This window comes from Pipistrellus hanaki (genome assembly GCF_964339955.1).
Source record: "Pipistrellus hanaki genome assembly, chromosome: 4".
Taxonomy (NCBI): domain Eukaryota; kingdom Metazoa; phylum Chordata; class Mammalia; order Chiroptera; family Vespertilionidae; genus Pipistrellus; species Pipistrellus hanaki.
In genome coordinates, this window is record NC_140506.1 from 71,136,114 (window position 1) to 71,267,291 (window position 131,178).

Sequence of the window (131,178 nt, forward strand, 5' to 3'; positions counted from 1 at the left end):
ACTTATGGGCCTTGACTTGTTTCATTGGGGCTTTGGTTCTCACTGAGTCTCCCTCTTGAATGTGTCCCTTATAAGAGTAGTTAAAATCTGGTGCCGTCTCACACAGACCATTATACTTTAGCTTCTGGATCTCCAATGGGATGCAGGTCAGCTACTGTCTGATGCCACCCAGCAGGAGCTATAGCAAGAACTAGTTTTCTCCTCTTTGCTTGGGGTTTGGAGATTTTGAAGCTGTCTGATGGAGCTGCAGTTAGTTTGGTTAAGCTGCAATAGGCAGGGCAGGCCATTTATATGCAAAAGACGCTGCTCTGCTCCGAGCTTGGGTGTGTGTTTGTAGATTGCGCAGGGCAGAGTCTCAGGGCGTCACTAGTCTATAGCGTGGCAAACAGCAATGGCTGCCAGTCAGCCTTCTCTGAGTTTCTGCGCTTCCAAGTCCCCAAGTTCTGTGCTCCAGCGCAGTAAACAATGATTGCTGGGTGTACCTCTGCAAGAAAGTCACCCTCACTTTCCAACCTGATGGCTGACAGTCCAGCCTTTCCCCGAGGTAGTCTGAGTCCTCCATGTCTCCCCAGAAACTGGATTTCAAAGTAATCAGGAGCTTGTCTCCTTTTGGGTTGAAAAAAAGCAGCACATCCAATTGCCCACCACCAGCCTGATTTCGTGCGCCTCTGTACTTCAGCTTTTCACGTCTCAATGCTCTTTTCTTTTCCCTTCTAGTTGTAGAACTTCCATTCAGCCAGCTTTCCCGTGGTTCTGGGTGATAGAAGTTTTGTCTTTTAGTTGTAGTTTTGAAATTGTTGTGCGAGGCAGCAGTTTAGATGTTTACCTATGCCACCATCTTGGTTTCTCCAAGATTCTTCTTTTTTTATTGCTGCATAGTACTCTACGGTATAAATGTAGCACAGCTTTTTTATCCACTAATTTACTGATAGGCTCTTGGGCTGTTTCCAGATCTTAGCTATTATAAATTGTGCTGCTATGAACGTAGAGTTGCATACATTTTTTCTGATTGGTGTTTCTGGTTTCTTAGAATATATTCCTAGAAGTGGGATCATTGGGTCAAATGGCAGTGATATTTAATTTTTTGAGGAAACTCCATACTGTTTTTTATAATGGCTGCACCATATGGCTGTACTCCACAGGGTGGGGCAAAGGGTTTTCTAATAGGGTGAGGTAACTCCCTTTCCCCCAGGCAAAAACTGCCTGGATAGCAAAGATCTGCCTGAGAAACATGTCTTCTGCAGCATGAGGGGGTGACTCAGCATAGGAAACTGGGGTGTCTGCCCTCAAGCCCTAACCCTAGAGTACCATATCTTCTTTATTTAGTTCTCTATCATAGACACTTTGGTTGTTTCTATGTGTTGGTCACTGTGAATAATACTGCAATGAACGTAGGGGTGCATACATCTTTGTGAATACATGATTTCAAGGCTTTCTGATATATACCCAAGAGAGGGATTGCTGGGTCATATGATAGCTCTATTCTTTATTTTTTAAAGAATTGCCAGAGTGCTTTCCATAGTGGTTGTATCAGTCTACATTCTTACAAGCAGTGGATGAGGTTTATCTTTTTTCCCCACAATCTCTCCAACACTTGCTGTTGTTTGTTTTGATAATGGACACTCTAACAGGAGTGAGGTGTTATCTCATTGTAGTTTTGATTTGCATTTTCCTGATTGCAGTGAGGTTGAACATCTTTTCATATATGGTATCTATTGGCTGTTCATATGTCTTCTTGGGAGAGGTGTATTTTCAGGCCCTCTGCCCACTTTCTGATTGGGTTGTTTGTTTGGCGTTAAGTTTTATGAGTTCTTTAATATATTTTGGATATTAAACCTTTGTCAAAGCTTCTGTTTACAAATATCATCTCCCATATGGTTGGCTGCCTCTTTGTTTTGTTATCCGTTTCTTTTGCTGTGCAGAAGTTTTTTAGTTTTATATAGCCCATTCATTTATTTTTGCCTTTACTTTCCTTGCCTTTGAGGTCAAGTTCATAAAATGTTCTTTATGACCAAGATCCTTAAGTTTGGTACCTATATTTTCTTCTATGTAACTTATTGTTTTGGGTCTTATATTTAGGTCTTTGATCCTTTTGAGAATTAGTTTTTGTACATGGGAACAAATTGTAATTCAATTTCATTCATTTGTATGTGGCTTTCCAGTTTTCCCAGCACCATTTATGGAAGACTCTCTACTCCATTGCATGTTTCTGGCTCCTTTGCCGAACACTATCTGTCCCTACACATGTGATTTTATGACTGGGCTCGCTATTCTGTTACAATGATCTGTGTGTATGTTTCTCTGCCAATACCATGCTGTTTTGATTATTTTAGCTCTGTAGTATAATTTGAAGTCAGGTAACATGATACCTCTAGTTTCATTTCCGCCCCCTCAGGATTGCTTTGGCTACTTGGGATCTTCTGTGGTTCCATACAAAATCTGGTGATTTCTTGTCCTATATATTTAAAAAATGACATTGGAATTTTGATGGGGATTGCATTAAATCTGTATATTGCTTTGGGTAACATGGCCATTTTAACTATGTTGATTCTTCCAATCCATGAACACAAGATATTTTTCCATTTTATTATGTCTTTTTCAATTTATTTTTAATAATGCTTTGTAATTTTCAGTATATAGGTCTTTTATATTCCTTAAGTTTATTCCTAGATATTTTATATTTTTTGATTGAAATTGCAAAAGGAATTATTATTTTCATTTCTTTTTTTGAAGCTTTGTTGTTAGTATACAGAAAGGCAATGGATTTTTGCACACTGATTTTGTATCCTGCAACTTGAGTGTATTTGTTTATTGTTTCTAATAGTTTTTTGGTGTTGTCTCTAGGATTTTCTATATACAGAATCATGTCATCCACAAAAAGTGGCAGTTTTACTTATTCTTATTCTATTTGGATGCTTTTTATTACTTTCTCTTGCCTCATTATTCTGGCTAGGACTTCCAGCACTATGTTGAATAAGAGTGGTGAGACTGGACATCCTTGTCTTATTTCTTTCTTTTCTTTTTCTTTTTTTTTTTTTTTTAATATATTTTATTGATTTTTTACAGAGAGGAAGGGAGAGAGATAGAGAGTTAGAAACATCAATGAGAAACATTGATCAGCTGCCTCCTGCACATACTGAGGGGGTGCCTGCAACCAAGGTACATGCCCTTGACAGGAATCGAACCTGGGACCCTTCAGTCTATAGGTTGACGCTTTGTCCACTGAGCCAAACCAATTAGGGCCTTGTCTTATTTCTGATCTTAGAGGAAAAGCTTTTAGTTTTTCACCGAGTGTGATATTAGCTGAGGGTTTATCATATATGACCTTTATTATGTTGAAGTACTTTCTTTCTATTTCTATTTTATTGAGTGTTTTAATCATAAATGGATGTTTATCTTATCAAATGCTTTTTCTGTATCTATTGATAAGATCATATGATTTTTAGATTTTTCAGAGAGGCAGGGAGAGAAACATAAATGATGAGAAAGGATCATTGATTGGCTGCCTCTTGCACACCCCCTATTGGGGGGTAAACACCTAAACTGATACCTTGCACAACAAAATTACAACTGAAAGGCAAATTGGACATCATCCAGAACCATGGGAAAGCTGGCTGAGTGAAAATTCTACAATTAGAAGGAAAGAAAAAAGCACACTGAGACTCAGAGGAGCTGCAGAAGGCAGAGGTATTGAAATGCCTGTGCACAGAGAGGATGGGCAACTGATTACATGGCTGGCTTTCTCAAGCAAAAGGGAGACAAAAGCTCCTGACTATGCTGAACTCCAGTTCCAGGCGAGACTCTGGGGACCCAGACTCATTTGGGGAGAAATTGGACTGTCTGGCAGCAGGCGAAACTTGAGGGCGGGTTTCTCTCCGAGGTGCTTGCAGCGATTACCATGGGACACTAAGACCCAGGGACCTCTTAGGACAAGGCTGACGGGAAAATCAGTACTGTCTTCCCTGCCCTGAGACTCCTCCCTGAGACTCTGCCCCATCCAAGCTGAGCACAGAGGCTTTTGCAAGTCTTAACTCATAAGGGTGTCTCCAGCACAGAAGTTCTTTCAGTGTAGACACAGCTGATCCTCAGAGCCAATTGGCTTGGAGGTCAATTCATCCCAGTGATACCAACAACAATCAAGGCTTAACTACAACAAGACTGTGCACACAGCCCACAAAGGATGCACCAAGAGTATTCACCTCAGGTAACTGGGAGGCTGGGCCCCTGGGCCCTATAGGACACCTAGCACACAAAGCAATTCTGTCAACATAGGGAAGCAGCCAAAATGTGGATACAAAGAAACAGATCACAAATGAAAGAAATGGAGGAAAACAAGTGACTGGATATAGAGTTCAAAACCACGGTTATAAGGTTTTTCAAGAATTTTCTAGAAAAGGCCTATAAATTTAACGAGACCCTCAAGGATATGAAAAAGGACCATCTAGAAATTAAGCATACACTGACTGAAATAAAAAACATTATACAGCGATCTAACAGCAGACTAGAGGATCACAAGAATTAAGTCAAAGATTTGAAATACAAAGAAGCAAAAAACACCCAATTTGAAAAGCAAAAGGAAAAAGAATACAAAAAGTTGAAGATAGTGTAAGAAGCCTCTGGGACAACTTCAATCATACCAACATCCGAATTGTAGGGTGCCAGAAGAAGAGAGAGAGCAAGATACTGAAAACCTATTTGAAGAAATAATGACAGAAAACTTCCCTCACCTGGTGAAAGAAATATACTTACAAGTTCAAGAAGCACACAGAACCCCAAACAAAAGGAATCCAAAGAGGACCACACCAAGACACATCATAATTAAAATGCTAAGAGAAGAGCTTCGCTCAGGGGGACCGGGCGCTCAGAGCTGCGAGGCGCCCTAGAGGAGGCGGAGGCAGAGGCGGAGGCAGAGGCGGCGGCGCGGCCCGAGGCGCGTGAGGACGATGAGGACGAAGAGGAGGCGCTGCCGCACTCCCAGGCGGTGGACGTGTTCCAGGAGGGTCTCGCCATGGTGGTGCAGGACCCACTGCTCTGCGACCTGCCAATCCAGGTTACTTTGGAAGAGGTCAATTCCCAAATCGCCCTGGAATATAGCCAAGCAATGACCGTCCGAGTGTGCAAGATGGATGGAGAAGTCATGCCGGTGGTGGTGGTGCAGAACGCCACGGTGCTGGACCTGAAGAAGGCCATCCAGAGATACGTGCAGCTCAAGCAGGAGCGCGAAGGGGGCATCCAGCACATCAGCTGGTCCTATGTGTGGAGGACGTACCACCTAACCTCTGCGGGGGAGAAGCTCACGGAGGACAGGAAAAAGCTCCTAGACTATGGGATCCGGAATCGGGACGAGGTGTCCTTCATCAAAAAGCTAAGGCAGAAATGACCCTCCAAACAAGGACTCTGCCGGTGGCCAAGCTCCTCCCCGGCAGGAGGAAGCCTCGGGCGCTGTACCCTCCTCACGGGAGAGCGTTGAGATGGACTCGCCCAGCTGTGCACAGCTGGGCCTTGGGAGTGGGACTGGGTGAGCCAGTGCTCAAGGCCCAAGTTTGACCGTTTCTGGGCCCAAACACCCCAATCTCATGGCAGATCCCACTGGGGTGGGCCTGGCCCTCTGTACGGAATAAATCTCTCTGCTTTCTAGTTTGAAAAAAAATAAAAATAATAAAAAAAATAAAAATAAAATGCTAAGAGAAAAAGACAGAGAGAATATTAAAAGCAGCAAGAGAAAAACAGTTACCTACTAGGGAGCACCCATAGGACTGTCAGCTGATTTCTCAACAGAAACTATGCAAGCCAGACAGGAGTGGCAAGAAATATTCAAAGTGATGAATAGCAAGAACCTACAACCAAGATTACTTTACCCAGCAAAGCTATCATTCAGAATTGAAGGTCAGATAAAGAGCTTCACAGATAAGAACAAGCTAAACGAGTTCATCACCACCAAATCAGTATTATATGAAATGCTGAAAGGTATTCTTAAAGAAGAGGAAGAAGAAAAAGGTAAAGATAAAAATTATGAACAACAAATACATATCTATCAACAAGTGAATCTAAAATTCAAGTGAATTAAAAATCTAAGGAACAGAATAAACTGGTGAATATAATAGAATCAGGGGCATAGAAAGGGAGTAGACTGACAATTCTCGGGAGGGAAAGGGGTGTGGGAGGTTGGGGAAGAGACTGACAAAAATCGTACATCTATGGATGAGGATAGTGTGGGGGTAAGGGCAGTGGGTGGGTGGGAACCGGATGGAAGGGAACTATGGAGAAAAAAAGAGGAACAATTGTAATAATCTGAACAATAAAGATTTATTAAATAAAAAAAAATGAAGTTATGTGTCTGGTTTGGGGATTTTTGGGTGTGGTTTCCATTAGGTTTATAAACAATAAAGTTGCATATTTACAGTTTTTTTTTTCTTTTGAGTACATCTGATTCATCCTCTTTTGCCATTTCAGACTTTGTTTCACAAATTATCCCTGTTTAATGCTTTTAAGTTTGCTGCTATTGTTGTTAAAACCAAACATGAATGTGAGAGAGATATATCAATTGGTTGCTTTCTGCATGTGCCCCCACCCTGACTGGGGCTGAGGATGGAGTCTACAATTGAGATATGTGCCCTTGACTGGAATTAAACCTGAGACCCTTCAGTCTGTAGGCCAATGCTCTAACCACTGAGCAAAACAGTATATCTGGGAATGTTTTTAGTTCTCCTTCATATTTAAAGGATAATTTTGCTGGCTGTATTATTCGTGACTGGTCATCTCTCTTTCAGATATTTGAATATTTGGTTCCACTCTCTTCTGGTTTGTAGAGTTTCTGCTGAGAATGTGATGGGTTTTCCTTTGTAGGTAACTTCCTTCTTTTTCCTGGCTGCTTTGAGAATTTTTTCTTTGTCAATAATTTTTGACAGTTTCAATACAAGAGGGCCTTGGAAAGGACCTCTTTGGAGTGAGGTAACTAGGTATTCTGTTTGCTTCTTGGATTCGAAAATCTAGTTCTTCTATAGGTTTGGGAAGTTCTCACCCACTATCTGTTTGAATAGATTCACCATTCCCTTATCCCTCACTTCCTCTTCCAGAATGCCTATTATTCTAAAATTGCTTTCTCTGCCGAAACCAGTTTGGCTCAATGGATAGAGCGTCGGTCTGAGGACTGAAAGGTCCCAGGTTTGATTCCAGTCAAAGGCAGGTACATTGGTTGCGGGCACATCCCCAATAGGGTGTGTGCAGGAGGCAGCTGGTCGATGTTTCTCTCTTTTCGATGTTTCTAGCTCTCTATCCCTCTCCCTCTCTGTAAAAATTAATAAAATATATTTAAAAATACTTTAATAAATAAATATAATAGCTTTTTCTGATGAAGTCAGATAGTTTTCATAGAGCTCTTTCATTTTTCTTTATGCTCAGATCTCTCTCTTCTTACCTCTGCATAATTTCTAGATTCCTGATAGGAGCCTACAACTGATATCACTAATTCTTTCCTCCATTTGGTTGGCTCTGTTTTCTATGCTCAGTAGTTTTCTCTTAATCTCCTTAATTGCATGCTTCATTTACAGGATTTCTGATTGGTTCTTTTGTTGTTGCTGTTAATAGTCACCCGAGAATATTTTCTCCATTGATTTTCAGAGAGAGTGGAAGGGAAGGGTAGAGACAAAGAGAGAGAAACATGGATGTGAGAGAGAAACAATGATTGGTTGCTTCCTGCATGGCCCTGACCAATGGCCGGGATTGAGCCTGCAACCAAGATATGTGCCCTTAACCGGAATCAAACCTGTGGCCCTTCAGTCTGTGGGCTGATGCTCTAACCACTTAACAAAACTGGATAGGGCTGATTGATAGTTTTAAAGTTTCAATTTCTTTGGTAAAGTACTTGTTCATTGACTTGTCTTCTGAGTGCATCGAATTACAATATTTGTCTGTATTTTCTTGCATCTCACTGAATATTTTCAGAACTGCAATCTTGAAATCTCTGTCATTTATATCACATATTTCCATGTGTTCCACCTTGCTTTCTGGGGATTTTTCATTCTCTTTCTGATCATCCTTATAACCATGGGTATTCATGGTATTTGCTATTCTCCTTTGTCTAGGCATGTATATCTGTCTATATTAATGTTCAATAGCCCAAAAAGTCTTTCTACTAATTTCTAGTAGATGGTGTTGAATCATAAGATATTTTACCTCTGTCATCTCCCAGACTTTACCTCCACTGCTTCCATAAGATAGTATAGCCTGGCTGCTTGGGGGTGGGGTTTGTTTTGCCTCGTGGTAATGGTGTCCCCTGACCTCTGTGGGGTCTCACCCCAAGCACCCCACCTGGAGGTCAATCATAGAGGAAAACAGCAGTTCTACTGCAATAGCTGTTTACAGATTATAAGCTCCTCAAGGGCAAGGGAAGGCGAGTTTTGAGAGTCGAAGGGCTGGCATGGCCTTGTGATTTCATTTCTTTGTCAGGCCTAAACCGTCATCACCAGGCCTGAAAGTGGAGAGCAGCTGGCAGAACCCCATGCTCTGTCAGGCATCTGCTGGCTCACAGTCACTGTTCGCTCCACCAGCCCTGTTGGAGTGCCCCTTCCCCGCTCCTCCCCAAGCTCTCTGTTCCTTCTGGCTGAAGGAAGCACCTGCTACTGCCAGCTTCCTCCCCTCTCTGGCTGAGCCATGAGCTTCTGGCTATAGGGCTGCTTCTGCGAGCTGTCTGGGCTTTCTCCCCTTCTCATCTCCCTGTTTAGATGTTTCAATGCATGAGTATTAGGAATTCTTTGTTGAATTATAGTTGGTTAACTTGTTGAAATTTCAGGGAGAGAAGCCAAGGGAATCTCTCACTCTGACTGTCATCTTTAAAGGTGCCTTGAGGAATTACTGTTTTATTTTTTTTTTTAATTAACACTCAAAATAAACCTTAAGATTTTCAGGACTCATGCTTGCATGCTGAGGTATCCCTCTGGAAGTGTCCTTCTCTGTCCTGTACCTCATCCTGAGTGGTCCTCTCTCCTTGTCTCTCAATCTCAGTAGAGACTGAGCTTCAGTCTTTGGTCTTCCCTTAGCTGTTTTCTATGCAGCTTTCCCGTCTCTGACACCTGTACCAAGGATGTGTCCCCACCCCCAGCCTCACTTGGCTGGGTTCTCTATCTCTCCTGAATAGGAGAGTCACCAGGACAGCACTGAGTTACAAGGAGAACACTAGAGATGGGCCAAAGGGTAGGGAAAGAGAGCCAGCAGGGACAAGGACTTCCAGGTAGCAAGTGGAGTAGGGAAGAGGAAGCTGAGTAATGGAAGGACTGGGTGTGTGAGAAGGAAGGTGTGAGGGTGGTGAGGGGAGGAGGCAGGAGACTCTGCTGAACCTGTATGCAGCCATCCCAGGGCTGGAAGGTCAGACAATCAGATGAGGCTGGCAAGGTACTGAGGGTGCCCCCTCTCCCTGCCTTGGAGAGGCTGCCCCGAGGAACAGACAGATATTGGCCTTCAGAACCTGAAAGTCCCCAGCCTCAAAGTGTCTTTGATGGGGGACTTGAGTGATAGCACTTCCTGCCTTCTATGATATATATCTGAAAAAAGGAGTAGTGAGTAACCTAAGTGGTATTATGATGATGAAACAAACTACAAATGAATTTGTCTGTTCTATTGTCATTCAGGAGCTTCCTCCATGGCCACATCCACTTCTAATGCACTTTTCCCCAGTGAAGAACCAGCCCATACTGCTCTTAGCAACTCCCTACGACCCAAAGGCACAATGTGGTGGTGGCTCAGCACCCCCAAAACTGCTTCTCCCACTCCTGGAGGCAGAGAAAACAAACCTATGACTCTCCTTACACCTAAAACAGCATCCACTGTGGCATCAACAACTCCTTTAAACACAAAGGCCTCCACTAAAACATCTAAAACATCCACGACATCTACCACGGACGTGAGAACAACACCCACGCCAACCGCCACTCAGAGTGCACCAGGCATCACTGCTTCAGAGAGCTCCTCCACAGGGAGCACACCCACATCCACAACAGCCCCATCCGCCTCTACTTCTGGCACCTGGCAGACATCCACAACTGCAACCCCATCTTCCCCCACCACAGAATACACCCAAGCAACCGCCAATGGCCCCACAACCTCCGCCACATCACCTTCCATGACGGCCACGTTCACCACCGTGACCCACAGCACTCCAACTCCCTCTCTCCCAACCAGCACTTCAGTGACATCGGCAGACTCCTCTTCCACACCCACCAGCACTGGCAGCACTGCTCACACAGGGAACCCCACCTCACCTGCAACCAGCACCAATACACCGAGTACAGCTGCTGCAGCCACCCTGTCCTCCAGTACGCCTATCCCATACTCCACGGCGACAACCACAACGACAATCACAACCCCGGACACACCGTCCTCCACTGCAGCCCCAACACAGACAGACAAGACCACAGCCACAACCTCTCATGGCACATCTACCTGGACAACTACACTTACTCCCACCAGCGATGTTTCTACAGGGCCCGTCACAACAGGGATAACTTCTCCTCCCCCAGTGATGTCCGCAGTCACTCCCATGAACACAGTCATTTCTGCGACATCCACCACCTCTACTCCAGCGACCACCGGAACCTTGACACCCACCACCACCGTGCTTCTGGCTTCGCCACCACTCTCGGCAACACAGCCAGTGTCCACTCTCACCACAAACTCTACCGCCGTGTCCACCTTCATTACCACACCCTCTACTACCCAGGCCGCCTCTATCCCCACACCTTCCTCTAGTGCCATCACCATGACCACAGTGGAAACGCCCACTTTCACTGCCACTTCAACCCCTGCCACTTCCATCACAGCAACTTCCCTCCCTCCATCCACTGAGACAACATCCACGACATCTACCACCGACATGAGAACAACACCTACGCCGACTGCCACTCAGAATGCACCAGGCATCACTACTTCAGAGAGCTCCTCCACAGGGAGCACACCCACATCCACAACAGCCCCATCTGCCTCTATCTCTGGCACCTGGCACACATCCACAACTGATATCAGTACTTCTACTAGCATTTCCCCTTACACAATCACGTCTAGTGAAATTGTTGACTCAGCTTCAGGAACATCAGGGACTGTGCCCACAGACATGGGAACAAGTCGCACCCTGACGACATTGTATAATTCTTCAAGCATTTCTGCCATATCGTCTCATCCTATATCGAGTACATCCACAAATGCAATAACCACTTCCTTCAGTACCATCATCTCATCTTCAGTTTCCACTATGACAGTGTCCCCTTCTCTCTCTTACACCAGTGAAAATTCTGTGCTCATTACTACTACTAACCTTTCTCCTATCTCCTCACATTCCTCCAGTACAGGAAGCAGAGGTTCTTCTTCTGTCACTGCTTTTCCTACGTCTTCATCTTTAACTACAAGAACTTCTCCATCCATGCTTTCTCCTATAACCTCTTCTACTAAAACAACCACCACTTTTACTATTTCCTCCACTATCCCTTATCCAGAATCAATATCAGTTACAATAGTGCCTACTTCTCCCACTACTCCATGCATAGAAAATGATCCTAATGGTAAAGTTACTTCTATACCCACCATTCCATTATCAGTGTTTACTTCTACTACTGAGTTTGCCACCACTCCTCCTAGTTTCACTAGTATGACAACTGTATTTCCTATACATAAGGACACTTCTACTTCAGTTCAGGAAACTGACCCCACCAGCATTATAACTGATGCTGCTAGATCTACCAGCCCTGGGACTGTCCCCATTAACACAATTTTGACGAGCAAACCAAGACCCACCAGCGAGAGCACCACATCACTTGTGTCCAATTTTAGTAGCTTCCCATCAACCATGAAACCAAGCAGCAGCTTTCCAATTACCATGATGACGTCAAGCAAGTTGACAGGCCCCACCCTAACCACTAACAGGACTCTAGAGACATCGGTGACCACCACTCAGACTCCCACCACTTACATGTCACCCAGGACAACTTCAGCCTCTACTCAGATGACCACACAGTCTAAATTGACCACCACTCCAGGTTTGACATGCCCATTATCCTACTAAATTCCCGTGTCACCAATGTCAGGCTCTTTCCTGAACTTCCCTTTCTTCCTGTGCTGCCCAGGCACCTGTGACAATGGTGGCACCTGGATACAGGGCCACTGCCTCTGCCCCTCGGGGTTCTCTGGGGACCGCTGTGAGCTCCAGGAGATCAAGTGCCAGAATGGAGGTCAATGGTATGGCGTCAAGTGCCGCTGCCCCAGTACCTTCTATGGCATCCGCTGTGAGTTTGCTGTGGAACAGGTTGAAGTGGGTGAGTCACCAGGGTCCCACCCTATGTACTTGTAGGTGCCACTGACTCTCCCTGGGTTCAGTTCTGTGGTTGGCCTGGAGTAGGGGTGTCGAACTCAATCAGAGAAGGGGCCAAAATCTAAAATCCAGCCTAAATCGCGGGCCGAATGGTTTACTGAACAGTCATAAACTGACAATGTCATAAACTGACAGCGGAGTGCAGTGATGACAGCGCGGTGTGGGCCACATTGCAAGGCCTGGTGGGCTGGATTTGGCCCGCGGGCCTTGTGTTTGACACATGTGGCCTGGAGGGACCCATTCTGTTTTGCCCAATCCCTTTATCCCTGCCTTCTCTCCCATACCCTCCCTTATCCTATCTCATGCTTCTTTTCTACCCTCACCTCCAGGAAGTAACTGGGACCACAGTCCTTCTAGGGTCTCCTCCCAGCCTGTCTGCTCAGAGCTATATTAGTTGCTAATTGCTGTTGTAACAAACTACAACAAACTTGTGGCTGAAGCAACAGAAATTTCTTATAATTCTGTAGATTAGAAGTCCAACACGGGTCTTCCTGGGCTAAAATTAAGGCTCCAGCAGGGCTGCATTCCTTTTTAAAGAATCACTTTCTTTGTCCTTTCTACCTTCCACATGCCTTATCTCAAGGCCCCTTCTTTCCATATTCAAAGCCAGTAGCACTACATCTGTGACTTTTTTCCTTACTCACATCTTCCTCAGACTGATTCTGATCTTCCCTGCTTCCTCTTCCACTATTAAGAACTTTATGATTATATTGGGCTTTGGATAATTTGTGTTAATTTTTATATATTAAAGTGAGCTGATTAGTAACCTTAATTATATCTGTAACTTTGGTTCCTCCTTGCCATGTAGCATAACATATTCACAGGTTCTTGGCATTAGGACATAGACATCTTTTTTATTTTTATTTATTTTATTAAAAAAATAGATTCTATTGATTTTCCACAGAGAAGAAGGGAGAGGGATAGAGAGCTAGAAACATCGATGAGAGAGAAACATAGACTAGCTGCCTCCTGCACACCCCCTTACTGGGTATGTGCCTGAAACCAATGTATACACCCTTGACCGGAATCAAACCTGGGACTTTTCAGTCCGCAGACCAATGCCCTACCACTGAGCCAAACCGGTTTCGACTGGACATAGACATCTTTGGGGACCATTATTTTGCCTCCCATTGGGGCTGACAAGGGAGGGACCATAGGCTTGACTTCTGTGCATTCTGACTTCATTCTTTCTCCCATCTTAGGACAACTCATCTCAGAATTCATACCTCTGTCTCTCCTGCTATTCAGTTAGCCCTCAGGGAACATGGAGAAGGGCTATGGGAGGAACCTTTAGGTTGGGGTGGTGATGTCAGACAGGAGTGGAAGATCAAATGACAAGAAAAGGGCTTTCTGTGTACAGAGACAGTGGACGCCGAAGTGGGCATGGAGGTGTCTGTCCAACAGGAATTCTCCCCGGACCTTAATGATAACACTTCCAAGGCCTACATGGATTTCAGCAACACCTTCAAGCATCAGGTGAGGAGAAATAGGAGGGGACTTATGGGTTCTCACCTGGAGCTCAGCTTGGATCCCTGGTGATCTTAGGTCTGGTGGTTCAAATGTGAGCCCAGGTGCAAATCTTCTGCACCTTGGCATTTCAGGTGCAGAAGATTTACCAAAACGTGCCGGGGTTCACGAATGTGGAGATCCTGTCCTTGAGGTAGGAGACTCTTCTGGGGCTGGGGAGGTAGTGCTAGATGGGGTAAGTTGTTGTGAAGAAAGGCTGGAATCCGTGCTTTTGGAATTATCAGATTTCATAAAGAGAGGGATGAACAGAGTATGCAAGGGAATTACTCCATGGCAGATTTTTTTTGAAATAATTTTCTGGGGCAATTTCTCTGTAAGAGGGATGCCATCCCTACTTTTTATATAAACATATATATTTTTTTATTTCCTTCAGAGAGGGAGAGATAGAACCATCAATGATAGAGAAAGTCATTGACACTGGGAATTGGGCCCACAACTCGGGCATGTGCCCTGACCTGGAATCGAACCGTGACCTCAACCACTGAGCCACTGCAGCTGGGCGCCATCCCTACATTTTAAGTTCATTGGAAGGAGGGGATTACATGGGACATGTAGGGAGTAGTGCCTGAGGATTGGTGGGAAGTCTAGTGTCTGGACTGTAGCTGGTCTCTCTCTGGTTGGTACCTGGTCTGCTGGGTGGGTCAGCATGAGCGAGATACCATACCAGGATGGCCTGGTATGGTAATGGCTTGAGGCAATGCAAGAGAATGGCAATCATTCCTTGTCCTGCCTTCCCAGGCTGATCACCTCAGGGATGCTGCCTGGAATCCCTACCCATTGCCTCTGCTCCCCTTCCTCCCAACACCTGTGCACCCATGGTTTGTCCTCGAGGTGTCCTACTAAGGATCACTGTGCCGCAGGCCAGATACCTGACCCCCTTGATCCCATCAGGAATGGCAGCATCGTGGTGGACTACCTGGTTCTGCTGGAGCTGCCCTTCAGTGTCCAGCTGGGGAGTGAGTATGAGAAGGTGAAGACAGTTCTGAAGGAGGAACTCCAGAATTTCACTCAGGATAAGGACAGCTGCCAGAATGACAGTGAGTTGAGGCTGGAGGGAGGAGTCAGAGTCACAATCACCATCCCAGGCTGCTCCATCTCAGACAGGGGTCTCCTGGGCTCAGGTGCCAACCCTGTGGTACTTCCAACAGGTTTTGAGAAGGGACACAGGCCCACAGCCAACTGGGTCAACAGTGGGGCTAAGAAGGACCTTGCCAGAGCTTGGGTGCTGTAAAGAGACCCCTTGACAGTTCTTAAGGTTTCTAGGATGGCTGAGGACCCCTGATTATCCCAGAGACATGAGGGAGGCCAAAGGATTCTTCCCTTGCAGCCCGTCCATACACCCCCCTTACCAACAAAGCCCTTGCTGCGCTCCCTGTGTTTGCCCTGCTTCCCTGGCCCTGAATCCTTGACCTCTCCTACCCGATTCCACTTGAGCCTGTGTCCCCCAGCCCTGTGTGTTAAGCCTGACTCCATCAAGGTGAACAACCGCACCAGGACGGATCTAACTGTGAAAGGTGAGGAAAGGCCTAAGTGGGCCCCGGAGGCCATGACCCCTCCCCCAGGGACTTCTGCCCATTGGAATTCCCTGGGGAGAATGGGGAGCCCTTTTGGGGAGGCCAGTGATGTGGCCCGGGCAGTACTGCCCCTTCCTGGGGCAGCAGAGAAGATGAGAAGAGGGTGGGATCCTGGGGGCCTGCCCTCCCCTCATCTAATCCCGGGTCTACCCCACCACACCCCACTCTTGGAAATATAACGATTTCCAGAGTCGTTATAACCAGGCCCCTGAGTAGAGTGGATGATTCCTCTGTCTGTCTGCCCCTATCCGCACCCCAGCCATCTGCCGCCGAGCCGCTGCCCAGGGTTATGAGGATTTGTACTTCCCCTTGGTGGAGGCGAGCAGGCTCCGCTGCGTCACCAACTGCACGTCAGGCCTGCCTGGCACCATTGACTGTAACCAGGGCCAGTGCCTTCTGGAGAGGAGCGGGCCCGCGTGCCGGTGAGGCCTGCGCTCTGGCCGGAGTCCCGCCCACAGCCCGCTGGGTCTACCATTAGCCCCCTCCCCTGCCCCATTCGCCTTAAGGTGGGGTCCCGCCCACCTGCTTGCACCCCGCGGTGTCCCCAGTGCCCCGAATGGACACCACCAGGGAGGTGGCCAGGGTCTGTGATCTGTGGCTCCCTCCTCCAGCTGCTTCTCCACGGACACGCACTGGTTCTCCGGCCCACGCTGCGAGATGTCTGTTGTCTGGAAGGCACTGGTTGGGGGCCTAGTGGGGGCCATGTTGGTGGTGGTGCTGCTGCTGCTGGCCGCCCTGGTCGTCTTCGCAGTGCGCTCCCATTCCCGGAAGAGGCCCGGCCAAAGCGGAGTCTGGTGAGCTCTTTGGGGGTTGGGGGTGAGAGTGGCAAAGGGGTCTCAGACCTGGCAACCCTACCCTGACCGCGAGTACCCTGAACCAGGTCCTGGGACTACGATAGCAAATGGTTCCAGACGAGTGATGAGTACACCGTGGGAACTTTTATAAACGTGGGCTTCGAAGATGACAGAACAGGTGAGTCATGCCTCCTGGAGGAGCAGGGCAGGGGCTGGACAGGACCCAAAGACTCCCTTGCCCAGGACAGACATCTACCTCCTGCTGGGGAGCTTACCTCCTGCTTGCCCATGTCCGTCCTGCCGAAGGCCAATGTCCTGCACAGGCCACCCTAGCAGGGCAAGCACAGGGGCACAGGAACCCCTGAGTTCTGCCTAACTCACATTTCCTTCCCTCCATGTGCTTTCCCGTCTGCTTTTCTCTCTCTCAAGTCAAGGAGGAAAACTTGCACGTGGCCTTGGAGACTGTGAACACCAATATGAAGGTGAGGGGGTACAGGGGGATGGATGGCACGGAGCTCTCCGCAGGGCAGGCAGCTGAACGAGGACCAGGAGGCAGAAACCTCCCAGCCAGTCTGAGCAGGGTGGCTCCCTGCTTCATTCACTCTCTCACATACCCTGGCAGGTACAGATCCAGAGACCTGAGGTGGCCTTGTCCCAGCTGTGAGCTGTGTGTTATCCCCTCCTCACTGCCCCAGGCAGCAAGAAGGCACCACCTGCACTGTGTCCAGTTCAAGAGATGGCCCAGGTCTCACGCAGCCCCGTGTCCTGATTTCTTTGGGCAAAATCTGACCGTCCTCTGACCTCCATCTTTCTCCCACTTTGGGTGAAACCCACCTGGAGTCCCAGTTCAGACCCAGGCTCTTCCTCTGTTGGACCTTGGGAAAATCTGTTAACTTCTCCAAACCTGTAGAATTCGTGTAGCACACTTGTTCCGATACCGGCACAGTTATTGTGAAAACCAGAAGCGCTCGGTCAATTTCTATCCCAGTACCCATTCCTGTGTCAGTCCTCAATGCTTAGATGGCTTCTCTCAGATCCGCAGGCTCCACTTCCTTGGCTGGGTCTCAGGCCTTAGTCTTTATTTTCCTGTGAGCATTCCATTCTTTCTATTCCTCATCTTCACCTGTAATGTTTGTCACCACCCACCCAGCCCCATCACTGCACTTCACCCTGTGCCAGGAGCTGTCCTTCCCCAAATTACCCAGCCTCCTTCCCTCCTTAGAGAACTCCCTGCCATAGCCTTTACTCCCATTCTTTAATTTGTCTCCCCCACTGAAACCACTTCTTAAACCGCTCCTGCCCTGACCTCCTCCTGATCTGTACTCACTCTCCCCTTCCCCATCCTTGTACCCTCAGCCCCAAGTCTTTACTCTCCACCTCAGTGACCCCGTCCTAAATCTTCCTTCCTCGCCCAACACTCCTGTCCCTAGTCATGTACAGATGCCCTTGTCACCTTAGAACCCCCTAGCTGTGTTCCCCAGGCTCTCGTCCCCCATTCTGAAGCTCCATCCCTTCCTCTCCTTTCAAAGGGCTCTGGATACCTATAGATGTGGGGTGTGGGGGTGTGGGGGTTGGGTTCCCCCAGATCCTCAAGGTTGAGGGGAAGTGATGGAGAAGCTCCCTCAGCCCCCTCCTCCTCATCCCCCTCATTCTCCCTCCCTTTCTTGCTGCCTCTCCTGCCTTCTACCCTCTTCCCAGCTCCTCTTCCTCCTCTCCCTGTTCCTGCTTCCACCCCTGTCTCTGCAGTAACCTCTGAGGCCAGAAGCCTTAGCCTCCTGGGCAGGAAGATCTCTTTTGGGGACAGGAAGTCTGCAATTCTCCAATTCTCCCTTGGAACACAATATAACATTTATTGCAAAAGAAGTTTGTCTGTGTGTCTCCTCACTTCCTGGTGCCTCTGCTTGGTTGGAGGTGTTGTAGGAGAGCCTGGGAAAGCTAGTTTTCCCAGGAAGGAAGGGGCCTCTCATAGGGGACATAGAGATTGGGAGGCCCATTGTCTTGGGGCGTGGGAAGCCTCTCCATGGGAGCCTGTTGGGTTTTTATCTGTATTTTTCCCTTTTTGACATCAGGAGCTTAGGGCTGGGTCAGAGAGGTGGGCAGTCCGGACTAGGTGCACTGCCATTTGGGCCAGTGGGTAAGCCGGGCCTCCCCAAGCCTGGGTGGCAGACACACCCACACGAGGGTAGCTAGGCCTGCTAGACTGGAGCTGAGGGTGCCGGGGCTGACAGTGTGAGGTTTTTTTGGGTGGGAGTTTGGGATAGGTTCCTGGGCCCTTTTCCCAGGACTGTCAAGGGTTTGGCAGTGGCCAGGGGTGGAGACCAGGACCATGAAACCTTAGGTGTGAATGGAGCCTCTCTCAGGAGAGGGTCTGGTGATCATCAGCTTTGGGGAAGGTGTGTGCTTCTTTGAAAGGGGCCAGCTTGAAGTAAATGATGGGGAAGGAAGGCTGGAGGAAAGAGGGGCCTTTCTGGGCTTGGGGTGGAGGGCACTTCACTCAGCCCGGCCTGTTCCTGGCTGCTCCCTCCAGAGTTTGTCTTCCCTACCTCCATAGTCACCCTCTCCCTGGCATTTCTTGGTCCCTGTCACACGTCACACCTCTGGCTTCCTGTCCTTCCCTCTGACCCTGCCCCATTTGTGACTGGCTTTCTGGAAAGATCCAGGCTCTGGGTGGCCAGGTCTCCAGGAGTTAGAGGGGAGAGGATTGACAGGCTTCCGTTTGTCACCACCCACCCAGCCCCATTACTGCACTTCACCCTGTGCCAGGAGCTGTCCTTCCCCAAGGCAAAGGTCTCCTGGATTCTTTTTATAGCTGACCCCTCCCTGGCAGGCGCTCATTTCTGGGTCAATCCTGATAGGGAAGATCCTGCAGCGGGGGCCACTGCTCTCTAGGAGGGGCTGGTGATTTGGATCTTGCCACTGGCTCTCTGGCTCTGGGCACCCACCATTGCCACAACATCTGGTGAATGAGACCCAGCCTGGCCTGTAGCTCTTTAGCATGTGCTGGCCTCCCTATTTCCTCCTTCCAGTGGATGGTGCTGCCAAAGGGCTGGGCACCAACCATGACCTCATTCTACTGTTGGGATGCTAACACGGTCACCTGGATACCTGAGGAAGGGGTGTGGCCTGTGGTAGTGCAATTGTTGGCCAGCCCAAAGCCCCTGGCCCAGGGGCTAAGTTGGGGCTGGAATCTACCCCCTCAGCTCTGCAGGCTTCCCCTGGGAGAAGAGGGACTTTTTCTTCTGCCCAGAGGGGGGCTGCTTCTGCCCAGAGGGCCAGGACTCTGGCCTCACAGAGGTATTTGCAGTACAGGCTGCCCGCCCTGGGAATGAAGACATCCACAGGCATCTAGCAGCTTCCTGCTTATTTGGGGAGAGCCACAGGGGCCCCTGGGAAAGCCCCTCATGAATCAAGGGCTGAGGGGCAGACAGGCTCTGGAGTCCTTGTTGAATCTTGTTAGGGCCATTTGTCTGGGAAGTGACTGATTGCAAGCTGATTTCCAGTAGGTTCCCTCAAGCAGAACAGAGTTTCTTGATTCCCCAGAGGCAGGAAGAGCACTGGGGAAGGGGTGGGCAGGGCAGACACTGGGGCCAGGGGCAATGGGGGATGGAGCCCAGGGCCCCAGGTAGAAGAGGCAACTCTTTTTTTTTTTTTTTTTTAAATATATTTTATTGATTTTTTACAGAGAGGAAGAGAGAGGGATAGAGAGTTAGAAACATCGATGAAAGAGAGTCATCGATCAGCTGCCTCTTGCACACCCCCTACTGGGGATGTGCCCACAACCAAGGTACATGCCCTTGACCGGAATCTAACCCGGGACCTTTCAGTCCGCAGGCCTACGCTCTATCCATTGAGCCAAACCGGTTTCGGCAGAAGAGGCAACTCTTGAGTTGAAGGACCTGCAGGGAGTCGAAAGGGATCGCGAGTGGGCAGGGTCTCTGCAGGAGGGAGCATAGACCCTTGGAGTCCACTTCAGCTTGTCATGCCCTGACATCCCTCCTTTTTCCTACCCAGACAAGCTGGGGGCAGTGGTACAGGCCAGGAGGAGCTAAGGAGAGAGGAGTGAGGGCTGTGAGTATAAAGTGTGTGAGTTTAGGGGCATTATAAAAAATACATGCATACAGATATATTAGCTTTGAGGTAATAAACAGAGAATAGGAAGCTATAGGAGGGGAAGGGAGGATGCCGATCTTAGGAGGGTCCTTCCTGTCCCCACTCCTTGAGCAGATTCTGGGTTACTCCTTGGTTAGATTATCTGAGGAGAGGGGTGGTGGTGGTGGTGGTAGTGGTGATGATGATGAAGAAGGGCCCAACAGTCAGCATGTGCACAGCTTCTGTGGATCTAGCCATGACTAGAGACAATCACCCTTAGAAGTAAAGGCTCCTGTTCCTAAGGCGTTGACACAGGTGAAACCGTTAGCAAGCAAAAGAGACAAAATGCGCAGAGAGCTGTCAGGGGTGGGGAGGTAGGCAAATAGGGCCATTTCAAGGGGACTCCAGAAGGTCTGATGGTACTTGGAGGCCACCTGCCCCCACTATTTACGAAGCCATTTTATTTTTTAAATATATTTTATTGTACAGAGAGGAAGGGAGAGAGCTAAAATAGAAACATCGATGAGAGAGAGTCATCAGCACGGGATATGCCCGCAACCAAGGTACATGCCCTTGACTGGAATCGAACCCAGGTCCCTTTAGCCCCCAAGCCGATGCTCTATCCACTGAGCCAAACCGGTTTCAGCTTACAAAGCCATTTTAGAGCAGGTAATTCATATGACTCTCACAAGGAAGATTGGGTAAGGAAGTGAAGACAGACAGGAAATTGAGACTCAGAAAAGGTGAATGACCTGCCTGGGGCCACACAACAAATAATTAACTTGACATTAGCCATTTAACACTAGGTTTGAGCTGCCCCACCCCCACACTGGAGGCCCTCAGCCCTCTGCCACACCCCCACCCTCTGAAGGTATTCTGGCTCCTCAGGGAGGGGTTCAGAGGTCGGGTCAGAGATCATCTATGGCATCTGTAGTTTTATTTGTTCATAATCTGCACCCTCCTCTGGGTACTCCAGTTCACAATGAGGACTGATGGGGTTTTGGACAAGTAAACAGTAAGTAGAAAGAATGCCAGTCTGAGAAGGTACCCTGTTTCCCCGAAAATAAGACAGTGTCTTATATTAAATTTTTCTCCCAAAGTTGCGGTAGGTCTTATTTTCAGGGGATGTTTTATCTTTCCATGCGCTAGGTCTTATTTTTGGAGGATGTCTTATTTTCGGGGAAACACAGTAGGAAAAACACATGTGTGGCTGTGCAGGGGAACTGAGCAGAGTGTAGGGTGCCTGCAAGGCAAGGGAGCATGTACTGAGTGGGCATGAGGTTTGGTGGGTAAGTTCAATGGTGAGGGAACATCTTTGGGTGACAGGAGCATTAAAGCCAAGAGGAGGCTTTTAGACAGGAGAGGGCCTCCTTGGGTGGGTCGCCCTGGCCAGAGCAGATTGGAGAGAGGCACCAAGAGCCATCCTGGCCTGATTCTAACTCCCCTGGAAATGGAGAGGAAGGGTCCATTTGATGATGGGCTGTGGAGGCCCCAAGGCAGGTGGTCCAAGATCCTGCGTGATGGGACGGCAAGGGTCTCTTTTTGGTGGTTGACAATGGCCTCCAGGTGGGCCTGTAGAGTTTGGGGTGACCATGGATTTCTGGGTGGAGCTGTCCTGTAGTGTAGGGCTCAGGAGGGAGCACAGGAATGGCATTCTACATTCTCCATAAGCTGCAGGGGCCACAAAGTCCAGACAGTGCCGTATCCAGGGGAGGACTGGAGGCGGATCTTGTTTTGTGTACACGAAGTTCCAAAGTGCTCTCAGTGAGGGTGGGGGAGGAGAGCTCCCCAGGCTGGCAGCAGGGGACAGGAGCTGTCCTGGAGGGGCTGGGGCAGGGTCTCTGTAGCCTAGACAAGTGAAGGCGGAAGTAAAAACGATGGACAAGTATAAAATTGGGTAGAGTGTGGTAATGGTGAGAACAGATTTTCAAGGGGCAACCTTTGAAACTTTTGTGATATAAATTTAGAGCGTTAAACGCAAGTGCTATTTTATACGATAGTAATAAACTTACTCATTCTACAAACACTCCCCGGCCTGCTTGGCCTGGCCAGGTGCTGGGTGCTTTGAACGAGGCAGAATGCATAAAGCAGTTTATCGTTGAGTTTTTTAGGTGGGGACAGGAGAACGGTGCAAAAAGAACCCTAGCCCCAGCCTGGAAGCTCTGAAAGGGGCCTAGTGTGCTGGAGGAGTGTAGATGGGCCACCTGCCCCCACTCACAGAGGCCCCCACTATTTATAAAGCCATTTCCGGGGCTGCTCCTGCCTGGGGTGATGGGGGAGGCTGCATTAGAGTTTGGAGGGAGAGGTAGCATTAGAGTTTGGTGGCTGTTGAGTAGTACAGGGAGAAAGTATTAATAGTTACTCAAAGGCCTCAACGAATTCTGAACTGACAAAGCCATACCTAGCAACAGAGATAATTAGAATATTGATTTAAAAATTCCCCGGGGTACAGCAAATTGGGAAGCCACACTGACCCTGTAGTCTAGCTATTATATTAATCATCAAAATTGCTGATATTCACTGAGGGTCTGCTCTATGGGAGCCACTGTTCTAAATGTCCATGATCTCATTTAACTCTCCCAACAATCCAAGAGCAAGTGCTGTTACTGATTTCTGTTTTATACTCGGGGAAACTGAGGCTCAGAGATGCTAAATTACATGTTCAAGGTTGCCCATCCATTAAGTGGAGGAGCCAGGGTTTACACCCATGCTGCCTGGCTCCAGAGCCCGCATTCTTTACCACTTGCTATAACCCAGGGTGTCCATGTGAGTTAGCTTCCTATGGCTGCTGCCACAAATTATTGTACCACAAACTGGGTGGCTTCAAAGAACATAAATTCATTTTCTCACAGTTGTGGAGGCCAGAAATCCGAAATAAGGCATCCTCAGGGCCACTTCCTCCATCGAGGGGAGGACCCTTCCTTGCTTCTTCCAGCTTCTGGCTCCTTCGACTGTGGTGGCGTACCCCAGTCTCTGCCTCTGTCTTCACATGGCCTTTCCTGTGTGTCTCTCTTCTTTCTTTTGTAAGGACACCAGTATTTATCGTTCAGGCTCACCCTAAGTCTAGGATGATCTGATCTTAAAATCCTTCAGTACACCTATTTCCAAATAAGGTCACATCCACAGGTACAGGGGTTAGGCCTTGGGCATAGCTTCGGGGGGACACAGTTCAATCCATTACCTCATGCTTCGGCAGCTGCCAGGTGCTCTCTCTCCAGAAAGGCGGGACCAGGGGCAGGTGGCACCAAGAAGCCCATCCACTCTCCACAAGTGGGTGCAGGGGAGAGGAAAGAGCCAACTCTGCCAGGTAGGAATGACCTTGCAGAAAAGGAGACAGGCCCAAGCCACTGAGCTTGTGCGGGGCAAGGCTGAACGTGCACCCAGCACTGGGTGCCCAGCCACATCCCAGTGGCCACACTGTTTCTCTAGTAGAGTACCCTAGAATGAGCAGGATGGTCAGGGCAGCCATCGTTCACTACCATTTTCCAGGGGAAATGAACGTTCAGAAAGGTTAGCTGCATAAGACCCCCAACAGTTGTGTAGCTGCTGATCCTAGAGGCACGCCCAGGCTTCCATCCTCAAACCTGGCTGGCGGAGTTCGCCACAAGCAGAAGTGCGTTTGGAGGTGGTAGAAGGAGGCAATCTCATAGTACAGTGGCAGTCTTCAGATTTCTTATCTGAAGGTGCCTTCCACGGGCTTTCCCCAAGAATGCCACATGTGAAAGACTTGCCTGCAGACCAACTGCCTTACTCAAATGATTATCTTTTAAAGAAAAAAAAAAAATCTATTGTGAGGAAGCAATAGAAACTGCAAACAGGGCAAGAAAGTGCCAAGCTTTACTTGTTTGGTAGGAGAGCTGGTGTCTTTGATGGCAAACATGGTTGCAACCTGGCAAATTATTTTCCTTAAGACTTTTGACCACAGGGGTGTGGGGAACTCAGCGTGGGAATTGTTGTGGGGTCGAACGCTGGGTTCAAAATAAGATCACTGGAGGCTGATGATTAATTAAAAAGCAGGCAAAGATGTATTGAAATATCTGGCCAGGACAGCCGTGAGAGCACCACACGCAGGTGGTCTCCAGGACTGCACCCTTTCAGGGGTAGGCAATCCCTTTTAAAGGTTCAAACCACAGGAATTTTCCTTTGTTCTGAATTCTAAATCTTAAAGACTACATTCTAAAGACTGGGGTCAGCCCGCAGGGTCATTGCTAGTCACATCCTGCTGGACATTGGAATGTGGCCCTATCTTGCAATAGCCGATAACATAGAAGCAGAGCTCAGAGGTTATCTACAGTTTCTATCTCTGAAGGTTACTGAGTTAGTGGGAATTACTCTCCTGTGCTCCTGGTCCCAGGCAAGGGAAAATTGCCTTAGCCTCCAGGTCTCCACCTGAAAGTTAAGGAAAATCGCTTCTCCCCCTCGCCCCCAGTGTTTAATCAGGTGCAAGAGCCAAACTAGAAGGGTTAAAATTCAAACAGCAGTTTTTACCAAAGTATGGTTGCCACTATGTTTCAGGAATCATCCCAGTCAGTGACTTTCCCTGGGTTCTCCAACGTCCAGGGCACACCTGGCTTTTTTAATAGCATATACATTTTATTGTTTTAAGCAATATAACATGAATGCATATTTGTTGTAGAACATTTAGATAATATAGACAAACAAAAGGAAGAAAATCTCGTTGAACATTATCACTCAGATAAACATTGTTAACATTTTATTTCTGCATGTGTAGTTAGATTTATTCTACAGGCAGTTCATATTTTAATGGCTGACCAATATCCCATTCTATGGAATGCCAGAGTTATCTAATCTTCCATTCTTTGATTCTTAAACATGTTCACCCTCCTTTTCTGCTATAATAATTAATGATATAATAAACATTCCTTTATAAAATTTGTTTTAATCTGCATCAGATTACTGTATTTTGGAGTCAATAACTAGAAATGGAATACTTAAAATGGGATGCCTTGCCCTGGTTGGTGTGGCTCAGTTGGTTGGAGCATCCTCCTGTACACCAAAAGATGACGGGGTTTGATTCCTGGTCAGGGCACAGTTCAGTCAGTTCACATGCAGGAGGTAGCCAATCAATATTTCTCTCACGTATGTTTCTCCCCTCCTTTTCTTTTCCTTTCCCTTCCTCTCTCTCTCTCTCTCAAAAAAAAAAAAAATTAATAAAATTTATTTTTAGAATAATACAATAAAAGGATATGCCTCTGTGTATATGGTCCCTGATATATATTTTCAAATCACCCTTTAGAAATATGATACCAAATGAACTCCCATTGACATCCTATGAAAATGTCCCAATCAACACTAGCTATCATTATCATCTACAGGTCCTCAAACTTTGTTGTTTGCACTTGGCATTTTATTTATGATGTGTCTTGGTGTGATCCTCTTTGGATTCCTCTTATTTGGGGTTCTCTGTGCTTCCTGGACTTGTAAGTCTATTTCTTTCAACAGGTGGGGGAAATTTTCTGTCATTATTTCTTCAATAGGTTTTCAATATCTTGCTCTCTTTCTTTTTCTGGCACCCCTATAATTAGGATGTTGATACACTTGAAGTTGTCCCAGAGGATCCTTGTACTATCTTCCAATTTTTGGATTCTTTTTTCTTTTCCAATTGTGTGTTTTTTGCTTCTTCGTATTGCAAATCTTTGACTTGATTCTTGGGGTCCTCTAGTCTACTCTTGGATCACTGTATATCATTCTTTATTTCAGTCAGTGTATGCTTAATTTCTAATTGGTCCTGCTTCTTTCCCCCCCCCAAAATATATTTTATTGATTTTTTACAGAGAGGAAAGGAGAGGATAGAGAGGTAGAAACATCAATGAGAGAGAAACATCAATCAGCTGCCTCCTGCACACCTCCTACTGGGGATGTGCCTTCAACCAAGGTACATGCCCTTGACCAGAATCAAACCTTGGACCTTTCAGTCCACAGGCCAATGCTCTATCCACTGAGCCAAACTGATTAGGGCTTGGTCCTTTTTCATATCCTTGAGGGTCTCACTATATTTCTTGGAGGTTTCTAGAAGATTCTTGAGTAACCTTATAACCATGGTTTTGAACTCTATTTCCAGTAGTTTGCTTTCCTCCATTTCTTTTATTTGTGACTTGTTTCTTTGTCTCCACATTTTGGCTGCTTCCCTGTGTTGATAGAATGGCTTTGTGTGCTAGGTGTCCTATAGAGCCCAGTGGCTCAGTCTCCCTAATTCTCTGAGATGGACACTCTGGGTGCACCCTTTTGTGGGCTGTGTGCACAGTCTTATTGTAGTTAAGCCTTGATTGTTGTTGGTATCACTGGGAGGAATTGATATCCAGGCCAATTGGCTGTGAGGACCAATTGTATCTATGCTGGGAGAACTTCTGTGCTGAAGACACCCTTGCTTCAGTGGGGCTTTGGTGCTCACTGAGACTTCCCCCTGAGTGTGTCTCTTATGGATCTGAAGAGTTATAATCTGGATGGTCTCACTCTGATCACTGGGTACACTGGCTCTTGGCTCTCCAAAGAGATGCAAAATCAGCCACTGCCTGAGGCCACCCAATAAGAGCTACAGAGAGATCTGCAGATTCCTCCTCTTAGATTGGGTTTGGAGGGACCTAGATAAGGCCCAGATGTGAAGCAATGCAGGCTGCTGTGGAGCCTTGGGCCTTCTTTTGGAAGCTCTGGGGCTCTCTGACCCAGCTGCAGTTCGTTAGGTTTTAGATTGCAAAAGGCTAGGATTCCTGAGCCACATGTGGCTCTTTGGCTCCTTGAGTGTGGCTCTTCAACAAAATACCGTGGCCTGGGTGAGTCTATTTCGAAGAAGTGGTGTTAGAAGAAGTTTAAGTTAAAAAAAATTTGGCTCTCAAAAGAAGTTTCAATTGTACTGTTGATATTTGGCTCTGTTGACTAATAAGTTTGCCAACCACTGGGCTAGGCCATTCATATGCAAAAGCCTCTGCGCACAGGTGGGGTTGTAAATTGGGTGGTCCAGGTCTCAGGGAATCACCAGGTCAGGGCAAACAGCAATGGCTGCCCATCAGTCCTGCCCTGAAAAGGCCCCCGGGTCTCTGTATCCCGCGGCACCGTGCAGGAACAATGATCACTGCAAAGCACTTCTGAGAGAAAGCCACCCTCATGTTCTAGCCCAATGCCAGACAGTCCATTTTCTCTCCATATGAGTCTGGGTCCCCAGAGTCTCACCCATAACTGGAGTTCAGACCAGTCGAGAGCTTATATCTCCCTCCTGATTGAAAAAGACAACAGTGTACCCAGTTGCTAGCCCCTTTCGTGCATGCCTCCATACCTCCACACTTCCACACCTCCTACCGGGCTCAATGCACTTTTCTCCTTCCTTCTTGTTGTAGAATTTCCCCTCAGCTAGCCTTTCCATGGTTCTGGAAGATATTCATTTTGTCTTTTATTTGTAGTTTTGATATGGTTGTGTGTGGCAGCAAGTTCAGGTGCTTACCTATGCTGCCATCTTGGTTGTCTCAGTCCAATCTTACATAGGAAAAAAGAGTCCTACATGCACAATCACATGTTCTAAGTGGCATAGAGAAGACAGAGAAGCCCTCCAGTCCAAGGATTCAGGCCCAGGACTCTTACTGTTAGTCAATTGTAGCCCATTGAGTGGGTTGTGGGACTGAGGGTGGAGGAGGAGCTCACCTGGCTAGGTTCCAAGGACCACAGGATGGCCAGATAGAGATAGGAGTATTCCAGGGAGAGTGGCTAGCCCTAGTATAAGAGTATCTGGAGACAAAGGACAGGGAATGAATTATGCCTTAGCTCTCCTCCTCCTTCTGGCTCAATGGAAACTTCTAGAATAGAGGGGAGTCTTAAATATAAAGGAGATGGGGAAGAGAGACCTGTTAGACTAAATATCAGCCAGATGATGGAAGGTGAGTGTGTGGTCTGCAAATCACAGAACATTAGGAGCAAAATAATCTTTGGGGCTGTAGTGTGAGTATAACTATCTGCTCAAATTTATGCCAGAGCATCCAAGGAAATGAAAATGTCCCAGTGTGCTCAGGTACTCAGGGCAGAATGTATATTATTTTTACACAACCATACAGATTTGTCAAAATTTATAGCTGTGAGTGTCCCACATCCTGCGTGGTTCAGAGTTCAGGTTCAGAGTTTGGGTTTGGGCTCTGGAGGAGGCAGCACACAAATGAGAGACAAGATAAGAAATAATAATTTGGAAATTGGGAGCCAGGTGGAAGCCCAAGGAAGGACTCCGCTTTGCTCAGGCCTTGCCATCTCTTTTATTCAGGTTTGGGATACACCCATAGTCCTTAGGCAGGCAATTCAGTAATAGGCAGACTATCTTATCAGTAATGATTTACAGGACTATTTGTTGGGGAAGTTGTTTTAGCTACCATTGCCTAACAGTGGGTGCATAGCTTTGACCTTTGCCAGAGCTTTAAGGGTCACCAGCATTCTAGAATCCCTGTCTACACTTCTCTGATAGTGAAGACAATGGGCAGCTACCCACATATAGCCATACTACTAGCAATTTAACTCATCAATTACAATCAACCTCTGCCTCCAAATTATCTAGTGACACCTTGCTCTCTAGATGGACTATAATATTCTACAGAAGAGACAAAGGTATAAATCAAACTGCCCAAGTCTACAGATTCCCCTGACACTTTCCATACCCCTGTAAAGTAAAGCTCTGTTTCGGTATCATGGGCTGCAGCTATCGTTTAGCCAGACTGGGACAGACTACCACTAAAATCAATGACACATTCACAGACTACAGCATCATTTCTGATGCTTCTCAGTCCACAGAGTCATCTTTAATCACCCTCACTGAGAATGTATCCATATCAGGTTCCAGTAATTCTTGACCTCTCTGGTGGTAAAGGACCATTAGCCACATCTACTGCTGTGGAATCCACGTCTCTTTCTACAATACAAGTTATTCTCCCTTAAATGCCAACATATTTTCTATAAATTCCCTGACCACTGGACACAGTGCTGCAGCTCACAGTGTATTACCCTCTGTCTTCACAACCATGCTTGATTTGCCCAAATCAACCCTTTCCTCTGGAATCTTGTCTACCACAGATGTTGGAAATGCTGCATATCCTTCAAGCTCTGGTCATGTATTACTACTGTTACTGTCTCAGCATGAAAAATCAAAGTCCTTATTATATTGTAGTTCAAAGTTCTTATGAACTATATTATTCCACAGAAGAGACAAAGGTCTAGATCAAACTGCCCAAAACTGTCCAAATCTACAGATTCTTTTTTTTTTTTTTGACTAAATATTTGGTTTTTATATAAATAAAGGTCATAACCACACCGTTGACATATAATACTGTTATAATACAAGTTAAACTTGTGAGTCTACAACAGAATTCGTTGGTAGTTAAACAGGAAACAAAGTTGAAAAGACGATGTTAAAACAAAACTACTGGGACTAACAGGTCGGGATTGTAAGTAGCAACAAACATATTCACTCAGCTCCTGAGTATTTCAAGTTTTACAGTACACATTAAAAATGATTTCTTCCATCAACACTATAAATTCAAACTTTCAGATGTTTATGCATTTTGCAAGTTACACTGATTGAATGCTTATATGGGAGTGGGGGTCGGAACATCTCTCAATTTGAAATTTACATCACCCACATGCTAACACAACACAACTTGTTCCATTTCCCTTCCCCCTTCGCCCCCCAACAAAGAAGGCAGGATTTTTTGGTTTCTTTTAGGTAATTGTTTTAAAGGATTTGTGATGATAAATTTGAACGTCTGAGATTCAGTAATATTTAACTCTTAGACAACTAAGAGATTAAAGATGGAAAATAATTTCTCCTAACACTAAATTAGAAAATCATTTGCATCATGCTGTAAACTAGGAAGCAATGTAAAGCGACAAAAACCTGTCCCCAGTACATAATTAAAAAAATCTAAATTTCAAATCAGCAGACCTGGTCTACTTCCATGTGAACTCCTTGAATGCATAGCTAATGTAGGTAGTCTTCTACTGTGGCAAATGCACAGGATCCAATTCCTGACTGAGCCATCAGTCCCAAATATTGTGTGGCCTGTCCCATTGCTAGGGCGAGTGGAGGTTGCTTTGGCAGATTGTGGGTTTCTAATATTGCACTGTTAAGAGCTGAGCATACAGGTTCTCTCTGAATTGGGTCAAGCTGATTTCCAACAGGGCTGTTCCAAGGATCTGAATAAGCTAGTAAACTGAATGCATCCTTCAGCATTTTTTTATTTGCTGTGTTCTTGCCACATTCTCTCCTCAGCTGTTCACTCATTGCTTGTAGCTCTCTTCCAAAGTGAATCATTCTTTCTATAGCAGCTTGACTTCCTCCACACAACTGGCGTCTTAACTGACTTGAATCAACTTCCATTTCGGTGTCACAATCTTCCATTTCGTGGTCATGTTTAGAGCTACCATTTAGGAAACCATTGGATGAAGTTTCTCCAACTCCATTGGAGTAGTGATCTGTTTCCATGTCTACATCATTACTGGTGAAGTTATTAACTTGCTGTGATCTTGACATGTTTATACTGTTCAGTTCTGGTACATTCAAATTAGTTGACTGATGTTTACTATGGCAATATGACTGATGTACTTTATTTGATATTACACCATTACTACGATTTTCAAAACCAGAAAAATGTGCAGCACTTCCTTTGCCTGATGCTAAATTGTGGATATTCATTCCATGGCTGGGGCTCATACTTGGACTACTAAAAGGTCGAGGGCTAACAGGATAACTGTCTTGAGATTTTGGACTCCGGCCTCCCAAACACCGTACTTTACTATCTGTACCATTCACCATTTCTATAAACTGACGCACTTTCAATGTGAAAAGAAGATTAGGATTTCTTTCAAGTAAACTTGGGTATAACTGTTGTGTTGTTTCAATGGCTTCTCCCATTCTTCCTGCTACACCAATTTCTGAATTCTTTGTCTATTCTTAATGGAAGCTAATTCTTCTAGAACTGTCTGGTCTGTAGATCTGGCAAAGGCCTCTGCTGTGGCACAGTACCCATGGTGAACTAAATAAGATGAAACCATTTTTTGTATCATGGTCTGCCATTCTCCCTCTCGATCTCCAATAGGAAACCGGTCTATCTGTGCCTGTATTTTGGTTCTCCATTCCCGCATGTAGTCTTCTATATCAAACACAAAAGGATGTTGCCCAAAATTGGCATCAACGACCTCTCCTGGTGTCTGGAGCCCAACAGTCGGATATAAATTTGGCGGTGGGTCAGTGAAAGCAATACCTAAACTATGTCCATTCTTGGTGTAGAAGCAGATATTGTTGATAAGGTTAACACAACAGCCAATGACATCACCGGTCGTAAAAGTTGGTCCATAAGGTTGTCCCGTTCCAGAAGAACAAAATGAATGTCCATCATCCCCACAAATCTACAGATTCTTTATGGGCATCCCTGATTCATCAAAACATACAGCTATTCTGGATAACACCATTGCCATTACATGAAGCCTAGGTGACTCTTCACCACTTTTGGTGGATTACCAACATTTTTTCCTCCAGGATTCAATTTCACAACCATCTCAAAGGTATACAGCAACATTTTTTACCTGCTCCTTCTACAGTACAGACAATGCAAGTCCAGCTTCCCCATAAAGCCTAGTGAGCACTCTATACCTACAATGGTCTCAGAAGAAACAGACATGACTCATAGAGGAGTCCACACTCTACTATACTGTCTCTGATTTGTCCAAATCATTTGTTTCCTCTGAAACCTCCTTTAAAAAATCTGAAGGATCTTCCACTACAAGTAGGTATTCTTTACTGTGGAATCCACTGTCTTTACAGTCTCCTTCAGATTCAACAGTTCCATGTGATACTTTCTATACCACTGAGCATGCAAATTGTTCTTCTCCATCTATTCTGGTTATTTAATTTCCACCACCATGGCCTCTGGGCAAACATCCTCAGTCCTTCTTGAAGTATTCACTGTCTACAGAACTGTATTTGATTTGTCTCACTCCACTTTCATCTGTCACCTTCTCTATCACTGTTAATGGAATTCCTGTTTCCACATCAAGCTCTGGTGAATTATCCCCTACCACCTTGATCTCTGGCCAATCCAGCAACAGTTTTATGGAAAAGCTAATTCTCTACACCACCTTTTCTGATTTGTCCACCTTCACAGTTTCTGTTGATACTCTGCCACTCCTGGTGGTGGTCCACATCCTCATCAGGTTCTGTCTTACTGCCTTCCACTATCATCACAACCTTCACTGAAGGATCCAGTGGCTTCACCACTACTATTTATTCCTTCAACACAACTGATTTTTCCAATGACCCTCATACCGCATCAGATCTTAGTCCATTATCCTTATAAAGACTCTCCATTCTTCTACTTCCCCAATGGTGAAGTGGATGGGAAGCTGGCCTGTGTGACAAAGTGCACCAGTGGACAAAGTTGAAACTGGACTTGTCCAGAGCAAGTGCCAGCTATAGAAAAGTGTTACCCAATGCCTGTGAGTACTCATCCCCTCTAAGTCCGGTGTTCACCCTCTTTGGGGGTAGAGCTGCACCTTTCCCACAGTCATCTGAGAGAGCTGGCTGCCATTATTACTTCTATCAGTAAGTTTAGGAGACTATAATTTAAAGTACAAAACCAAGACATGGTAACAGGCTCATAAAGGTGCCAGCTACTTAGATATTAGATGGGTGGACATCTTGCATCTGGAATGAGGCAACCAACACTCTCATTCAGATTCTGAATTCCTGCTCTGCAGTAATGGGGTCCATCTACTGTCTCACTGCCCTTATCCTTGGGGAGTCAGGGAAGGTGTCCAAAACCTGCTCTCAAAGGGAGACCTAGTTTCCTGTGCATCAACATTGATTTTTTTTTTCTTTTGAGAGAATGGGTATGAAGGATGTTGGTGGGCTGACACCAAATGTCTGAACTCAGGTACTCACTGGTACAGGGGAGAAACCTGTGAACTAAGCTGCTGGTGGTCTCAGTGATTGTCTTGACTGTCTTCTTTGGATGATTCCAGAGGAAACTGCACTTGTGAGCTTCCGGGGCTGGGCCTCATGAGGAAAGCAGGATTCATCCAAGGTCCACATGATTCAGTCCCTCCCAGTTCTGGGTAAAGCAAAGAATAGCCTGCTGGTCTGATAAGGTTTGACAGGGAAATGGAAACTAACACTTGTGTGCTGAACCTGATGGTATAATAAAATTGTAATCACTTTGGTTGTTTGTAATCACTTTGGTTGCTTCAGAGTCAAGGGCACTGGGAATGCCACACTAAGACACTGGGAGTGCACTGTCTCGCGTCACTTTCCCCAGCTGTAGAATAGATAAGATCCAGCGGAGAAGGTTGGCATGAAATGCCACCTAGCACAGGTCTTGGCTGGCAGTCAGCAAAGGGAGCCACTCTGATTCTAGTTCAATGCCCCCATCTCACAAATAAGGAAACTGAAGCCCACTGAGGGGAGTAAAGGGGAAGCAGGACATGGTGATATCCCCAGGCACTTTCTTTGTTTTGGGCAACCCTTCCCTGACTCAGGGCTTGGCCATGCTCAGACCATAGGGAAGCTGAGTGTCAGGGCCTCCTGAGCCCCTTCTGCCACCAGCTGCTCACACCTTTCTGTTGGCAGATAAGAGTACAGAGTGTCTTGAAAGTGACAAAGAGAAGCCATCTTTGACAGTTTTAAGAGCACAGGCATTTGGGAAGGTGTCTTTTGTCTGAGGCAACGATGGGGGCAAACCTGGAGGGTAAAAGGCCGAGAAGGCACCTCAGCCAGAACTGGTGAGGCTGTGGGTGACACTTGTCCTGCCATCTCATCTCACACCCGCTCTGACAGCAGCTGACATTGAGTCCCCAAGGGCAGAGCTGATGACCTCCAGTCTTGGCTCCTCCAGTTCATGCACAGTCCATGCCCTGCCATTTTGTGCACTGCTGACCCCTGAGCAGTTCCTCCTCCTGTTCCATCCTGACCCCAGTCAGACCTGCACCCACTATGGTCCATGACTTTTGACACCAGGACACATCAGGATGCTGCTGCTCTGGTCCCCTCCTGTCACATTGGGCCAACTCCCACCTCATGCATAAGCTGCAGTGGTGGAAGGATGGATGGACCGTGGGATGTGTAGCTTAGGACAGACATAGGACTATTCCTTTTACTGGAACCCCCAACCTTCTGTGACTCTCCAGCTTCTCCCAGGCTCACTCTCACTCCAGTACCTCTCACTATAGATCAGAATTTGAATGATAAATTCACTGACTCTGGGTTTTTTGTTTTGTTTTTAAATATATTTTATTGATTTTTTACAGAGAGGAAGAGAGAGAGATAGAGAGCTAGAAACGTCGATGAGAGAGAAACATCGACCAGCTGCCTCTTGCACACCCCCCACCGGGGATGTGCCCGCAACCAACGTACATGCCCCCGACCGGAATTGAACCTGGGACCCTGCAGTCCGCAGACCGACACTCTACCACTGAGCCAAACCGGTTTCGTTGAATGATGAATTCAGCCTTGAAACCACTTATAGTGCTTCCAGCCTTCCCTGAAGAATGTTGACCAGAGGTGACTCAGGGGCCCGCCCCCAGCTAAGAACTGCTTGCATTTCCTTATTCTGCCCTCCGCCACCCTGGGGCTTCCAGAGAAGGGCAGGCCATACTTGGTCCAGATGCAGTCACTCATACTCCATGGCCATCACTGCAGGTCCTCTTAGCCTCACCTCTTCTCCCACCCTCCAGCTGTGCATTTAGAGGGCCAGGGAGGTGATAACTGCTCAAGAGTGGAGCAAGGCCTCTCAACCCTCACCCAGATCTGGACAACAAGGCAGTAGCAGACAGAGAGCTCAGCACAGGTTAAGAGGAAACAGATGTCAGGGCCCAAGGTGGTCAGCTCAGAGCTGGCAAGCTGGGCCCTACCCTGAAGTGAGCCCCTCTCAGCTCTCTCCGTCTACCCAGGAGTCCCAAGACTGCTCAGGCACCTCCTCATTCTTGTTTGCTCCATCCACAATGATTCTTAACTTTGGAATTTTCCTACCAATAAAAAAAGTCTAAAGAGCAGAGTGTGGGGTGTTCCCTTCCTTTCCTTTAGGGGCCTAATGCAGGCCTGGGTCTCTGGAAAGGTCCTTCCTGCAGAGCACTCCTGCAACAGTTGGATGCCAAGTCTAGACATGGGACACTTTTGACCCCTTCTTATGCCCACATGCAGACTATGGTGTCCTTTTCCTGCTCCAGGCTGGGCAGAGCCAGGCCCACCTCAGCCTGGGGTTCCTAGGGCAGAGGAGCCTAGGGTTACCTCTCGGGGGAAAGAAGTGGCCCTTTGGCCCAGGGAGTAAGGGGTGAGAGCAAAGGAGTCAGCACTTGGCTTTGCTGACTTTGAGGGGGTGCCCAGGTCACTCCAGATGGCCATGAGGGCCCGTGTCCACCTGTGAACCCACAGATCCCTGGGCACACAGACCCAAGAATTCTTATTCATGCTAGGATGATGTGGCCATGATCTGTTCCCTATGTCCTGGGTAGGAGCTGGGGGTGATCCATAGGAACAGTGAAGAGGGCTTGAGCAGAGGGATGAAGTCAAACACAGGGCACCTTTCTCTTTTCGGACTCAGGCCCACTCCCCTCTCCTCCACTTCTCACCGCCCTCCAGGGGTCTCCTCAGTTCTCCCAGGCTGCTTCAGACCCTACACCTGCCCCTCTATTGGGCTGTGCCTATGTGCTTCCTGGTCAGGGAGGGGCTCCTCCTTCCTCTGCCCTTTGGCCTGTCATGTGTGAAGCTCCCAGACTGACTCAGATTCAGCCCTGCCCTACATCTCTAACATCTCAGGGAGCAAAGTGCTCTAGGATCTATTTATTTCTAAGGTTCCTTGGCTGATGTTTATTTTGCTCATTCTGGTTAGGGTGAAGGACAAGCACTCTACTCTCCGGAGCTCCAATGTCTAGACTGATAACAACAACGAAACTCTACCTGCTGCCTCTTGTTCTCCAGCTCCTGTCTCTCCATGCTACTGCTGTACAAGGTGAGTGGCTCCTGGCCCCACTGCCCTCACAGCCTCAGCCCCAGCAGCAACTCTGAGATCTGCCCACAGCCTACGAGGGGCTGCTTCCTGGAGGCACAGATGGGGGTACATTCTGCCTTGAGTGCAGCTTATACCTCCCTCCTCTTCTATTGTCCCCACTGAGATTTGGGGAAAGAATAAGGGCTTTGGAACTCGTCTAAGTTAGACTCGCCCAGCCTCAGTTTCCCTTCCAGAAAGTGAGAATAAGAAAGTCAACTTGTACCCAAGGTGGCCCAGTTGGTTGGAGTGTCATCCCATAAATTAAAAAGGTTGTGGTTCGATTCCCTGTTAGGGCACATACCTAGGTTGTGTGTTCAATTCCCGGTTGGGGCTTGTACAGGATTGAGATATGTATATATATATATATATATATATATATATATATATATATATATATATATATATGTTTTTTTTTTTTTTTGATTTTGTACAGAGAAGAAGGGAGAGATATAGAGAGTTAGAAACATCGATGAGAGAGAGTCATCGATCAGCTGCCTCTTGCGCACCCCCTACTGGGGATATGCCTGCAACCAAGGTAGCACATGCCCTTGACCGGAATCGAACCTGGGACCCTTCAGTCCCCAAGCCGACACTCTATCCATTGAGCCAAACCAGTCTCGGCTGATTGATATTTCTTACATCAATGTTTCTCTTTCTCTCTCTCTCTCCGTCTCTCCTTCCCTCCCTCTCTCCCTCCCTCCCCCTCTAAAACCAATAAACATATCCTTGGATGAGGATTAAAATAAAACAAAAAAGAATGCCGACTTGTTAACACTAGAGGATTAGGTAGAATCCCATGGGCACAATCCCACACTAAGTGTCCATGGTCTTTTTTTTTTTACATGGGACAAATGCCTCAAATCTCTGTTCTAACTCTTATCCTGGTCGTCATTTCTGCATCATCCCACCCTGCTTCATGTCCCAAGACTGTTGGGTGTCCCAGAACCAGGAGAGCGACACTGCTGTAGCCAAATGGGCACAAGACAGAGTTTCAGGAGCTCCAGATTCTAATCCTCTCATGAAACTGTTATTGCACCGTCGGGCAACTGATTTCATCTCTGGCCTCTTTCTCCCCCTAAAGGACAAGGGCCCTCTAGGGTCCTTACAACTCAGCAACTCTTGGCTCCATGTCTGTGGGAACAGCACTGGGGTTGGCAGAAGGTCTTGTTGGACCTTCCAGGAGCTCCCTCTGCCATTCCTGCCCCCAGAGGAAGAGGAAGGGGATCCAAGGCAGAAACCAAACCATGGGTCTCAGGACTCCCAGCACCTTTAAATGCCATCCTGGGGTGGCCTGACCAGGGAAGGAAGGGGGTTTGGAGGCAAAAGCAGGGGCCTCATACCAGGTCCTGTGGATGTCATTCAAACCATCATGTCCTTGACTTTGTACTGTCCTGAGCAGTGAGAGCTCCTGGTGCCCTGGCCCCAGACCCTCATCAGCTCTTCTCCTAGGGGGAAATGAGGTGGAGGAGGAGAAGAAAGTATACCTGAGCATAATCCTGGAACCAATATTGTTCTTAGTTCAAACCAACCCACAGGAACAGGGTTTTCTCTGAGGATCAAGCTGAGGGCTGATTGGAGAATAAAAAGGATGGGAGAGGCAGGGGGGAGATGCTGGGGCAAGGTGGGGCAGTGGCTTGGCTTGCTCTAAAAGCCTGGCTCACTGATCTGAACTCTGTGTCACCTGGCCTCCAATGTCACCTGGTTCTGTTATCTTATTAGTATTAAGAATGACACCCTCTTCATGAGATCCTTCTAGACCCTTCAGACTCTTAGTCTCTTTATCTCTAATGGCATTTTAGTTGGGAAAGATATTTCTAGCTCCATCTCATCCCTCTACCCCCACCTTTCCTTTCTTTCTCCCTGCTTTTCCCTTCCCTCTCTGGTTCTTCTCTCTCTCTCTCTCTCTCTCTCTCTCTCTCTCTCTCTCTCTCTCTCTCTCTCTCTCTCTCTCTTCTTGACCTTCCTTTTCCTCCTTCTTTCTATCACCCCTCACCCTTGGCCTCTTCCCCACATTCCACACTGTGGCTCATTGTATCTCTAGCCTCAATCTCCCATCTGTGAAATGAAGCCTTTCAGATTATCTGTCTTACTCTTCAGGATTCTGTGTTCCCACCTCTGGGCCTGGAATTGGCTGATCTGTAGAGGCATGGCCAGCTTTGAGTGGCATTTGACTTTTTCCCATGTCCCCTCTCTGGATCCCCAGAACCTCATTCTTCCTCAGGCTACTGAGCTGGGGATGTCAGGTGGCCTCCACTTGTCTTTTCCTGGAAGACAAACCCTCTCAGCACTGCCCAACTCTTCTTCCAGCACACCCTGGTTATATTGTAAACCAACAAAACGCAATGTTCTCTCACCACAGCCCATTCCTATCCAGCCTTGGGAAGGGTTCTCTCACCTCCAACTCCCAGCAGGAATGCTCAGTCATCTGTCTTTAAGGTGTCCTTCTGCCTTTTCTTTTTTCTGTTAAAAATATACATTTTATTGATTTTTTTTTACAGAGAGGAAGGGAGAGGGATAGAGAGTTAGAAACAAATAAGAGAAACATTGATCAGCTGCCTCCTGCACACCCCCTACTGGGAATATGCTTGCAACCAAGGTACATGCCCTTGACTGGAATCGAACCTGGGACCCTTCAGTCTAAAGGCTGACATTCTATCCACTAAGCCAAACCGGTTTCAGCCTGACTGATTTATTTCACTTAGCATAATGTTCTTAAGGTCCATCCATGTTGTTGCAAATGGCACTATTTCATCCTTTCTTATGGCTGAGTAGTATTCCATATGTACCCCATCTTCTTTATCCAGTCCTCTATCGCAGGACACTTTGGTTGTTTCCATGTCTTGGCCACCGTGAATAATGCTACAATGAACATAGCAGTGCATATATCTTGGTGAATACATGATTTTGAGATTTGAGGGCATATACCCAGGAGAGGAATTGCTGACTCTAGACTCAATTTTTTGGGGAATCGGCAGACTGCTTTCCATAGTGATTGTACCAGTATACATTCCCACCAGCAGTGCATGAGGGTTCCCCTTTTCCACAACCTCTCCAATCCTTGTTACTACTTGTCTTGTTAATAATGGCCACTCTAATAGGTATGAGGTGTTATCTCATTGTAGTTTTGATTTGCATTTCCATAATGGCCAGTGAGATTGAACATCTTTCCATATATCTATTGTCTATTTGTATGTCTTCTTGGTAGAAGTGAATTTTCAGGTCCTTTTTTTGATTAGGTTGTTTGTCTGCCCACTTTTTTGATTAGGTTGTTTGTCTGCTTGGTGTTGAGTTTTATGAGTTCTTTATATATTTTGGAAATTAAAACTTGGTCAGAGCTACTGTTTCCAAATATCACCTTCCATATGGTTGGCTTCCTCTTTATTTTGAACCCGGGACCTTTCAGTCCGCAGGCCGACGCTCTATCCATTGAGTCAGTTTCTTTTGCTGTGCAGAAGGTTTTTAGTTTGATATAGTCCCATTCATTTATGTTTGCTTTTACTTCCCCTGCCTTTGGGGGTCAAGTTCATAAAATGTTCTTTATGACCAAGGTCCATAAGTTTGGTACCTATATTTTCTTCTATGTAACTTAATGCTTTGGGTCTTATATTTAGGTCTTTGATCCATTTTAAATTAATTTTTGTACATGGTACAAACCCAGTTTCATTCATTTGCTTAAATTTATATATTTTTAAACTTCCCCAAAACTTGAGTAATTTTACATACCTAATAAATAAATTTATATGGTGAATCTTAAGTTCTCTTAAATGTTCAAATACTATTTACAACCCTAGCAAGATTTTAATGTAAGATGACAGGTCTAAATCAATAACTCAAATATATATTTTAAATTGAAACTACAAGGTTGGCATTTATTCCAATAGGCCAACTTCTTTTAAACAGTACAAATATATAAAATCCCTAATTTGAATAGATTATTTAATACAAAAATATTTATACTAAAAGTTTAAATTTCTTAAGGATGGTGAGATTAATTGTGTCTGTTTCAGCTCTTTGCTGTATTATGACATTTTTGTATCTTCTGTAACAAATATGTCCCAAATATAATGGCTTGACCAAAATAGAAAGTGTTTTTATGCTCATGTAACAACACAAGGTAGATATTCCTGGTTAGCAGATAGCTTTCCTTCATGTGCTGATTCAGGGATCTATGTTTCTTTTTTTTCTTTTTTTTTCTTCTTTTTTTTTTTAAAATATTTTATTGATTTTTCACAGAGAGGAAGAGAGAGGGATAGAGAGTCAGAAACATCGATGAGAGAGAATCATCGATCAGCTGCCTCTTGCACACCCCCCACTGGGGATGTGCCCGCAACCAAGGTACATGCCCTTGCCTGGAATCGAACCCGGGACCTTTCAGTCCGCAGGCCGACGCTCTATCCATTGAGCCAAACCAGTCCCGGTGGATCTGTGTTTCTTATTCCTGAGACTTCACTATTCCTTTGGGCCTCCTCACCTTTGGCCTCCAACAGGCAGAGCAAATGGGACCATGAAGGAAGTTTTATGGGCCAGGCCTAGAACTGGCACCAGTTGGTTATGCTTACACTCCATTGAGAAGGACTTTGTCACAAGTAAACACTTATTTCTCTGAAGTCTGACTCCTGAATTGAACAGGAGTTTCCTGTCCTATTCTTGCAACATGCGACATTGCCCAAACTCCACAAAGGCCTGTGAAGCCTCATCCCCAAATTCCTTGTTTTAATTGTGTGTGTACTCAGTCATGATGCTTGACTTCTAGACTGTGAAACAAGCAAGGCACTCCCCCACCTAGGCCCTTTCCAAAAGATGGTGAGAGCACTCAAAATCTTTGAAAGAATGAAGGATCCCCAGACAGGGAAGAAGTATTATAACTCTGGGACACTAACTTCCCTTTCTCTGAGAATTCAGTGAGGGCAGGGCTGTTTATAACAGAGGACAGTATATGCCTCAGAAGGACCTCCAGGACCACAAATGCTAGCAGAGCAATAGAGCAAGTGAAGCACTGCAGCCCTCGAGGCACAGCAAAGTGCGCCTCATCAACCAAAAATATCGGAACAACACTGAGCATGCTGGGAAAGAGAAATATTTTACAGCCCCTCACTGCTCAGTTTCAGAGGCCTTACAGAAACTCTCCAAGATTTGAGGGAACCAGCTATGGTCTGTGGAAGAGAGTTCATGATCAACGAGACTCAAAACAGCTTAGAAGAGAGGGTAAAAAACCCAAATTGGTCCACAACTATGTCCAGTTCATTGCAGACAATAAATTTTTATATCTGAATTTCCATGAAAAATATCTTTTACAGGCAAGACCAGAAATGCTACTTCATCTTCAACAATTCCGGCTGCCAATTCTGGCGTCCAAAGATCTTCTGCTACAATTTCAACATCTACTAGCAAATCTTTTACAATGTCTGGTAACACGAGTAGACCTATAACATCTACTGCAGAGACTACTGCATCATCAACAAAGCCTTCTGGTGGCACCACACATCTGACAGTCTCTACAGAGGATGATGAATTTTTACTAACTTCTACTGACAGTGCCATTTCATTGCGTACTCCTGAAGAGACTTCTACATTTCCTACAAATCCTACTGACACCCATGACACCAGCACCCAGAACACAATCACGACCGAAACTAAGATAACTTCAGAAAATCCTGCTTACAATGACACTCCTGGGACAACAACTAATGAGTATGGTTCATCTTCACAAACTCTGCCCCGCAGCATCTCTCCTGATACAACTTCAACAGAAGGTAGCACATCTTCAACAATGTCTAGTGACACCAGTAGCCCTGTAACATCTACTGCAGAGGCTAGTGCACCACCAACAACGCCTTCTGGTGGCACCACTCTTCTGACAGCCTCCACAGACTCCACTGTCTCCTCAACATCTTCTACAGACAGTGCCACCACGGAGACAGTGTCTACGGAGGCTGGTGCATCTTCAGAAACTCCTACTGACAGTGCCACTCCCGTGACAAGCCCTCCAGAGGGTTCCGCATCCACTACAACTCCTAGTGCCAGCACCACCCAGATGACAAGCACAACAGAAATTGTGGGACCTTCAGCAACTCCTACTGACAGCGTCACTCCTGGGACAACACCCACAGGGGCTGGCTCATCTTCACCAACTCTGCCCGGCAGCATCTCTCCTGATACAACTTCAACAGAAGGTAGCACATCTTCAACAATGTCTAGTGACACCAGTAGCCCTGTAACGTCTACTGCAGAGGCTAGTGCACCACCAACAACGCCTTCTGGTGGCACCACTCCTCTGACAGCCTCCACAGACTCCACTGTCTCCTCAACATCTTCTACAGACAGTGCCACCACGGAGACAGTGTCTACGGAGGCTGGTGCATCTTCAGCAACTCCGACTGACAGCGTCACTCCTGGGACAACACCCACAGGGGCTGGCTCATCCTCACAAACTCTGCCCGGCAGCATCTCTCCTGATACAACTTCAACAGAAGGTAGCACATCTTCAACAATGTCTAGTGACACCAGTAGCCCCGTAACATCTACTGCAGAGGCTACGGCACCACCCACAACGCCTTCTGGTGGCACCACTCCTCTGACAGCCTCCACAGACTCCACTGTCTCCTCAACATCTTCTACAGACAGTGCCACCACAGAGACAGTGTCTACGGAGGCTGGTGCATCTTCAGCAACTCCTACTGACAGTGCCACTCCTGTGACAACCCCTCCAGAGGGTTCCGAATCCACTACAACTCCTAGTGCCAGCACCACCCAGATGACAAGCACAAAAGAAACTGTGGGACCTTCAGCAACTCCTACTGACAGCGTCACTCCTGGGACAACACCCACAGGGGCTGGCTCATCTTCACCAACTCTGCCCGGCAGCATCTCTCCTGATACAACTTCAACAGAAGGTAGCACATCTTCAACAATGTCTAGTGACACCAGTAGCCCTGTAACGTCTACTGCAGAGGCTAGTGCACCACCAACAACGCCTTCTGGTGGCACCACTCCTCTGACAGCCTCCACAGACTCCACTGTCTCCTCAACATCTTCTATTGACAGTGCCACCACAGAGACAGTGTCTCCGGAGGTTGGTGCATCTTCAGCAACTCCTACTGACAGCGTCACTCTTGGGACAACACCCACAGGGGCTGGCTCATCTTCACCAACTCTGCCCGGCAGCATCTCTCCTGATACAACTTCAACAGAAGGTAGCACATCTTCAACAATGTCTAGTGACACCAGTAGCCCTGTAACGTCTACTGCAGAGGCTAGTGCACCACCAACAACGCCTTCTGGTGGCACCACTCCTCAGACAGCCTCCACAGACTCCACTGTCTCCTCAACATCTTCTACAGATAGTGCCACCACGGAGACAGTGTCTACGGAGGCTGGTGCATCTTCAGCAACTCCTACTGACAGCGTCACTCCTGGGACAACACCCACAGGGGCTGGCTCATCCTCACAAACTCTGCCCGGCAGCATCACTCCTGATACAACTTCAACAGAAGGTAGCACATCTTCAACAATGTCTAGTGACACCAGTAGCCCTGTAACGTCTACTGCAGAGGCTACTGCACCACCAACAACGCCTTCTGGTGGCACCACTCCTCTGACAGCCTCCACAGACTCCACTGTCTCCTCAACATCTTCTACAGACAGTGCCACCACGGAGACAGTGTCTACGGAAGCTGGTGCATCTTCAGCAACTCCTACTGACAGTGCCACTCCCGTGACAACCCCTCCAGAGGGTTCCGAATCCACTACAACTCCTAGTGCCAGCACCACCCAGATGACAAGCACAACAGAAACTGTGGGACCTTCAGCAACCCCTACTGACAGCGTCACTCCTGGGACAACACCCACAGGGGCTGGCTCATCCTCACAAACTCTGCCCGGCAGCATCTCTCCTGATACAACTTCAACAGAAGGTAGCACATCTTCAACAATGTCTAGTGACACCAGTAGCCCTGTAACGTCTACTGAAGAGGCTACGGCACCACCAACAACGCCTTCTGGTGGCACCACTCCTCTGACAGCCTCCACAGACTCCACTGTCTCCTCAACATCTTCTACAGACAGTGCCACCACGGAGACAGTGTCTACGGAGGCTGGTGCATCTTCAGCAACTCCTACTGACAGCGTCACTCCTGGGACAACACCCACAGGGGCTGGCTCATCTTCACCAACTCTGCCCGGCAGCATCTCTCCTGATACAACTTCAACAGAAGGTAGCACATCTTCAACAATGTCTAGTGACACCAGTAGCCCTGTAACGTCTACTGCAGAGGCTAGTGCACCACCCACAACGCCTTCTGGTGGCACCACTCCTCTGACAGCCTACACAGACTCCACTGTCTCCTCAACATCTTCTACAGACAGTGCCACCACGGAGACAGTGTCTACGGAAGCTGGTGCATCTTCAGCAACTCCTACTGACAGTGCCACTCCCGTGACAACCCCTCCAGAGGGTTCCGAATCCACTACAACTCCTAGTGCCAGCACCACCCAGATGACAAGCACAACAGAAACTGTGGGACCTTCAGCAACTCCTACTGACAGCGTCACTCCTGGGACAACACCCACAGGGGCTGGCTCATCTTCACCAACTCTGCCCGGCAGCATCTCTCCTGATACAACTTCAACAGAAGGTAGCACATCTTCAACAATGTCTAGTGACACCAGTAGCCCTGTAACGTCTACTGCAGAGGCTACGGCACCACCAACAATGCCTTCTGGTGGCACCACTCCTCTGACAGCCTCCACAGACTCCACTGTCTCCTCAACATCTTCTACAGACAGTGCCACCACGGAGACAGTGTCTACGGAGGCTGGTGCATCTTCAGCAACTCCTACTGACAGCGTCAATCCTGGGACAACACCCTCAGGGGCTGGCTCATCCTCACAAACTCTGCCCGGCAGCATCACTCCTGATACAACTTCAACAGAAGGTAGGACATCTTCAACAATGTCTAGTGACACCAGTAGCCCTGTAACGTCTACTGCAGAGGCTAGTGCACCACCCACAACGCCTTCTGGTGGCACCACTCCTCTGACAGCCTCCACAGACTCCACTGTCTCCTCAACATCTTCTACAGACAGTGCCACCACGGAGACAGTGTCTACGGAGGCTGGTGCATCTTCAGCAACTCCTACTGACAGCGTCACTCCTGGGACAACACCCACAGGGGCTGGCTCATCTTCACCAACTCTGCCCGGCAGCATCTCTCCTGATACAACTTCAACGGAAGGTAGCACATCTTCAACAATGTCTAGTGACACCAGTAGCCCTGTAACGTCTACTGCAGAGGCTAGTGCACCACCAACAACGCCTTCTGGTGGCACCACTCCTCTGACAGCCTCCACAGACTCCACTGTCTCCTCAACATCTTCTACAGACAGTGCCACCACGGAGACAGTGTCTACGGAGGCTGGTGCATCTTCAGCAACTCCTACTGACAGTGCCACTCCCGTGACACCTCCTCCAGAGGCTTCCGCATCCACTACAACTCCTAGTGCCAGCACCACCCAGATGACAAGCACAACAGAAACTGTGGGACCTTCAGCAACTCCTACTGACAGCGTCACTCCTTGGACAACACCCACAGGGGCTGGCTCATCTTCACCAACTCTTCCCGGCAGCATCTCTCCTGATACAACTTCAACAGAAGGTAGCACATCTTCAACAATGTCTAGTGACACCAGTAGCCCTGTAACGTCTACTGCAGAGGCTACGGCACCACCAACAACGCCTTCTGGTGGCACCACTCCTCTGACAGCCTCCACAGACTCCACTGTCTCCTCAACATCTTCTACAGACAGTGCCACCACGGAGACAGTGTCTACGGAGGCTGGTGCATCTTCAGCAACTCCTACTGACAGCGTCACTCCTGGGACAACACCCGCAGGGGCTGGCTCATCTTCACCAACTCTGCCCGGCAGCATCTCTCCTGATACAACTTCAACAGAAGGTAGCACATCTTCAACAATGTCTAGTGACACCAGTAGCCCTGTAACGTCTACTGCAGAGGCTAGTGCACCACCCACAACGCCTTCTGGTGGCACCACTCCTCTGACAGCCTACACAGACTCCACTGTCTCCTCAACATCTTCTACAGACAGTGCCACCACGGAGACAGTGTCTACGGAAGCTGGTGCATCTTCAGCAACTCCTACTGACAGTGCCACTCCCGTGACAACCCCTCCAGAGGGTTCCGAATCCACTACAACTCCTAGTGCCAGCACCACCCAGATGACAAGCACAACAGAAACTGTGGGACCTTCAGCAACTCCTACTGACAGCGTCACTCCTGGGACAACACCCACAGGGGCTGGCTCATCTTCACCAACTCTGCCCGGCAGCATCTCTCCTGATACAACTTCAACAGAAGGTAGCACATCTTCAACAATGTCTAGTGACACCAGTAGCCCTGTAACGTCTACTGCAGAGGCTACGGCACCACCAACAACGCCTTCTGGTGGCACCACTCCTCAGACAGCCTCCACAGACTCCACTGTCTCCTCAACATCTTCTACAGATAGTGCCACCACGGAGACAGTGTCTACGGAGGCTGGTGCATCTTCAGCAACTCCTACTGACAGCGTCACTCCTGGGACAACACCCACAGGGGCTGGCTCATCCTCACAAACTCTGCCCGGCAGCATCACTCCTGATACAACTTCAACAGAAGGTAGCACATCTTCAACAATGTCTAGTGACACCAGTAGCCCTGTAACGTCTACTGCAGAGGCTACTGCACCACCAACAACGCCTTCTGGTGGCACCACTCCTCTGACAGCCTCCACCGACTCCACTGTCTCCTCAACATCTTCTACAGACAGTGCCACCACGGAGACAGTGTCTACGGAGGCTGGTGCATCTTCAGCAACTCCTACTGACAGCGTCACTCCTGGGACAACACCCACAGGGGCTGGCTCATCTTCACCAACTCTGCCCGGCAGCATCTCTCCTGATACAACTTCAACGGAAGGTAGCACATCTTCAACAATGTCTAGTGACACCAGTAGCCCTGTAACGTCTACTGCAGAGGCTAGTGCACCACCAACAACGCCTTCTGGTGGCACCACTCCTCTGACAGCCTCCACAGACTCCACTGTCTCCTCAACATCTTCTACAGACAGTGCCACCACGGAGACAGTGTCTACGGAGGCTGGTGCATCTTCAGCAACTCCTACTGACAGTGCCACTCCCGTGACAACCCCTCCAGAGGGTTCCGAATTCACTACAACTCCTAGTGCCAGCACCACCCAGATGACAAGCACAACAGAAACTGTGGGACCTTCAGCAACTCCTACTGACAGCGTCACTCCTGGGACAACACCCACAGGGGCTGGCTCATCTTCACCAACTCTGCCCGGCAGCATCTCTCCTGATACAACTTCAACAGAAGGTAGCACATCTTCAACAATGTCTAGTGACACCAGTAGCCCTGTAACGTCTACTGCAGAGGCTAGTGCACCACCAACAACGCCTTCTGGTGGCACCACTCCTCTGACAGCCTCCACAGACTCCACTGTCTCCTCAACATCTTCTACAGACAGTGCCACCACGGAGACAGTGTCTACGGAGGCTGGTGCATCTTCAGCAACTCCTACTGACAGCGTCACTCCTGGGACAACACCCACAGGGGCTGGCTCATCCTCACAAACTCTGCCCGGCAGCATCACTCCTGATACAACTTCAACAGAAGGTAGCACATCTTCAACAATGTCTAGTGACACCAGTAGCCCTGTAACGTCTACTGCAGAGGCTAGTGCACCACCCACAACGCCTTCTGGTGGCACCACTCCTCTGACAGCCTCCACCGACTCCACTGTCTCCTCAACATCTTCTACAGACAGTGCCACCACGGAGACAGTGTCTACGGAGGCTGGTGCATCTTCAGCAACTCCTACTGACAGCGTCACTCCTGGGACAACACCCACAGGGGCTGGCTCATCTTCACCAACTCTGCCCGGCAGCATCTCTCCTGATACAACTTCAACGGAAGGTAGCACATCTTCAACAATGTCTAGTGACACCAGTAGCCCTGTAACGTCTACTGCAGAGGCTAGTGCACCACCAACAACGCCTTCTGGTGGCACCACTCCTCTGACAGCCTCCACAGACTCCACTGTCTCCTCAACATCTTCTACAGACAGTGCCACCACGGAGACAGTGTCTACGGAGGCTGGTGCATCTTCAGCAACTCCTACTGACAGTGCCACTCCCGTGACAACCCCTCCAGAGGGTTCCGAATCCACTACAACTCCTAGTGCCAGCACCACCCAGATGACAAGCACAACAGAAACTGTGGGACCTTCAGCAACTCCTACTGACAGCGTCACTCCTGGGACAACACCCACAGGGGCTGGCTCATCTTCACCAACTCTGCCCGGCAGCATCTCTCCTGATACAACTTCAACAGAAGGTAGCACATCTTCAACAATGTCTAGTGACACCAGTAGCCCTGTAACGTCTACTGCAGAGGCTAGTGCACCACCAACAACGCCTTCTGGTGGCACCACTTCTCTGACAGCCTCCACAGACTCCACTGTCTCCTCAACATCTTCTACAGACAGTGCCACCACGGAGACAGTGTCTACGGAGGCTGGTGCATCTTCAGCAACTCCTACTGACAGCGTCACTCCTGGGACAACACCCACAGGGGCTGGCTCATCTTCACCAACTCTGCCCGGCAGCATCTCTCCTGACACAACTTCAACAGAAGGTAGCACATCTTCAACAATGTCTAGTGACACCAGTAGCCCCGTAACCTCTACTGCAGAGGCAACGGAACCACCAACAACGCCATCTGGTGGCACCACTCCTCTGACAGCCTCCACAGACTCCACTGTCTCCTCAACATCTTCTACAGACAGTGTCACCACGGAGACAGTGTCTACGGAGGCTGGTGCATCCTCAGCAACTCCTACTGACAGCGTCACTCCTGGGACAATACCCACAGGGGCTGGCTCATCTTCACCAACTCTGCCCGGCAGCATCTCTCCTGACACAACTTCAACAGAAGGTAGCACATCTTCAACAATGTCTAGTGACACCAGTAGCCCTGTAACCTCTACTGCAGAGGCAACGGAACCACCAACAATGCCATCTGGTGGCACCACTCCTCTGACAGCCTCCACAGACTCCACTGTCTCCTCAACATCTTCTACAGACAGTGCCACCATGGAGACAGTGTCTACGGAGGCTGGTGCATCTTCAGCAACTCCTACTGATAGTGCCACTCCCGTGACACCTCCTCCAGAGGCTTCCGCATCCACTACAACTCCTAGTGCCAGCACCACCCAGATGACAAGCACAACAGAAACTGTGGGACCTTCAGCAACTCCTACTGACAGCGTCACTCCTTGGACAACACCCACAGGGGCTGGCTCATCTTCACCAACTCTTCCCGGCAGCATCTCTCCTGATACAACTTCAACAGAAGGTAGCACATCTTCAACAATGTCTAGTGACACCAGTAGCCCTGTAACGTCTACTGCAGAGGCTACGGCACCACCAACAACGCCTTCTGGTGGCACCACTCCTCTGACAGCCTCCACAGACTCCACTGTCTCCTCAACATCTTCTACAGACAGTGCCACCACGGAGACAGTGTCTACGGAGGCTGGTGCATCTTCAGCAACTCCTACTGACAGCGTCACTCCTGGGACAACACCCGCAGGGGCTGGCTCATCTTCACCAACTCTGCCCGGCAGCATCTCTCCTGATACAACTTCAACAGAAGGTAGCACATCTTCAACAATGTCTAGTGACACCAGTAGCCCTGTAACGTCTACTGCAGAGGCTAGTGCACCACCCACAACGCCTTCTGGTGGCACCACTCCTCTGACAGCCTACACAGACTCCACTGTCTCCTCAACATCTTCTACAGACAGTGCCACCACGGAGACAGTGTCTACGGAAGCTGGTGCATCTTCAGCAACTCCTACTGACAGTGCCACTCCCGTGACAACCCCTCCAGAGGGTTCCGAATCCACTACAACTCCTAGTGCCAGCACCACCCAGATGACAAGCACAACAGAAACTGTGGGACCTTCAGCAACTCCTACTGACAGCGTCACTCCTGGGACAACACCCACAGGGGCTGGCTCATCTTCACCAACTCTGCCCGGCAGCATCTCTCCTGATACAACTTCAACAGAAGGTAGCACATCTTCAACAATGTCTAGTGACACCAGTAGCCCTGTAACGTCTACTGCAGAGGCTACGGCACCACCAACAATGCCTTCTGGTGGCACCACTCCTCTGACAGCCTCCACAGACTCCACTGTCTCCTCAACATCTTCTACAGACAGTGCCACCACGGAGACAGTGTCTACGGAGGCTGGTGCATCTTCAGCAACTCCTACTGACAGCGTCACTCCTGGGACAACACCCACAGGGGCTGGCTCATCCTCACAAACTCTGCCCGGCAGCATCACTCCTGATACAACTTCAACAGAAGGTAGCACATCTTCAACAATGTCTAGTGACACCAGTAGCCCTGTAACGTCTACTGCAGAGGCTACTGCACCACCAACAACGCCTTCTGGTGGCACCACTCCTCTGACAGCCTCCACCGACTCCACTGTCTCCTCAACATCTTCTACAGACAGTGCCACCATGGAGACAGTGTCTACGGAGGCTGGTGCATCTTCAGCAACTCCTACTGACAGCGTCACTCCTGGGACAACACCCACAGGGGCTGGCTCATCTTCACCAACTCTGCCCGGCAGCATCTCTCCTGATACAACTTCAACGGAAGGTAGCACATCTTCAACAATGTCTAGTGACACCAGTAGCCCTGTAACGTCTACTGCAGAGGCTAGTGCACCACCAACAACGCCTTCTGGTGGCACCACTCCTCTGACAGCCTCCACAGACTCCACTGTCTCCTCAACATCTTCTACAGACAGTGCCACCACGGAGACAGTGTCTACGGAGGCTGGTGCATCTTCAGCAACTCCTACTGACAGTGCCACTCCCGTGACAACCCCTCCAGAGGGTTCCGAATCCACTACAACTCCTAGTGCCAGCACCACCCAGATGACAAGCACAACAGAAACTGTGGGACCTTCAGCAACTCCTACTGACAGCGTCACTCCTGGGACAACACCCACAGGGGCTGGCTCATCTTCACCAACTCTGCCCGGCAGCATCTCTCCTGATACAACTTCAACAGAAGGTAGCACATCTTCAACAATGTCTAGTGACACCAGTAGCCCTGTAACGTCTACTGCAGAGGCTAGTGCACCACCAACAACGCCTTCTGGTGGCACCACTCCTCTGACAGCCTCCACAGACTCCACTGTCTCCTCAACATCTTCTACAGACAGTGCCACCACGGAGACAGTGTCTACGGAGGCTGGTGCATCTTCAGCAACTCCTACTGACAGGGTCACTCCTGGGACAACACCCACAGGGGCTGGCTCATCTTCACCAACTCTGCCCGGCAGCATCTCTCCTGACACAACTTCAACAGAAGGTAGCACATCTTCAACAATGTCTAGTGACACCAGTAGCCCTGTAACCTTTACTGCAGAGGCAACGGAACCACCAACAACGCCATCTGGTGGCACCACTCCTCTGACAGCCTCCACAGACTCCACTGTCTCCTCAACATCTTCTACAGACAGTGCCACCACGGAGACAGTGTCTACGGAGGCTGGTGCATCTTCAGCAACTCCTACTGACAGCGTCACTCCTGGGACAACACCCACAGGGGCTGGCTCATCTTCACCAACTCTGCCCGGCAGCATCTCTCCTGATACAACTTCAACGGAAGGTAGCACATCTTCAACAATGTCTAGTGACACCAGTAGCCCTGTAACGTCTACTGCAGAGGCTAGTGCACCACCAACAACGCCTTCTGGTGGCACCACTCCTCTGACAGCCTCCACAGACTCCACTGTCTCCTCAACATCTTCTACAGACAGTGCCACCACGGAGACAGTGTCTACGGAGGCTGGTGCATCTTCAGCAACTCCTACTGACAGTGCCACTCCCGTGACAACCCCTCCAGAGGGTTCCGAATCCACTACAACTCCTAGTGCCAGCACCACCCAGATGACAAGCACAACAGAAACTGTGGGACCTTCAGCAACTCCTACTGACAGCGTCACTCCTGGGACAACACCCACAGGGGCTGGCTCATCTTCACCAACTCTGCCCGGCAGCATCTCTCCTGATACAACTTCAACAGAAGGTAGCACATCTTCAACAATGTCTAGTGACACCAGTAGCCCTGTAACGTCTACTGCAGAGGCTAGTGCACCACCAACAACGCCTTCTGGTGGCACCACTCCTCTGACAGCCTCCACAGACTCCACTGTCTCCTCAACATCTTCTACAGACAGTGCCACCACGGAGACAGTGTCTACGGAGGCTGGTGCATCTTCAGCAACTCCTACTGACAGCGTCACTCCTGGGACAACACCCACAGGGGCTGGCTCATCTTCACCAACTCTGCCCGGCAGCATCTCTCCTGACACAACTTCAACAGAAGGTAGCACATCTTCAACAATGTCTAGTGACACCAGTAGCCCTGTAACCTTTACTGCAGAGGCAACGGAACCACCAACAACGCCATCTGGTGGCACCACTCCTCTGACAGCCTCCACAGACTCCACTGTCTCCTCAACATCTTCTACAGACAGTGCCACCACGGAGACAGTGTCTACGGAGGCTGGTGCATCCTCAGCAACTCCTACTGACAGCGTCACTCCTGGGACAACACCCACAGGGGCTGGCTCATCTTCACCAACTCTGCCCGGCAGCATCTCTCCTGACACAACTTCAACAGAAGGTAGCACATCTTCAACAATGTCTAGTGACACCAGTAGCCCTGTAACCTCTACTGCAGAGGCAACGGAACCACCAACAATGCCATCTGGTGGCACCACTCCTCTGACAGCCTCCACAGACTCCATTGTCTCCTCAACATCTTCTACAGACAGTGCCACCACGGAGACAGTGTCTACGGAGGCTGGTGCATCTTCAGCAACTCCTACTGACAGTGCCACTCCCGTGACAACCCCTCCAGAGGGTTCCGAATCCACTACAACTCCTAGTGCCAGCACCACCCAGATGACAAGCACAACAGAAACTGTGGGACCTTCAGCAACTCCTACTGACAGCGTCACTCCTGGGACAACACCCACAGGGGCTGGCTCATCTTCACCAACTCTGCCCGGCAGCATCTCTCCTGATACAACTTCAACAGAAGGTAGCACATCTTCAACAATGTCTAGTGACACCAGTAGCCCTGTAACGTCTACTGCAGAGGCTAGTGCACCACCAACAACGCCTTCTGGTGGCACCACTCCTCTGACAGCCTCCACAGACTCCACTGTCTCCTCAACATCTTCTACAGACAGTGCCACCACGGAGACAGTGTCTACGGAGGCTGGTGCATCTTCAGCAACTCCTACTGACAGGGTCACTCCTGGGACAACACCCACAGGGGCTGGCTCATCTTCACCAACTCTGCCCGGCAGCATCTCTCCTGACACAACTTCAACAGAAGGTAGCACATCTTCAACAATGTCTAGTGACACCAGTAGCCCTGTAACCTTTACTGCAGAGGCAACGGAACCACCAACAACGCCATCTGGTGGCACCACTCCTCTGACAGCCTCCACAGACTCCACTGTCTCCTCAACATCTTCTACAGACAGTGCCACCACGGAGACAGTGTCTACGGAGGCTGGTGCATCTTCAGCAACTCCTACTGACAGCGTCACTCCTGGGACAACACCCACAGGGGCTGGCTCATCTTCACCAACTCTGCCCGGCAGCATCTCTCCTGATACAACTTCAACGGAAGGTAGCACATCTTCAACAATGTCTAGTGACACCAGTAGCCCTGTAACGTCTACTGCAGAGGCTAGTGCACCACCAACAACGCCTTCTGGTGGCACCACTCCTCTGACAGCCTCCACAGACTCCACTGTCTCCTCAACATCTTCTACAGACAGTGCCACCACGGAGACAGTGTCTACGGAGGCTGGTGCATCTTCAGCAACTCCTACTGACAGTGCCACTCCCGTGACAACCCCTCCAGAGGGTTCCGAATCCACTACAACTCCTAGTGCCAGCACCACCCAGATGACAAGCACAACAGAAACTGTGGGACCTTCAGCAACTCCTACTGACAGCGTCACTCCTGGGATAACACCCACAGGGGCTGGCTCATCTTCACCAACTCTGCCCGGCAGCATCTCTCCTGATACAACTTCAACAGAAGGTAGCACATCTTCAACAATGTCTAGTGACACCAGTAGCCCTGTAACGTCTACTGCAGAGGCTAGTGCACCACCAACAACGCCTTCTGGTGGCACCACTCCTCTGACAGCCTCCACAGACTCCACTGTCTCCTCAACATCTTCTACAGACAGTGCCACCACGGAGACAGTGTCTACGGAGGCTGGTGCATCTTCAGCAACTCCTACTGACAGCGTCACTCCTGGGACAACACCCACAGGGGCTGGCTCATCTTCACCAACTCTGCCCGGCAGCATCTCTCCTGACACAACTTCAACAGAAGGTAGCACATCTTCAACAATGTCTAGTGACACCAGTAGCCCTGTAACCTTTACTGCAGAGGCAACGGAACCACCAACAACGCCATCTGGTGGCACCACTCCTCTGACAGCCTCCACAGACTCCACTGTCTCCTCAACATCTTCTACAGACAGTGCCACCACGGAGACAGTGTCTACGGAGGCTGGTGCATCCTCAGCAACTCCTACTGACAGCGTCACTCCTGGGACAACACCCACAGGGGCTGGCTCATCTTCACCAACTCTGCCCGGCAGCATCTCTCCTGACACAACTTCAACAGAAGGTAGCACATCTTCAACAATGTCTAGTGACACCAGTAGCCCTGTAACCTCTACTGCAGAGGCAACGGAACCACCAACAATGCCATCTGGTGGCACCACTCCTCTGACAGCCTCCACAGACTCCATTGTCTCCTCAACATCTTCTACAGACAGTGCCACCATGGAGACAGTGTCTACGGAGGCTGGTGCATCTTCAGCAACTCCTACTGACAGTGCCACTCCTGTGACACCTCCTCCAGAGGCTTCCGCATCCACTACAACTCCTAGTGCCAGCACAACCCAGATGACAAGCACAACAGAAACTGTGGGACCTTCAGCAACTCCTACTGACAGCGTCACCCCTGGGACAACATCCACAGGGGCTGGCTCATCTTCACCAACTCTGCCCGGCAGCATCTCTCCTGATACAACTTCAACAGAAGGTAGCACATCTTCAACAATGTCTAGTGACACCAGTAGCCCTGTAACGTCTACTGCAGAGGCTAGTTCACCACCAACAACGCCTTCTGGTGGCACCACTCCTCTGACAGCCTCCACAGACTCCACTGTCTCCTCAACATCTTCTACAGACAGTGCCACCACGGAGACAGTGTCTACGGAGGCTGGTGCATCTTCAGCAAATCCTACTGACAGTGCCACTGCCGTGACAACTCCTCCAGAGGGTTCCGCATCCACTACAACTCGTAGTGCCAGCACCACCCAGATGACAAGCACAACAGAAACTGTGGGACCTTCAGCAACTCCTACTGACAGTGTCACTCCTGGGACAACACCCACAGGGGCTGCCTCATCCTCACAAACTCTGCCCGGCAGCATCTCTCCTGACACAACTTCAACAGAAGGTAGCACATCTTCAACAATGTCTAGTGACACCAGTAGCCCTGTAACCTCTACTGCAGAGGCAACGGAACCACCAACAACGCCATCTGGTGGCACCACTCCTCTGACAGCCTCCACAGACTCCACTGTCTCCTCAACATCTTCTACAGACAGTGCCACCACGGAGACAGTGTCTACGGAGGCTGGTGCATCCTCAGCAACTCCTACTGACAGCGTCACTCCTGGGACAACACCCACAGGGGCTGGCTCATCCTCACAAACTCTGCCCGGCAGCATCTCTCCTGATACAACTTCAACAGAAGGTAGCACATCTTCAACAATGTCTAGTGACACCAGTAGCCCTGTAACGTCTACTGCAGAGGCTAGTGCACCACCAACAACGCCTTCTGGTGGCACCACTCCTCTGACAGCCTCCACAGACTCCACTGTCTCCTCAACATCTTCTACAGACAGTGCCACCACGGAGACAGTGTCTACGGAGGCTGGTGCATCTTCAGCAACTCCTACTGACAGTGCCACTCCCGTGACAACTCCTCCAGAGGCTTCCGCATCCACTACAACTCCTAGTGCCAGCACCACCCAGATGACAAGCACAACAGAAACTGTGGGACCTTCACCAACTCCTACTGACAGCGTCACCCCTGGGACAACACCCACAGGGGCTGGCTCATCTTCACCAACTCTGCCCGGCAGCATCTCTCCTGATACAACTTCAACAGAAGGTAGCACATCTTCAACAATGTCTAGTGACACCAGTAGCCCTGTAACTTCTACTGCAGAGGCTACGGCACCACCAACAACGCCTTCTGGTGGCACCACTCCTCTGACAGCCTCCACAGACTCCACTGTCTCCTCAACATCTTCTACAGACAGTGCCACTACGGAGACAGTGTCTACGGACGCTGGTGCATCTTCAGCAACTCCTACTGACAGTGCCACTCCCGTGACAACCCCTCCAGAGGGTTCCGAATCCACTACAACTCCTAGTGCCAGCACCACCCAGATGACAAGCACAACAGAAACTGTGGGACCTTCAGCAACTCCTACTGACAGCGTCACTCCTGGGACAACACCCACAGGGGCTGGCTCATCTTCACCAACTCTTCCCGGCAGCATCTCTCCTGATACAACTTCAACAGAAGGTAGCACATCTTCAACAATGTCTAGTGACACCAGTAGCCCTGTAACGTCTACTGCAGAGGCTACGGCACCACCAACAACGCCTTCTGGTGGCACCACTCCTCTGACAGCCTCCACAGACTCCACTGTCTCCTCAACATCTTCTACAGACAGTGCCACCACGGAGACAGTGTCTACGGAGGCTGGTGCATCTTCAGCAACTCCTACTGACAGTGCCACTCCCGTGACAACTCCTCCAGAGGCTTCCACATCCACTACAACTCCTAGTGCCAGCACCACCCAGATGACAAGCACAACAGAAACTGTGGGACCTTCAGCAACTCCTACTGACAGCGTCACTCCTGGGACAACACCCACGGAGTCTACTTCATCTTCAACAAGCCAGGTTGCCTCCAGCACAGTTTTTCCCACCACTACTGACAAGAATTCTTCTCTTACCACCTTAGGAGACACCACTGTATCTGTCTCCATTTCTACAGAAGGTGATAGTTCTGTAACAACTATTTCTGACACCACCACTCTTATATCAATTACAACTACTTCTGACATTCCCTCAACCAGTGTTGTTGGCTCTACACCTATGACACTTTCCACTGAATCAAATACACCCACAACTATAAGTGCTGCCACCATATCTGTTTCAACTCCTAAGGAGGTCAACACAACTGCAACATCTATTGCTACCACTCCTACAACCAGCACACCTGTCACTTCTGCTTCAACTCCTACTCAGTCCAACACACCTACCACATCTTCCTTTGCCACCACCTCTTCTATGACCAGTACCCCAAAAGCTAGCACATTTTCAACAGTTGTTTCTAGCACCACCTCACCTACATCCACTCCTGGCCACTCTACCCCTGCAACAACCTCTGCCTCCTCCACTTCTGGAACCTCTGTCACCACCACGACTGTCTCAACCTCAACAGCTGGAATAAAACCTACCACTCAGAGTGCTACATCCACGACAGTCACCACTGTCTCTAGTGTTATACCAACAATAGCAAGTAAGTAATTTCTGAATTCACTTTTTAAATACTTAAATTACTTTTCAATCTACCTTTTTGTGGTTTTCTTCTTAAACTTTTTCTCATTCACTTCTAATGCTCTTATTTGTTTTCCATTAAATACAAACCTCTGCATCCTATCACTGGAACATTTATTTCTCTATATGTCTTGATGCTTCTTTCACTAGGCCACTCTTCTGTACAACACAGTTTATGTCTCTCCTTGGACACGTTCAATCCCCAGTAAGGTGTGCACACATCCTATTTCCTTCCTTTTATGCTCCGCAAGTGCCTGTCCCATTGCATTTTATATATTATAATTTCCTTAACTTTGTATCTTTCATTTGCATCTTTACATATTTCAGAGAAGTTTTTCTCATTGATTTTGCACATGCTTAAGGGCAAAGTTTTGTTTTGTTTTTGCAGGAAGATATTGTCAATAATATTCACATGTGGCTTTAGACACTGTCTCTCTACCACAATTCACTTTTATTTTGTTTTATCTTATCCTTTGAGCATCCACCATAGAAGCAAAAGAAAGTTCACTTTTACCAGTTCTGAACTCTACCTCCATGTCATTGAATATTCATCCTTATGCATTCTTCTTTTCTCTCTGACTCTCAAGATTTTATTCAGCTCTCTTCACTTTGGTTAGAACAAGACACGCCATACCTATTGTTATAATATGATATACCATTATACCTGTCAGTATTATCAGATTGAAGAAGGATTTTTGGCATGCATTAAAGAAAGTACAGCAGGCCCTCCAATAACGTTGTCTCATTCAATGTTGTTTTATTATAATGAAATGCCATAGTAACTTAACTCTTGTTTATATCAATCAGCTTATGTAAAATTGGTTTCATTATACATTATTTCACTTCACAGAACCTATTGAGGATGTTAAGTGAGGACTTACTGTGTACCAGTTAAAATACTTGAAAGTTTTACTGATTTAAATTAATTAGATATGATCACAGACATATATGACCCATGTCTGCACAGGATACTGCCCAATCTGTCTTGAATTGATAAAAATGAAAGGTGGTTTTTCAGCTTTTGGCTATTGCATTTTCTCGGGGCTTTGTAAATTCTTCCTCTATTGTGTTCTGCTTTGCCTGACCTTCCTATTATATGGCTTTGTTCTCTGGTTTCTCTCCAATGTTTCTTTGTCTTAGTGAGTTCACTCTGGTTCTCAGGGGATGGGCTGAGCATCTTCAGAAAGGCGATTTGGACCTTGTGTTCCCAGGAAGCACCACAGGTATTTCACAGAGAATGCCAAGTGAATGCATGACTGCTGAGCCCAAAGCTAATTTTGGTCATCACCGGATGGCAGATGGTCTCTTTCTGTCTTCCTCCTGTCCCCTGGAGGTTGGCTTTCTTTTAGACTATTGGGCATTAGGTGAACACACACCAGCAGCTGCTTTTGCTGTTATGCACAAGCCTAAGCTTAAGCACTTAGATCAGGTCTGAACATTCTTCAGGAGAGAGAGAGAGAGAGAGAGAGAGAGAGAGAGAGAGAGAGAGAGAGAGAGAGAGAGAGAGAGAGAGAGAGAGACTGTCTTGGACCAAAGGCTGTAAACAGAAACTGTGTGATGTGACTGTCATGGATGTGGCCTCTGCTCTGGTGAGGGTAGACCAGTTGGCAGAGGTAGGACAGTCCTTTGTAGAGTATATGCACAACTCCTGTGCCTCCCCAGAGGAACCATATCTCAAATACTGGTCTTCATAGGCACAGATCTTTTAAGAAAAGCCAAATGAATCAAGCTTTAGATATTCTAAGTTGATTGGTGTAGATATTTGAGCATTGTCTATAACCACTTCATATGTATTTACGCTAAGTTTACACTCCTCCTCAAACTTCATGTCCAAGCAAATAAAAATGAGTCATAGACACTCACAATGGCAAAATTTTCCAGGACAAACTCTTCTGAAGCAGGCATTGAAGGGACAATGACATGCTTATTTCCAAGCTTGGTGGATTCCAGATTGGTCAAGTCCCCCTAGGTTCTTCCAGTCTTTGTGTCTCTTTTTCTCATCCTCAGTCTTGACTGTGTTGCCCCCATTTCTTGCAATACCAGATTTTTCATTCCTTGATTTTTAGTACTAAAGTAAAGTGTGTTGGAAATAGGACGCCACAGCCAGGTCAACTCTGCTTCCAGGTGGAACCTTAGCCTCTCTCCATCTCACTTCTCCATCTGTAAAGTGGAGATGATACTGTACTGTCCATCCAGGGGTTCTTGAAAATATCTGATTAGATCATGTCTGTGAAAATATGTCGAAAGCTATAAAGTATTATGCAAATATGTGTGGTTAAGATGGGCCTTGTTCCTTTCAGTCACCTGTGACAACGGAGGGACATTGAACGGAAATGTCTGTAAATGCCCCTCTGGCTATGGAGGAGATCGGTGCCAGGACAAGATCCCAGTCTGTGAGAATGGTGGCAAGTGGGATGGGGCCAAGTGTGAGTGCACCAGCATCTACCAGGGGCCGAGGTGTCAGGATGTGGTCCAGATCATTGAGATAAGTGAGTAAAACTACAGAGCCTTTTCTTCCCAAACCCTGGGCACCCATTTCTGTTTCTCCTTGGCTAGAAATATGGCCTCTTTCTGGGGCAACCATTTTATCCAGTGGTAAGAAAGTAAAAATATTTAATAAATAAATAGATTTTTTTTTTAAAGGTATAGTTTGGAACAAAATAAAAATTTGTTACAGAATCTTACCAAAGGTTGTATTTAAAATAAGTGAATATATGATGGAGCAGAATACAAGAAGTATATAGAATTCTCTAATCCTATCTAACAAAAGGCTAATATGCAAATCGTTCCCTCGGGAGTTGGACCCACTGGGAGTTCAATTGCTCATTATGACATGTGCTGACCACCAGAGGGCAGAATGAAATGAAGGAAGGCCCTGATTGCTGGCCAGGTCTAAGGACCCTACCCGTGCACAAATTTCATGCACCAGGCCTCTAGTCCTATATAATAAAGAGCTAATATGCTAATTAGACTGAATAGCAGAACAACCATCTGGACAACCTTCTGGATGAAGCTGGGACTGCGAGGGTCTGCAAGTGCTGAGCCCCTTGCACAAATTTCGTACATCGAGCCTTCAGTAGAATATAAGACCCAAGGTCTCCTGGTCTCCATTCAAAAGCCATGAGGATTACAGGGAATTCCCTCTCTCCAGGGGTACTCTGGTGATAAATGAGTGGGGGTTGAGGGTGGGAACCCAAGCTACTCTCCCACCTTAGAGGTATGGGTCTCCTTGGTAGGGAATTCAGTGGGTGCCGCCCTCAGTAAGTGATGCTGTTGTCTGATCCCCTCAGAGCCTCCAGAGACTGTCTCTGCCCAGGTGGAACTGAGTGTGACAGTGACCAGTAAGGAATTCACCGAAGAGCTACAAGACCGGTCTTCTAAAGCATTCCGGGAGTTCAATAAGACATTCTCCGAAGAGGTGGGCCTGGGAGAGCAAGTCCTTGTTGCCACTCACATCTCCCCAGGGAGAAATCTCTAAGTGTTAAAAAGTAGATGAAGGCCATGCTAGAGGTGTGTGAGTTTCTCAGCTCACCATTTCCTCAGGGCTTGCCAGGGAGGGAGGAGAAAGAAGCAAGATTCCACCAGGAGCCCAGGGGTGGGGCTGGTCTCTGGCAAGAGACTACTTTGTCTGGGCAGTGTACCTCTGTCAGCTGGGGATGGGGAATGGGAGATGCTGCATGTCTTTCCTCTGTCCTCCTGAGATTCTACAGAAAGACTTAGAAGGCCCCCAGGGAGGGCCTCTGAGATAACACAGTGGCCTCCTTGTCTTTCAGATGGACAAAGTTTATTCCAAAATCCCTGAATATGTAGGAGTTAACATCACAGAATTGAGGTAAGTATCTGGAGTTCCTAGGAAGAAAGTCTATGGACTGGAAGCTATAGTCATAATTATAAAGACATCTAGTAGCCCTGCCCACGAATCCGTGTGCCAGTAGCTCTCTGTGGGGTCTGGCTGCTCTGCACCCACTGCCCAGAGGTTCATCCTCGGCTGGATGCAGAACACTTGCTCATCACTGGGGCAACAACTCAAGCGATCCCCTTCCCCCACCCTGCCCCCGGCCACTCTGTGCCCACTGCCTAGACGCAGGGGTCTTCAAACTACGGCCTGCGGGCCACATGCAGCCCCCAGGGGAGTCTGATCCTGCCCGCCAGGTTTTTTGGGCAGTGAGCGCAGCCAAGGTGTTACAGTAGGAATTAGTAGTTCATATAGTCCGGCCCTCCAGCTCTCTGAGGGACCGTGATCTGGCCCCCACTTTAAAAAGTTTGAGGACCCCTGGGGCCCTAGAGGACCATCCTCAGCCGGGCATGAAATGCTTGCCTTGTCACCGTGGCAACAAAGCAAGCACTCTGCCATGCTGCTCACCCTGCCTGCTCTCAGTGGCAGCTCCCCACTTCTCCCCCCCGGGACTGGGAAACTTGGGCAGGGCTGAGAGGACTGGGGACCACCATTTTGTGGCTATGGGTGCCACTATATTTGTGATGGAATGATGGTTAATTTGCATATTATCCTTTTATTATATAGGTTTGTAACTATGCCCCTGATATTAGTATGCTAGGGCTGTCATAACACAATATCCCACACTGGATATTTAACAGATATTTAATTCTTATGGTTCTGGAGGCTGGAAGTCCAAGATCAAGGTGTCAGCAGGCTTGGTTTCTTCTGAGGCCTCTCTCCTTGTGTTGCAGACAGTTGCCTTCTTGCTGTATCCTCACAAGACCTTTTCCCTGTTCATGTGGGCCCCTGGTATCTCTTCCTGTAACCAAATTTCCTCTTTTTAAAAAAAAAATGTTTTTATTTATTTTAGAGAGAGGTGGGGGGAAGGCAATGTTGAGAGAAAAACAGACATTGATTGGATACCTCCTCCTACATGCCCCGTACTGGGGATCAAGTTTGCAACCTAGGCATGTGCCCTGACCCGGAAATCAAACCTGCAACCTCTTGGTGCAACCAACTGGGCCACAGTGACAAGGGGAAATTCCCCCTCCTTTAAGGACACTGGTCATATTGGATTAGGGCCTACCCTACCTTGTTTTAACTTAATCATTTCTGTAAAGGCTCTATCCCCAAATGCAGATGCATTGTGAGGTACTAGGGGATTGGAGCTTCAACATATGGATTTGGGGAAAACACAATTCAGCCCATGAAACTCTTCAATAATTATAGTTTCACATACATTTTCCGATTGAAAGCTCATAACCACCTTGTGAATGAGGTAAGTGAGGCTGTTCCCATTGTGCAGATGAGAAACTGAGGCTTTGAGAGATGCAGTGAGCTGCTTGAGGGATCATTCATAGAGTGGTAGTGCCAAGACACCAACACACCAGAACACCTGAGGCTACAACTTGTGTGATGAACACCTCATTAGTCTTCATTGATGAAGCCAAATAACTTAGCTTGGAAAGGGAAACACCCAGGAAAAAAGGTGTCCAAGTCTTCAGTTGTCCTATATTCCCTTCCACTCACCTAGGATAGGATTTCACATCCCCACCCCCCCCCACACACACACAGAGAGAATTATTACCCTGTTCTTGACCCCAACTTTATGAAATCCTTTGGAACACAAGGGAAATATCCTTTCTCATGGTTGAGAGTCGCCATTGATAATTTTCAAAGGGAATTTATAACCAAAAGAAAAAATTGTACAAAAAGCACAGAAAAATACTGTGTTTACCAGCCTTCATTTTTCTTCCTCCCTCAATTCTGTCTGACATGAAACCTCTCTCACACAGGAGAGGCCATCCCAGGTAGGACCAGGTGGGGTTCCCAAGCTTTCTTTCAGGCTGCATGTACAGCAGGTACCTGGGCCAACCTCAGGGTAGGGCATATCTGCTCTTCAGCAGCTCAGTTACCCTGGAAGATAATAGCACTTTTTTCCTTCTGCCCCTAAAGGACTGCCATGTGTTGATCCTGTAGAGCTCTCTCTTTTGCTCCTGGGATGGGGTGATGGTGGGGGCTCTGTAGTGCCAATCGTCATCCATGTACTTCATCTGTTCCTCAGTCTCTCAGGCAAGAGAAGGAGGATGAGCTCTGTGGACAGGCACTGAGCCAGTACCTTTATGGTCCTTCCAAAAGGCATCACAGGTTTCCCACCTCCTTAGACAGAGGAGGGCTATGAGGGCCATGGGGAAGCACACAACAGGAAAGTGATTCTTGCTCAGAGAGTGGGGCAGTGGGAGCGATGGAAAACGAAAGGAACTAAAGGGAAGCTATGAGCATGTCTGGGATCCTGGCTTCTTCCAAGTCTTGAACAGTAAATAGGAAGAGACTTTTGACTAGGACTTTAACCTTGTAGGTATCAGGGACTCCTTTCAGAATTGACAAATATTTGTGGGAGTAGAAAAATGGACATATGCGCTTTGAAATTTTTGCATACAGTCTTAAGAGGCTCACAGACCTCCTACAGTCAGCCTACCACCTAGAAATTAAATTCTGTAGGAGTCCCTGGTGCAACCTTCTCCTCTGTGGCCAATGACCCCTTAGGGATGCCTTGCTAGCAGCTGCCAATCTCGTGCTTAAACTGCCAGTCTCCTGCTTAAGCAGCTGCCAGTCTCCTGCTTAAGTAACACCTTAAGGATGATCTCTTCCGTGGTGCTATCTCTCTGTTCATCTTCATCCCTGAGCCCTCCCTGAGTCTTCCACCTTAGTAGACAGTCCTCTTAGGCACAGGTGATATGGGTCCTATAATGACATGCCTAGCACAGTGCCTGGAATGGAGCCTTCACCCAGTAGACATTGGGTCTTCATTTTCAACCATCCTCTCCCAGATCTGCCTTTCCATGGAGGCAGAGAAGATGCCTCCTGGGGAAGGAATTGGAGAGATGAGCACCCAGGGGGATGACCAAGGATATCTTTCTCTCTCTCCTCAGTTCTGGCAGTGTGGTGGTGCAGCATGATGTCATTCTGCAGGCCAAGTTCAACTCAGAATACAAGGAAGAGTTTAAGAAGGTCACCAAAGAGATAGAAAAAACAATTACGGATGTAACTCAACAGCAAATAATGAGTAATGGTAGCTGCTCAGGTAAATTCCTAGGTTTCTGGGGAGGGGCATGAGGAGGCTTCCAAAGAACCTTTAAGTTTTGAGATGCCTAGGTTGGGGGAGGGGAAAGAGGCAGATGAGGGAAGCAAGAAGACACTGAGAGAACAGGAATCAGTCCCAAAGCTTGTCACTTGGACTGGCAGATGCCAAGGGAGGCTCTGAAGGGAGACCTGCAGAGGCAGGTGTGCTATATCCCAAGTCTGCAGGGAAATGAGATGAGCCTAGCTTATTACCCAATGTAGATGTTTCTTAATGCAATGAGCATTTTGGGAATCTTGGCCAAGAATGGAATGGGAAAAGAAAGACATTTGGAGAGTCATGGTTCTGGAGAGTTGGATATGAGGCTAGTATTTCCTCTTTGCACAACTGATTTCCACCTCCCACATCACAGCCCCATGCCCTCCCCCACACACACCTGTGCCACCTCTAAACAAGCTCATCAGGGACTTTGTGTCTCCTTCACAGTCAATCTGTGCTTCAATAAAAATGCCACAGAGGTGAAAAACACTGTGATAGACTACGACCCTGAAGGTAGGTGACCCAGGGGCTTTGGGGAAGGCGGGGGAGACAGGCAGCACTCCCAGACTCTTGATCATGTGCCTCCATGCCCCCTCAGTGGACTGCCGGGAAAAGGCTGGGAAAGACTTGGCTAAATACTTCTTTGTGGAGTACAAGGACCAGCAACCAAAGTGCATCAACCGCTGCATGCCTGGTTTCAATGCCTCCTTGAACTGCAACGCTGGAACGTGCAAGTTGGAGCGCAGTGGCCCGAAATGCTAGTGAGTGTTTCACTACCTCACCTCAGGCCTGCTTCTCTTCTCCCCAGCCCCCAACACCCACCTCACTCCTCAGTTTGACCTGAAGGCCAAGATTATGGGGTGAGTCCTGGACTTTCCTAAATGCAGCCAACCACAAAGGACATCCATGGGAGTCCCAAGGCCATGTCCAAAATGAGCTGGCAGTGGTTCAGTTCCCTGGGTATGTGTCTAGTGAGGCTGAGGACAGTGTCAAGCTCAGGAAGCAGAAGGAAGGCCCCAACCTTGAGAAGCTCCCACTCAGATGGGAGGACAGGGCCTTGCTTCCAGGGAGAGTTCAACATCCCCTGCTGGTGAAATGGATATAGAAGGCACACCTACATGGGAAGGGTGGAAAGCCTGTAAATGCTATGGGAGGAGGAATGCAAAGAAAACATTGCCTACAGAAACTAAACCAAAGGGAGAGCAGCTGGAGCACCAGGTGTGGCTGAAGGAGTCACACATATACAAAGGCCAGAGTAGTTATTCTGGGAAGGCTTCCTGGCAGAGGAATTTACAGGTTGTCTCAGGGAGGAAAGGAACAGGGCTTAGAAAGGGCATCTCCAGGGAAAAGGAGTTGCTTCAGAGGTGTTCTGGGTCTGGCCTGGGGGATGGTTCTTCCCCAGAGAGAGGGAGGCCGAAAATGAAGTTGATTAATGTGTTGGCGAAAGAGTCTCTGTTGGGTCCTCAAGTTCCTGGGCATAGCCCAGGGAAGCCCGATTTGGGCCAACTGTTTTAGGTCTTGGGTTGCAAAACCTGAAGGCCTAGAGCTGGGTAATAAGCCTATTTAAGGCCCACCCATAGAAGCTGCACTTTGCCTCGGTTCATCCCCTCAGGGTGCCTTGCTCTGCACCCCAAAAATCTCTTCTTCGCCTTCTCATTAAGCACCCACAGGGTCAGGGCCAGTTCTGAGACTGGGGGACTGCAGGCATTGGTTGGCCCTGACTCTGAATAACTCCCTCTTCCCACCTGCACCTTTTCTCCATCTCAGCTGCTTGAACACAGACACTGCTTGGTACAGCGGGGAAACCTGTGAGGTTAGCACCAAGAAGAACCTGGTGTACGGGCTCCTGGGGTCAGCGGGCGCAGTGGTGCTGATGATCCTCGTCATCCTCCTGGTGTTCATGTTCCGCTCCAAGAGAGAAGCGAAAAGGTAAGCCACTGCTGCTGCCTCTTCTCTTCGCCTGCATCTTCCCCTCCTTTTCTGATCCCTGTGCCTTTAATCATTTTATCCTTGAGGTGAACAGAACTAGTCCACCCCATTCTCTACTCAAAATGGGATCTCTCTGGTGTTTCTATCAACAGACAAAAGCACAAAGTGACTCAGTTGTACAACTGGCATGAGGAGGATGGTGGAACAGCCCCTGGGACCTTCCATAACATTGGCTTTGACACCTACGAAGGTATTAGGAATTCTCGGTGTGCTTAAAATATCTCAAAGTTTGGAGACACACAACTGAGGCATGTGGAAGGGGCTTGAAGGAGCAATAGGGAAAAGCATTTTCATCTCCAAAACATTTGGTTCCACATCTGCAACCCTATTTCCACCACTGGCTCCTGCAAGGCCCTGGATGGGGCACATGTATGGGCACAACATCATTAGACCATGGGGAGGGGTGTCTCAGGTTATTTGGTGGTCATAGATTTCTCTAGAACACAAAACTGTGCATAGGTGAATACAGATAAGCATCTAGGAGTGGGTAACCTCATGAATAGGTGGCTTATAGCTCAGTAAATGATAGGTTTTGTTAGGTTAAATGTACACGTTTAAGTGTCTAGAGATTGAGTCTTTAAAGGAAAAATGGAATGAGAATATTTGACTTCAGTCTGCAGGCCAACACTCTAGTCAGGGAGCCAAACCGGCTAGGGCTTAATAATTGTTCTAAAGTTATTTAAGTTAACTGTAGTATATAACTATAATGCAAATGAGTTAGAAATCTATAACAAAAAAATATTCCTGGAAAACAAAAACACAAATCCTATATCTTTGGAAATCTCCTTAAAGTTTCTAAATAATTCATGGGCCAAAATGTAAAGACCAAACTCCCTGTGCACATAGATACAAGGATGCCAAACAAAAAATTAGCACCCCAAATCCATCAGGAATGAAAACAAAACTGGGTTTATTCTAGAAAACAGAGTTAGCTAAAGATTAGAAAATCTATAAATTCACTACATTACCAGAATAAGAAGAAACCTATTGTCACCTCAATGGGTGCAAAATAAAGAATTTAATACATGTCTGCTCATCAGAAAAAGTCATCCAATTATAAATAGAATTTCCATTTTCTGGTAAAAGGCATCCACACAAATGCAAAAATTATTTTCAATGATAAATCGTTAAAAGTCATTCAATTTATCTAGGGGTTGGCAAACTTTCTTTTTTTTTTTTAGTCCTCACCCAAGGATATTTTTTTCCATTGATTTTCTTTTTTTTTTTTTTTTTTTTTAGAGTGGAGAAGAGGGAGGGGGGAAGAGAGACACACACACAGATTGATTCATTGCTTCCCACATGCACCCCCACTGGGGCTAGGAGTCCAGCCTGCAATGGAGGCACTCCCCTTGACTGGAAATAAAAGCATCAACCCTTGGGCCCACAGGCTGACGCTCTAATTACTTAGCAAACCAGCCAGGACAGCAAACATTTTTATAAAGAGTATAGTTGGGGCTTGTGGGCTATATGATCCTGGTCACCAGGAAGTGCATTGATGAGTCCCTGCAGAGGGTGCAGGGGATGGGTGCCAGGCGGGCAGGGCAAGGAGCATGGAACGGGACCCCAGGTGGCGGGAGGTGGTGCATGCCCCTCATCCAGCAGTGGGTGGGATTAAAAGGAGAGATGAGAGCTTGTCTTCCCAACCATGTGCTTACATGGGTCTTTCTCCCTGTCTAGAACCACAGAACTCCCTGAACCTGGACTCCATCTATAGTAACTTCCAGCCCTCCCTGGAACACGTAGATTCTAAAAAGAAGGTAAGAAGTGTTTGCATGAGAGGCTCACCTTCCCCGCTCTGAGATCCCATCTCCCTACTTCCCTCCCCACCATGGTAGGATCTTGGGGAAAGCAAAGTCATGCTTATGATTTGTTAGTCCAGGTGATCATCCAGGCCTAACTGATGGAAAATGGAGATAACTTGGGATGGCAGCAGGTCGGGGAAGAGAGCTAAGCAGCAAGGTGGGGTCTACCCTTCAGCAATTTATACAATTCTGGTTTGGGGGTGATGAACTCCTTTAGCTTTTTTTTATTTGAAAAATCAGCTGACAATTGTATGGGTGCTCCTTTATAGGTAACTACCTGCTTTTCTCTTGCTGCTCTTAATATTCTCTCTTTGTCTTTTGCTCTTGGAATTTTAATTATGATATGTCTTGGTGTGGTCCTCTTTGTATTCCTTTTGTTTGGGGTTCTGTGTGCTTCCTGGACTTGTAAGTCTAATTCTTTCACCAGGTGGGGGAAGTTTTCTGTTATTATTTCTTCCAATATGTTTTTGGTATCTTGCTCTCTCTCTTCTTCTGGGACCCCCATAATTCTGATGTTGATTTGCTTGAAGTTGTCACAGAGGTTTCTTACACTATCTTCAACTTTCTGGATTCTCTTATCTTCTTGCTTCTGTGGAGGAATGTCCTCTGGATCTTTGTGTTCCAAATCTTTGTCTTGATTCCTGCTGTCTTCCAGACTGTTTTTAGGACTCTGTATAATATTTTTTATTTCAGACAATGTTTTCTTTATTTCTAGTTGATCCCTTTTCATATCCTCATAGGTCTCATTTATTTTATCAGCTTTTTAAGGAAATTCTTGAAAAACCTTATAACTGTAGTTTTGAACTCAATGTCCATTCTTTTACTTTCCTCCATCTCCTTCCTTTGTGTTCTGCCTCTTCTCTGCATTTTAGCTGCTTTCCTGATTTGATGGAATAGTTTTGTGTGCTAGGTGTTCTGGTAGAGCCCAGTAGCTCAGCTTTCCCAGTTACCTGAGGTGGACAGTCTTGGTGTAGCCCTTTGTGGGCTGTGTGTGCCGTCTTGTTGTTAAGCCTTGCTTGTTGTTGGTATCACTGGGAAGCATTGATCTCTAAGCCAATTGGCTGTGAGGATCAGCAGTGTGGGTCCTACCTTTTAAAAATATACAAGGTGGGCAAAACTAGGTTTATATTGTTTGTATGTAAAATAACATAATTATTAATAAATAATAATGTAAGAATAAACTGTATTTTGCATACTCACAAATGTAGACCTACTTTTGTTAACCCCTGTATTGGTTTTTGTAAGAGTCCAAGATGCTTGTCTTAAGGAATGCTCCACATTCTGGATTTGTCTAATTATTTCCTTATGGTGTGATTTAACATGTCCCTCAATTCACTGGCAATTTTGTCAACAGGCTTGATTACACTCACCTTAACCATTTTTGTTAAGCATACATCAAGGGTACATAATGTCAGGTTGTCTCATTATAATTGAAACCAAGATAGGTCAGTTAGGTAAGGGATGACAACTCCTTGATTGCCACTTTTATTTTAACTGGGTGTATATTTGAGGGCAGAAGAAATACCCTCAAATATTCTCACTTCATGGGTATGATTGGCTTCAGACACTGGTTCTCTTCCCTAGAGACAACCTCGTTACAGAGGTGAACTCCTTAGCTAGGACACTTTTAAACTGACCTAATTTGGGGGTAGGGGAGAGTGGAGGGAAACTATTGGTTTGTACTGGACTCCAATTAATAGATTAAGTTCTAAATTGAATGCTTTCCTTTTCCCAAGACTCTCATGCTCCCAAATTCCAGGTTTATCCTAGGCCCAACCTTCACCTGGTTCTCACTCTCTTTACAGATACAAATTAAGAGGCCTGAGGTGACGATGACATCATTGTAAGGCAAAAGAAATTTCACATGGAGCTGTGGGATCTAGAAATGAGGAGATCTCCATTCAGCTAAGTTTCATGGAACATTTCTCCATTGAGAGCATTCCACAAGAACATGATAAGAAATAAGGAAGGCTTAATCAGCATGGTTCAGTGGTTGAGTGTTGACCTATAAACCAGGAGATCATGGTTTGATTCCCAGTCAGGGCACATGCCTGGGCTGTGGGCTCCATCTCCAGTTGGGGACGTGCAGCAGGCAGCTGACCAGTGATTTCCTCTCATCATTGGTGTTTCTATTTCTCCCTTCCTCTTTGAAATAAATAAAAAAATACATTTTAAAAAAAAGAAAAGAAATTAAGAAGAAGAGAATAGAGACTACAGTTCTGAGAATCAAATAGAAACACCGTGGAACCCCCAATGGACTTGTTATGACCTCAAGCGAGTTCCTTCTGCTCTTCCTGGGGAGGTTCTTCCTCCTCTATGTCCAGCTTCAGCACCAAGGACAGCATTCTCATCAACAGGTTTACTGTGGTGATCCTTCAAACCCTGGTTTGCACTCTCCGTTATATAAAATCATCTTGTAAACTTTATTGAATCACTCTTCATGATAAACATGATTTTTTAATGTATAACATTTTTAGTATATAAGATTATGAGTATTTTTAAAGTTCTTTTTATCTACAGAGCCTGGGTTTTTTTGTTAGTCAATATTATCATATCTACACTAATAAAAGAGAAAGATGCAAATTGACCATACTTTCGTGATGCCCACCAGCCAATCAGGAGTGTGTATCCAAATTAACCCAACAAAGATGATGGGTTAATTTGCATATGCATGCGCCAAGTGGGGGGGGGGGGCTGGCAGGATAATTGCATCGTTTCCATTGCAATGACTCAGGTGTTCCACACCGCCCCAGCCACTCAGGGCCTCTGGGCAGCAAGGAAAGGTAGGGCCAGAGCGTAAAGGCAGTGCCAGCAGCCAGGGAAAGGAAGGCCCATTCCTGCACAAATTTTCATGCATTGGGCTTCTAGTCCTATCTAATAAAGAGGTAATATGCAAATTGACCATCACTCCAACATACAAGATGCTGCCCCCATGTGGTCAAAGATGGCTTCCCCCATGTGGACACAAGATGGCCACCATAAGATGGACAGCATGGGAGGGCAGTTGGGGGTAACCAGGCTGGCAGGGGAGGGCAATTAGGGGCGACCAGGCTGGCAGGGGAGGGCAGTTAGGGATGACCAGGACTGCAGGGGAGGACAGTTGGGGTGACCAGGTTTGCAAGGGAGGGAAGTTAGGGTTAACCAGGTTGGCAAAGGAGGGAATTTAGAGGTGACCAGGCCAGCAGGGGAGGGAAGTTATGGGTTACCAGGCTGGCAAGGGAGCAGTTACGCGTAGATCAGGCTGGCAGGGAGTGGTTAGGGGGTGATTAGGCTGGCAGGCAGAAGTGGTTAGGGGCAATCAGGCAGGTAGGCAGGCAAGCAATTGGGAGCCAGCAGTCCTGGATTGTGAGAGGGATCCCAGATTGGAGAGTGTGCAGGCTGGACTGAGGGACACCCCCTCCTCCCATGCACAAATTTTGTGCACCAGGCCTCTAGTATTTTTAATAACTAAAAACAATACAAGGAATTTTATGAAATGTTTCATGGTTCTCATACCATTTCTAGTCAACACCTTATATAAACTCATGTTTCTCACCTACCAGGCTCTCTCCTCCTCCCCTTCTCTTCTCTAGAATCTAGGTTCCAATGAGTTTGACCTCAAGATGACAAAAAGGGAAATTTGCAGCCAAGAAGAGTGCCATCTCTGACCTTCCCTGGTATCACTAGCTGACCATCAAGGATGCCAAGAAGATCCCACACACATTCACTCCCATAACATAGGGACTCACTTCCTACTGAGAGAACCAAGTTCTTCTGGAAATGGGCTCTTCCCATAGATCTGAAGAGATGGAGTCTTGGGTTCTATTTCCTGCTTTCTCATTAACTCCCTTGGTTAAATTTGGGGAAATCGGATTTGACCGGTTGGACTTAGTCTTGCCTTGTGCTAAATAAGGACTAGGTTGTTGTTAAAGTCACTGCGGTTTTAAATATTTTTAGAATGCTTTAGTACTATTCCTGCCATGCAGCCCTGAATTCATTTTGTGCTGGAAGGTCTCTTCCACAGGCCACTTAACCTTCACCTAAGAAACAGCCTAGGCTAGACTCTGCTGCCCCCTCATGGATGCTTAGAGCATCTGCAGTACCGTTCAGCAGCTCCCTGCCATTCCCTCCCGACCTCCCTCATTAGATTACTTGGTTCATTTCCATATTTGCCATAAAATTCCCCAGCTCCTAAAACTGGGTTGTCTTAGTTCAGTCTTATGTTATAGAAGACCATCGACATCTGGCTTATACACAGCAGGCATTTGTTCCTCACAGTTCTAAAGGTGAAAAGTCTAAGATCATAGTATGAACAGAGTTGGCGTCTGCTGAACACCTGTTTCCTGGATCACAGACACCTGTCCTTTTTCTGTAAACACACGTGGTGGAGAGGACAAGAGAGCTCTCCTGGGCATTTTCTAGAAGGGCACTAATCTAATTCCATTCCAGATTGACCTAATCACCTCCCAAAAGGCCCCACCTCCTAACACCATCACACTGGGAATTAGGTTTCAACATATGATTTTTGTGGTGGAAACACATTTAGTCTGTAGCATGGACTGACTCAGGTATCTTTACTGTCAGAACCACCTCCCACAGGCCCAGGTAACAGTGGCCATGCAAGGGGGGACTTGAAGGGTCTACAGATTCCAGATCCAGTCTGAAGCCATATTACCCAGCTCAGCCCCATCCTGCTCTCTCCTCACATCTGCTCCATGGAGAGGAAAACTAGAGTGACTAAATTCATAGCTGGCCCAGGTCCAACTTTGGGTGAGTCATCCAGCCACCTGGGTGAGCTTGGGAAAGTAACTTCGCTCTGGACCTCAGTTCTCTCAGATGGAAAAACTGAGTGACCACTCACCTGTGCCAAGCACCGTTCTAAGAGTTTTATATATATATATATATATATATATATATATATATATATATATATATATATATATATATATATATAAAATATATTTTATTGAGTTTTTACAAAGAGGAAGAGAGAGGGATAAAGAGTTAGAAACATTGATGAGAGAGAATCATCGATCAGCTGCCTCTTGCACACCCCCTACTGGGGATGTGCCCGCAACCAAGGTACATGCCCTTGACCAGAATCGAACCTGGGACCTTTCAGTCCGCAGGCTGACACTCTATCCACTGAGCCAAACCGGTTTCGGCTAAGTGTTATATATTTTAACTCACATGTTCCCTACAACCCTGAGGTGTGGGAACTTTCCCATCATCCCCATCACCCAGGTGAGGGAAATGAGGCAAAGAGACATCCAGTAACTTGCCCAGGATTCTGCAGCCAGTGGATTGTAAGGCTGAGATAATAAACCAGTCATGTCTGTGTTCCTGACCTTCAAGTTATGTGCCCTCCCTGTGGGGCTGCTCTTGGGAATTCACTGGGTTAGTACATGTGAAGTATTTGGAACAAAACCGGGCTCACAGAAACCTCTAGAAAGGAAGAAAAGTTATTGTTACGTCAATTTTCTCCCCTCACAATTCTCTCTTTCCTAGCCTTTCTCTGTTAAGTCTCTCCTTCCTCTCTTCTTCCAACCTTAAAAGAGTGATGGGTTGACTGGGGGGAAAGATGAAAGGAAGGCCCCACCACTTTGTAGAATCAGGGAAATCTAAATGCACAGAGATGCACAAAAGAAGGTTAGAAGTGGATACACTCAGACACGGAGAAGAGGACCTGGCGAGGCCTTAAAAGGAAATAGGAGTTTGAAAATCACCCCTCCAGGCTCTCCTCTGGCTCCTACATCACCCCCAGTCACACAGTTCCATGTGCCAAGGCTTCCCCTCTGGTACTGCTCCTGCCTGGACCATGGGCCTGGTTAGGGCCATCACCTCTGGCCCAGCAGATAGCCTTGTCTGCTCATGGTGACTCTCCCTGTGGCCTGCCCTCCTGGCAATCACTCCTTCCTGCCAAAGCCACTGGCTCTTTCCCATTATGCTGTTCACCTGCTCTTTAAAAAATGTTGTTATTGATGGGGTGGGGGGAGAGAAGATAAAAATTATACCTCGACCCAGGATCAATCCCCCCCCCCTACCTGGATATGTGCCCTGACCAAGAATCAAACCAGCAACCTTTCTGTGCTGGGGTGACACAGCCAACGGAGTCCACAGGCCAGGGCTCACCTGCTCTTATTAAAGCAGCTCTTCAGCCCTCAGAGAGGTTTTCAAGGCCCCTGGGATCGGGGCCCACCTTCCCTGGTGGCTTCATCTCTCCACCGCAGGCTCCGCTGAAATGCCACCCTCTCCCCTCAGCCTCTTCTTCAGCCTGAAATGCCCTTCCCACACCTTCCTCTCTAGAACCTGATTCATCCCACGGCTGTAATTCCACTTCCTCCAGGAAAGCCTTTCTGATACAACTCTTCGCAATTAATCTGTCTCACCTCTATCTCCCTGTCTTAGCTCGGGCTGCCATAACAAAATTTCATATCCTGGGTGGTTTAGACAACAATTATTTTCTTGCCGTTTTGGAGGCTGGAAGTCCAAGATTAGGCTGCCAGCAAGACTGTGTTCCGGTAAAGGCTTTCTTCTGCAGATGGCCACATTCTCACCTTGTGGTCATATGACTGCTTTGTGTGTGTGTGTGTGAGGGGGGTCCGGGGGGGGGGGGAGAGACAAGCTCTTTGGTGTCTATTTTAAAAATATATATTTTATTGAGATAAAGAAAGGCTAGAGAGTTAGAAACATCAATGAAAGAGAAACATCGATCAGCTGCCTCCTGTACACCCCCCACTGATGATGTGCCCCCAACCAAGGTACATGCCCTTGACTGGAATCGAACCTAGGACCCTTCAGTCCACAGGCCAATGCTCTATCCACGGAGCCAAACCAGCGAGGGCTGGTGTCCATTTTTATAAGGGAACTAATTCCATCATACCAGGGCCCACCTTCATGATCTTATCTCACTCCCAAAGGCCCCTCTTCAACTGCCATCACATTGGGAATTAGGGCTTTGAGGGTGGGGACACAAACATTCAGGCCAGAGTACTTCTTAACACAGTCATGTATCTTTTTATATCACATTGATAATATTCCCGACCTAATTACCCCCACGTGGTCCACGTGGGGCTTTGTTCCCCCCTGTATCCCCATCGCACCTAACACAGCGCCTTGTGCATAGAAGATGCTATTAATGGTTGTTACATTTAATTGTATCAAGATCCATCTCCACAATGCTTTTTAAAGCATCTCCTGTCACATTCATCCGACCCTTCCGTGGCCCTTTTGGCTTGTGTCAACATAACATAATTGCATTCTTATTTATTCTCTAATTGCTTCACACATGCTTGTCTCCGATCATTTGGAAAGCACCGGGTCCGGGCCGTAGAATCAAGCACAAGCTGTGCATGCCCAGGGCACATAGACATTCTGGTTTCCTCTTTTCTCCCTTCCTCCACAGCCAACCCTCACTCCCTTCCTCCACAGCCATCCCTCACTCCCTTCCTCCACAGCCATCCCTCACTCCCTTCCTCCACAGCCAACCCTCACTCCCTTCCTCCACAGCCATCCCTCACTCCCTTCCTCCACAGCCAGCCCTCACTCCCTTCCTCCACAGCCAACCCTCACTCCCTTCCTCCACAGCCATCCCTCACTCCCTTCCTCCACAGCCAGCCCTCACTCCCTTCCTCCACAGCCAACCCTCACTCCCTTCCTCCACAGCCAGCCCTCCCTCCCTTCCTCCACAGCCAACCCTCACTCCCTTCCTCCACAGCCATCCCTCACTCCCTCCACAGCCATCCCTCACTCCCTTCCTCCACAGCCAACCCTCACTCCCTTCCTCCACAGCCATCCCTCACTCCCTTCCTCCACAGCCAACCCTCACTCCCTTCCTCCACAGCCATCCCTCACTCCCTTCCTCCACAGCCATCCCTCACTCCCTTCCTCCACAGCCATCCCTCCTCCCTTCCTCCACAGCCATCCCTCACTCCCTCCACAGCCATCCCTCACTCCCTTCCTCCACAGCCAACCCTCACTCCCTTCCTCCACAGCCATCCCTCACTCCCTTCCTCCACAGCCAACCCTCCACCCTTCCTCCACAGCCATCCCTCCTCCCTTCCTCCACAGCCATCCCTCACTCCCTCCACAGCCATCCCTCACTCCCTTCCTCCACAGCCAACCCTCACTCCCTTCCTCCACAGCCAGCCCTCCCTCCCTTCCTCCACAGCCATCCCTCCTCCCTTCCTCCACAGCCATCCCTCACTCCCTCCACAGCCATCCCTCACTCCCTTCCTCCACAGCCAACCCTCACTCCCTTCCTCCACAGCCATCCCTCACTCCCTTCCTCCACAGCCATCCCTCACTCCCTTCCTCCACAGCCACCCTCCTCCCTTCCTCCACAGCCATCCCTCCCTTCCTCCACAGCCAACCCTCACTCCCTTCCTCCACAGCCATCCCTCACTCCCTTCCTCCACAGCCAACCCTCCTCCCTTCCTCCACAGCCATCCCTCACTCCCTTCCTCCACAGCCAGCCCTCACTCCCTTCCTCCACAGCCAACCCTCACTCCCTCCACAGCCAACCCTCCTCCCTTCCTCCACAGCCATCCCTCACTCCCTTCCTCCCACAGCCAACCCTCACTCCCTTCCTCCCACCTCACTCTCTCTGGAAGAGACCAAGACAGAAGAAACGGTCAGCATAGCTATTTTCTCCATCCCTGGGTTTGGGAATAAATACAGCATCCTGGTCTTCCTTCTTTTTCTTCTCTGAGTCTTTTCTTGTCGCTTTCAGTCACCCAAAGACCCTGGGGGTGGGACAGTATGAAATGAGGCTGGAAGTTCAGGGGCCATCCCCTGATGGGGAACAAAGACTAATGCTGCCAATCCATCCTCGGAATGTGTAGAGAAGAGGACATTATTTCCAAAGCATCCCCTACAGTTCAGCCCTCTCACACACAGGTTAGAGCATATTCTTTTGGACAACAGTAAGGACCGTGGCAATCAGAACCCCAGAGAATTTATTAGGTCTGGGAAGATGTGACAATTGTGTTTTGTTGCTGAGGGTGAAGTGACTTTGGAGATGGTGTTTAGATGACACCCCTGGGGTCAGGCAGGCCTGATTCATCCGTGATGATACATCAGCGGGGGGAGAGGGGGAGGATGCAGGATGCTGACTTCCTAAGGCAGGCTGCCTGACAAGAGGCAGGCCTCACAGGGAGCCAGCAGCTAAGGAAATTTACTGTGTGTTGTAACCAAGGAAAATGGATTTGGACCTGGGCGATAATGAGCCTGATTAGCTCAGTGCCTCCTAGAGAGAGCCAAGGTCAGGAGGCAGTGTGGGGTGGGGGTGGGGGTGGGAGGACAGGTCAGCCAGCATCAAGGTGGAGCTTCAGGGGCTGGGATTGGCTAAAGTCAAGAACAATTGGGGCACCAAGAAGTGAGTAGAGCAGCAGACTCAGAAAAAAACAAGTCTCATAGCTTGGGAGTCAGGGTAGGTCAGAGCAGACAGATTAAAGTCTGCAGTGGCGGTGGCAGGGAAGCGGGGGTAAGGGGAGGTGATGAGGGGGGAGGCGTGGGTGATGGAGAAGCCAGGAGTGAGGGGGAAGATGGCAGACAGATCTGGGGGGCCTAGAGCACCTCCTCTCTGGGTGCTGGCTAAGGGCAGGTGCTGGCCAGTTAAAAACTCAAGGTCAGCCATCAGCAGCCCCGGCTCAGGACTCTCGGGCTCAGCCTGTCCTGTGTGTGCCAGGCATGAGCAGAGCTCACTGTACTGATGTTGGTGAGAAGTCACAGGGTTCTTGCAGAGCAACTGCAGGAACCCGTGGAGCCCTGGCTCATGGGATAGAGCTGCTGCTTCTGCCCTCCTCACCTCCATTTCCATCGGACTGACGTTCTGAATCTTTGGGAAAAGGAGGGCCCAGCAAGCCTGGAGAGGACTGAGTGTTTTGCTCTTCACAGTTGTTACCGGCCATTGATGGGCCCCTGCCAGGGGGCACCTCCAGACTTCCAAATTGTCCACAGTGCAGTCACAGTTCAACCATTTGTGAGCCTTTGGTAAATGCCAGCCCTGGAGCCAAGCATGTACGTGCATCAATTCCTAGCTTCCCACCCTGGGCACTTCAACCCAGGGTGCCCAAATCTGTGAAGAGAGGGAGCCCCAGCCCTTCAGCCACCTGGCAGGTCGTGCCAAAGGCTGGTGCCCCACTCCCACCCTGCCACAGGAAACATGGTCTCCAGCCTGACCAAAGCGATCATTTTCACGGGTGCCCGATGAAGAAGGGTGGAAAACACACCTTTATCTTGTTGGGTTCTCACCACACACTGGGAGGAAGTACCGTTAGTTCCTTTTTTACAGATGAGGAAACTGAGGCGTTGAAGGGCCCGTTGGTTTGCCTGTGGTCACCCAGCGAGGGGGGGGGGGGCAGGATCGCGCTGGGCATGCTTAGTTTGAAAGCCCACTCTGTGAGCAAGCTTTAAGGAAAGCAGGCTGCTCTCTCCCCAACACCAGGTCCAACATCAACAGTTGATCATCGCTAGCTCTCACCCAACACGTCCACAAGGAGAGAGGTTGTCTGCCTGGGTCGGGTGGGGGCGTTTTTCAGCAGGAGGAGAAGTCCCATCGCTATGCCACGGGGTCGACCAGATGGAAACCGAAGGGAAGCTGCTCCTGAGCTCTCCCCTGCTCGGGGCTGAGCAGAACCTTAGTGCATCAAGCACGAAGCTGTTTTCTTTTCATCTTCCTCCCTTACCAGAATGGAGCTGTCTGCACTGCAGAGACCCATAGTGAGAATATTCAGGCCTGCCATCTGGTGCAAGGAGTCAGAGACACCGCCAGAGTAGCCGAGGGTTTGCTGTGGCTTCGCTCTTAAACCCGGAAGGCAGGCCGGACTGGGCCCTCTGATGGGGAGCTCTTCTCAGAAATAGCCGTGCAGGCTTGGCTGCGCCCTCAAAACTCTCTCACCAGGCAGCAGATCAAGACCTCCGACACACGCCAAGAGGGGCTGACCCCTATAATAGTCTCCTAGGACTGCTGTAATCAATCACCCCCACACAAAGTGGCTTAAATTACAGACATTTATTCCCTAACAGTTCTGGGGGCCAGAAGTCCAAGACCAAGGTGTCAGCAGGGTTGGTTCCTCCTGAGGGCCATGAGGAAGCATCTGTTTCATGCCTCTCCCCTGCCTTCCGGTGGTTTGCGGGCAGTCTTTGGTGTTCTGAGGTTTGTAGACACGTCAACCATGGTCTCCCTCAATCTTCACGTGATGTCCTCCCTGTGTGCATGGCAATGTCCAAATTTCCCCTTTTTATAAGGACACCAGTCCTACTGGATTAGGGGCCCACTGTAATTCCAGTACATTGTCATCTCAACTAATTGCATTTACAACAACCCTACAGAATTTCCAAATAAGGTTACATGTGGGGAGGGGGGTGGTACTGAGGTTAGGACTTCAACATATGAATTGGAGAGCAGGATCACAATTTAACCCATTCCACAGCTCTTCTCCTAGAACAGTGGTTCTCTTACTTGGGAGAGGATCAGAATCACCATCAAAGAACCCCGAGGCTCGCCCTCGCCAGTTTTGCTCAGTGGATAGAGCGTCGGCCTGTGGGCCAAAGGGTCCCAGGTTCAATTCCAGTCAAGGGCACATACCTTGGTTGCAGGTTCCTCTCCAACCTGGGTCTTGGTCAGGGCTCTTGCAGGAGGCAACCAATCAATGTGTTTCTCTCACATCAATGTTTCTCTCTTCCACTCTCCCCCCCAAAAAAAGAAAAGAAAAGAAAAGATCAATGGGGAAAATATCCTCGGGTGAGGATTAACAACAACAAAAAGAACCTAGATGCTCAAGCTCTTTGACACAGGATGGGACCTAGGTGGTGCTGATACTCCAAAGTGTGGGCACTGCTCTCCCGGAGGACTCTTAATAGGATGTCAGGTGCAGAGGCCTGAGTTGGTTACACATTTCAGATCACCCTACGGTCAATAGTTGAACCAAGGCTCATCCCTCCTCCATCATGCCCACTCCAATATGCTAGGTAGATATTCATTATTCCTTAATATATTATTGTAGCCTTGAAAGTTATATTGTTCTGTTTTATATTTGTAAGAATATGAACATGTTCTGTGGATTTCATCTTTTTATGTTTCTATTCATTTAGGGGTGTTTTTGTGTGTTAATCCTCACCTGAGGATATTTTTTCCATTGATTTTTAGAGAGAGTGGAAGGAAGGGGGAGAGAGAAACATCGATGTGAGAGAAATACATTGATTGGTTGCCTCCCGCACACAAACCGATGAATGTACTGTGGAACCCTTTCCCAAGATTCTTGCAAGAGAGAAATAGAGCCCTCAAGACAAAGGACCCAGGGTGAACAAAAGCATGCCTACGCCTCTCCCTTCCTGTTCTCCCTCCCCTACAGGTGTTCATCTCATAAACTCGAAGGGACCCCAAGAGATTTGCAACCAGGAGAGCAATGGGCAGCGGCAGCTCATCCCGGCTAACTCCTGAACCTTTTCTCTGATAGCCCAGTGAGCTAAAGCAGCCTCACCTAGGCTCTCTCCAGTTGCTTCTTCTATGCGAAGCCTTCCTTGTTTCACTGTCCCAGCTTTTATAAACAAGCCCTCAAAATTGCCTGGATCCATGTTGTGAAATCTTTCCTGCACGAAGTCAAGAACCCAGACACTACCAGCCAGCCCTAGGCAGACCCGCTCAGAGCCAGGTCCCCTTTCCGGTAACAATAGGAATAAACCGTCCAGTGGAGAGGTACCTAGGGCAAGGTCCCGAACAAAAGAGCTTCTGTCCCTGGGGAGTTCGGGCCTGAACAGTGGCACTTGTACGAGTTCTGGTTCACTGACCTGGAAGCCCTCAGAATCCTGTCCTTTTGGGTTTGCCAGGAGGCTTTATTGCGTAGGCATGATAGATTACATCAGTGGCCACTGGGGATTGATTCCATATCTGGTCCTCCTAGATTGGCGGAGAGAGGGGGGAGTGATACTGAAAGTTCCAACCCTCTAATCACATTAACCTAACAAAGGACACCTTTAGGGCTGACATTCCAAAGGTTTTAGGAGCTCTGTGACAGAAGCCAGATGAAGACCAAACACACACACACACACACACACACACACACACACACACACAGTATCATAGGGGGTCACATGAATTAATTGAAAGAAACACTCATTCCCTGTGGCAAGACTTCCACCAGGTATTATTTCTGGATCTTGCCTGCTTTCTTTACTTGCAATGGTGACAGCCTTTTGTATAAATCTCTTCAATGGTTGTGCCAATTCTTAAAAGACTTTACACAGTGAAATTTAAGTCTCTTTCTATTCTCCCTCTTTCCTGAGCAGGCTGAGGCACCAGTCAAGAGTAAGTGCCTCTAGTTTGTAACCCTTTCCCAGATGGGCTGTCCCAAGGCTGGATCTGGGGAAAGAGGACAGAGAATGTTAACAAACCCATTTTGTCACGAATCTTGGCCACACCCTCCAAGATAATCTTTATCAGAGATCAAGTGGATATTACGGGGCTCCTGCATTCTTTCAATTAATTCTGAACTTGGGAAATAAACCAGCACTGGCTTTTGAATATCTTTAGGTCTTAAGATTAAGCAAGTAGGGATCATGTAGATTTTTATCTTGCTGGCATGCAACTGGTTTTTCCAAGTTCCACAGTTGGCTTTTATTTTTTCTTTAAACAAAAACCACTATATGGAGGTATAATTTACATAAGCATTTTTTACATACTCTCATTTTAAGTGCACAACTCAATGAAGACATTTTTTAAATGCACATATCTGTGTAATCACCACCACAATGAAGATATAAGATATTTCTACCGCCCCAAAGAGTTTCCTTATGCCCCTTTGCAGTCATATTCCATCTCAGCCTCAGGCAACCACTGGTCTGCTTTCTGTCACTATAAATTACTTCGTCTGTTCCAGAAAGTCATGTAAATGGAATCATACAATATGCATTCTCTTGTGTCTGGCTTCTTTCACACAGCAGAACATTTCTGAGATTCTTCCACAGTGTTTCAGGTATCAGTAATTTGCTCTTCTTTGTTGTTATGTCATATTCCATGCAATGAAATCCCATAATTTGTATATTCATTTGCCTCTTTGAATTGTTTCCAGTATTGGCTATTATAAATGAAGATGCTATAAACATTTTGTACATGCCTTTTGGGGTCTTTCCCACTTGCTCAAGTTTCAAAATCAGGCAAAAACACTTTATAACGATGGAAGTCAGATCCTGTGGCCTTTGGGTAATAGGGTTGGCTGGGAGTGAGCTGGGTGATGGAAATGGCCTGTATCTTGATGTGAGTGGTGCTTACACATATGTACACATGTAAAACTTTCTCCAGCTATGTACTTATATTTGTTTGCTAGGGCTGCCATAACAAGATACCCCACACCGGGTGGTTTCAACAACAGAAAGCTATTCCTCACATTTCTGGAGGGTAGAAGTCTGAGATTAAGGCATCAGCAAGCCTCTCTCCTTGGCTTTCTCACTGTGTCTTCATATGTGGGGCACCCCTGGTGTTTCTGTGGGTGTCCACATTCCCTCTTCTTATAAAGACACCGGCCAGATTACATGAGGGCCCACCCTAAGAACTCCATTTTAACTTAATCAGCTTGTTAAAGGACTCCTCTCGAAATATAGTTACATTCTGAGATACTAGGGGTTAAAGCTTCAACATATGAATTTAGCAGGAAAGGCGCACAATTCAGCCACAAGAGCATTTAATACTGGTGCACTTACTCCATTTACATATGTTATGCTTCATCAATTAAAATAAATAAAACAAAGAAACCAAGAATCTGTAGTGGTTGCTGTGAGGTGAGGACCCAGAGAGAGAAACTGACATTTCATAGGCTCCTTTGTTCCAGTTGACAAGTTGTTATCTCATCAATTCATTACTTCTTCAATTAAAAAGAGAGTTAAACCTGAAAAACAAACTATATAAATAAACCAACAAGTAAACACGTAAATCAGTCTATGATAAGAAAATAAGTAGAGCCGAAGCCGGTTTGGCTCAGTGGATAGAGCGTCGGTCTGTGGACTGAAAGGTCCCAGGTTCAATTCGGTCAAGGGCATGTACATTGGTTGTGGGCACATCCCCAGTAGGAGGTGTGCAAGAGGCAGCTAATTGATGTTTCTCTCTCATCGATGTTTCTAGCTCTCTATCCCTCTCTCTTCCTCTCTGTGAAAAATCAATAAAATATATATTTTTTAAATAAATAAATAAATAAATAAATAAATAAATAAATAAATAAAGAAGAAAGAAAGAAAATAAATAGAGCCCTAACTGATTTGGCTCAGTGGATAGAGTGTCGGCTGCGGACTGAAGGGTCACAGGTTCTATTCCAGTCAAGGGCATATACTTTGGTTGCAGGCACATCCCCAGTAGGGGGTGTGCAAGAGGCAGCTGATTGATGTTTCTAACTCTCTATCTCTCTCCCTTCATCTTTGTAAAAAAAAATCAATAAAATATTTTTTTTAAAAAAAGGAGGTAAGTCGAGTTATCAGAACAGGAGCTATGGGCAGAGTTGAAGCTAAATAGAGGATGAAAGAGTGATCAGTTCAGGGGAAAGTTCAAGAAAAACAAGGGGAGCCTAAGCTGGTTTGGCTCAGTGGTAGAGCGTCGGCCTGCGGACTGAAAGGTCCCAGGTTCGATTCCGGTCAAGGGCATGTACATTGGTTGCGGGCACATCCTCGGTGGGGAGTGTGCAGGAGGCAGCTGGTCGATGTTTCTCTCTCATCGACGTTTCTAGCTCTCTCTCCCTCTCTCTTCCTCTCTGTAAAAAATCAATAAAATATATATTAAAAAAAAAAAAAAAAGAAAGAAAGAAAGAAAGACAAGGGGAATCTGGAAGGCCAGGTGGACAGATAGAAAAGGGAAAGAGAATTGCCCTCATGATTTCAACCTCTGATTCAAAATGTAGTGGTTTCTAAATAAATCCCAGACAAATGAGATGTGTTTGCTAGCCTTTTGTTGTTGACTTTAAATATAATTTCTATTGATTTCAGAAAGAAAGGGAGAGATAGAATCATCAATGATGAGAGAGAATCATTGATTGGCTGCCTCCTGCTAGGGGTCGAGCCTGGGAGTTGAACTGTGATCTCCTGGTTCATAGGTTAACACTCAGCCACTGAGCTATGCCAGCTGGGCTGCTGTTGATTTATAATGTTAGTCTCTATCATGAGGAAACTTTGGAATTTACTAAGGTGCCTTTGTAACTTAGTACCTTGTCAGTGTCTGTGAATGGCTCATGTGTGCTCTTAAAGTATGGGTACCCTCTGTATCTTGAGCATAAATATACTCTCACATAAATAAATATACATAACTAATTGTCATTAGTTCATGTTCATTAATAGTTTATTCAAATATTTAATTTCCAGGTTGGGCTGAAGGTAAATATTTCCTCAGAGAAAAGATATGGAAGGGAAATTGAGATCTTGAAGGCCAAAAAGACTTTAAGGCAAACAGCATTATCCCACATAAAAAAGAGCTAGTTTGCTATTTAGACTAAACAGCAGAACGACCGTCCAGATGACCTGGACGAAGCTGGGGCTGTGAGGGCAGAGCCCCTTGAACTAATTTGTGCATTGACCTCTAGTAATAATATAAAAACTCAATTGCTAACATATGATATTAGCATAATGGTAAAAATGTTCAACCTATTGGAAAAATATAAAAATTCTAAATGTGTATAAATTTAGTATAACTTAAAATATATAAATCACAAATGGCAGAATTACAAGAAGAAATGCATAAATTCATAGCCTTCGTGAGATATTTACAAAAGCATATACTGGTGACTGATATCTTAGGCAGGAAAAAAATGATGTTAAGAATACAGAGGAGTTGCCCTACCTGATTTGGCTCAGTGGATAGAGCGTCAGCCTGCAAACTGAAGGATCCCAGGTTCAATTCGGTCAAGGGCACATGCCCGGGTTGTGGGCTCGATCCCCAGTAAGGGCCGTGCAAGAGGCAGCAAATCAATGATTCTCTCTCATCATTGATGTTTCTATCTCTCTTTCCCTTCTTCTCAGAAACCAGTAAAAATATTTTTTAAAAGACTACAGAGGGGTTAAGTAAGCCTTGAACTATAAACTTTATCTGATAAATACATATTAAAATTTGGTTCCAGAAATTTAAAGAGCATACATTTTTCTCAAACACACATGAGTCCTATATAAATCTATGGTGTGTTACTTCATAAATCTCATCTTTGTAAATACCATAGAATGAACACATTAGGCCAGTGAGCAAATTATAGCAGTAGTTCAGGCAAGAGGTAGGGAGAAGAGGCCGGATTCTGAGTACATTTTGAAGAGAGAGATGACAATTTACACAATACAACAGAAAAAGCAGAATCAAAGATGATTGCAAAGCACTTGGCCTCAGCAACTGGAATATGAGGCTGTTTAAGAGATGGAGATGCCTGAGGCTGGGATGGGAGGGCAGGTTGGGATGTGGGAGCTAGTGTTCAGAACAAGTAGGTTTTGTCCTAAGAATACAAGGTTTATTCAGCACGTAAAAGGCAATCAATGAGCCCTAACAGGTTTGGCTCAGTGAATAGAGCATCGGCCTGTAGGCTGAAGGGTCCCAAGTTTGATTCTGGTCAAGGGCATGTACCTTGGTTCCTGGCTGGATCCCCACGAGGGGGCCTGCAGGAGGCAGCTGATCAATGTTTCTAACTCTCTATCCTTCTCTCTTCCTCTTTGTAAAATAAATTAAAAATGTATTTTTTTAAAAAGCAACCAATGAAATTAATCATGTTAATAGACTAAGGATTAAACATTGCATGAGCACCTGAATAGATGCAGAAAAAACATTTGACAAAATTGAACATCTATTCATTTTTTAAAATGACACACACAAAAAACCATCAAACAAGGAATAAAGAAAACTTTCTTAACCTGCTAAGGGCATATAGAAAGATGTATAATGTTAAAAATCTGAATGTTTTCCACCTGAGGTAAGAATATTTTCTTGCCTTGGCCGGTTTGGCTTGGTGGATAGAGCGTCATCCTGCAAACTGAGGGGTCCTGGGTTCGATTCGAGGGAGGGTTGCGGGCTTGACCCCCAGCGAGGGCATGCAGGAGGCAGGCAATCAGTGATTCTCTCTCATCATTGATGTTTCTATCTTTCCCTCTCCCTTGCTCTCTGAAATATATATATATATATATATATTCTTTTATATATATATATAAAAGAATGTTTTCTTTTATCACTCCTAATAAATATTGTATTCATAGTCCTGGCCAGTGCAACAAAGCAGGAAAAATGAATAAAAGATATACAGATCGAAAAGAAAAAAATAAATAAAGCAATCTCAATTCATTGATCACATGATTGTCTGTTTAAAATTTCAAAGAAAAGAAGAAGAATGGGCTGCTTGTTCAGCTTACAGATGGAAATGTTCGGTAGGGAAATTGGACATGAGCCCGGAAGTCAGGGGAAAGACCTGGCCTGGAGGTGAAGGTTTGAGAACTGCCATCCTCTCAGGATGGAACCTCGTGTGGAGCCATGGGACTGGATGAGGTCATCTGGGGAGGGAGTGTAGGCAGAGAGGGGGTCTGAAGACACTGCTTGGGGCCAGGAAGATAGGAGAACCCAGAGAAGGTGTGAGCTGGGGGGAAGGACGAGAACCAGGAGAAGCTGGGAGACCAAGATGCCAAAAGGGAAGAGCTTCAAGGGCGGGTGATCTCTTCTGTCAGAGCACAGACAAGGTGGAGGTTGTCCGCGAGGCTGGCTGGAACAGTTTCTCGGGAACGTCAAGAACAAAGCCTAATTGTAGTCGGTTTTAGAGAAAATGAAGAATGGAAAGGCAATGATAGCCTCAGCATGTAAGGTCAAGCAGGGGACAGGTGTTCTGTTATGTCAAAAGAAAAAATGTCCAAACCTGTAGAGAATTTTCATGAGTTTATCTGAGCCAAACTGACAATTGCCAGGAAGCAAAATCTTGACGAATTGAGAAAAGGCTCCGGAGAATGGCGGTTTTGCAGCTTATTTTAAACATTACCATCAAAGGAGGAGATGCCAGGGGGTTCATGAAATCCATGGGGGCACTTTAAGGAGGTGGGAGAAGCATTTCCACTTTAAGTCGAACAAGCATCCAATTCTTTTTTTTTCTTTTCTTTGAAATTTTCGACATGGACAACCATGTTATCAATGAGTAGAGATTGTTTTATTTTCAGTCTCTGAGGTTGGATAAAGAGTAAAATGGAGAGAACTCTTTCCTTTAGGTCGGTGGGTATAGGGCAGGTAACAATTAAGTTTTACGCGTAGAGATGGTGTGGGAACAAGAGAACAATGGGGTTCTGTGGCCTCAGGCTCTGGTGGGAATATGCACAGTACAGGGAGATGGAGGCGGGGGAACAAGATGGCAGCGAGGGGTTCTGAGATCTAGGGCTCTGGTAAGAGACTGTGCCCTGAGGGTTCTGGAAAAAAGAGGATTACTGTGCTCTGACATCCCAAAGGTGTTGTCCTAGAGGCAAAAAGACAATAGACTCAGTTAAGGTAAAGACTGACTTTGTCAAGGATGATGCTGGACTGAAGCATGACTACCCACCAAGACTCACTTTTAGTTTAAAAGGTCTTTTTAAAAAAATATATTTTATTGATTTTTACAGAGAGGAAGGGAGAGGGATAGAGAGTTAGAAACATCGATGAGAGAGAAACATCGATCAGTTGCCTCTTGCACACCCCCTACTGGGGATGTGCCCGCAACCAAGGTACATGCCCTTGACCAGAATCGAACCTGGGACACTTGAGTCCACAGGCCGATGCTCTATCCACTGAGCCACACTAGTCAGGGCTAGTTAAAAAGTTTTAATGTCAGACAGTCCTATCTGGTTACTTTATGTCTCTGAGTTTGTAAGCCTTGCCATGCAGGCCTCCCCTGAGCTTGTGAGGTTTCATATGTGCTCCTTTTTTGTGTGAACAGTTTTAAGATGGCAAATATGCTAAAGAAGGAGTCAGGGGAGAGATGAATGGGGGTGTGGAAGAGAAGCAAATACAGAAAAGAGGTCCTTGAGGTAGTGACGGGGTTGAGTCCAGCAATGCCGAGCAGAGCTGAATTGAGGCCTGAGAAAAAGGGAAATTTGGTCATGTTGATCCTGTCTTTACAATTTTGATGGGATGTTCATTGTGGATTTTAAATATGTATATTGTATTAAAGTATTATTTAGGTTGATTTATGAGTTTTTTGGTGCCTCTTTATGACTTGCATCTAATGCCCTACAGAGGGAAATCTTTGTGGGAGATTTACTAGTATAAGAGGGAGCTGGGCCCGACTGTTATGGCTCAATGGTTAAGCGTGGACCCACGAACCAGTGGGGGGCGTGCAGGAGGCAGCAGATGGATCCATGTTTCTCTCTATCCCTCTCCTTCCCTCTCTCTCTAAAAACGAATGAAAAATTTTTTTGTAAAAAGAGGGAGATGAAGGGAGACCTGGGGGTGTATCAGAATAGAGGGCGCCTAGGGCCTCTGATGATTGGCAAGAGCAGTCCTCCGGCTGACAGGCACCTCCCAGGACCCAGAAACAAGGAGAGGTGGTTTGGCTGGGTGGATGTGCTTTTCCTGCAGTGGAGTCAGCTTCGGCAGGGTAAGAGCTCCCTCTGGTGGGCCGGGGTGGCAAAGACAGCTCGGACTGGATTGCGCTGCTGGGTGGGCTACCCGCAGAAAGGAGCATTCAGAGGAGGAAGGGCACAGGCCTAGAGAGAAGCCAGTTTTGAGAAGGGAGTGATCAACACGTTTACACGTCAGAGAGGCCTCATTAATTTGCGTAGGTCTGATTAATTTACATAAGTGCCGCAAGAGGTGTAAAGGAACACCTGTAAATCTCTTCAACATTTTTCAACCTCATAAAATGGGAATACTACCTATGAGATAGGACTTCACCCCAGCTTACAGGCATTGAGGAGGAAACTTTGTGGAAGGAGCTTCTTGGTTCTAGTCTCAGGATGGAAGAGCAAATAATAGAGGCTTTTAAGTCCAAGCCAAGATACCTTTAGAAAATTTCCATAGAGAAGTTAGGAGGTTCCAACTACCAGGAAATAAACTTCCTTAGCACCGTGAGGCTGGGACTATAAAGAAGCAAATAATTAAAATGTCAGAGAGGTCAAGGAGGGTAAAAGGAAAAAGGGACTACTGTTAACCTGACATCGCTAGACATCCGATCCTGCAGCTTCTTTTTGGTCCTGGGCTGTGATGGCTGGCTGATCAGGGACCAGGTGACTTTTGAGTGACTCGAAGCAATTTTGGTTGCTACAAGAGTGATTGCATTCCAGCTTCGTGTTAACAGGAATATGGGGACTGGGCGTAACAGCTCTTATCCATGAGGTGAGCAGGAGGTTGGACACTGGACAGCTAGAGGCAGAAATGACTTCTTTGGAGCAGGAGACAAGCATCAGCCATGCTTCTCGGGGAGAGTGAACATCTTCAGCCTGGCGTGTTTGGGATATACCCAGACCTAAGCGGACATCAGACCCACATGTTGGCTGCTCTGGACGACAGAAGCACCAATGCCAGCACTACAGGCTAGGTTTCGCACTATAATTTTATATTTATATGAATAGTATACAATAACTTCATTTTAATACGCTTGGTTGCATAGCTACTTATAAAGGAGAAATAAAATGGAATAGGCATTGCTAAGAGAGTCACGTAAAAAATAAACAAACAAACAAACAAACAAACAGACGGGAAGCCATTGGAGATGGGAGTTCTATGCATGTTTGTGCTCAGTTCTCAGAGCCGCTGTTAAGTTGCTCACCTGTTGCTAAACCCAGCTCACGGCTGTGCCATAAAAATACTGGAACAGAAACTGCTGTGTGGACACTATGGATTTTACCTCTCCTTGTAGTTTTTGTCTCCTTCTGTTGTTAAATGCCTGTAATTTCTACTTCTTCCTCTTATCATCATGATATGTCCCTCTTTGTCTCTATTTGTTAAACATTAGTATATATTAACATATCAATGCAACCACTCCAGTTCTCTCATGTTTAAATGATTTTTTTCTTTCTTTTACTGTCAACCTGTTCTTGTGCCTATTTGGTGGGGGCCTGGTACTTGCTGTGATGAAAGACCCAAGAAAGAAATCCAGACCAAGGCCATGGAGAGGTGATGTGAAGGTGGGGGGCAGGACTGTTCTGTGATGCCATGTAAGATCAGTTTCATTAGGAAACTAATGAAAGCCTATTGTGAATGATAAGGTTTGTCAATGAGGCAGGTCAGATTTCAATCTTATAGGCAGCCAATCAGAGAAATAGATGCGCCCACTTAGTTGGAAATAAATGGCAAAGATACAATTGACGTCCTGGTTGGTGTGACTTGGTAGTTAGAGCATCAGTCTGCTTACTGAAGAGTCTCAGGTTTGCTTTCTGGTCAAGGGCACATACCTGGGTTGTGTAGACATGTAGAATAATGGAATAGAATAGGAAATCCAGAAATAAACACATTTGTGGTCAATTGTTTTTTTTACAAAGATGCTAAAATAATTCAAGGAGAAAAAATGTGTTGTCCTAGCTAGTTTGGCTCAGTGGGTAGAGTGTCAGCCTGCAAACTCAAGGGTCCCAGGTTAGATTCTGGTCAAGGACACCTACCTCAGTTGTAGACTCAATCCCCAGTAGGAGGCATGGAGGAGGCAGCCCATCAATGATTCTCTCTCATCATTAATGTTTCTATCTCTCCCTCTCTCTTCCTCTCTGGAATAAATAAAGTATATATTTTTTAAAAGGATGTGTTGTTGTTTTCAAAAAATAGTGGTTGGAACAATGAGACACCCATATGCAAACAAATACACATTATTTCAAAACATGTACAAAAACTAATTCAAAATGGATCACAGACCTAAATATCAGTGTTAAAGTGATAAAACTTCTAGAAGAAAATCACTGTGACCTTTAGTTGGGCAAAGATTTCTTAGACATGACACCAAAATATAAACCATAGAAGAATAAATTGATAAATTGGATTCATCAAAATTAAAAATGTTTGCCTCACCATAAGCATTATTAATAAGGTACAGATTGGAAGAAGGTGTTTGCAAATCACAAATCTGACACGTGACTTATACAGAACATATAAAGAACTCTTAAAACTCAATAGTAATTTTAAAAATCCAATTTAAGAAACTGGCAAAAGAACAGACACTTCCCCAGATATATGGAGGGGAGATAAACATGTGAACCATCATTAGATGGTTCAACAAAAACAGTGATGAGGTATCTCACTTATTAGGAAATTTAAAAATCTGACAATATGGCCAACCAGCATGGTTCAGTGGTTAAGTGTTGACTTATGAACCAAGAGGTTGAAGTTTACTTCCCACTCAGGGCACATGGCCCTATAACAGGCTTGATTCCTAGTGTGGGGAGTGCAGGAGGCAGCTAATCAGTGATTCTCTCTCATCATGATGTTTCGATTTCTCTCTCCCTCTCCCTTCCTCTCTGAAATCATATATAATAAAAGGCTAATATGCAAATTGACCAAACAGCAAAATGACCAGTCACTATGATGTGTACTGACTACCAGGGGGCAGATGCTCAATGCAGGAGCTGCCCCCTAGTGGTCAGTGTGCTCCTACAGGGGGCAATGCAGCTCAGCCAGAAGCCCTAAGTCAGACTCATGGCTGACGAGTAAAGCGACAGTGACAGGAGCCTCTCCTGCCTCAGTGACAGGGAAGGGGCCTAAGCCATCAGTTGGACATCCCCTAAGGGCTCCTGGATTGGGAGAGGGTGCAGGCCTGGCTGAGGGACCCCACCCCCTGAGTGCATGAATTTCGTGCACCCAGCCTCTAGTCAATAATGGAATAATAATAATAAAAAATCTGACAGTGCCAAATGATGTTGCTGATGTGGAGAAAATGGATCTCATACATCCCTGGTGGGAAGGTAAAATGGTACAGCCACTCTGAAAAATGTTTTGGCGGTTGTTTGTAAAACTAACCATACACTAACCATACAACCAAGCAATCATGCTTCTGAGCATTTATTCCAGAGACATTAAAACTTATGGTCTCACAAAAAACTATATAAATGTTCATAGTTGTTGTATTTGTAATAACCCCAATCCGAATGTCTTCCAATGGGAGAATGGATAAAGTGTGGTGCACTTAATGGAATATGACTCAGCAATAAAAAGAAATGGGCTATTGATATATATGCAACAATTTGCATGAATCTTAAGAACAGTAAGTAACAGTCTCCAAATGTGTAATTCTTTATGATTCCATTTATATTACGCTCCTGAAACGACAAAATTATGGAGATGGAATACAGATCGGTGGCTGTGGGAGGTTAGGGATGGAGGAAGTTTCTTTGTGCTGATGGGACAACTTGGCATCTTGATTATAGTGTTGATTACATGCATCTACACTTGTGATAAATTTGCATAGAACGATGTACTGTATATTATAGAACTCACACCCTGGGTGCATGTAAAAACTGGTGAAATATGAATAAAATCTGTAGTCTAGTTAATAGTATTGTTCCAAAGTCAATCTCCTTGTTTTTATATTGTACTATATATGATTGTGTTGTTAGCTACATGACTATATACATTTCTCAAAACTCATTCAACTATAGGCTTAAATTAGTGGTTTTTATTATATTTAAATTGTACCTCAGAAAGCTAATTTTAAAATGTGAACTAATCCTGGCTGGTGTGATTCTGTAGTTAGAGCATCAGCCCAGGCAACAAAAGGGTTGAGGGTTCGATTCACATATCTGTGTTGTGGATTTGCACACCAACTGCCCCCCCCCCCCCCCCCCGCCATGTGGAATGTATGCTGGAGGCAACCAGTCCACTGGTCTCTCTCACATCAATGTTTCTCTATCTTTCCCTCTCTTTTCTACTCTCTCAAAAAATCAATGAAAAAACATCCCTGGATAAGGATTAACAACAAAACCAAAAATTACATATATATATACATACATACATACACACACACACACACACACAGTATACACACACAAACACATATACACTGAGTGGCCAGATTATCATGATATCTGAACACATAATAATCTGGTCACTCAGTATATATATATTAGAGGCCTGGTGCATGAATTTGTGCATGGGTGGGGTCCAGCCAGCCTGGCCAGAGGGAGGGGTCATGGGCCATTGGCCGGCCTGCCTGCTGGTTGAAATCCTGGTCTAGGGGACAATTTGTATATTATCCTTTTACTATATAGGATATACACTAAGTGGCCAGATTATTATGACCACTTTATATTATTATCATCAGTACAATGAAGTGAATTAGTTATCCAAATAATAATAATAAAACCTTAAGAGTATTTGCTTAGGAAGTTTCAATATTCAGTATTTTTGGAAGTGTCAATGAAGTACTAATGTGGTGGTCATTATAATCTGGCCAGTCATAACAATCTGGCCACTCATAGAGCGTCGGTCTGTGGACTGAAAGGTCCCAGGTTCGATTCTGGCCAAGGGCATGTACATTGGTTGCGGGCACATCCCTGGTAGGGGGTGTGCAAGAGGCAGCTGATTGATGTTTCTCTCTCATCGACATTTCTAGCTCTCTATCTCTCTCCCTTCCTCTCTGTAAAAAATCAATAAAATATATTAAAATAACAATCTGGCCACTCAGTGTATATCCTCACCTGGCTGGTGTGGCTCAGTGGTTGAGCATCGATCTATGAACTAGGAGGTCACAGTTTGATTCCCCATCAGGGCATATGCCTGGGTTGTGGACTTGATCCCCAGTGTGGGGCGTGCAGGAGGCAGCCAATCAATGAATGATTCTCTCCCATCACTGATGTTTCTACCTATCCCTCCCTCTCCCTGCCTCTCTGACATCAATAATAATATCACACACACACACACACACACACACACACACTGGTGAAGATTAACAAACAAACAAAAAAAAAGTGAAATAATAAGTACAGCCATCTAAAGAGGGAGAAAGGAAGGGAGGAAAAGCAACCTGGAGGTAACAGAAACTATACAAGGCAAATGAAACTAAAACCACACACATAATACTATCACTCATGTATCAGAGGTGATAATGATTCCACACAGTAAAAATAGGCTGCAATATAAAAAGCAATTCATGAATTTGGTTTTGGCACCAAACATTAGGATCCCCGAAGAAGAAGCGCACGAGGTCAAAGGGGTAAAGAATTATAAATATATCAGGTCATCTGGGCAACCAAATGGGCTGAGCTCCAAAACGGCACCAGCGCGCAGGCAAGCGGAGTGGGAGATTTGAAAGGAATGGGCTTTTTCTGGGTGGAGAATTCTGGGGGGGAAAAGATAATGGTCTCAGCCGGTGGAATGTTGTCTCTGCAGTCGGAATGTGGTCTCAGCTAAAGGGAATGCAGGCTGTGAAGTGGTCTAAAGGTCAGTTCCCGAGGGAGGGGGCGTGGATTCAATCCTTTGATCAGACCTAACATTTACTACAAATACAATTATGTAAAATATATTTCATGTGGATAGTGAACGAAGGAAATATATACAAAAAATATTTTGTTATAATGGCATGTATTTATAATGAATTTTAAATTACCCTTATTATTTATGTAAATTAAGGTTAAAAACCTTTGCTAACACTTCCAACACCCCCAATTAACTTCAGAACAAAGTCCAAGCTTTCCAAATCCTCTAATGCCTCCCTATGACCTTAGACCTTGGAGGATTCTAAACAGGAAATTTTAGTTTGTTCTGCCTGCTCAACTGCCATTTCCCGACCCACTCTCCACCCAACAGCATTCTAACCAGACCAACCACCTTCCCCCAGAGGTGCCCTCAGCCTCCAGCAACTATTTCCACCCTACCCCCAATTCCTTCTCCCCAGAACATGTCTCCATGGTAATGTCAGAGGCAAACATTGACTATTGGGGACTAGCTATAATTATAAGAAATATTAATCATGCTATGTTAACCGCGATTGTTTGTTCTGATTAAAGAATGCACATTCCAAACGTGGTCGGAAGTTGCAGGGGGGAGCGTGGGGGGCGGACCAGGGAGCTCACCTGGAAATTCAGCCCATTCTCTGCATCCGGGAGCTGCCAGTTACCATGGAAAGATTAACAACCTCGTTGCAGAACCCAGAGGCACCAGCCCCTTGCATACCCCAAGGCTTTGGCAACCCCCAGCCCACACTGCCTGTAAACTGCCCATTTTCCATACCCATTCTTACTCTTTTGTCTACTTCCCCATGTAATTTTGTCCTACCCAATATAAACAGCTGGCTTATTTGGGGGGGGGGGGGGCAGGGAGGAGCAGATTTTGATTTTGTGGGTGACCTGCTGCTCTCCCATTACCTGCTTGCATTATTGGAATAAACGCTCACATATGGTTCAATGCTGTCTCTGCTTCATCGGCTCAAGTCATGACAGGCAGCTCAGAGCCATTGATTGTTCCGTTTCAGTAATGCTTATCAATGAGCTGGATTTGAGTGATCACTTGGTTTAGGAGCCTTTTCTATAATCCTGGGGTCTGGCCCCACACCGTTGGCCCTTTAAGCTTTGTCCAACGTTAAGGGAGGCAGGGTAGGGCAGTAACTGTACAGTCTCCTCCTTCGGGAAGCCTTCCTGATTTCTATCCCACCACCACCACTCCGGGAGCAAACAAGCCCTCCTTCGTTCGGGTCGGCACAGCACTTTATGTGGCCTCCTCCAGTGGATCACCTTTTCTCTCTCTAACTCGGTTTCCTAGCCTGTAAAACGAAGGCAATAATGATACTTATCTCACCAGGTTACTGTGAGGATTGAATCGGGGTATGTTTACAACACCCCATGTCAAGCTCATGCTAAATACCCAACAGAAGGGCATCTTAATATGACATTTGTCTTACTGTCTCATATTCCACCATGTACATATTGCACCTCCCCTTTTAGATTGCAAACTGTGGGCAGGGAGCATATCTTGTTTCTCTTTGAATATTCCACAGTGCATGGCACACTGTCCACAGTAGGCTTTGATAGATCCTCCCTTCCTCCAATTGATGAGCAGACATAAACCCCACCTGCAGCCAGACATTCCTGAGCTCCGAACCACCAATCAGCACCTGCCAAATACCCTAAGCCCCGCTCCCATTCCTAAGTCCCTAGGTCCCTAATCACCAATCAGCGTGTGCTGAGTGCCCTAAGCCCCGTCCCCTATCCTTAAAGGTGCTGTACCCCGGCCCTCCCTCTCTTCCACCCCTCTTTCTGGAAGCAGCCAGCAGGGGTACTCTTCCCTCCAATAAAGCCTGTGTCCTGCCATATGGGTCTCCGGTCCCCTTCTCTATTTAATCTATCAGGCTTTCAACGAATGCTCTTGAATGTGCACAGCAAGCACACGCAGAAGCCATGCGCCCGTGCAGGTGTATGTATGCACTCGGGCACACCCATGGCAACATATTTTTCTGTCCTCATCTTGGCTGGCATCCTGGTCTGCAGCATTCCTCATCACTGGTCCTCCTCCAGCTATGCCTTCTGTGATCTTCCTCTTGGATCTCCACCTACCCCTCCAGCAACTGCTTCTGACTCGGCAAGCCCCAACCCCTCCCCCACTTGCCCTTAATTAAGGTGACCAAAAGCGGGATGATCTGGCCACCTTACCTTAAATGTCTCTGCTCCCCATCGTGCCATCTCAGCCCTGTTCTCTCCTTTGGGCACTGCCCAGTGACCTCCTCCAAACCACAGGCACACGCCATAGGGAGATGCATGAAAACCTCACCAGCCTGGCCCATCCTCCTGACCTCTAGACCTACAACACCTGTGGGCATCCTGCCCTCCGTCCTTTGCCTCCCTCCCGGGGCTGGTCAAAGCCCCGTGGCTTCTTTGCCTTCCACAGTAATTTACCTGTGGGGCTTCCGTCCTCTCGGTCCCTATTGCCAAGGTCCGTTCAGACCCGCCTGCCCCCGCACCCCCGCCACACGCACACTTTTCCCTGGCCCTGTGGTCAGGCTCTCCTCTCCTCTCTCAGCTCCTGAGTGAGCTCTCCTCAGTTGGGTTTCCTGCTGAAATCCTGTCATTGCGGATAAAGGGGTGCGTACCTGAATAGATATATGATGAATCAATCAATCACTATAGTAAATATGTGAACTGCAGAATCCAAGCAGTGAGTATAGGAGGGTTTGCTATAATTCTTTCAACTTCCTTGTGCTTCACATTTTTCATACGATGTTGGGGGAAATATATTTCACTGATTTCTTTTAGATTTTTGGATGAAACTCAAGACTCCATGCACTTCATAAGGCCCTTTATGATCTGGCCATGCTGCCTCCTTCTACAACCTCATGGGCCCCACTCATCTGTCCCCTCCCCACCAACCATCCTAGGTTCCTCAGAGCTGCCTGGGAGAGTTGTGCCATTTCATTCCTCTGCTGTCCACGCCCTTGCTGTTCCTTCTTCCCAGAACACTCTTCCCTGCATCCCTCTCCAAGCGACCCCCAAACCCCTGGTCTCTCTTCACACTCATCTCCAGGGACACCACCTCCAGGAAGCCTGGGCCCAAGCCTTCAGGCGGAGGGCCCTTATCTGGCTCCCACAGGCTCCCCCTGGCTCAGCAGAAGGTGAGGGCACCCAGGGCCTCCCCAGGGGCTGGATGGGCAGATAAGCTGCAGCCCTGGGATCCGGCCTGAGGACCGGCCTGAATCACAGGAGACCTCTCACGTTCTCCCCTCAGAGGAGCAAACACGCCTGGCTCAAGCCCTGAGGCCACAGCTGACCCGCAGGTCCGCAGCCCCCCAGGGGGCTGCGCTGGGACGGGGTGGAGCCCCCCAGGAAGAGGCCCCCACGGCGGGGTGGGGAGGAGGGCGGGGCCTGGGCTGAGCTGGTCGGTGTCCCGGGGCTGGGACGGAAGTTGCACAAGTACAGTTACTTTCAGTTTTGTTTCTCCTGCAGGCACCCCGCCACCGCCGCGTCCAGGCCTCGGCCCCCGCTCCGGGTGCTGGCGCCCACTGTCCGCCCGGGCCAGGTAGGGAGGGGCCGGGAGGGCGCGGAGGGGCGCGCTCACCTGCAAGGGGTGGGGGAAGGGAGGGAGGGTGCGGGAGGAAGAGGAAGGGGGGGAGGCGGAGAGAGGGACCCGGAAGTCAGGCCGAGAGGGGGGGCTGGGCGGGAGCACCCCCCAAGGCACCCCATGGGACCAGAGGCCCAAGGCTTCCCTGGGGGAGACCCCTTCCCGCCCTCGGAGCTCTGCCCCCGGCCCCCACTTTCCGGAAGTTTGGGGGAAATTCCCCAAGTCCCTTCTGCATTTCCCTGCTGCCGGGAGGGAGCTGCGAGGGTTCCCAGATGGACCTCACGCATCTCAGGCCCGCAGAGGTCCTGGGCGGGCAGAGGGCCTCCTGCAGCAGGAAAGCCTGGAAGAAGAGGGGGCGCTAGGAGTTTGGGCTAAGGGTCCTGAGACCCCCAGGCCCAGCGCTGGGAGGAGAGGGCAGGGCAGCCCCTTCCCCTGGGCCTCCCTGCTGCCTGCTGCAGACCCCATTGCAGGGCGTCGGGGTGTGAAGTGGGGCCCCTACTCCCCGTGAAGCCACTCCCAGGGTCCTGAAGACGGGGGTATGCGCCAGGGAAATCGGAGCCCCTGATGCTGCCCCAAACGCCAGGAGTCAAGGCAGCTCCGCCCACCTGGGCCTTGGCTGTGTGCCCCCCACCCCAGCACCTCGGCCCCAGCAGGGACCCCAGGACCTGTTCACAGGGGGCTTGGGCCACCCTTGCCACAAGGCCTGTGGTTACTCCGTTCGCTCTCGGAGGCCAGGGTTTCTCTTCTCCGTCTTGTCATTTCTTACATCTCTTCACACATGCGAGCAGCACTGACTTTTTTCATATTTGCTGAATGTATGCAAGGAGGGCAGCTCCCTGGCTCCAGAGCAAATGGCCAGAGAACTGAGAAGACCAGAGGAGAATTCCTGGCCACTCAGGTGATTCTGCAGTCCCCGTGGGGCCCGAGCGCGGGGGAGAGGCAGGAGGGCAGGCTGGGGGTGCGCTCAGCTCTCTAACTCAGACTCTTGGCTCACAGCATGGTGTCCCAAGGATCCTCGCCCTCCCTCCTGGAGGCCCTGAGCAGCGACTTCCTGGCCTGTAAGATCTGCCTGGAGCAGCTGCGGGCGCCCAAGACCCTGCCCTGCCTGCACACCTATTGCCAGGACTGCCTCGCTCAGCTGGCCGAGGGCGGCCACCTCCGGTGCCCTGAGTGCCGGGAGACCGTGCCAGTCCCACCAGCCGGCGTGGCCGCCTTCAAGACCAACTTCTTTGTCAACGGGCTCCTGGACCTGGTGAGGGCTCGGGCCGGCGGAGACCTGCATGCGGGAAAGCCAGCCTGTGCGCTGTGCCCCCTGATGGGGGGCGCCAGTGCCGGGGGGCCGGCCACGGCCCGGTGCCTAGACTGTGCCGATGACCTGTGCCAGGCCTGTGCCGACGGGCACCGCTGCACCCGGCAGACTCACACCCACCGGGTGGTGGACCTGGTGGGCTACCGGGCGGGGTGGTATGACGAGGAGGCCCGGGAGCGCCAGGCGGCCCAGTGCCCCCAGCACCCGGGCGAGGCCCTGCGCTTCCTGTGCCAGCCCTGCTCCCAGCTCCTGTGCCGGGAGTGTCGCCTGGACCCCCACCTGGACCACCCCTGCCTGCCCCTGGCCGAAGCTGTGCGCGCCCGAAGGCCAGGCCTCGAGGAGCTGCTCGCGGGCGTGGACAAGAACCTGGCCGAGCTGGAGGCCGCCCGGGTGGTGGAGAAGGAAGCCCTAGCCCGCCTGCGGGAGCAAGCGGCCAGGGTGGGCGCCCAGGTGGAGGAGGCTGCCGAGGGACTTCTCCGGGCCCTCCTGGCCCAGAAGAAGGAGGTGCTGGGGCAGCTGCGGGCCCACGTGGAGGCTGCCGAGGAGGCCGCCCGGGAACGGCTGGGAGAGCTGGAGAGCCGGGAGCAGGTGGCCAGGGCTGCGGCCGCCTTTGCCCGCCGGGTGCTCAGCCTGGGTCGTGAGGCCGAGATCCTCTCGCTGGAGGGGGCGATCGCCCAGAGGCTCCGGCAGCTGCAGGGCTGCCCCTGGGTGCCTGGGCCAGCCCCCTGTCCGCTGCCCCAGCTGGAGCTCCATCCGGGGCTCCTGGACAAGAACAGCCACCTGCTGCGGCTCTCCTTCGAGAACCAGCAGTCCCAAAAGGACGGTGGGAAAGAGGGAGCTGGGAGCCAGGGAGGAGAGGAAGCCCAGGGCCACAGAGAGGATGGGGCCAAGATGGAGAGACAAGGTGCCGCCCAGCCCCAGAGTAGGGATGGAGCCCAGACCCCCAAAGAGGACAGAGCCCAGGTGCCCCAGGAAAACGGAGCCCAGACCCCAAAGGCGGACAGAGCCCAGACCCCGAGAGAAGGCAGATCCCAGGCGCCCCAGGAAGATGGAGAAGTCCAGACTGCAGGGGGCGGCAGATCCAACAAGAAGAGGAAGTTCAAAGGCAGGCTCAAGTCCATCTCCCGGGAGCCCAGCCCTGCGCCCGGGCCCAACCTGGAGGGCTCTGGGCTCCTGCCCAGGCCTGTCTTTTCCTGCAGCTTTCCCACGCGGATGCCTGGAGACAAGCGGTCTCCCCGGATCACGGGCCTCTGTCCCTTCGGCCCCCGGGAGATCCTGGTGGCCGACGAGCAGAACCGTGCTCTGAAGCGCTTCTCGCTGAACGGCGACTACAAAGGCGCCATTCCCGTCCCCGAGGGCTGCTCCCCCTGCAGCGTGGCCGCCCTGCAGGGGGCGGTGGCCTTCTCGGCGGGGGCTCGGCTGTACCTCATTAGCCCCGACGGGGAGGTGCAGTGGCGCCGGGCGCTGAGCCTGTCCCAGGCCAGCCACGCAGTGGCTGCGATGCCGAGCGGGGACCGGGTGGCCGTCAGCGTGTCGGGCCACGTGGAGGTGTACAACATGGAGGGCAGCCTGGCCACCCGCTTCATCCCCGGGGGCAAGGCCAACCGCGGCCTGCGGGCGCTGGTGTTTCTGACCGCCAGTCCCCAGGGCAACTTCGTGGGGTCAGACTGGCAGCAGAACAGTGTGGTGGTGTGTGACGGGCTGGGCCAGGTGATCGGGGAGTACGGAGGGCCGGGCCTGCACGGCTGCCAGCCAGGCTCCGTGTCTGTGGATAAGAAGGGCTATATTTTTTTGACTCTCCGAGAGGTCAACAAGGTGGTGATCCTGGACCCGAAGGGGTCGCTGCTGGGCGACTTCCTGACGGCCTACCACGGCCTGGAAAAGCCCCGGGTGACCACCATGGTGGACGGCAGGTACTTGGTCGTGTCCCTCAGTAATGGGACCATCCACATCTTTCGGGTCCGCTCTCCTGACAGTTAAGGGGCTGGGACTGGGGTGGAGCTGGGTGGGATTGGGAGGGAGCGGGCAGGAGGAGGGAGGCAGGGTTATCATGGGAGATGGCGGACGAGGGCATTTTCCCAGAGGGCGGGTGTTAGCAACCTTTCCATGTAACGTGCCTCACTGCCAGCCCCTTGTTGGGTGAGCAGAGATAGGGACCAAGGCTTGGGGCATGGCTGAAGCCCTCAGAAGCAGAGGAGGAGGGACAGGCAGGGTGCTGGGAGCTAACCACCTCTTGCTTTTTGTGGGTGACTGCCCCCACCACCGCCGCCACCCCCTCTGCTACTGTTGTTATAGTTTAAGTCTCTGAGATTTGTAAGCTTGTCCTAATTAGCATTCTTCGGGGGGAGAAAAAATGACTCCTGGTGGAGGAGCCCAGTGGGAGTCTTGGGGAGGTGGGCAGAGGGTCTCAGGGTGTGTCAGGCACGTGCCTCTGTTAGGGCTGAGAACTGGCTCTCCCCGGATTGGAACGGCCTGGGGTTTTGAAACGGCAGTTAATGGCATCTCCCACAGGAGCGCAGGCTTCTCTGACCATGGCGTTCCCTGGTGCCCTATGGGGTGGGCTTCATGGGCTCCCAAGGGCAGGCGCCAGCCCGGACTAAGAGACGTTGACCTCAGAGTCCACACAGAGAACGCTGCTAGCAGACAGCCTGGCAGGTCCGAGTCTGCTCCTCGGGGTTCTGAGTGTGAGAGAAGGGGACCCCCGGTGCCCCCCTCCGCCCACCTCTGAGCCAAGACTTACGTAGGATGTAAAATCTCTTCTGTGTTTATATCTTTACATTTCCTGGAGTCTATTTTTAGTTTCCTCTTAGTTTTCCAGCAAAATTCCTTTGGAGAAACGTTGGCGTTCATTGGTTGAACTAAGGGGTGAGGGAGTGTGTCCTTCGGTAGGCCACTGCTGCCGGGGCCAACACCCAAGCCCAGAGGCCTGCTGTGGGATTGGGGAGACGGCTGGAAACCCTAAGAAGGTGGTAGCGGGGCGAGGAAGGTGGAGGAGTGAGAACCGGAGGGAAGGACCTCATTGGGGGTGAACCACAGCCACAGGTTCTTCCCATGGGTCATGGCAGTGGTGGCACGGAGGTGGGTATGTTCAGCCAGGGGCTGTCGCGCGATGACCTAGGGAATCGTAATGTTAGGATCATGGACAACGGAGTGTTCGGGGGGAGACGGGGGTTAGGACAAGTCCAAGTGGAAAGCGCAGAGCGTGGGGAAGGGGAGGTTATTGCTTGTTTATTGGGGAAAATCTTCAAGGCCAGGTGAACAAATTCAATTACATAAAAATTGAAATGTGTACAGCAAAGAATGAAGATTTTAAAAACCAGTCAGATGAGAAAACTGCATCTGTAGAGTTGATCTGAGTAAGAGCTGAGCCTGCATATGTGCAGTGGCCAACGTATCTTACTTGGTCCGAGGACCAAACAGGCCTTGTGCCCAGGAGGAAACGTGCACAGGCCAAGACTACTAAGCAAAACGATTTTTAAAGGCCAGCTGCTTTCGTGGGTCAGAAATACATTTTGAAAATATGTCGTGGAGAAACAGGCTCCTGGCACTCTAAAACGGTGCTTCCTGGAGAGAATTTTAGCAATACTTGACAAGAGTCCAAAAGAAAAAGACTATAAGACTCAGTTATCTCACTTTGGGGAGTATGTTCTGGGAAAATAATTCAAAAGGAAAAAAATATTTGCACCGAGATATTTGTGGCCACCCTATAAATTACAGTCTTGACTGGAAACTGCTCAGCTGTGGGGGACAGCTAAGCAGATTGTGGTCTGTTAGGACAATGAGCTACTGCCCTCATATATGCTAACTATGAGAACTATTTACAAGAATATGTTATGTGATGTAATCATAAGGGGGGAAAAGAATTTGAATTATGATCACAACAAGATGAAAGTATGTCTGAATCATTACCGAGTGGAAATAGGTTCAAAATATGTAAATAGTCAGTGATTTGGGAGATTGGGTTCTTTATGAGTTATTTTGTGCTGGTTGTTAATCATATATGCACATTGCTACTTAGTTATTTTTGTCCATTAAGTAACATATATGCTTGGATATTTACTTTAAAAATACACCTCTATAAATGATATTCAAGAATAGCTATCGGATTTGCGAATGGATATGTCTCTTAGCACAAATGAGTCTGTTCTGATAGAAGAGGGGCAGGAGTCGGGGAGAGTACCAGCTGGCTGGGCGTGGCAGGGAGAAAGGCCATCAGAGCAGGGGTCTGTCTGGTGACTGACGAGGAACCCTCTGGGAAGGGTAACCGAGGTCAGTGCTCCGGAGCTAAGAGAGATCATTGTGGAGTGCTCAGAAGGCAGTAGGTCTTGTTGAGTTTGCCAACTAATTCAGACCAACTGGAAGCCAAGTGGTGGTTCCAAGGAACCAACTAGTGTAGGATGAGTTGCATTGGTGGGGAGGGTCTGTCTTTGCAGCTCTATTTGCAGAGTAAGCAAAATGTTGGCTCATAGTTGGTGCTCAGTCACACTTGTGAAGTGAATATCTGTGAAAGGGGATGGGACAGTGGTAAGGTACCAGAGATTTGCCACCTTAAATGACATAGCCCTATCCAACCAAGTTGTCCAAAACTTTGGCTAATGGGAAGTCTCCAGCAGGGGGACACTGTGGACAACTGTCCACCGTATGCTTGGGGAGGGGACAGTGGGGTGGCGTGGCTCAGCTCCCAGTCACAAAAGAGTTGAGATTGGGGTGTCCTGCTTATGTGTGTGGAGGGGGACCTGGGGGTCGTACGTCCTCAGGTTGGAGCAGCAGCTCTCCAGAGCTGTACGGGAACCATAATGCCGAGGGCCTGGCTGGTGAAATGGCTCCAGCCAAGCCGCTCGCCCAGGAGGCAAACCAGGAATAGAGACCTTTAGAGAGGAATTGCCACCTAACTACAAGAAGAAAATCCCGATGCTCCAGACATACAGGAGCCACGTGACTTTTCAGGAAACTGTAAGCATCCCGGAAAGCCAGGCTTTGGAAGATTGACAGGAATTCTAAATTTTTCTCATTAAGGGGTGGGGGTGGGAAGGCACAGAACACTGGCAAAATGTGAAATAGATGGGGAGTATAGCATTGAGCCAACTTAGAGGTAAAATCCCCAGCATCTTAACTGTGACCTGGGAATCTTAACGAAACCCACAGAAAGCACCGCTCAGCAGCGAGGAAAAGAGTTCTTGGTTAAACTACAGATCTTTTTTTTTAATTTTTATTATTTTTTTTCTTTTTTGTTGATTTTTTATAGAGAGGAAGAGAGAGGGATAGGGAGAATCATCGATCAGGTGCATGTACCTTGGTTGGGGATGTGCCAGCAATCAAGGTACATGCCCTTGACCGGAATTGAACCTGGGACCTTTCAGTCTGCAGGCCGACACTCTATTCACTGAGCCAAACCTGTTTTGGCTAAACTACAGATCTTAAGCAATCAGGAACATTGTGAAAGATATGCCCCCTACCCCCAATGGACCACGACAATTAACTTGATCAATCATTCCTTTTCCTGTTTGGAAATCTCCAGCTTGTGTGTGTACTGGCGAAGGAGATGCCATTCATTCCGGTAGGGAGAAAGGGAGTAAGGAAACCTCTTTCCTACACTAGTACTTTGCACCTAAAACAGTGAATGAGGAAGCAGAGACCTGGGTTGAGTGCTGGCTCTTCCACTTAACTGTTACCTTGGTCTAGCTCCCTAACCTCTCCGAACCTCAGATTTTCTACATCAGTTAAGCGGGGATAATATCCACCATGCCCACCTCACAGGGTTGTGAGGACTGGGTGAGAAGTAGAATTATTATGTATTTTGTATGCCATAAAGCTCAAATCCAAGATATTAGTTAGAAAAAAGCTCAACTCACTTGTACTAATATGTCAGTGTAAGCTCAAATGGGATGTTATGTGCACATATTGCAGGTAAAAACTCAACACTTTGATAGAGCACTTACCTTTTTTTTTCCTTTGGAGAAGATTTTATTTTGCATTCCAGCAGTTATTTGAAGACGCTATATACTATAACACAACGGTGACTATAGGAGCAGGAGGGACCAATGGCCAGCTTGCTAAGATGCAATGCTATTCGTAAAAGCCAGCTGAGACCCAGACTGTACTAATGAAGGGCCGATAACCATAGATTCTTAGAGGTTCAACATGGCGAGAGTGGCCAAATCTCTTGATAATTTAGAGAAAATGTAATTTGGGAGGGAATAGCTCTCCTTTCATTGTAGTCTTATTATTACTGTGTCTCTAAAGTTATGTTATATAATAAACCTACAAAGATAAAATTCCACAGGGGCAGAAGTCCAACAGAGAATTGGTGAGGTCTGTAACCTGAGCTGGGTAGGTGGGTGTCAGGATCAATGGACTTGACCATCTCTCCTTGGCGGGTCAGCTGGGAGCTAGAGTTATCCCAGGAATTAAATGGGAGACTGGACAAGGGTTCAGAGTTCTGTTTTGGGGAGAATGCAGTCTTGGACTAGCTGGGGCAGAGAGCTGCCAGGGAGAGCACGTGAGAATGTTCCTTGCAAGAGGAAGACCAAGCTCCAATGCAGGCTTAGGAAGATCGGTAACTTGACCAGCGGTAGCAGAGCCATCCTACCCAACTGGTGAGTGAGTGTAGTTTAATGAAATGCATCAGGACAAAAGCAAAAAAGGATCTTTGAGGGACCACAGATGCCTCTGGCTGCAGGAGTGGGTGAGGGGCCGCAGGTCTGGGTGGCCCTCACCTGAAGCCCCAGGTGGGGAGTCTTTGGGACCAAATGGAGAAGGGCCTGTGCAGGAGGAGGCACTCGGGAAGGAGCCTTAGGGAGGTTCTAGAAGGCAGCCTGATTTGTCTCAGGACAACATTTGAACTGGTTGGCGTTTCAGCCGAGAGGGTTGAAATTGTAATTGGGGCTTCGTTATCTATGGTGTCCTCGTTATATATGGGGCCCTCCCGGCAGCACTGTGTACCTTCCAGGCTAATGCTCGGTGTCAGTAAATTTCGTTTAGTTGAAATGGCCTGAAAATTTTGTTGTCAACTCTCATTCCTTCAGCTGTGTTTATATCTATATTCTGTTGCTGAATAAATTCTTTATTTAAAAAATTCGAACCTTTTCTCAGCTGGTTCCTGGGTATGGGGGACTATATATTTTTTTAAATATATTTTATCGATTTTTTACAGAGAGGAAGACAGAGGGATAGAGAGCTAGAAACATTGATGAAAGAAACATCGATCAGCTGCCTCTTGCACATCCCTCACTGGGGATGTGCCCACAACCAAGATACATGCCCTTGACCGGAATCGAACCTGGGACCCTTCAGTCCGCAGGCTGATTGTTCTGTCCACTGAGCCAAACCGGTTTCGGCAGTATGGGGGACTATTAACACCCTGGCCCAGATGGCAAAGGGAGAATAGATCATGGCCACCCCTGCTGTAGCTCCAAAGATGCCAACCCAGTACTTGGGAGGCATTGTCACCATTGTCCCACCCTTGTCCCAGGCCTCTCCTGCTTGTGGCAGAGGGGCCCTCCCGGCAGTACTGTGTACCTTCCAGGCTAATGCTCGGTGGGAGCCAGCAGGCGATCTGGCCCAGCGGGACTGCACGCATGAACACTCAAGTGAGGTATGACTGGGTGAGGAGCCCGGGTCAGGGTAGATGTGCCCACTACTGGTCTCTGCTGGCTTTCTGTTTTGGGGGGAACCAAATGAACGTGAGGAATACCTTCCAGCATGCAGCATTTGCAAGCTCACAGTGGCCCCTGCAGGGCTGGGAGGTATCAGGCTGCAGGAAGATCCGCCTGCTGGCCCAACCCACCATACCTTCTCTGATCTGTCTCCAAAGCCTCCTCCCAGCCCCTCTTCTCCTGCCCCCCTTCTCTCTGGATGTCCTGAGTAGGAAGAAGAAAGACCTCGGGTCCTTATTTCTGACTCACGCAGCCTCAGGCTCCCGTCTAACACGGACCAAATGACAGCTATTGAGCACCCACCGCCCTGTGACTTCCCGCAGGAGGAACATTAACATTACTTGACAGACAAGGACACGGAAGCCTGGCGAGGCTTGCTCATGCGAAGTAGATTTAGATTCTGACTCCAAAGCCGACCTTCCAAACAGCTCTAAATCCAGAGCGTGTCTCCTGTTTCCTTGTTGGCAGATGAGTTGAACAAAATGAGATCTGAGGCTCTTCCCTGACCTAACAGACCGGAGCCCTGCCGCTATTACAGGCCCAGAATCCAGGCACAAGAAGGGAAGCTCGGGATCCCACTGCTGTCTTGTGCTCACTGTCAGGGCCCCCCCAAGACGAAGATGGAATGACAAGTGAGGGGAGAATGTTTGGAGAAGCTTGGTGGGGGGGACAGGAGGTGTGGATCAGGGCCCACTGCTGCCGTGGTGACAGCCTGAATAAGAATTTCACAATTCATCATCTCATGACTCAGCCTGCTTTGGAGCTGCGCCTCTGTGAACCCCGGGGAGCATGACTCAGCAGCTGAGGGGGCCGGGCGCAGGCGAGATCACCACGGTCCATGTGAGCGGTGACTGTGGAGAGAACGGTCTGTTCCCAGCTCCAGACCCCAAGGCGGCGCGTCTGCTTCTGTGGTCAGACACACACGGCCTGGGTTTCCTAGCCATGTGGCCAAGCCTCCTCCCTCAGACGTGGGTCTCTCCTCCTCTGCATTCAAGAAGCCACGGCCCCAGAGGCTTCGGGACCACCTCCTTTTCCCACAGCCATGGGATCTGCAGCAAGGGGCCTCTCTCCCTTCACTGCTCGTCCAGGATCAGGCCGGCCTTTAAGGGCAGCAGAGGCCATACTATAGGGGTGGGAGGCATAGAAACATCGCAGGCCGGGCACACAGCTGGACAGATGGTCACAGCACCCCTTCCCGCTCTGAGGGGGTGGGGTGAGGGGGGGATCCCAGGCCTTGATTTTGCTTAGAGGCCAACCTAGAAAATATCTCTTCCCGCTCAGAAGTAACAATGCACAGTTCCCCTCCCTTCAATACTAAATTTGGGAAATCCATCAACTTACCAGAAGAAAACAGCCAAAGAAAGCTGCGGTGGAACAGCCCTGGTCCAGGGAGGGGCTGGCACCGGGGGCTGGTGCACAGCATGCAGGGCACACACTGTCCCCCGCTCTCCACCACGCCTGCCTGCCCTTCTCCAAAGCCTGGTCAACATGCGGAAATTGCCTCGCCTGCAAGACCCTTCAGGATGAGAACCTGTGAGTCACGTTGAGCATTCCATAATCAGGTGTTCCATAAATATCTGCTGGTTGAAGGAACACATGAGTGAATCTGCTAAAACCTCGTCACCGGCATGGGTGTCGGATACACTGGGAGGAGACGGCAGCTGGCGTCAGGCAGGGCCTGAGGCAAAAAAGGCTTATTCTTTTCCTTAGAAAGGAGACATGAATAAGAGTTTAGTTACCCAAATTCTGGGCGAAAAGGTAATAATCTCCCTGCTGTACTTTTTTTTCTCCACAGCACTTTAACCTCCTAACGTGCTATTCCATTCCGTTATTTATCCTGCTTCCTGTTTGTTGTTTGTCTCCTCCCCCAATATCCACCCTGGAGAGAGACTGTTTTGTACAATGATATGTCCTTAGGATGGTTCCTGAGGTGGGTGAGTGAGTGAGTGAGTGAGTGAATGGTATCTATTGAGCATTTACTCTGAGCCAGGCCCCTCTACCTGCTGTGCTTCACATGTATTAACTCACTCAGTCCCCTCAGAAGTTCTAAGAGGCAGATACTACTCTGATCCCTGGTTTAAAGGTGAGGGAGGTGAGGTGAGAGAGGTTACAACATGAACAAGATCACCAGGAGCTGGGCAAGTAGCTGGAGAGAGGCCAGCACCAACTGTTGCCAGCCAGGGCCAACTCTTCACCGCTCGCTGGCGAGGAGCTGCCCAGGAGGCCTTCCAGGAAAGTCACACCCCCATAATCTTCACTGATTGTTTTTCTTTATAACTCTCCCCTCCAGCCTCCCACGTGAGCCCATTACACCTCCAGGAAACACCTTGGCCCCAAGCGCAGCTTTTCCTCAGCTGGAAAGACTTCTCCTGGTGGAAGAACCTTGGAGGACAGAGAAGGGAACTGGAGACCCTAGGCCTGGGCTCTGCAGAGCTGGGGTGGGGCTGTGCTCACCCTGCAGCCCGCTCCCTAACACCCCCCTCCCTGTTACCCCCACAGGCAGCTGGGGAGGCTGCCAGGCCCCCGCTGGGGAAGGCTGGACTCTTTTCTGTGGGTTTCCCCGCCACCTGGAGCTGAGCTAGGACATAGGGAGGTCCTGCCCACCCCAAGGCACCAGAGCTCCCAGACACTGTCTCCGCCCCAGGCTGGCTCTGCCGGGCCAGAGCAGAGAGCGCCAGGCCGGGCTCCCAGTCCTCTTCTCTGCCTCCGAGCCTCATGGTTCTCCTGTCAGGAAGTCTTTCCAGCTAAAAAGAAGCTGCACTTTGGAGCGGAGATATCTTTTGGCTGTGGGATGAGGTCATACGAGAAGGTGGTAGGAAGATAAAGAAAAGTATTCGCTGACAAAGATGATGTGGGTGTAGCTTCTCCGGAAAGCCTCACGTGCAGTGCCTTGCCAAGGAGCAGCGAAGAGGTGACACAGGCCAACAAGAGCTGGCATTGACCTCTGTCCAGCCACTTGCTCCCAGTGAACCCTGGAGAGAAGAATGGAGATCCAAGAACATCAGGGGCGGGGAGAAGGCCGCAGGGACGGGAGGCCCCCACACACACATCCGTGCTCAGGACATAGAGCGCCACGTTGCCCCATCCAAGAGCTTGGGGAGGTGGTGAGAGAGGAAGGGGATGGAACTGAGATGTCTGAACAGCAACTACAGGTGGGTCCCCAGGGCGGGCGGAAGCTGGATCGGGGTGTGTCAGGGAGACTGCATCCCAGTGTTGGAGAAGCAGCGCCACCCATCATTTCTGCCTGTGGCTGGGGCTGGGCATCTGTGCTGGTGTTCAGATGAGGGAAGGAGGAGTAGCTCTGTGATCTGCAAGCAAATGGGGGAGGGGAACCTGCCGTCAGGGTGTTCCCGGGCAGGGCATCATGCCAGCCTTCACTTCATCGAAGAATCAAGACTGGAATTTCCCTGAAGCTCATTTCCTACCATTTAATCCTCAATCAAGGAACACAGCTGCCAAGTCTGCCCCTGAAGGGCAAATGCTAGGCGTGGGCTCAGAGCAAAGGCATCGGGAGGGCCTCCAGGCCCTGTCTGCCTCTCCGCCCCAAGCCCCTCTTCTAACACAGAAGGTACATGGACCTGCCCTCTGAGGTCTTCTCCCCACCCCCCACCCCCAGAAAGGGATTCAGGCTGAAGAGAGCTGCATTTAATCCCAGCTCCGCCACTCACTCACCAGGGGACCTCTCACAGGTCACTTAGCTGCTCTGAACCTCCATTCCTTATCTGTGAAACCGATGCACTAAAATACACCCCAGGGCTTCCCGGGCGAATAAATAAGACAAAGAATGTAAACACACTCAGCTCATAGGGGTGTTCAGTCAACACCCATTCATTTCTCCCCTCACCCCTGGGGCCCCGGCCTTCTCCTCATGCCTTCTGGAGACCAAACCCCTGGACTGGCTGTTTCCTCCCACCCCAGCACTAATCAACCACAGAATGGATTTACTGAGCCCTGCCTTGAAGTAACCAATGCAAACAGCAAGTGTAAAAACGTCGGGGAAAGACTCAGCCAGCTGGAGAAGGGGGCTGGTCTGTGGTGCTCGCTACAGCCCAGCACCTGGTTCTAAGTGTGTGCACGTCACGGACACACCGATCTCAGGACTGACGAACAGGAACTGGACACAAACAACAGCAAACTGGAATGTGGCTTAGTAATGTACAGAGGGCACAGCTCCTCTGGGGGCCTCGGGATGTAAGTATGGAGCATAGAATCAGAACAAGGCCAGGGCACTGGATGACCCAATGGCGGGACGGCCTGAGGCGCCTGTGCCACCTCGGGACTCCCCTGTCCTGAGGCCTGGCCCCTGATGTCTGCAGGACAGGGCTCAGCTCCTTTGCACAGCACCACGTTGGGTCTCCACGGGTCCCCCTTACAATGAGAAGGAGCAGACAATGCTGTTATTTTGCTAAAATTCAATCACAATCTTATCTGTCCTTCGAGGTTTCACCCAGGTCTCCTTAATTAGATTTGGGATATTCACAGACAGACAGTCTCCTAAGTAATGTCTACAGAGGGCTCATGTCCTCTCCTAAACTGGGTTTCTTCCTAATTGAATTCTCAGAAGGCGATGTGAACTTCAATGTGCATAGCTCTCAGACCCCGAGTCCTTCCCTCGGGGGGCAGTATTGAGTATTGAGGGACAGGGGGAAACTGGAGACCCAAACAGCTCTTACCCCTAAACAGTGCACAACCCGTAAGGAACACAAAATGAACACGTGTGATACAATCCAGTGCTAAAGGGCGTGTCTGACCATGTGGGTCTGATGCTGAGAGTGTTCAACTTCAAAGGACAGACAATTTAGGGGGGTCTGGGGGAGTCTGGGGAGGCTTTGGGGAGGAGGTGGAATGTAAGCTGCCTGGGGAGGCTCACGGACAGCTGACTTCCATAAGGAAAGCAGGGGATGTGGCACACTCCAGGGGCCAGAGATGGTGGGAAGATGGAGATCAGATGGTGTCAATGAAGAAGGAACAGATGTGGCAGATCAAGACCCCAAGAGCCCTATGTGAGCTCCTTCCCAGGTCACCCGCACCGCTCCTGAGGGCATTCCCATGTGTGCAAGGGGCTTGCCAAGAAACTCAGGGAGCCCTGAGCATCCCTCCCCCACACAACACACAAACACACACTCCTGTCCAGCAGCAGAGCTGACCTTTCAGGGAGGAAGGACGGGAGCCTCTGCCCAAACCCGAGGGACAGCCCTGTGCCTTCCACCTGCTGTGCCTGATTCAGCCCGGAAACCAGCCGAGGGCGCCAGACACAACACAGCCGCTTCCCCCCACCTCTGAGCCCCTCAGAAGTGATAACAGGGAGTTCCCGAGGCAGGGGTTTTCCATCGGGGCCCAGCTGCTGCCTCCCACCTCCGCCCCCATGTCCCTGAGTAAGCTGCCACCAGCAGCAAACTCGCACAAAATGAAGTTCGCCATGCCGGTTCCTGAATGACCACATGAGGATCAGGTTCCCTGGAGCCCATCCTGGGAGTTTAGTTTAGGGACCAAACACTTGATACAACCAAAGCAGGATGTTTCCGTCAACCCTAGTCTACAGTAGGAGCTCAGAATGAGAAGGGGGGTCCCCAAATTCCCTGTGCTCCAAAGCCACTGCTGTTCCCTCTGCAGGAGCTAGGTCATGCCTCTCTGCTTCCTGATCCCGCCCAATCCTTTGAGAGAGCTAGGCAGTGTGAGGCAAGACAGAAAAGGAGGCAGAGGTCTCTGCCTGCAGGGCCCTGAGCTCCTGCCGACCTTGGCACTGAGGAGGCTGTCTGGGTCTGGGGCCAACTCCTCAGCAGTGATGAGCTGGCAGCCAGTCTGCACCCTGGGAAAGAGGGAGTGGGCCCGAGGGAGCCAGCTGCCAATCTAGGCTGTGAATAACGGGGGCCTCATCACCACCCCGGAGCTGCAGGGACAGGAGCAGCCGGCACAGGCCTGACTAAGAGCAGTTCCGGGTGATGAGCAGGGAGGCTCCCCCAGGCTCCCACACACGGAGCAAATCCCCAGGCCTGCTCGCTGGTGTCCCGCATTTCCAGGCTCTTCTCCCCGCACGACCTGTCCCTGTAAGACTGCTTCTCCAGGCTGACATGCTTTCCCACCCACCCTTGGCTGGATGTCTGATCTCAGGTGTCACCAGAGGGATCTAGCACAGACCTTCTTGGAATTCTTTATTATGATAAACCTCTGTTTTTCTCTGGAACCAGGCCCTAAGCCCTTCCAAGGCTGGAGCCATTCTGCCCAGCCCAGCAGCTTTCCATGCCCCCTCCCCCCTCCCCGGGGGGCAGTCAGCACCGTGAAGCAGCTCTCCAGGAATGCTGGCAGACGGTGCGCTTCACAGTGATGTCACCCTGCCAGGCCCCGGTCACAGGTCAGCTCCCAGAGCATTGCATTGTAGCTCTTCTGAGGCAGTCAAGGCCTGTTGTCTCCTCTGGCCCAGAAGGTGAAGATAGTTCCTCCACACCTTCCCCACCGCCTCAGAGCCACACCGGAAGTCCAAGGTTAGCAGACAGCCATCCATAGACATGAACAAAAACTGCTCCGTGAGCAAATGAGTCAAAGGGCAGCCAGGCAAGTCCTCCTCCCCTTTCCACTTCACAGGCGGAGACCCAGGATGAAGGCCTCGGGGAAGAGTGACCTGCCTCACAGGTCAGGTAACTCCTAAGGGGGTAAGAGATCCCTGGCCTCCAATAGGTGCCCTGGGGCAGCAGATGCCTGAAAGTCCGCATCACTGTTCAAGTGGTCTCAACCCTGGAGACGCAACTAGGAAAAACAAAACAAAACAAAACCAGTTTCCCAGAATTCTAATTCAAGGTGCAAATTATCAGAGGTGGAGCTGGTCTCGGGACTTTTCAAACGCTCCTGGGCGAGTCCGGTGTGCCCTTGGGCTGAGAACCACGGGACCAAGTCACAGAAGGTCACAATCCAAAGGGAGGTGACTTGGGACAGTTTAAAACAATAAATCTTTGAGGCCCGAGTTGGAATCCATGTCTTGCTTAGCAGCAGATGTGTGGGGAGAGAGGGGGCAACATTTTGATGAGCAGAGTTCTGAAGGAAGGAGTCAGGATGGGAAGGGGGGCAGTGGGACATAGTGAGGGAGGGACCTGGGCTTCTCCTGGGTTGGGGGTTAAAGGGACGGGTATGCAAGGGGGCAGCTAGAGGGGCAGCTGAGGCACTGAAAACAGAGTGGAGGCTGGTTAAGAGCTGGGGGTGCTGGAGCCAGCTCCTCTCATTAGCTGAGTGACCCTGGGCAAGAGATCCAACTCAGCCGCGTGTGGGTTTCCTCGTCTATAGCAGGAGGACAGTGCCACTCGCTGTTTCTGAGCCGGGTGAGAATGAACTAAGATCACGAGTGTGTTATCACACGGGGCCTGGCAGACAACACGTCTTAACCCTCGTTACCACTGCAGTTTGGGAGCGGGGCTTTGCCTAAAACTCTAAAGAAAAGACATGCCAATGACAACACCTTAGAAATAAATGGGTTTGGAGGCTAGAAACCAGCTAAATAGGTTAAATTAACAGGGGCAGGCACAAATCCAGGCACAAGTTTTCAGATGCTCAGCATCCATCCTTCCACCAGCCTTAGCAGCATGGAAGGCAGAAAGGGCCCCTAGGGGTACTGCAACCCTACTGGGGGTTTCTTTCCACCCCTCCCAGGTGTAGATTTCTTCTGGGCCCTCAAAGGGGAAGACATGTCCCCCTCTGGTACCAGGCACAGTGGGAAGCCCTGGGCAGGCCTCCACTCTGACTTGGCCCAACCTCCATCCCTAATGGAACTCCTGCATGTTTCTGGAAGTCCTGCCCTAGAACCTAGAACTTTCTTACTGGGTTTCCAACAGCCGCTGGCCGTTTGGAGGCCCTGGCTATCACAGCCTCAGCAGAGGTAGGTTTCTTTGCTGGATGTTCTTTCGGTTCTGCCCTTACCCTCCCTGCGATCCTCCTGCCCAGAGGACCTTGTCTTTCCTTCCTAGGAGCTCATCTACCTTCGAAGGCCAGCAAGGGAGCAGGGGACCATTTCTCCCAGTCCCGGTGGGAGCCAGACCCCCATGTTGCCACACTGCACGTCCATACCTGGAAGACAGATCATGGCGGGGCTTCCCCAGGCCAAAGTTGTTTATCTGCTTGGGGCAGGAAAGCCATGTCTGTCTCCTTGCCCCCTTACTCCCTGGACGGTGACTCTGTCCCCTGCGCATTGTTTTCTTTCCGGTGGAATTTCTGCTCTTGAGGACTCAGTGTTCTGTGTTACTCCCGCCTCAGCCATTCCTCATATCCCGGTTTCCTCCTGTCCAGACAGTGCTGGCTACCAGCCAGGACCTCTAAGATTTGTGGAGAGATGGGCTGAAGACAGCAGAGGGTGGAAGCAGGAAGTGGGAAGCTATTGTTCCTTCTTGGTCAGAGTCTCGGGCCTCTTCTGTGGGGCCTGTGTGTGTGCAGTGGGGCAGCGTACGCCCAGAGAGCCAGCCCAGGGTAGACATGTGAGGAGGTTCCACTTGGATGGGGACACATCCTACAACCTTGGACTTCAGAGTCCCCAATCAGTTGTCCCCTAGACTTGGTGCAAGACCTTCCTGTAACTAAGAAAGGCAAGGAGCCCAGACAGGTCAATATTGAGGCCAATCTCCAAATGTGGTCACAGGGTAGGGCAGGACTGCTCAATCTGTGCCAACTTCCCTGCCCATGGCACTTCCTGTGGGGTTGAACAAGGTAGAGAGAAGAGGCAGGTGTGGAAGGGGATGGCTCATGCCTGCCCTCTCCTAGTCTCAACCCAAGCCCGCACACCAGCTCTAGGAAAGAGCCCAAGTCTGATTTCTGGAGGGTTAGGTGCACCCCAGGTCAGCCTGCCTTGCCAGCCCTGGAGCCCTTGGTGAGGTCTGAACTGCCTCATATCTGCCACCTCAGTTCCACTCATCCCAACAGCCCAGCCCCTCCCTCAGTCGCCTCCCCCCCACCCCTCAAGGCAGAGCTGCGACATGAATATCACTTGTTCTGCCTGCATCAGCCTTTACCCATACAGTCCTACTAGTTCCTGACACAGACCTGGTGCACAGCAAGTCTGCACGCCTCCCCGCGCCCCCCCCCCCCCCCCCCAAAAAAAAAGCAATGGACTCGGGAGGAAGGCATGTTAAAATTCTGGGCCTGGGAATAGGAGGAACAGCAGGCACTGCTAGCCTTGAGCATCTGCTTTAGAAGTTTTAACAAGGTGATAATGCTTTGTCAGGCATCCACAGGGCCTGGTCCTCCTCTGCCCCACCAGACATGGGCCAGAGCCCTTGGTGGCCTTCCTTGCCCCAGTGTGGGTCCTGTTAGCCCCACCTGATAGCCGTCTGGCATCCCTCACCGAGGACCTGATGAGATAACCCTTCTCCAACACAGGAGACCCTGTCTCTTCCCTCAGGAAACTAAGGGGATCGAGAGAAGGCACAAGGGGGAAAAAATCCCACAATTTTTTATTTATTTATTTTTTTAGAGAGAGAGAAAGATTGATGTAAGTGAGAAACATTGATTGGCCAGTTGCTCCCGATCAAGGATTGAACCCACAACCTGGGTATGTGCCCTGACCAGGAATCAAACCCACTGCCTTTGGTGTACGAGATAATGCTCCAATCAACTGAGCCACACCCGCCAAAGCTAAAAACAAACAAACAAACCCAGAATTTTTAAAGTCAACTGAAACTTGCTCATCACTTTCTTTCCATGGATACACACCTTGATCATTTCATTCACGCCCTCCTTTACAATCCCAACATTGTTATGGACATGATGTCATTCTCCTAACTTTCCTGAAGAGAAAGTTGAGGCTCAGGGATAAAAAGGAAGTCGCCCTGAGTCTCCTCCTAGTCCTCGGGCCCCATCTGCCTCTTTCCTCAGAAAACCTCTTATTCAGGCCCATGGTGTCTGTCTAAGGAGATGGGGCTCTGGGAAGGTCCAATGATTTTCTCACAGTCATCCTGGTAACTGGAGCCAAGACTGTCTGTTCACAGGGATGACCATCAGAGAATCCCATGTTGAGAGCAAACCCATCTGACTTAGTAAGCAGGTCTGAATGAGTACCTGGCAGGAAGGGAGGGCAATCTTCTGTGGTGGTGGGTCTCCTGGGCTGCCTTTCCTAACCAGGGCAGGCTCTATATGGTCAGGAGAAGGAGGCAGCAGTGGGGACATACGAAGTGGGGGAGGGGGAGGGCGCAGAGACAGGAGATGAGAAAGTAGGAATGGGAAGAGTTAGGAACGTCCTTTCATGTGGCCTCCAGGCTGCCGGGGGTACAGGGTCTGCTTACGACAGTGTAAGATCCTTGAGGATAGGACACATCCCTCCTTCACATCTCTGACTGTCACATCAGATCCAGCCCAGAAGAGATCCAAAGAAGCTGCTTCAGGCACTGCTGTGCTGGAGGACAAGGGGAAGGCAGCTGTCTCCATGGCCTCCTGAGCAGGCAAAAGTCCTCCTGTTCCCTTTTCTTCTCACTGTACACCTGCTTTCCCCAGCCCTTACAGCATGAAACCACAAGACCCCCCGTTGACCCAAGCAAGCCAGCAGCCCAACCGTGCTACTGCTAGCCACGCCAGCTGAAGCAGCTCAGGGTGACTCAGATGGAGAGACATGAGAGAGGGCCTGCTTGCCTATGGTGAGGAAGTAAGAGAGAAGGAATGGTCAGGGACGCCCCTGGCTTCCCAGTGGCAAATTCCATCTGGGCTGCATCACGAGGCTGCTTCATCCCTGGGACCTCCACCACCCCCGGGTTCCCCACTGACCAAGGGTCATCATCTCTCTGGGCGCTTGCCCAGCTCCATGCACTGGTTGTGTCCAGAGCCAGGATCCAGACTAGAAGAACATCTATTTCAAGGAAATGGGAAGAGGACACAGAAAGAGCAGACTTGTGATATGAAAGTCCACACAGAGAGCAAAACTAAGGGGGGGCTGCTGCAGGCAGAAATGAAAAGATTGTTCCCAGAGATGAAAACAGATGGGGAAAGGATGGGAGTGTTTCCTTCCCTTTCCCTCCGGGGCTCGGTGCGTCCCCTGCCCATCCCTCCATGTTGCCCTCTGCTTCTCTGCTGAGGCCACTCTGCCTCGTCCTCCGAATCCAGCACCAGTCCCTCTTCCTCTGGGAAGCCCTCCCTCCACTTGTACTGACAGCCAAGTCTTACAGCACAGCATACAGACTTTACATCTTAATCTGATTACTGCATGTACGTAATCTTCTGTCCAACTAAGAGTACATGTTCAAGAAAGGGAGAAGTTTACATTTCTCTGAATCACACCACAAGTGCTGATTGTCAAAAACTATTTGGCCATTTTGGGAAAGCCAAGATTTACACAACAGCCAGAGTAAAATAAAGCAGAATGTGTCCAGAGAGCGTTGTAAAGGGAGATTCAGGAATGTAGAGAATGAGGAACAAGTTCTGGTAAAGATGAAAGACGTGCATCAGAGTTAGAATCAGACACATAGGTAAAAAGAAATGGAATAAGAGACAGAATCTGATGGGGGGTGGGGCAGGGAGGGGGCAGCGCAGAGGACCCTGGGGCCTGCATTGAGTCATTCTGACGGGATACCACCAGGCTCTGTGGTCATATCTACCCCAGAAATCACACACTCCACCCTTCCCCGTCACAAACTTCCCCTTCTGGCCATACAGGGTCCCATTTGTTCCCTCTGTCTCTTTCCCCCCAAGAGAGGAGGGGCAGGGAGAGGAGAGTGGGAGGCTGAGGGGGCCTCTGGTGCTCATTGCACACTGACATTATGACATTATGAGTGGCCCCTCAAGAGGATACTGACCTATTACCTCCCCCTTGGAAATAAAGATAAATGAGACATGGCAATGGCCACAGTAAGTTTAAGGATAAGTAAATAAATGACTGTAAGACAAGGGGATCTGTGTAAAGTGGTTAAAGGATAATGGGTGCTATAGAGGGGTCAACGAGAGATAGCAGACATGGATGGCAGAGAATGGGTCAAGAGGCTGAGCCTAGAAGAGTAGGCTATTTTGACCTGTTGATAGAACAAGCTCCCGCCACCCAACTTTCTGACACGCTGAGGAGATCAGGACATGTGTCACATGTCAGTGGGGGTTCCCCTGTGACCCCACTGTGAGAGAGGAGAATCTTCTCCGTGCCTAAAGCCTGTGAAGGTGGCCAGTGGGAGCAGGTCGGGATCAAAGTGGAAGCAGGAAGATCGGCCTGAAATGGGAAGAGGTGCTGGCAGCCATTCTCTCAGGTAACCACTTCCCAGGCATTTGATCTACTTGGCTAATCGCTGAGGGAAGTGCAAAAGAATGCCTAAAACAAGGAGCTGGCAAAATGAACAGCTCACGCTGTTGGGTCCTGTCCTGGCTCTGCCCCAACCAAGAGTGGCCACCCCTTAGTGAGAGCCTAGACTATGCTGGACATTGACAAACAATATTTCACTTATTCCTCACAACAGCCCTGAAGGATGGAAGTCATTATCTACCTATCTATAAGTCCCAATTTACATATTTATCCACAAATAAAAACTAAGGCTCACAAACATTTTGCCTTCAGACCCCCCTGACCAGGCTGGCTGGCTCTGTCTGCTCCACCGAGCACTGTTCTCTCATCTATGGTATGTTACTCTGTGCTCTCAAACACCTTACATTGGGCAGCCTCTCTGGACCTGAGCCCTCACCTGCAAATTCGAAGGACTGGACTGAGTGGTTCTTAGAGGCCTCCCTACCCCCTGAAACTCTAGACATAAATGGAGAAAAAAGCAACTGCAGAAAGCAAGGGCTACATTGGCAGGGGGGCGGGGGGCCACGAGGGACATAGGTTTTACTGTTATAGGAGTTTTAGGAGACATGGCAGGTGGGGGCTGAGGAAGACAGAAGGAGAAAGGCTATGGAGGCAGAGGAGGGGGCAGTCAGGTGTGGCATCAGTGTGAGAAGGAATCCTGAAGGGGCCGGGAAGCCCTATTTCTGTGTGGCTGTCCCAAAGCCATGATCTCAAGAGGCTGAGACACACAGCCCTCACCTCCTCACTCCTACAAGACAGGCAGGGCTGGCCCAGCCCAAACACAGGCTATTTCTGTCGCTGTGTTGTTTGGAAAGAAACCAGGCCAGAAATAGTGCTGTGAATTAGTAGGACCCTGTCCTTCCACCCCCAGCTCTCCCAGTGAAATCACCAAGAATCAGGAGGCCTGCTCCAACATTCCAAGGAGCCTGTGTAACTGAGAGGAGGCAGCCCTCTCCTCCTCACAGGAAGGCTTGGAACAGAGCATTTGACTGTAAAAGGGATTCTGGAAAAGGAGAGGGAAAAGAGGGATTGAGTCATAGAGAGTAGAAAGGAAAGAGTGGAGAAATGGGAGTGAGCTCACGAGGCTAAGACGTGAGGGGACCCGGGGAAGGAACGGGGATAAGCCCATAGATTAAGGTGACCATAGATTAAGAATCTTTCCAAAAATCGGTACTTTTTTAAAACGCCGAGGGACGCGGGACAAATTGTTAAAAATCGGGACTGTCCCGCCAAAAGTGGGACGTCTGGTCACCTTACCATAGATGGATGGTTGAACAGAGGAGATAAAGAAAAGGAAAGTGAAAAAGAGAGCAGATGTTGGTATTGGGAGAGCAACGGAGAAGCAAAGGGGAAGAGCCAAGTGAAGGCCAGAGTGCAGCTGGAGGGCAGGAAGTGAAGGGTTGGAGGTTGACACCAGTGGCCCTGAGGCCCAAACTGAAGCAGGGCTCCTGGGGCATGGGTGTGGGGTGAGGGGGCGGGAGGGTGGTCAGTAATGGAAAATGTGAGTCTGAGTCTGGTCTAGTCATGAACCACCTGCAGAAGGACAGATGGAAACATCTTTCCAGTTGGCTGGAACTGGAACTTCCCCCAAAATCCACAGCCCTGCAACTCATCCTCTTATCTCTGACTCTCCCGGAATCAAAGATCCAGTTATTTCAACAGCAGGGACTTTTCTCTTTCTGTCCATTTGACCCCTTACAAAGGAGCCAAGGCTTGAAAGAGGTGATTGGGTCAAGGCGGTTATTTGGGGTTCAGGGAAAGGAGAGAAAGTGACAACCCCTTGAGTCAGGTCAGATTTTGAGAAAGGCCTTGCAGGGAGGTCTCCTGGGGGGCAGAGGGTGGTCAGAAGCACCATGGTAAGTGGAAGGTCTCCAGAGGACAGACAAGGTGGAAGCAAGGCCATTTCACAGGGAGGAGCAGGAGGGACCACAGTCCAGTCTGGTTTTAGATCATCTAGTGGCCCTAGCTCATCAGAAACTAGGGCATGGAACTTGGTTTTCTAATACACATCCATCAGATGTCCACAAGACCCTTCTAGTTTAGGAAAAGACCTCTAAGTAAGTCAGCCCTTTCTGTTTCCAATGTAGAGTGCCCCCTCTCTCTCCAACAGGACACAGAGCTGCTTCTGGGCTCCTGAGCCTGAGAACAGAGTGTCTTTTTTAGAATGGCATCAGGATCATCCATCAGGTCAGGAATGGGGACAGAATTGGTCATAGCACTGGCAGTGTCCACGCCATTCACCGAAAATAGCAGGGGCCTTTACGGCTGAGGCAATGGACAAGGGCTACTGGAATAGCCCATGGAGTGAGGGAAGGAGCTCAGCGGAAGCAGCTGGAGAGGCCAGGCAGTGAGGTGCCAGGAGAGAGCAGTTTCTGACTGAGGCTCAACCCACTGCTCTTCCAACTTGGAACTTGGCAAACGTAACCCAGATTCCCAAGTCCCCCTCTCTCTGAGCCCCAGGGGTGTATGACAAGGCCCTGGGGGCAGTTCTGGGGATAAAAGATGAGGGGGAAGGGGGCTGGACTTCTGTCCTCTCCACCCAGAGAGGTCTGGGGTAACTGCTGCTTCTTCATGGTTAACCACCTTCTCAGGAACTCCAAACCACAACTAAGAAAAGGAAAAGAAATAAACAAGAAGCAACTACAAAAAAAAAAAAAAAGTAAAAAAGTAACTACATCGGAACATCCTGTAATGGGTCGGTGATCCTAACTTTCCAATAGGGATTGTCCCTTTCCCCCTCCCATCCCCACATGATTCCCAAGGGAAACAGGACAAAACAAAGGCGGACTCAGAGTAAACTTGGGAAAGCCATCCAGCTGTGGTTGCCCTTGGTATCTGTTTACTGAAAAAATCCAAAACAAATATTCTGACACCTCCACTCACTTAAACTTCCTGTGAATCTGTTATTGGCTGTCTCCATGGATACTCCCGTTTGAACCCTACCACCTACACAAATCATGACAGTGTGTGGACCCCAGGTTGAGTGCACCATCTCTCTCTATCCCTCAGGACCCCTTGGCACTTAGCCCCCTGTCCACAACATCCAGGCCACATGGCCAAGGGTATCCTACCCTGCCAGGCCCCCAAATGCACTAGTCCAGGTCCATTCACTTGCCTCCAGCCAATTTCCACCTTCTATAAAATTCTTGGGTCACTCTTCCACTTCAAACTCAATGCCCAAGGAGCACACCCCACAAGCCAGCCAGGAATTGAAGCCCTCTTTTCTGTTCCTACTTGCGCTGCTCCAGACTTCCAATGTCTGCATCTGGAGGAAAAGAATAAGACTTAATTCTCTCCAGTTACAGCAGGTAGCTCAGAGAAACAAAACTTACATGTTGGGCTACAAATCCTTGGCAAGACTTTACCTGAGTAACCCCTGGTCCTTCCACCACCCCACCCAGTACACCTCAAATCCCTGCCAGACAGGGCTGTTTACACAAAAGAGAGCCCTCGGAGGCAATTCAAGAGTCTGGACACGTGGGAGAGTCAGCCATGCATCATCCACCACGACACTCTAAAGGGAAGCGGGGAAGACTGGAGGGAGTCCTCTGCCAGGTTCACGTCCTAAACAGTCAAAACCCAGACAATCACATGGCACGCTCCGTGCCCTGTGGCCACTGGGACGTGGCCAAGAGGAGGAAAGGGCATTCTTCCTCAGCTCCCCTGCACATGGTGTAGACGATGCTGGCAGACAGAAGTCCACAGGATCCTTAGCTTCTCTGATAAATCTGTGGTGACCCATTTCCCCAAAGGAAAAAGAGGAAATGTAAAATGTTTTCCCCCAAGCTGAGCACCGGGGGAGGTGATGTTAAACACTGGGCATTTCAGGCAGTCTGGCACTGCCAGGGTTCAGGCTGCCGTAACATCCAGAGAGACAGGGACCCAGGTGGAAGGCAGCAAAATCAGGGGAGGCCCCTAGGTCAAGGCTGTGGGGGGTTACTCAATCATTCCTGAGCCCTTTCACACGTACACACACACACACACACACACACACACAGCAGCAGCACGAACACACATGCCTCAGGGAGTCAGACTTCCAAAGCCAGAAAGTAGGTGGGGCTGAGCCATGAGTTAATCTACTTCCTGCCCATTTCTGGTATAAAGGCAGGCAACTGCCTCCCTAACAGCACAGCTGTGTTTGGCTGCAGCGCTAAAGGCACTGTCAAGAGAGACACACCCCTCTCCAGCAGCAACAGAATCACCATAATCTGCAGCAGCAGCTGGACAAACCGCCATTCACAAGGCACTTTGAGAACTTCAGGTAAGAGAAAATCAAACTCTCTCCATCTTTTCCCTTGGGTTAAGGTAGGGAAGGTCCCTGCACAGAATTTCCCCATCCAAGATCCCCACTTTGCCTCTGTTCATCCCCTCCCCAAGACCTGCAGCCATAACTTGCCCTCTCTATAGCAGTGATTGCAGAATCTGAACCCATCACAGTTTCCTTTTTTTAAAAATTATTATTAACCATTTTAAAAATTCATCTTAGAGCAAGGAAGAACAGAGGAGAGAGAGAGAGAGAGAGAGAGAGAGAGAGAGAGAGAGAGAGAGAGAGAGAGAGAGAGAGAGAGAGAGAAAGATGAGAAAGAAACATCAATTAGTTGCCTCTTGCAATCACCCATACCAGAAATTGAACCTGAAACCTGTGTATGTGCCCTGACGGGAAATTGAGTCCACCACCTTTTGGTATACGGGATAACAGAGCCTCACTGACCAGGGCCACATCATGGTTTCTTAATGAATCTTGTCCTTGTGTTCATTTAGCGCCTGTCAACCACAAACATGGGAAGCACAGCCCATGGCTGGGATGTCATCTCCCCTCCCCATTCACCATTCTTCTAGAACCAGCTCTCATCAGCTTCTTTCCCACTTGCTCTAGGATGAAAGCGTCTCTGGTCTTTGCCTGCCTAGCTCTGGGCCTGGCCTCCATCCTTGGTGAAGGATCTGCCTCAGACCATCGCCAGCTTCAGGCGGCCCATAAGGTCACAGATTTTGGAGTGAAGGTGTTTCAGCAGGTGGCCCAGGCCTCCAAGGACCGTAATGTGCTTTTCTCACCCTATGGCGTGGCCTCAGTCCTCGCCATGCTGCAGCTAACAACCAGAGGAGAAACCAGGCAGCAGATACAAGCAGCAATGCAATTCGATATTGAAGGTGAGAGATGGGGAAAGTAGGGGGGAGGCACTCATGCAGATTTTTGAGAAAAAGAGGGAGAAGCAAAAGAGATTAAGATTTGGAATGAACGCTCCCTCTAGAGAAACCTAGGGGAGCAGAGAGCCCCATCCATGAGGGAGGGTTGGCCCAGCTGGGATCCCTTGGTTGAACGTGAGCCTGATGTGTCTTTCCTTCCTCCGGCACAGAGAAGGGCATGGCCCCTGCCCTTCGTCAGCTGTATAAGGAGCTCATGGGGCCATGGAACAAGGATGAGATCAGCATCGCCGATGCCATCTTCGTCCAGCGGGATCTGAAGCTGGTTCAAGGTTTCATGCCTCACTTCTTCAGGCTGTTCCGCACCACAGTCAAGCAGGTGGACTTTTCAGAGATTGAGAGAGCCAGGTTCATCGTCAATGACTGGGTGAAGAGACACACAAAAGGTGAGCAGGCAAGAAAAGGAAGCAGAGTCCACAGGCCTGCCAAGAAAGGGGTTTTGGAAACAAATCCCAAATATACCAACCTTTCCCTTTCAGCATTCTTTTCTCTGTAGGCAGAAGGTCAAGTGATTTAAGAATCAGTGTCATAGTTGTCATAATTAGGTCTTCTCATGAACCAACTCAAAAGGCAGCCCTAAAAAGTGCTGTACAACTTTGTCAGAATGGTAATAACCATGATAAGGAGCACACACATCCCTTCAAGGGAGCAAAATAAGGGAAGACCTAAGTTTCCAGGTCTGATCCTAGACAAGATCCCAGGCTCAAGAAAGTGTGCAAAGGCTTTCTGAGATCCTTAGGAAGATGAAACAGGTTGAAAACAGCTAGACTGGTTTATCTAAACCCCCACACTATCTTGTGACTGGATCACTTCAATAGACACACATCCATTTGAAGCCTGTGAATTGAAGAGAACTTATCTAAGATGATTAAGAAAATATCTAGCTCCTGATCACCTGCTTTTCCCATAGGCATGATTAGTGACTTACTTGGTGAAGGGGCCGTGGACAGCCTGACACGCCTGGTACTAGTGAATGCCCTGTACTTCAATGGCCACTGGAAGACACCATTCCCAGAGTTGGGCACCCACCACCGCCTCTTCCACAAGTCCGATGGCAGCACTGTCTCGGTGCCCATGATGTCTCAGAACAGCAAGTTCAACTACAGTAAGTGCAAGACTCCCTTCCCCAAACCCTATACCTACTGGACCCCATCCCTAGGTATTCCCCTCTTAGGGATGAGAAACCCTAGAATATACCTCAGCTTTAACAAACACTTCCCAAATAGGAGACACTAGGATCAGAAAGTAGCTTTATCTTATGCAGCAGAAAGTAGCTTTATCTTATGCAAGATGAAGCTGAAATCCACCAGTTCCCTCAGGCCCACATCTGGCCACTTGACCCCATCTCACATCCTCATATGGTCCACAAATCCTGCTTGGGGAAGGGCTACATAGAAGTTGAGATTCAGGAGAAGAGGACTGGAATGAATTAGTAACTGGGTATGGGGAAGCAGAAGTGAATATAAAGAAAGTCAGAAAGAGACAGAGAAACTGAATTGGCAGGAAATAAGGGAAATGGAAATGAAAACAGTGAATGGGGGAGCTGTGGGTGTGGGAGCCTCAAAAGCCAGAAGGGAAAGTTGGCTTCCAAAAGAATGGAGAGGATAGGAGAACTGGTTGAAAATCTAGTGCTGTGTTAGAATCAACAAGAGCTGGAATCATTTTCAAAGTGCCATCTTGGTGTCTTCACAGCTGAGTTTTCCACCCCTGATGGCCATTACTACGACATCTTGGAATTGCCCTACCATGGGGACACTCTCAGCATGTTCATTGCTGCTCCCTACGAAAAAAAGGTGCCTCTCTCAGCCCTCACCAACATTCTGGATGCCCAGCTCATCAGCCAGTGGAAAGGAAATATGACCCGTCTGCCCCGCCTCCTGATTCTGCCCAAGTAAGCCACCCCTGGCTCTAGCCACATTTGCCATTGCCCTAATCCCCTCATCTCCTGCCTCTCCTCTCTCCTGGAAACACAGCCCCGTGTGGAGTTTCCCAAATGTGATGTTTGCAGGGCAGGGACATGTGTGGGAGGCTGATGGGAAACTGCCTGGGTTTGATTAAGATTCCTCTCATCATCCCTCCTCCCATTTCTGCTAGAGGGCAAGGAGGGGCTTTCTAGACTATGCCACCGCATTTGCCTCCCTCAGAATATCCAACAAAAGCCAGCCAAAGGAAGAGCCAGAGAGATACTAGAGGTCAGAGGCTAAATCTGCCTTCACCTTTTTATGAATGCCCCTCACTCCCACCCCATCTTCTCAAGTCAACCTCCAAAAATGGGAACAAAAGGAATCACTTCTGCAGATGGAGCAACTGGAATTATAGTGTCTAACAGATTTTCTAAGTCCTTCTGCAGAAGCAGAGTGGAGAAGGCTGGGGCTGGATAATTCCAGAATTGTAGGAAAGCCTCCCACCATGCTTACCCCAATTTAGTTGGTTAGTTCTCTCTCTCTCTCTCTCTCTCTCTCTCTCTCTCTCTCTCCCTCCCTCTCCCTCTCTCTCTCCCCCTCCTTCCCACCCAAGAATGGAAGTAATTAGTTGTGCTCTGATGGGGAGCAGAGAACAGCCTAAAGCCTCGCTGCTTGAGTCTTCTTCAGGTTAGCTCTCAGAAACACAATCTACAGACCAGAGTTTTCCCTAAGACAGAATCAACTCCTGTCTTATTTGGGAAAAGTAATTAGTCATAAGAATGTTCATTAATATTTGACCTGTAGCAAGCAGAGACCTTGAAATAACAAGCCTCCCTCTTCTACTTTCACATCAGTCCCAATGCCAGGGTGATGCCTGGGAGGGACTGGGAGAGGTGGCCGGAGACAGCCTGAGTTTGAGCTGTTTTCTGCTCCTGCCTGTAGGTTCTCCCTGGAGAGTGAAGTTGACCTCAGGAGGCCCTTGGAGAACTTGGGGATGACCAACATCTTTAATCCAAGTCAGGCAGACTTCTCCACTTTTTCAGGTAAGAGATTTTCCTTTCATTTCTTATCTTGGAGGGCTGTGTGGCCCCTTAGAAGATAAAGGAGCTGTTCCCGGAAAACCGATCTGATCTACTCTTGTATCCACTCCTGTTTCAGATCAAGAGCCTCTTTATGTATCGCAGGCCCTGCAAAAAGTGAAGATCAAGGTGAATGAGAGAGGCACGGAGGCATCCTCCTCTACAGGTGAGTCAGGCTCAGGTGAGGCCTGGCAAGTCTTGGCCCAAGGCTTACAGGAGGGGTCCCTCAGGCACCTACACCTGGAATGAACTCCCTCTGTCCTGCGTCACCAGGCCTCTCAGAGCAGCACTTCCTGTGCGGGGGATACTGTCCTTTCCTCCTTGGTGTTTCTCAGCCAAGAAAATGGGCCTGCTTTCCCTGACTCCAGCAGCTCATGAGGGCCTCTGAATGTGAAAAACCTCCCAGAGGAAAGTCTGGGTTGTTCTCACAGTGGCTAGTTAACTTAAGGAATTAATATGCCCTAAAGGGGTTTAGATAAATGTCTGTTTGAAGGAGAGCAGTTGATGGATCTCTACCAAGCTCCTGAAAGAAACCAGGCCTCAGGAGACTTCCCTAAACTTTCAAGGTTCGGGTCCAGGAACCGTCCCTTGGTTCTAAGATATTGTCCCTTCTCTTCCAGCCATTGTCGTCTCAGCCCGAATGGCCCCTGAGGAAATCATCATGGACAGACCCTTCCTCTTTGTGGTGCGGCACAACCCCACAGGTGAGCCGAGGCCGCAGTGCTCCCCGTTTCAGGCACTGGTCCTGACAAGCGTAGACACCCTCTTACCCGGGAACTCTAGGCAAAAAATCCATAACTCTGCTCCTCCTCCCTCCTCAAAGACAGTGCTCTCCCATAGATGGAGTGCTGTGCCAGGACCCGTCCTAGCTTAGTCACTAAAGCAGCTGTGACTCCAGACGTCTCACTCATCTTAGTTCACCCCTAACTTCACGCTTGGGGAGCTCTGCCATCCCTTCCCATTCTCATTTCCCACGATTCTTCCATCCTCAGGAACAGTCCTTTTCATGGGCCAAGTGATGGAACCCTGACCATGAAAAAAAGAAGTTCTCAACTGGGACAGAACTGGAGATGTATCAGAGAAGAAGAAACTGCGAAGAAAAGAACTTTTTAATTAATCTTTCTGGACAGAGAGAAGATACTCGCTTTTTTTTTTTTTTTTTTTTTTTTTTTTTAATGGTAAATCTGCCTTTTAGACCTCAGCCTCTCCAAAGGAGAGAAAGGAGACCTTTCAAGAAAACTCCCCAGTGGAGACCCTGGCAGGGACCTCGGAAGCACTGCTCCCTGAAGTTCTCCAAATCCGACTGTAAAACTCGCAGAGTCATGTGTGCAGCTGCTCCTGCCCATCACTCTGCCTTTTGGGGTCTTCAGATCTGGATCGCCTGAGGCCCCGCAAGGCTTACAGGAGAAACTGTGTTCCAGTCACGTTGCCCTCACTCTTGCACTGTCTGCCACTGCTGTGGAGGCTGGCATTGGGCCAGAAACCAATGGAAGAAACACCTTTTCATTGCAAGATCCATCCTTCTCCAGCGCAGAGGTGCTGAGGAATGGCAGAGCAACTGCCTACCAATTGCAGCGTCTCACCCTGGCCTGGCGGTCTCCCTCCCCAGGAACAGTGAGCATCTATTATTTCAGAGTGTAGGTGACTTGTTTACTTATAGAAGCAGGTTTCTGCTTCCCACAAACTTGATTTTGCAGGAATAGAGGAAGAAGGTGTGCCTGGCTCTTGGCTCCAATCTCCTCGTGGGGAGGGTAGGATGACAGAGGTGTGCTTGAATATTTATCACTTTCTTGTGTGCTTGTTAGAGAGAAAGAGGACTATTAAAAAGAAAAAAAGCATATTATTTAAACTTGCTTAAAGTGTTCCTTTGTGAGCTGTGTGATTTGCATCTCAGGAGTCTAGTCATTTAGCTGCCATTACCCCTCTGGGCGGAAGCGTGAGGGGCCCACACTGCCACCTTGTGGCTGCCTGAACCCCGTCACTCTCCTTTCCTTTCCACTTGATGGATTAGGACCCCTGCCAAGATTATCACTTTCTTTTTTCCGGACCAAAAGGATGTGGTGGGCGAGAGAGACTAGAGGGAGGACAGAGAGATTTTAAAATTTTCCAATGTATTTAGGAGCAGGAGTGCAAAGGGATGCACGACCTAGCAGGATAGAACTTTCCTCAATTATTGGGTGACTCACAGCTGCATTGGTGACTCACTTCGGTGTGTCATTTCCGGCTGCTGTGTGTGAGCGGTGGACACGTGAGAAAGAGAGAGGGGGGAATGAAAGAGAGACCGTGAATTCAGGCTCAACTACCCCGGTTAGGAAATTTTCCTGAAAACCAGCTAGCTAAGGGGTATGGCATGAAGACCAATTTATTGAAGAATTGCACATAGATGTCAAATGAATGCATCCTAATAGAACCCTAATCATCCCAATGTGCTCTTCAGTGAAAAACCTTGGCCCTTTGTTGCTGTTGTTTTCTCTTCTCATTATGCACTGGACAGTGATAGCCACAACTATACTCACAAGGAGACCCAAATGTAGGGTCCAATGTTTCTGAAATTATGTTGAATTATATACTTTTTCACTTTTGATATGTAAAAAGCAGAAATGTTTTTTAAAACAATAAAAATAAATAAATAAAAAGAACATTTCAAAAACAGTCCCCGCCTTTATTTTCCACGTCTCACACAGGACAAAATCAAAACTCTGTCAGTTCACAGACATCTCCGGTGGAAGGGATCTTTAGGAAACATATTCACATGGGCCAGGCATACACACACACACACACACACACACACACGGGCTGTGGCAAGTCCACAGCAAGCCCACAGGACTGGTCTCG

The 131,178-nt window shown here is 48.8% G+C and overlaps 6 protein-coding genes across 7 annotated transcripts; 5 read left to right on the forward strand and 1 right to left on the reverse strand.

Moving 5' to 3' along the window:
- Positions 1–4,871: 4,871 nt before the first annotated feature.
- LOC311620844 (U11/U12 small nuclear ribonucleoprotein 25 kDa protein-like) lies at positions 4,872–5,595 on the forward strand. The gene has a single exon (XM_084880538.1). It carries the CDS (start codon positions 5,009–5,011, stop codon positions 5,378–5,380), a length of 372 nt encoding a protein of 123 aa, XP_084736664.1. The 5' UTR covers positions 4,872–5,008; the 3' UTR covers positions 5,381–5,595.
- Positions 5,596–11,866: 6,271 nt separating this feature from the next.
- Positions 11,867–18,006, forward strand: MUC3A (mucin 3A, cell surface associated; the record flags this gene model as incomplete). The annotated part of the gene is made up of 11 exons (XM_084882123.1): positions 11,867–12,023; positions 12,111–12,299; positions 13,716–13,831; positions 13,957–14,015; positions 14,774–14,919; positions 15,331–15,396; positions 15,716–15,878; positions 16,068–16,250; positions 16,337–16,428; positions 16,680–16,872; positions 17,997–18,006. 11 exons carry the CDS (start codon positions 11,867–11,869, stop codon positions 18,004–18,006), a joined length of 1,374 nt encoding a protein of 457 aa, XP_084738249.1.
- An 11,584-nt stretch (positions 18,007–29,590) lies between these two features.
- LOC311621738 (ran-binding protein 9-like) lies at positions 29,591–56,008 on the reverse strand (the record flags this gene model as incomplete). Its single annotated transcript, XM_084882131.1, is given in 3 exon segments — positions 29,591–31,247; positions 31,250–31,730; positions 55,130–56,008. Coding segments are annotated over 3 exon segments (2,304 nt in total). The 3' UTR covers positions 29,591–30,303.
- Positions 56,009–57,773: 1,765 nt separating this feature from the next.
- On the forward strand, positions 57,774–71,646 carry MUC17 (mucin 17, cell surface associated). The gene is made up of 11 exons (XM_084881559.1): positions 57,774–58,179; positions 60,518–60,706; positions 61,508–61,635; positions 61,991–62,049; positions 65,088–65,239; positions 65,723–65,788; positions 65,874–66,036; positions 67,043–67,204; positions 67,357–67,454; positions 68,942–69,021; positions 70,872–71,646. Exons 1-11 carry the CDS (start codon positions 57,948–57,950, stop codon positions 70,911–70,913), a joined length of 1,371 nt encoding a protein of 456 aa, XP_084737685.1. The 5' UTR covers positions 57,774–57,947; the 3' UTR covers positions 70,914–71,646.
- A 27,137-nt stretch (positions 71,647–98,783) lies between these two features.
- On the forward strand, positions 98,784–103,886 carry TRIM56 (tripartite motif containing 56). Of its 2 annotated transcripts, XM_084881537.1 has the most exons (3): positions 98,784–98,926; positions 99,793–99,866; positions 99,965–103,886. In XM_084881537.1, the coding sequence occupies exons 2-3, from the start codon at positions 99,820–99,822 to the stop codon at positions 102,255–102,257; spliced, it is 2,340 nt and encodes a 779-aa protein (XP_084737663.1). In that variant the 5' UTR covers positions 98,784–98,926; positions 99,793–99,819; the 3' UTR covers positions 102,258–103,886. The 2 variants fall into 2 exon arrangements, with proteins under 2 accessions (XP_084737663.1, XP_084737664.1); XM_084881538.1 differs by lacking the exon at positions 99,793–99,866.
- Positions 103,887–124,278: 20,392 nt separating this feature from the next.
- On the forward strand, positions 124,279–129,542 carry SERPINE1 (serpin family E member 1). The gene is made up of 9 exons (XM_084881563.1): positions 124,279–124,419; positions 125,035–125,306; positions 125,513–125,746; positions 126,271–126,465; positions 127,053–127,251; positions 128,207–128,307; positions 128,423–128,509; positions 128,964–129,047; positions 129,336–129,542. Exons 2-9 carry the CDS (start codon positions 125,036–125,038, stop codon positions 129,371–129,373), a joined length of 1,209 nt encoding a protein of 402 aa, XP_084737689.1. The 5' UTR covers positions 124,279–124,419; position 125,035; the 3' UTR covers positions 129,374–129,542.
- Positions 129,543–131,178: the final 1,636 nt, after the last annotated feature.

Coding starts and splice junctions, on each gene's coding strand:
- LOC311620844 (XM_084880538.1), top strand. CDS start 5,009: ATGGTGGTGCAGGACCCACTGCTCTGCGACCTGCCAATCCAGGTTACT.
- MUC17 (XM_084881559.1), top strand. CDS start 57,948: ATGACCAGTACCCCAAAAGCTAGCACATTTTCAACAGTTGTTTCTAGC. Junction 65,240..65,722: donor GAGTAATGGTAGCTGCTCAG/GTAAATTCCTAG, acceptor TCTCCTTCACAG/TCAATCTGTGCTTCAATAAA. Junction 67,455..68,941: donor TGGCTTTGACACCTACGAAG/GTATTAGGAATT, acceptor CTCCCTGTCTAG/AACCACAGAACTCCCTGAAC.
- TRIM56 (XM_084881537.1), top strand. CDS start 99,820: ATGGCCAGAGAACTGAGAAGACCAGAGGAGAATTCCTGGCCACTCAG. Junction 99,867..99,964: donor GAGAATTCCTGGCCACTCAG/GTGATTCTGCAG, acceptor CTTGGCTCACAG/CATGGTGTCCCAAGGATCCT.
- SERPINE1 (XM_084881563.1), top strand. CDS start 125,036: ATGAAAGCGTCTCTGGTCTTTGCCTGCCTAGCTCTGGGCCTGGCCTCC. Junction 125,747..126,270: donor GGTGAAGAGACACACAAAAG/GTGAGCAGGCAA, acceptor CTTTTCCCATAG/GCATGATTAGTGACTTACTT. Junction 127,252..128,206: donor CGCCTCCTGATTCTGCCCAA/GTAAGCCACCCC, acceptor TCCTGCCTGTAG/GTTCTCCCTGGAGAGTGAAG.